Here is a 114,772-nt window from a genome sequence, read left to right on the forward strand (position 1 = left end):
CTCACCATTTTCGCTGCGACGTTTCGTCTTTGAGAAACAATCAACAACTTCATATTTTTATATGGACCGGAAAAAAGTACATTAATGTATTGAGTAGCATTTTTTATTACGAATACAATTATGTATGGTACAATATGTCATTTAGAAGAACAAATTATTTTGACATTTTGTCAACGCCTACTAAACCAAAAATGTTAAAAATTTAGTAACAGGCCATTTTTCTGAGCTAAATAATAAATAATTTTTAACATTTTACTATAGTAGGCGTTGACAAAAGATCAAAATAATTCATTGATGGTTCCTTTAAATGATATAGGTGATAAAGAATCTTATTGTGCCATACATCGTTGTTGATGGTTTCTCAAAGACGCCAATTGTACAGCTTAAAAAGTTCCTATGAGGAAGTGTTATTTGTTTTTTGATATCTTTTCAAACAGGGCCGGCAAAAAATAAAACCGAATATGATTAATTTGGTTTTTTTTCGGAACTGATCGGAATTTACAAATTTTTAAAATATCATTTTACTTGCTTGCTTTTCCTTCTTATATTGGACGCACTGTATATATTACATTACCATAAGGAGGCAAAAGGGGGGAAGGACAGAGATGAAGGTAATATCACTTTGTAACGACCCAGCTATTCACAGTCACAGTACGTACAGTATTAACAATCTGGAATAACATTTGTTTAAATAACCTGAATTTTTTTCCTAATACACTAATGTAAAAAGAAATTTGTTCATGGCCAATTATTGCGTCTCCCCGGTAGCTGCGCCCTCGGCGGGCGCCCATCTCGCCACCGCCTACTCGGCACTGGCCATTACCACTGTTAGAAAAAAAATCCGATACAAATGAATACCTACCGAACGATCCTCAAGATCTAACTTGTTGGCCCGATAGTCTACGTAGCTGAAAAACAATAGCGACCTTATATGCTTAAGAATATGTGTACCAATTTTCAAAGCGACCGGACGTTTCTAAACAGAGTTATCGTGCACACGGACAGACATTCAGACAGACGGGCAGACAAACAGCAATACAAAATTATAAACGATCTCGAGAGTCTTTAATAAATTATACATTTTTCGGTGTTCTACTACTGAAACATAAAATATTAATGAATGTGTAAACAAATATAGCAAATGAGCTCCTGGGTATGGCTATAGCATGCGCAAAATCAAATTTTGAACCCGGTGTTAGATTTGCTTTTATGCCGATGTATCATATTTCAGTTAAATTCTTTCATAAATAAAAAAGCTTATAATTCAGTTCATAAATGGTAGAGATGTGAAATGGGCACTATAAAGGTTGAATCGATTAGACCTAGACTCAGCTTTTGGCATTGCATATTATATGGTTAAACCTATGCCCATATTGAATTTCATGTAATGCGGTTCATTATTAATGAAGATGTCAGTAGGGCCTTCCTTATTTTTTGACCAATTCACGAACTCCCATCTAAAAATTTGATAAAGAATCCATCTACAGAATTTCATCGTAACCGGTACACTCGTTTCCGAGATATCGTGCTAATGGACGGACGGACAGACAGACGGACAAACACAGCAAAATTATACACTCGCTAGGAGCTCGTTAATAATCATACTTCGGTATACAATATCTAATAGAGATGAAACGCTAGAAGACCAAACGCCTTTGTGTACCAGATGTTAAGTAAAATTAGGTAGGTTGTGCAGTGTAGAAAATTAATAAATTTTTTTAAATAAATGATTCATTTAGGATCTACTCCTCCAAAAGTCCCAAAATTGTCGTTTGTTCTTTAATTTTTTTCTTTGAAATCGTAGCAAATAGGAAAATGAAACTAACGGCTTTGCCTAGGTTTTCGCTTTCCGATGTTGTAATGAAATTTCCCACCCCAAGATATTTGAATATGAAAAGAATGAATCCAAACTTACTTAAAAGTTTAATTCTTAACCTGACAACGAAAAAATCGCACCATTTGAAATTATCCCGAAGCGCAAAAGCAAAAAATGATGTTGGATATGTTATTTCTATGTTGAAAATCCTATAATAGAATAGTTATAAGATAAGATTCTAAAAGGCGTGTTTTAATCTGTATAAAATTATTGGTATAAAATATAAGTTTTGATGAAAATTATGATCTCAGAGGTAACAAAGACCTACCGAACAATACATAGATTTTCCGGCTAGATTTTCCCAGAGACTATCAAGATAAACGAAACTTAAATGTATGTCGAATAAAGGAACTTATACTTGTTTTTGTCCACCTGAAGCTGTAAGATGTAATCTATTCATCGTCCCATACAAAAAGTGACTGTGCGTAATAAAAGAAATGTTGGGTGGCTATTACCAATACCCACTATTACAATTAGGGTAATTTACCTTTTTCTCTTTGTGCTTGTACAACAACCGGAAACCACAATTATCTAACAAAATCCGGTAGTAAGATAACAAGAACAGATTACCATTAATTACCAGTAATATATTATAAATTCAGGGGGTTGTGGACAAGCGACACGTGAAGAAGAGTATGATTCATGATCACAAGGACATTTACCATTATCAAAACGGGATTATCTTTATTGATGTAACGGTTTAAACCTTGATATCCTGAAAAGTTACACGATTCCAAAGTTCTTTATACATTTAGTAGGCATTGTGTGCTGCAAGATCGACCACATGTTCGTCAACAAAAACGTCATTGAAGATTTTTAATTATCCAATACTGCAGATGATAATAATCTTTATTTGAAGGCTTTCTCCTGATAAAAAATGTCATGGTCTACTGATCTATCCCAATTAAAACTTGTCATTAAGTTTATGAGATATCGAAAACATGCTGAATTTTTTTTTTATTTTAAAGTGTAGATGATCTGCAAATCAAAAAGTGTTTGAGTGCACGAATGAATGTTATTTCCAAAATACGCAAGGAAAATGCCCTTCGGTAGGTAACTTTAAACTTAGAAAGAATTATGTCTTCTTTAGGAACTTCAATTTTTAGGTACACCGCCATAGGAAACGTCCAGAACTGGGATTGCATTCTCAAATATCTCCTATATCTACTAAGAACTAAAAGTCCTTATAATAGCCTACCTTGAAGTGTATGCTAGGTAAACAAATGGAGTAGGTAACACAGAAAAACACTTCTTGCCTCATGTAACAATTGACAATACATTTAGAAGATATCTTATAGAAAACAAACGTCGAACACGACATAAGAATGATTGTTTTAATTTTCGTTCAATTATCATAATACGCTTTTCTTGTAAAGCTATACGGTAGGTATGTTAAATATTTATACATACAAGTCACCACACCATTAGTACAGCAGCACCTGGCATTGCTTATGTTACATGTGCTCTTTTGATACGATTATTTTTAAAATAAAGTTTAACGAACGATAATACCACGTACTTTGTTCCTTTGTAATTAGCAGTAATAAAAGTAGAACGATTACTTTTTACCCACCGTTTTACACCTTTCACGTTAGTGGGGAAAAACCAATTTTATAGTACTAGTAGATCTCAGAGCGATTACTGTTTAAGTGCCATATTACCTATTCGCTATTGTCAGTAGGTTGGTACCTAAAGAATTAAATTTAACGTTTTTTTACCTACACAAAACTGGTGGATGCACGTACAAATTCAATATTTTTTTTTATATTTGAATATTTTGCGCTACCGGCTCGTGTTTACTAATATGCCAACCCCTTTGTTACCGTAACATATCACCGATGGCGCCGTGTACGAAGAAGGGGTGCATATTAATTAACTAAATCAAAGAGATTTAATCCGAGTATAAGCATTTTCAAGTTATTCCCCCTTTACCAGCACTCAACTCTAGCGTTATACAGAGTTGGTCGTTGTACAGAGTAAAATTGTGTCAAGGATTAAAATTACCGAGTCGGTACCCGAAAATAGTTAAAGCATTCCAAACGATCGTAAACAAATGTAAATAGAAAACTTGACAAATTAAAAAATGTCGGAAAATTTAAAAAAACTGAAAAAGTATCTACTAATAAATAGAAGGGTTTCTGGCAAAAGTAAGTGTATAGATTAGGAATAGGAAATAAGTATATGTAGAAACTTGAATATTAATTCAATTTGGACTGCCATCTACTAATATAGCAATGCTACAGTAATGCAATGTACTTGATATAGAGTGCAAACATTTTTGGTACCTATGCTATACAGGGTGTTACACGACCGTTCGAAAAAAAAAATCGGGTTGTAGAGGGCATCAAAACAAGCACTTTTTCCAAATAAACCGAGGGTCCAACGTGTTTCGTTTGGGAGCCACCCCCCAAAGAGTGTTGAAATCTGCATTTCTTCTTTAATTTTTTTCTCAGCAACCATAAGATTTACAAAGTCGGGTGGCATGTCTTTGAATAGGTTTTTGGGTATGCTCTTTCCGATTTTGCAATTTTTTTTTCAAAATTCCTACCCCTAAAGGGCGCACCCCTAAACTAGGGTGCAAAAAAAATTCTGATTTCGACGAAATTTGGTATCTGGGGGTTTTTAACATGAAAATCACGAATCTGAAATTAGTTTTTGAAAATTCGAAAAAAAAAGTTCCACTGCAATTCTTGGCGGAACAACGAAAATAGAGATAATTCCACGAAATTTGTTGTGTACATACTAAACGAGTTAAGGAACAAAACTGTCGAACAGTTTTTTAAAATAACTTTTCAAAAGTTATACTCATTTGAATGTTGGTCCTTCGGGTCGCGAAGTGTCCCAAGCCTACTAGTAAGCCATAATTTCGCATGTGTTGGTTGACAATGTCGCAAAAACAAAAGTTTAGAGGTGCGCCCTTTAGGGGTAGGAATTTTGAAAAAAAAATTGCAAAATCGGAAAGAGCATACCCAAAAACCTATTCAAAGACATGCCACCCGACTTTGTAACTCTTATGGTTGCTGAGAAAAAAATTAAAGAAGAAATGCAGATTTCAACACTCTTTGGTGGGTGGCTCCCAAACGAAACACGTTGGACCCTCGGTTTATTTGGAAAAAGTGCTTGTTTTGATGCCCTCTACAACCCGATTTTTTTTTTTCAAACGGTCGTGTAACACCCTGTATATGGGGTAGGGTAAAGAAAGGCAATTTTCAAGAAACGCTTCAACGCGTCGATTTAGGGAGAGATATACCGCTAACAGTGAAATGGCTGCGATCCAGAAAATTTAAACTACATAATAGGGCAAAGTGAAATATCATTAGAAACATCTGCTCCCAGAATTTGGAACGTTAATTTTTTTAGCGTATGTAAGTTTTCGCCTTATTTCGCATTATATTGCATTGCATTTTTTGGTTATCTCATTTTAAAAATGTGTGATCATTATGTCTTGTTTTAAAATAACAAATAACCTTAAATCTATAGAGTGGAGTTACAAATAATCAGGTATCAAGCATTAACAGCATGCAATGTTGTTGTTATCTTATTTCTTCACATTTTCAACTTCCTAGGTTGTTATCATTTGATCATGATTTTTGACAAAACTGAAAAGCTCCTTATATTTTCATTGTATTAATGCATTACTATAAGTATGTTTTTTAGCGCATTTCTTAAGATTCTTCAATTTTCAAATTTTAAAATAATTTGCGACCTTAAACCGAAAGATTACTGTAACTGTAAGCCTGATGATATCATATTTTTGCCGAAACTAGTAGCGTTGTACGCTTTTTTAAAATGTTGTTACTCAACGACAAAATTTGAATTTTACAACAATTTATGTTTTATGGGGAATGGTTTGTGTTTTGACCCCATTGCGAGAAAACTAAGATCAAGATGGACCTCAACAATTAAGTACTTGAAGTTCTTGTGGTTTTTGGGATACGGTCTTTGAAGGTAGAAGAAAGTGAATTTTATCATTTTTATCGTATCCAGATGTGACTTGTAGTTTGAAATTTTATAGTTTATTGTACTTGTTGGTAATGTATTCTTTTGCGTTTAAATTTCGAAGGGCAAGTTGTGGGTCAGTTTGCACTTAAGGAAAACATTGTCAACTTAATTACTTGTTTGTTTATCCCATTTTATTGTGTCGAGATTATGAATGCAATCAACATTTAAATTTAATTAACTTATTTTTGGTATTTTGTTAATTAAAGAGAGGAGAATTTGCACCTTCAAAGGTAAGTGTGACAATGTTTCAACTTGGAGAGGGAAAATTGATCAGTAGGGATCGCCAATTAATTATATAGCCCCATATATTTAATGAGAAAGATAAGACGGCTTTTAATTTATTTTTCCATAGAAATGAAATTTGAAAAAAATTGTTGGAAGCCGCTTATCCATGATTGTTATTGTAGGCAACAGTTGTTGGTATAAGATTTTTTATTCAATGGTATAAGGTACAATTGTACGAACTAATTAAGCATGGTAATTGGTAATATTTGGGTGATCCTAGAAAAGTTTTATACCTTCCCGAAAATACCTAGTTTAATTGCTTTTTTTTGAGAAACAATCGAAGATCTTAAAATGCCTAAAGCAGTGAACTTTGGGCTGTTGTGATTCCTAGGGTAGTTACCTATTAATATTTATCTTAAAATTTTGTAAACGTCTTCGAGGTTGCAAAAGTATTACTTCACGGTTGATTGAGCAAATAAAAAGGATTACACTATTGACTAATACCCCTCTACTGGGAGGGTATTAGTCAACGATTATAATGAAGTTAAAAAAAACTATTTTCCATTTTGCAATTAAGCATTATATTCAATTGTGCATATTTAACATGTAAATGTTTGACACAGTTTTGAAATGACTTTACTTCCTTCTAATTTGAAGTTGAAGGAAGAGACTGATTTGCTTATATTTAGTATCTGACATTTTCAAAAAATGCCAGCTAATTGCGTTATTCCATCACAATATTCAAATTCCAATCTGATAATTACCAGACATTTAAATGAAAAACCTAGGTAAGCATAATTATGAATCTTCAATAGTAGCTTTCATTTTTTGTATAAAACTAAGATTGAGAAATATTGCCATACGCTTGATCCGTTAATAGACTCTCGTTTCCGCTTCAGCGATAATTGTATACCTACCTTTTATGTTAAAGGTAAACATTTATTACCTACCTATACACGTACTTTAACAAGAATAAATTGAATGAGAAACGTTTGCCGGATGTTATTTAACTTTATTGCGTTGAAGTACATGCTTCACATCTCCCTTATATTGGGAGATATACTTTAAATTGCAAGATATAAATTTAATGTACCTACTTAACTCTTCATTTTCATAAAGATTTGAAATTTTCTTGCGATTCGGTTTGCGAAAAAACACGTTGTAATATGTCTACTGCTCAAAGAGTCAATAGGTGAACGCGATGCATCCCACGGCCCTGTAACGGAAGCTCGATCAGGGATTGAGAATTGAAATTTAAAATTTATAACAATTAATATTTTGGGATGGCTTTAAATTGGTCTAAAACTTCGTGAAAACATTGTAGGACATACATCATTGGTGCCACAGTACATCATTTTCATTTTGGGCCGACCGTACCTTATTGGTAAACGCTGTAAAAATGACACGAGACATAACAAAAACATTTTTCTAATTTTGACATTTGAACAGTTTTTAAAACTCGTTGACGTTGTCAAATGCCTCACTTTTCACAACCAGCTGTGAAAAGTAAAATATTTTGCACCTGGTGATGAAAAGTATCACTTTAAAATTCAAAATTAGAAAAAATATTGTGTGAAACATGTATAAGATTAAAATTAATTGTCGTTAAAAGTGATTGTAATACTGAGGATCCTTCGATATTTCGTTGTATCGGTTTATTTGCTTTCATAAATAAGAATGTTTGCAATTCGGTTTATCAATGGTAGAGATGCGAAAGGGGCACTGTGAATGTTGATCGATTAGGCTCAACTTTTGGAATTGCGTTTTAATGGCTAAAGCTATACTTACGCATATTGAATTTCATGCAATTCGGTTCATAACTCACGGAGATGCCAAAAGAGCCTTTTTTGTCCTCGTAAAACTGTCAATTTTCGTGCGTCGGATTGCAAAATCGGTAAAAGTATTTTGTCGGACAATGTTAAAATATCATTATAGACATAATTCTCAAGAAATGTTGCTAATATCAGCTGGATATCTATAAATTTTTTCGAGTAATTATTTTTGCACGCTTCACTCGGTAGACACCCCTAACGCTCCAACATTTTTGTCAGACAATTGTTTTTTCAGGAGTTTTACAATGTTCCCTTTCGATTAAACTTTTTAGAAACACAGTATCTATTAATTTTTTACGATACCAAATTATAGAATTTTCGAAAAGAAATGGAGGAGAAACGCCGCGAGTACAAAAAATTTCATAAATAGAAAAAGTGGTAGACTCGCCATAATGAAGCGATACAAGAAGTTACAGGAGGGTATTAATAAATAGCGCTTTATGTCAGCAGGCACTCAGACTATAATAAACACATAACTTATCTTATCCCTTGTCAACAAAATTGCAAAACACAAAAAAACCCTTGATCACAGGAATTTTGATTTCGAGGGGTACATCGTTTACGGTAAAAATTTCTTCATTGACTTCCTCTCTCTTAGTGCCAGAGGCGCACGATCCACAATTTTATTTACATTTTATGGTTTAGTCGTCAGTCTTCAGATACATTCCGCAATTAAAGTTGTTTACTCTCTTTGTTCATGCAACTAAATTATTATTGGACGATCATTATGTAATATTAATTGTCTAAACCACTTAAGGTTTAAAGAAACGTGTTTAAAAATCATATTAAATCTATTCCGAAGGGAAATAGAAGAAGTGCCAAATTCTTGACAGAACAGCTTCCTAGCCCAAACCAAAAATCACGCATTTAGAAGAGTGTCTTCCAAAAGTAAGTGTAGGAAAAAACTTTTCCCACGAAAGTTTATTATTTTCCGATATGGAATAAAAATATTCAATAAAAAGTATAGGTTTCTATTTGAAAAAATTAAATTGCCCTACACTTGTACCGGGTGATTCATTAGAAGTGAGGACAATTTGAATTTCCCGCAAATCAAAAAAATTATGAAGTTGGTATTAACTGATGATCATTTATTTAATTGCAGTGGTGTATCATCATGCTTTCAGTAAATCGTTTACTTATTTATAATCTACAAATACTGCTTCTGTTGTACCACAAATTATAAACTAAAACAAGACACAGTCACGTTTCTTACATATTTTAGTGCATCAACTCTAAAAATTGTTCAAAATAGAAAAAGTAATAAACCGCAATTGGCACACAACAAGTAACGGCGACACTGGTTTCTTAAATGACAGTCATGACAGAAAAAAATTTCTAACGAAATTCAAGCGATCATCACTTCTAATGAATCACCCGGTATCTTAAGGGATAGTTATGTGAAAATGTGCATAGCGTCAATAAATTGGACCTTCCATATGAAAAATGTTTTTTAAATTAATGATATTCAAATATAAGATTACGGAACTGGTAGTCGCAAATCACAAAATAAATGACCCACTCTCGGCTACACCACATTTCGTCTCGCTTATGCAGTTAAACTTCAATCCCAATAAATCATCCCTTGAAACCGATACCTTTTCTAGGCAAAAATGCTTGCCTCATAACTATTGTGTATAAGCCGATATTGATTTTTGTTCGGTTCCGAATTCTATTGCTATACCCGGACCAAAACGAATTTTCCCCTTTATTACATTAATAATTCCAATTAGTTGTGGCGATAGTGTTTGTGAATTGTGTTTATTACTAACAATTCATTTATTGTCTACAGTGCCAATACTCGTATTTAAATCGGTAACCACTCGTAAACCTCGCTCGTTATTAAAAAATGTGGGTTACTATTAAAAAAAAACAGTAGTATGACCTCATGGCGCTAAAAACTCATATATTAAAAAAATATTTGATATGCCTAATCTATACTCCCAACATTTTAACGAAATCGAAATAACCGTTTGACAAGAAAATTTTAGTTTTTTAACTTTGCGGTGGTTCTCTTGTTGGCCCCGTAATTTATAAAATCTTTCTTAACAGTCTTTCTGCAGGCGATTTTGAGATTATATGCTATGTTGTGTTGTCACTTTTCAACCCGAGTAATTTCATTCAAATAATACGCATTTTTTAGGACATTTTTTTGGTTGATAAACGTTTTGGCTGGTGATTTATAATAAGATAAAGGATTGAGGATTTTTACTTTCGCTACTATAAAATACAATAGATTTATTCTTATACAGCGTTAGAATTTTGTTGGGTTCGATTAGAGTTCCGGGTATAGTGCCTCAGGATTCGGAAAATTTCTCTGGTATGGCTTTGGTTGGAAAAATGTTTGCCCTGTAGCGGATTTGAGTTTTGGTTAGAGTTCTGGTCCTTCTGGAGAGTTGTGGATCTTTCGATAATCGAATTTTTTATACAAATTATGAGCTCTGACGAATTTAATTTAAAAACTTTTTATCACAAAATATATGGCTCTAGCTTACATTTATAAAAAAACATTCGTTCCGGAGATATCGCGCTGTCCCGTTCCTCGCTGAACACTCTGTACAGTTGAGTATATTTTTAGTGGAATTTTGGAGCTCTGGCAACAGTTCCGGATCCCCCTACACAAGTTATGATTCACTAAAAGATTTTTATGTCTAATGCGTATTTAGTACTTATGGTCATTAAGTATTGAGAGTTTCTATTTTAGACGAGATCTATTGCATTGATTTTTCGTGGAAATTTCAGGAACTTTAGAACTATTGGGGATCTTTTCAGAACTAAAAAAAATTGTCGCAAAGGGGGGCTGTGTGAAGTTGGGTCCCCAATATTTTCAAAATTATAATTGTCGAAACTTCTAAGATTTATCAAGAAACTCCACAACCTTACGAGGGGGCGCTAAAATTCTAATTACAATTGGGGGTAATAACATAAGGTTATTTGGCATATAAGTATCTACAGTTCAGCTTTGTTCAGCCTTGTTTCAAGAACGGTGCACAGCAGATAGAATTTAAACTAATAATCTTATGCTTGATACGACAACCTCGCAAGGAGGTTAATAGGTTATCTGTAAATGTTACCAAAAAGTTACTGGGGAATTTTAATCAGAACCTCCACCTCGAATACGCAAACAGAAACTTCTATAGATTCTGGATCTGGTCGACAGGAATGAGGAAGAACTTAGAACGTTATATTTAGTTGCAAAATTCGTAAAAACATTTTGTAATGTTAAAGGTTATTAACCGAAAATCGAAGTAGGAAGTCACTAGTCAGTAGGTGATGGGTAATTAATTATATATAGTTTATCTCTGTTGAAGAGCTAATTAGTAACTCTAAAGTAAATAATGGATAAAGAAAATATACATAATTCCACTTACCTACCTCAATCGCATTATCGTTCGTTTTATTGAACACAAAGCATGCATGCAACTTTCCCAAGTAAATATTTGTTACTAACGATAATGTCTTCATACCTGAGTTATTTAGAACGGGAATCATAATTCTTATCAATCGGTCAGTGCACTTTTACAAGATTATGCACGCTTGTAATAATATAGGTACCTACCTAGTTTGTATTGACAAAAAATTTTAAAGAAAATTGTACAAAACACGGTAATCTGAGATAAGGTATTCTAGGTTCGTGACTGGAAATTACGTGGCATTAATTAAAGTTAATTATTCTACTGTAATTACAGAAGCATGAAGGCATTGTGTAAATAAAATTATAGATTAGTTTATCAGAACTAGGACATCAAACATCATTATATTTACAGGCAGATGCTAAAGACGTTATTCTTTCCATTCCATTCCAAATAAAACATAAGCCCACTGATAATAATAATCACTCTACAAACTGACATAATTGCTTACTTTTTTCGCAACAAAGAAAATTGTTTTGTGGTATAGACAAGAGGGTTGGGAATTGGGATGTGTGTGGAACAAAAATATACCCAGAAAAGTCAAAATGCTCAAAGGAGAATGGAGATATGAGGAAATTATGTTCAATTTTAATCCCATGTTAGCCGTCTCGCTAAAGTTTGAATAATGGGAACTTTTGGCAAGCATGTTTTTAAAAATGAAAAAAAGGTTATGTTACATTTGACGTTTCATTGGCATATTAAATAGCCCTTCATCTCAACGAATTCAAATTGAACTCTAGCAGCCAATTTGTTACCATAAACCATATAATTTATTTTTCCAATTATTCTTATTGGCACAACGTTTGGGCTGCGCTGACAACACTCACGTATGGTAGTTTTCTTTGATTATGAAATCCTGAATGTCATAGATTTACTACATGTATTGTGATAATCAAATAGTTCACGGCAGTATGTATCTAATATCAATACAAATAAGACGGTGGCGTACAGGTTTTTGGGCTAGCCTACAAAGGAAGTGTTGTACCTATAGATAATTCGCTTACTAACTTTGTAAACTGTGCAAGAAAAGATTCTTCTACGGCAACGGAGCCCGTATAAATAATTTTTTTTATAGAATCTAATGTAATTTTGTGATTGGATTTTTGTCTACCTGCACAACTGCATAACACATTGATGTGTAAAATTTTTCTACTCACTTGCTAAATAAGAAAGATATATCTGCATCAAGTATACCTATATACTAATAAATTTAATATATAGTATTATTTAAAAAAAACTCATAATGTCTAGAACACACGAACACCATCCATAACATCACATTTCAGAACAATAAATGTGAACTGAAGACATAATGATTATTACATTGTGTCGCTCCATTTATTATTACAAACATTTCTGAATACTTTCCGTTAATTGTTATGATAATATGTTAGGTCAATGTTCCTATTGCTATTATTGTTGAGAAAATTGTAACAGACAACGATAAAGTGAACCACTTTTGTCCTCCAACGGATATTTTAACAATAACAATCATGTGTCATCCAGTTCAATAACACCGTAGGTATAGATAGGTACCACTTACTTACTAATTATAGAAAAAATTACCAATTACCATGCAAAACGAAATTGTTTTGGAAAATAAAAAGAGAAATATGATGTTTGCCTAGATACAATACATGAAGACATTCGCCCCAAATTTAAGTTCATGATCATGGATGTCACTTGCATAAGTATTGTGTAAGCTGAGGGCTGAGAGATTAGATTAGATAACAACATGGATTAGAATTAACACTTGGATAAAATTGTGTTTTTTTAGGAAGAAATCTGTCTAGCAGTGCACAGCACTTTGGAAAGAAGTTGACAGAAGCATGAGGCGAAGTCAAGTGATTTTTTCAAAACAAATATCATAAGTGATATTGCCAAAAAGCAACAAACTTCATATATATGTCAATAAAATTACAGAAAACTTCTGCAGGGAAATTTTTTTCTCGAAGATATTGCTCACTTAATTTTATTTAATAGAATAAAGTCAATACATATAAATATTACCTATCTGGCTGTTATCAACACTTTTCCGCTACGAAACTAGCGCGTTGGTTTTGCACAGGGTAAGGGTTCTGTTTTTTCATTAAGTACAAAAACAGGCTGTTACTACTCGTATGTTACTTTGCCAGTAGGTACCTATAAAACACTCAAGTGAAATACTTAGTCATCGAAATGCGATTGATGTGATAGTTGCTAGTAGGTACATTATATCTAGAGCATTCTTTTATATCTGGGTTTTCTATAAGATTTTTAAATATGTATTATAGTGAGGTATTGAATAAACTATTTAGATTATCTACTTCTAATTTTGTTTGTTTTCCGCACCAACTTGAGGTAAGAAAAATGGTCGAACAAGTAAATTAAAAAGAATATGTAAATTGGTCGTTTTTTTTGTCTAAATAATAATAAAAATAAAGAAGATTTCAAGATGGAAGCAGGGAAATGGTGTCCTTGGTCAGCTATACCAACTTAAAGCATATACCTAACACGTTGAAATGGTAAGATTTGGAAAGTATAGAAAAATGTATCGTTTAGTTTGGAGAAATTTCACAGCAATTAAAATCCATAGACTGGTTCACTTTTCGAGATTCTCTGTCCTAGGGGCATTTCAGACAACATTTGGCCAAATAGGCTTCTAATTGGTACCTGCTGAACACGAATATCGATGTTGGCACCTCGAAATCTGAACAGGAAGTCTAGAATTCAAGATGGCGGCCAATTTTCGAAAATGTTGATATTTTCACTCATGCGACAGATTTTTTCGATCTAAAAACGGATTATAATGTTATTCCTGACGGAGGTATGGCACGATAATAATAGTGAACAAATGTTTAGACAATGATTTCATAGTTTTTCTAAGTTTACTGACGGAAAGTACTTTCTGCCAGTAAACTTGCCAAATGTAAATTAGGCTTAACGTCTAAAGTGCGTAAAAGTGGATTCCTTTTTTTCATAGTACTATGGCTACTATTTAAATTTCTTCACATCGTGTAATTATTAAATTATTTCTGTTTTGGCAAGCATTTTGGTTCCTGTGCGTCGTGTGAAAGATATCCGCGATGGTCCATGACCTCATATGGAAGAATTTCCTTTTATTAGAGGAAAACAAAAGAAATCTTGTCGCATCACCTTGAAGAGGCCTCATTTGACGGCGTACTGGTGATTGCGAGAGGCTTCAATGATGAGAAAAGTGACATTATAATCTGTTTTTAGATCGAAAAAATGGGTCGTTTCTAAGGAGGAAATCTGTGTCGTCTGACGGTTACAGAAAACGTTTCTTTAATCATTGAAGCCTCCAGCAATCACACGACGCACATAGTAACTAAAATGCTTGCCAAAACAGAAATAATTTAATACCTACACGTTGTAAGGAAATTTAAACAGTAGCCATAGTATACTATGAAGAAAAGGTTTCCACTTTTACGCACTTTCAGGTTAGAAAAACTATGAAATCATTGTTTAAACATTTGTTCACTATTATTATCGTGCTATACCTCCGTCAGGAATAACATTATAATCCGTTTTTAGATCGAAAAAATCAGTCGCATGAGTGAAAATATCAACATTTTCGGAAATTGGCCGCCATCTTGAATTCTGGACTTCCTGTTCAGATTTCGAGGTGCCAACATCGATATTCGTGTTCAGCAGGTCCAAATTAGTAAAAAACGCCTATTTGGCCAAATGTTGTCTGAAATGCCCATAGAACCTGTTAAAACGCTGTTTTTTTTATAAAAGTGAACCAGTCTACCACAGGTGTAACTATCGATGAAAAAGATAACTCGAAACTTTAGTTACTGCGATAGATATGCGTTGAGGAAAAATCTGGTCATATAAGGGAATTTATGCAGAATTGTGTAGGTAAGCAGCGATCTGCGCGGGGCCGAGGTCTCGAAATGGGTATATTTAGCGGACATTTGTGAGGCAGGCCCAGCAAAGGAACGTACCTATGTGCCAAAAAGGGATTTTGTATTACAAATCATCTAAATTAAAAAAACTATGTTTCAAATGGTGTTATTAGACAGTCAGCATACAGTAGAGGATAATAAAGTGAGGACAATCAATAAGAACAATGTAACATTTTATGTAGATTCAGGACATAGGTACCCCACCAGTCATTTAGATGAACAACAATTATCTTTGTTCACAGTTAGTAATGTTGAAAACCCAATTTAAATAGCGGTCAGAAAACTAGTAATCATTATTCATTTTAATGCAAGTGGTGGAGGAACATTTTAGTTTGTAGTGTTGTTGGTATAGGTATGCGGTCATTTTCCCGTTGCAAAAATCCCACATGGTCGTAACAAAATCTCAATTGGCCGCCGTTGTGAATAAAATGAACGCTTTATTATTGGATGGGGTTTTCAAGTGGATGTCAACAACAAATTAAATTTAAATGTAGATAATCTTTAATATACTTATAATATATAATATAATATTTATGGATAAAAATTTTGATCGTTTTTAAATTCTAGTCTGCACCCAAAGTACTTGATTCCAAATCAGTTTCTTAACTATCCGTCCGACTACACATATTAGAGCACTATTCATTTTATTCACAGGGGCGGGCATATTGACATTGACCGGATGGATTTTGTGATGGGGAGCGTTTAACCAGCGCGCAATTAAGTATAGTAGTGCGGGATTTTTACCAAATGAACAAGTGACTGGCGACCACCAAAGTAATTTCACAATTAATGGTAACATTTTCAACATACAGATAAGACGAGTATTTTTTGAAATTGCCTCAACGTTAAATTAATTTGACAGTATAGTTTCTATAGAAACAAGTGTATCTACATTAGAAGTTATCTTGATACTTGATACTTTGACATATTCCGGGCGTCGCGTCGCCGCCATCAGATAAATTTGCCTGAAAGATAAATTGCCGGTCCGTATTTTAAGTTTTTTTCCCTAAGCTCCTGGGCTATATGGGTAAGTAGGTAGGTACCTGAATTTTTTCATGATTTTTGTAGTAGTACACACTACACAGTTAATTTTCACACAGACATTATACACAAAAACGAGGTGGTAAGCAAATGAGGGGGTAGTTTGATTTGCCTCACCACAGAGCCTGCACGTGAGTTCCGCCCCAAATCCAATATTATGCAGGTGATAGTTGACCATCCAGTGCCCTTTAAGGACACCGGTGATCTTTGTCCAAAACTTAATAATGAAGGAGTTACGGGCAATGTTAAATTTAACAAGAAATCGGTCTAGTAGGCCATGTAATTCTTTTGTCATATTGCTATTGTGATATTGGTTATTCTTTGAGTTGACGTTGTAATTTTAAGATTTGTTAGTGCCTACCCTACCATCATGGCAATCCCCAGGAGAGTTGACCAAGTTCTGAGAGAGGCGGCCACGCCAGGCATATGTCAAATAGGTAAAAGTGTCAAATTGATATGGCTACCTTTTCAAGGTTTCCAGGAAGCGAACACTGCGCTCCATCTACGTAACATAATTATATTGAAATATTATCTGCGTGTTCTAAGATGCAAACAAACTCGGTTGATATGGTGTAGGTGCAATAAACGAATTGCAGTTTTGTTTGTTATGAAGATACAGACTGCAGTGGTGATAAAAAAATCCGTTGCTGAATTTATTTGCAAACTTTTCGAAAATGAAAACTGGATTGATAATTGTTGTTTTTTAAATCCATGTGCTTAATCAAAATAATACTAAGCTGCCGCATGTGTATTTGAAATAATACATTATATATTTATGCGAAAATCTAAATAAAGGGTCTATAACGGAAGGTCATATACCAATTGTGGGTTTGTGTTATATGTTTAAAGGTAGTGGCGCGCCTAGTTATTTATCATACAAGACGATAAAGGGATGTTTTAACCATTGAGTGCGCAGCCACAAGTGAATGAACTTTGGTTAGTTTTATTTTTATTTTAACCATGGACCAAAATAAATAGTAGGCCGTGAATTTATGAAGATTTTGTTTTGTTTATTGTATCAATGGCAGCCGATACCAATTAATAAATGTGGCTGGTGGTAGAAACGTACCATTTCAAAATTTTGAAAAAATGATACTAGGTATATATAAAATACAGGTTGTGGTACATCAATGTAATCAGGAAAACGAGTACAAAAATTGACCTTAAAATATATAGTGTTGCATTTAAAAGTACCAATATTGGGTCAAATCTTAGAAATCGTGGTCCAAAATTTTTTTTAACTAAGCCACTGGATTTTTCGTAAAAATATCAAAAACAAACAGTTTTTACCTTTTTTTTCTATTTATTACAAGGGTAGTAAGATAAGATAATATCCCAAAATTTGTAACACCCCCATAAAAATTTTTTTGCTTTACAATTAAAGAAATTAGTTTACACAAGTTTCTACCGCCATTTTGATTTTTTTACTACACACTGTTCCCGCGTGTCGGAAAACCATCACCATTAGGTCTTTATTTACTAGCCAGAAGATAAAACTAACAATGTTGCATATCAAAAAGTATTAAGTAAAATAAATGTAAAGTTTTTTTTTAAATTTTTTTATTATTTATTTCAGTTCGAATTTTTTATTCATAGCTAGACAGGACAACGTCTGTCGAGCCAAAGTCTTTCATAATGACGAAAGCAGGGACGAAAGTAGTACCTTTACAAGAAAAAATCGACTCTCGTTTTTCTTCGATATGTAATATGGGTGATGGACTATCCAAACAAAATAATGCATAACTAAATAGTTCCACGAAATAAGCACATTTTTCCCATTTAATAATTTAACCCAAATAGGGGTTCCGAAACCCTGTTACAAATCCTTAAAATAAGAGGTTAGTCGGAAATATTCACAATGAAATTAAAAGGTTCTGGGAAGGAAGACAGGGTATTTATTGAATGCAAGAAAATTCTTAGGGAAGGTATATCTGGGTAAAACTTGATGGATGGGAAAGGATTAACTAAGAATACAAGTAGTACAGATCCTTGCTGAAGAAGTTTACGCGAAATTAAATTGTTAAAAGTTATATAGGTATGTATTTTGTTTTATTTTAATTAAGAGAAAATGCAACTAGGAAGAATGAATTGCTAGTTCGAGAGTGAATTTACATCTCGCCCGAAACAATACCTATACACATTATGTTATGTTATGACCGCTTTTACTTCGATAAAAATGGCCAAGTAATTGAAACTGAATAAAATACTACTTGTAATTATTTGTGCTTTTTCTTCTAATTTTGGGATTCGAACTAACAAAAACGTTGAGACATTGTATATTCCTACTATATAGGTACAATGATTCAGGTCATTTTCTAGAAAACTGTTAGGTACCTACGTAAAACGTAAAGATTGTTAAATGATAGTAACACACATTTAGTGCTTACTCATCTTTGAGATGAGCTGGTCAATTTTCAAAGAAAACTGTGTGCATATGAGCATTAGCATAGAGGAAAATTGTATACCTCTATGGCATTATTATAGCTAGATTGTGCATGTGCAATCTTAAAAATAAACCATATTTCAGCCTAGCAGACAGGCAACCTATATCGCAGTTCCAGTTAAAGGAACACTCTGAAACATTTATGGTAAAGCAAAGTATTTAAACAATGGTCGGGTTTGTTAGGGAGTACAAAAAACGAAAAATTTGTCGATTTGTGTATAAAGTATAAGGATATAATCGGTTCAGTTTGTTCTTATACGCTGCTAACACAATGTTGTTAGGGTTTGGTTGCACAAATCTGTATTCAAAGCGGGTAATGCACTATACCTGATGTTATTTAAGCATAGGTACCCCTAAGATAAGGTAGGTCATAAATACCTACTTAAGCCTATTCGTCCTTGGGTCACTGAAGAATGCGGTCTGCGGTTAGATAATTAGGTTTAGTTATTAAAACGCTATTAATAGACTTGATAGTGATGGGCAACTCCAGCTAATGGCTACAGTTACTTGACCTATGCATTCGGAAAATTATAAGAAATTACATTTCAAATTCAGCACAGCATAACATTGATTAGGCTAGTTTTTTAGTTCCTAGGCGAGGTGATCACTGTTTTGTTAATTTAGGGTTTGTGGGCTTGACTCAGCTTGACTGCAGAGTGCAGAAGTATCGCATACACAGTGATTGTGATACACTATACTTACAGTGCAGGTACCTAGATCACTTGTTTATCAAATCAATAAACAGTATCTCCCTATTAGACACTGTTTGAACAGTATTTTATAGCTGTTTACCTGTTTGCTTTAAGTATTATCGTTCAGTGAAAATTTCCTTATTCAATGGTATAACTTTATTTTACAATATTCGTAGTTATTTTGTATTTACAACAAATTCCCTACCTACTTCAATTTATCTAAAATTAGGTATTATTTACTTAGATTTAGAGCGTTCCGGGGTACTTGCATAGGTAGGTATACAGTGACATATAAAAAGACACGAACGGAACCCAGCTAATAGAAACATTTTAAATGCTTATAAAACCAAAAAATATGGTTACTCTTTAATAAAACATAAAAGAAAGGGCTGAAACTTAAATGCTTTTGGGCAGAACGCGCATGCACAGGTGTGCTGGTGGCATGTGTGCTAGCCACAGCAAATTTTTAAAATAATGCTTAGAACAAATTTTGTTTACATACATTTCCAAAGAAATTTTTGAAACGGGACGTTTGATCTATCGATATTAGTTAGTAGTGGAGCGAAATCGGGCAAAAAAGTCGTCTAGAAATGGCAAAAAAATTTAGGTACCTATAACAAGACCAGACCTAGTAGAATAAGTAGATATTGTAATTCTGCGTCCGAAATGGTGTTTTACGACGTTTTCCGGTGGCCATGTCATTTTTTATACTCAAAAAACTACTCAAAAGTACCTACCTTAATAAAAATTTATGTATTTAGACATTTACTCCGGAATATCTCAGCTCCCGCACGAGATATTGTTATAATTGGTTCAGTTCTAGAATGCCAAATAATAAGCATAAGCGCTTAACTATGCCTATTACATCGAAAACATGATATAATAGTAGTTATCATAATTGTCATCAAAGTCAATAAATTGATTATTGAATAGTGAGATGCGTAAACTTCACTCTGCGAGAAACTTTTTTGTTATTTGATGAATCTCTATACATGTGTCGTACGAATTGTAGCTGATAAGTCACCAAAAGTTTTTGGTGAAAGAATTTTAGTGATAGGTCTTACCGTTTTCGAGTAAATCATATTTCTATATGCAGCTCGTGCGCGTCCGCGATCCACTTATAGCAGCGCACTGGCTTTTCGATGAAATTTGGTATCTGGGGGTTTTTGAACATGAAAATTACGAATCTGAACATTCTTAAACAAAATTCCGCCATAATTCTTGAGCGGACAACGAAAATGGAGAGAATTCCACGAAATTTGTTGTGTACATACTTAATTTGTTAAGGAACAAAATTCCCAAACAGTTTTTTACAAACAAAAGTTATACGCATGCGAAGGTTGGTTCTTCGGGTCAGCAAAGTATCTTCCGCCTACTACTATAGTCAGACATCTAATTTCGCATGTAGTTATTTGAAAATGTTGCAAATAACCAAAAAATAACCATTATGATTAATTTATATTAAAAAATGTCGATCACCTATTGAAATCTACAAACTAGATTCCAAGTAGTACCTATATAGATTGTGCCTTTTTTGGTATTACCAGCATTGTATTGGAAATCGTAAATACAACGATATTTTTTGCAACAAAATGATCAAAAATTCACTTGCTGCGCATCGGTGTCCGCCCTTGATATTTTTGGGAAATTAAAATAGAATTTGGTGGTGGTCGGTGATTTTTCAGCCTAATTTTATGCAACCCAAACATCATTAAATTAACCTGATCCATTATCCTGATCTGACCACTGACCCTCAGGATATTAAATTGGTTTTATATGTATGCAGATAACAGGAAAAATACTTGCAGTTTTACCAGAGACAATGTCTCTGAGTTTTACATTAAAATTATTACTAGATTAATTTTAACCGTGTGGCAGCAATTCCTTTCAATTGGTTTCTTCTAGTTTGTTTTTAGTGCATTTTTACAAATTTATTTGTTTCAAGTTTCAAGAAAGACGAGCAGTCTATCCACCGGAGCCGTGTAATTAACACTTTATAGGCACGGGGCTACATGATGTGAGTTTGGCGACATCACCGAGCCTGGCGATGTTGCGTTTTTTTCCTATCTTTTTCTACAGTTTTGGGCAAATTGGTATCGTCGGAACGATCTGGTAAACGCGTAATAACTCCTGCGTCATGGAATTTTGTTTTTTCGAAATTCACCACCTTTTGCAAGGCCCGCGTCTTCGAGGGGCAGTCGACTTCGCGCGCCCGATAGTTTCTTGAAGCTCAAATCGCGGACTCTCTTTCTCGTGTTGCCAATGAAAGCCCGAGTTGTGAGAATAAGTGCCTCAAAAATTGAGTACTATTTTTAGCGAAATGCACCAAAATGCTAATTGCGGGTGAGCTATGAGTGGAACCCTAAATTAATGTTATTAAAATTTAAGCCGTATTCTGTCCACAGAAATATATTCAGTGATTTGTTACATGCGCTTGTTTCCTGACATCTTCACCCAGGGGCCAGGATCTAAAAAACCCTACATACTCGGGCAAAAAAATCACTATTAATACGTGCGTTCAAGTTTCGGCAACAAATTTTATATTAAATAATGTTTTTCACTAAAACTAAAACTTGTATTTGTAAGAATAAGTTTTAATGGTATTTTAAGAAGAGGTATCAATCATACCCAAGCTTTTCCCTTCTTCTTCTGTAACATCTGAAAATAGTTAATATGTGATGAAACGAATAAATTTTATTAAAACAAAGATTTAGAGATTCAATTTATGGAAAGAATCTATCTACATAGTAGTCCACTCAAAATATTTTTAAAATTTTTCAAATCCGGTTTAATCTACATGTTTAGTTAAAATTTTTGTTTCAACAAAGATATGCAATAATTTAAAATAATTTTAATGTACTCATATCGTTTGTATTGTTTTTCTGGTAAAAAAAAATAGCATACAATTCGTATAAGAATCGATGTTACAGTTACAGCTATTGTATTCAGCAAGAGAGGTAGGAATAGTAATGATAATAATAAATAATAGTATACTATGAATATCTCCAATAGTCCGGTCTCCATTGAGTCTTTTCCAAGGTTATAACGGGTGATCAAAAAAGGACTGACGTCCGAGTCGCCTTTGGAAGTTCACTCACTTTTCAGGTAAACTGACGATAATGTCACAATCAATTTGCAACATGCGACCGTGTACTAGACTTGACTATACAGGGTGATTCCTATAGTACCTGCCACCGTTTGGGAGCGTGTAGGTGGTGCGTAGGGGAGTATTTTGATATAGGACACTTGGGGTCGGAAATCTAAAATAAGGGTGCCAGAGCCAAATTTACTTTCTGGAATTTCGCGCCTGTAGGTAGGCAACCCAACCGGCCGGCGGTGCACACGGAGCGATCTCAGGCGGCGATGTGTGGCTGACACTTGATCAGAATTTTGTTTAAACCCACGAAATCCCGTCTGCAACGACGCGTATCAAGTGAATAAACACTATGGCACGTTTTACTAACACGGAATACGCGGACATGCACTTCATGTACGGATTGGCAAATGGTAACGCACGAGCTGCACGACGAGCGTACGCTGAGCGGTATCCAAACCGTCAGTTACCCTGCAGACAGGTCTTTCAAGAAGTTCACTTCCGACTGTGCGAGACAGGGCAATTGCAGGTAAGCTGACGGAGGCTTAACTTTACACACAGATTCGTGATGCACATCGATACTTGGGTCATTTAAGCACCCATTTCGAAAAGTTTGTTTGTTTACACCGACCTCCTCCTATTTCGCAGCCCACTAGCGCCCGTGATCGCGATCGCCCGTTGGTAAATGCCTTAGAGGAGGATGTGTTGGAACGTTTCGAGGCAAACCCGCGTACTAGCACTCGACTTGTAGCAGATCAGGTGGGTTGTAGTCAACACACAGTGTGGAACATCGCCAACAACAACAACTTACACCCCTATAAGTTTAAGAAAGTGTAAGAGTTACGGCCGAGTGACCATGAAAGGAGGCTGGAATTTTGCAACTTAGTCGTCCAGGAGGAAGAAGCTAATCCGAACTTTCTGAGGAGCGTGCTAGTTACTGACGAGAAAGGATTCTCAAGAGAGGGGACCTTCAATCCTCGTAACAGCCACTACTGGACGGAGCACAATCCTCATGAAACGTTTACGCGAGGATACCAGGACAAGTTTTCTTTAAACGTTTGGACTGGAATCCTGGGGGACAACCTACTGGGGCCTTACATCCTCCCTCCGCGTCTAAATGCCCATAATTACCTGATTTTCCTGCGCGAGGTGCTACCAGAACTTTTAATGGATGTTCCAGTGAACTTGTACTGGGACCACTGGTTCCAGCACGATGGGTGCCCTGCTCACTACGGGCGGCAGGTGAGGGAACACTTGGACCAAACCTATCCGGACAGATGGATCGGCCGTGGAGGTGCGGTGGAGTGGCCTGCCCGCTCGCCCGACATCACCCCATTAGATTTTTACTTGTGGGGTGTGATGGAAGCGCACGTCTACGAGACTCCCGTCGAATCCGAAGAGGACTTAATTGCGCGCGTCGTCATGGCCGGAGAGGCTGTTCGCCAGGACATAGGAGTCTTCACGCGAGTTCGAGGGGAGTGGTTGGCTAGATGTAGGAAGTGCATTGAGAACAACGGTGGCCACGTTGAACACTTGTAAACGTTATTGCTTTTGACTGTCGTTTTCCCTCCTTCCCTCCCATGTCGCTTCCTCGCGCTAACTCGCTCTGCATCGCTCCGCGCGAAACGTCGGTCGGTTGGGTTGCCTACATACAGGCGTGAAATTCCAGAAGATAAATTTGGTTCTGGCGCCCTTATTTTGGATTTCCGACCCCAAGTGTCCTATATGAAAAGACTTCCCCTAGGCACCCCCTATACGCTCCCAAACGGTGGCAGGTACTATAGGAATCACCCTGTATAGGTACTGCTTTGTAGAAATTTTGGTAACATATTTATATCAAAATTGGCGACAGGAATATCCTTACTTAAAGGTTTTTAGATTGTCATAAACTTAAAAATAGTGTACCTATCATCTTTTTTTTAATCGTGATGTAGATGCAATACAATAGTGCAGTAGATGAAAATATTTAATTGGAATTAGATTGATCTTTTTGTTAAAAGTGAACATACTGGTGCATTTTTAAGAAAAATTGTACATTTTTATTAACGCGATATTATTATTAAATTAAACACGAGGTTTGTGCAGACCACCCATCTTGAAAGACCAGGAGCTGTCACTCATTATTAATTTTTATATGGTTATAGTGTATATTATTTACACTATGATTTAGTCCATTAAGTTAAAGAACACAAAGAATATCTAATATCTATGTATTTATTTGTGAACTGCTCCAGCTCCACTGTAGTTGATGATGGTTTTTATCTGTTGTGGAGCATGAAAACTAATAAATAATATCGTACAGACAGATACGCTCATTTAGCCCCTCCACCCCATTAGCCCAAAAATGAATCCATTTTTGTGTGTTAAGAAAAATACTACTGTCTAAATTGTGATTAAGTGTGCTCACCATTTGTACCTTTTTGGTTTGCATTAATACCATGCTATGGGGGTTATGTTCCAAAATAGAAACTTTTTTAATAGGTATTTAAATCAACGGGTGTGCGTAGTATTTTGATTGTGCCTCTTTGGTTTCCGAGACAATTGGAAAAAATCCCCGCCCACTAAATTGAAACGACAGTGTTGTACTTAGATTTCACTTTTATGCTCATAGTTTGCGACTTTTTGGTTTCAGAAATACTTTGAAAGATCCCTCAAAATCTTCTTCATAGTAACGATTGTTATAAATGCCTCTTTTCTCACCTAAATATTTTGAAAAAAGTGTAGTGTTTAGTATTTTGTGACAATTATCACAGTAGGTATAGGATTTAAGGAAAAAATGAAAGTTTTTGTAAGAGGCATCTTTATCTAAATTACTTTTTAAGAGATAAAATAAAAATTCCTTCTTTGTAAATATTTCCAATGTGTATAACTCACAGGGCCTTCGTACTGCTTGTTTAGATAGACAGCAATAGGAATTAAACACCTGAAAAACACTTTTGGAAAAAGTTTAATTATGTGTTACATGTTTTGACATAATTTCAAGGATTGAATTTGCTATTTTGTAAAAAGTGTGACATACCACATACAACATATTTCGTGTGTAACTCATACAATAGATAAGGAAAAGAACAGACAGGTGAAAAATGATTTTCTTGTGACAAGTTTGGTATCATGCCTATACATATATCTAGTATAAAATAGATTTAGTTTAAAAATATACCAATTTGGACAAGGTGTGTTATTTTTATATAAGAAAAACTTCCTAATATAAAAGTCAGTGGTTATGAATTGCTGCGTATATAATATTACAATAACATAAATAAACCTTTAATTCAATAAATATTTAAACACCACAATATCATTGTCTAAAAGTGACTATGTTAGGATAAAAACGTTCTAACTGTTGCTTTTATGGTAGATCTACAAACAGGACAATCTTCTAAATTTGGTGCGCAATTAAAACAAGTGGCTAAATGTCCACACGGTAAAAAAACAATGCCCACCTCATTGTCCATACAAATTTTACACAGCCTAGCTTCCTTTAATAACCTATTTTCCTCTTCCAAAGTAAGAGATTTGTCTGAATTTGTATTGCTTTGTTCGTTCTTCGGTGAGGGAGGATGAGGTGGTGTTTCGGCCGGAGAACCCATTTTCACATCTTGTTGAGCTTGCTCATTATGATTTAGAGTTCTATTAACGGCTTCCGCTAAAATTTGGGTAACCTCTTGCGATACATGGGCATCTGAAGATTCGTCCTCGTCCAACTGAACATTTAACGCTGCCTCGATTACAGCATCGGGTGTCGCAAAGCCTATTCCAGTTTGTTCCAATTTTTCTTTAATGGCCTGCTTGATGCGTCCAACATGGAGACCGATACTTAACGCTGCCATAACTTCAGGTGTCAACATTTGCGTTAGTATTTCTTTTTCCGTTACTTCACGTTGTTGATATGGCCTAACTGATTTCCTATATTCTTCATCCTAGAACAAAGAAATACGTAAGTTGCAGAAGGGATCACCATTTACATTTTTTGATAATCTTCAGCATTTCAGTATGACGAAAAAACCAACAGACATCATTGTATCATTGTATTATAAATACAATGATTGTATGCAGGCTTAACATTAAAGTGGTATCAGTATACCTACTCTAAATATGTATGTGAATGTATATTTTTAGAATAGCACAATGATGATATTGTGGGCCCATTATAAATTTCATCTCATTTATCTAGCTTACATCAAAAACAAAATACAATAGGACAAACGAGTCATAAATATAATAAATAAAAAAACCATCTGTGTTTATTGTGCATTGGGAGGTTCATTCCTTTTTGTTGTCAAACTTGTCCACTTTCAAGTTGAGGTACTTAGATAGTTATGTAGCTGAATCATCTCATTTTGAGGTGTTATAATTTGACAGAGATTAGGCTGAATGATGGCATTCAAGCTAACCTTTTGAATAATATAAATATAAAAATCAATAAAGTAATGATGTCAGTCATGGATAATGATGCTACATTCCAGAAATGTAAACAGACTATAAAAATAGCAACTGCAATCACTACTGAGAATACTGATTGGATTAAATGACCGCAACAATTCTAATTATCACTTTAGATGGGTACTAATAAATATTTATATATTCAGCTATCTACCCAGTGAATCATAGAAGTCAGGCATTTCCTGTCGATTTATTCACATTCATTCATTATTAATTAAAACTGCACAGGGAGAATTAATTGCTATAAATCTCCTTCCTACTTTCCATAAAAAGCGTTTATGCAAAAATCAGGCACCTCTTGCTCCCCCATGCCGCCGCATTTTTTTTGCACCTCAACAAAAGGGCCAAAAATAACCTTTAATTGGAGGTATTTTACTAAACCTCCTACTCTCGGTTTATCCGTTTTACGTTTTCACATTCGCGTTCCGCGCGCTAATAGGTAGGTATAATATCAATATAATTCACAATATGAGTAACATAATATTCTGGGGTTAAATGATGTGCTTTCCAACCATGATTAAAAACATAACTAACTCCAGGTTTAGTAATTAAATCCTAGTTCGTTGGACAATAGAATAAAATTAATCTCCTACAGGGTGTTACATATAAGTATGTAAAAAAAATTGGATGGTAGAGGGGATCAAAACAAGCACTTTTCCCACATAAACCGAGGCCAACATGTTTCGTTTGGGAGTCATCCTCAAAGAAGTGGTGAAATTTGCATTTCTTCTTTAATTTTTTTCTCAGAAACCATACGAGTTACAACAACGGGTGGCATGTCTTTCATTAGGTTTTGGGTTATGCCCTTTCCGATTTTGCAAATTTTTTCAAAATTCCTACCCGATTCTTTTTTACTTACTTTTTATATGTATATCTGTATATCGATCTTTGTATTTAAACATTTTGGTCAAATTTCATTGAAATAAATTTATAAATTTTTAAATGAAAAATTCAAAATTCAGCCGCCATCTTGGATTTGACTGGGCTGGGATTAATGGGGATTTTGAATATGTTAAAACAGAAATTTTTTACAATAAAGTGCAAAAAGAACCAACCCCAATATCTGAAGTACCACGTACTGCAATAATATTGCATAAATTGTCCTAATATTGCACAATATTGTGCACATTGCACAACTATTGCACCATTTTTTCCGAGATTCCTTCACTGATATTGCACATTTGTTTCTGCCCATTTGAGAATAAGAAAGAAGAACTAACAATTAGTTCTACAATTTTTATTATCAAAACAAAATGAACATCCGCAAACCAGCCTCATATTTGAGAAAATATTGAGGGGCAACTTGCCATGTCTGTTCCTCATCTAACTCAAGAACGAAAAGAGACAGCGATGTCAAACCTTCGCCAATCGAAGTTCAAGGATCAGTGCTATTGAGTATGAGCCTTGGTATGAGTCGAATTCAAAGTCGTGCTTCTGAATGCGAGCTAAGTCTCAAAAAATTTCCCTACTAATAGTTGTATACGATTCTTCGTATCTCGTTGATCACGCATCCGCCCATGTGGTAAAATTTCTGGCCGGCAAAGCTGCGTGTGTACATGGAGCCGAGGCCATTAAACCGAGCATTAAATTATGTATTTTTGATGATAGGGTTTTCCTCGGGATTTTCGTAAAATGATGTAATTTTAAATTGAATAAATGACTTACTCTTGGACTATCAAATACCATCCACCTAATGTAAAGTTAACATGGTGGTTAGTAATGCTGGTTAGCAAAAGAATAAATACGGAATACATTCTTGTTGCTTTTAACCAACATTTGTAAATAATTATTGCAAATTACATAAATCATGGAACTCGTCAATTAAAATTTCGGATTATTTTGGAAAAGCTACATGGACGGCCCTATTATAACATTTAATAAACAAAACTAAAAAGACCAGGCCCTACATTAACCTCGACCTCAATCATCACCATTAGGCTATCAAAATGTAGAAATGCTAAATCGTGCTAAATATTTAAAATTTAAAAAAATCTGCATCGGCCGGGAATCGAACCTGGACCGCCGGCGTAGCAACTACAACATTTGGACGATCGACGCCGACGACGGCTAGCATCTTAATATACAGAGCGTTCGAAACATTTCCCAAATATAATTTTATATGTGACATTACGATCTATCCAATCGCATATTGGAACTTCCGGTCTAATTGGAAATTGATGCAACTTTTGTTTTTCAAATGCAAATGCCTCTTTTTTTTAAGGTATTTGAAAAGATCGATCAATTTCCTATGTAACAACATAAAAAATGAATATTATTGTTCATTGTTCAATGTTTCGTTTTTAACGAGGTTGTGAACACTTACTTTTGTGCGTTGATCTATCCGTGTAACACAACAGACAAAGCGCATCCTGACAGCACACGGTATGCTAAATTTCATGCTTTCTAAATATTGCATCAAGTAGAATAGAATTTGTTAATTTATTCTAGAAGTACAAACTGCATCACTCTATCTCTTTTAGTTCTCAAAATATCCCCGAAAAACATCGAAAACTGAGCACTTTAGAACACCCTGTACCTCGCCCGGCCCTGTACAATACATTGTGAGCAAATTCTTGCATTTCATGAAGTGTTTCGTTTCATCTTGAATGCTCACACACTCTCCACCCCGAGCTCCACCCTTATTGCATAAAATTGCACACACAGTGATTACGCCCTTGGAGAGTATGGTTACCTTCCAATATAAGCTTCCGTTTGATACCTATTTGACCTAAATATGTAAAAGTTGAATACACACCCTACGATAAAGACAGGCAGAGATACCGATGGACAACACTTTTGACTATTATCAAACCTTGTAAGTATTAAACATATTATCATTCACTCGATCATTCATTTATGAATTTTCCTGTGGGAACATTACTTTTAATTTACAGTGTTACTAATCATGAAATGTACTACCAAGTGTACTACCATACAACGCACGAGTAAAGCGAGGAGTAAAGTTATACTTTTTTTGTGTTAAAAGAAATCACTCCATCAATTTTCAAAATTTCAATCAAAGGCAACTTGATGTTTTTAAATGGAACTACAGAGTTTTTTTTATTGCATAAAATGTACGATTTTATTACCTTTCTAACGATATGTATAAGCATGTCGGCTCGCATGTCGGTATTTATCTTTTACCTCGTCTTTTACATACTTTTTTTGTAATTTAACAATTTCTAATAATTCAGTGTTTTTCGGTTTTCAAAGCCTCTTAGTCGAGCTCTTAGTACTTAGTAGGCTGTTAAAAATTATAAACAAAACAAAACAAACACTTTTTCATGTATTTCATAGCTAATTTTAAAAGATAAAATAATAAATTTTGCATTTAAACGATTAAACCAATACGTGAGCTTAAATAAATCAATTTGAATAGTATACCAAGAGGTATGCCATGAAAATCCATATTGGAAAACATTAAATCAAAATAAAATGGAATAGCAAAAATCAAGTTAACTTTGACTGAAATTTTGAAAATTGATGGAGTGATTTCTTTTAACACAAAAAAAGTATAACTTTACCCGTTCGGTGTATGTTAGTACATTTCGTGATTAGTTACACAAAAGTCATGGCCTTCTAAGTTTTATGATAACTGCGATAGGTATTCAATTTTTACTGGACATCTACTTATTGAAAAAATGACGGAATACGGCTAAATGACTCATTTTAGATATCGTGTGTAATACATAGTTACACTAAAATTGACCAAGGAATCGAAATCTGTAACAATATACAGAGGGTGCATTGTCCTGACCATGAATTTTAAATATGTGCGTTAATAAACCACAATCTTCCACCCACACACTAATAACCCACCCTGTATAACATCTCATGAGCCAGGGTAGAACAGTTGTGCACATATCAATTCTCAGTGAGCGGGTGCCAAGGTGGGTGCAAATTCACACAGTGCAGCCTGAAGAGTCTATAAATAACCAAGACTAAACATTGTTTCATTTATTCACATCGGGTTGGCTATTAAATATATATTTGGGAATTTACATTTTTACAGCTTGTGTTTCAGGCGAGGTTTCTGAATATTCTACTTTCACCGAGGCTTTCACTTAATGTAAGATCCTACTTATACCTTGTCTTATACCTACTCATCAAAATGTTCAATTTTTTAAATTTTTTTTTTTTATTGCCTTTATAGTGTTAGCCTTTGGAGTGTTAGCAATTTGCTACTATCAATTACAGGCAAACAATGGTTGCATAGGTAGACATTGAAAATTTGAGTATTTAGATCGAGATTTAGATAGGTGCGAGTACGTACCGTATTTGATGAATTGTTACTGGTGCAAGCGGTAATAAATTCCTGCCCTTTCACCAGCACCACATATCCACATTTAGGAAACCACCGTGCATGTTCAGTCCATGGATCATCTTGCGGATCCCAATGCCTCAAGCCCCCATCACAATGAAAACAGCGCACCTGATCACCAGAGCCTTCGTAATAAAAACCAGCCTGAGACAAAGAATCAGGTGTCTGAATAAGTTCTTCAGGCCACATTGAAAATGTACGCATCCTCGATTCTAACGTCGCAAATTTACTTTTCTTTGGACCTCTGTGTTGCATCACCCCCACCTCGTACAAATTTGATTCGTTCACAACGTTCACGTTTGAAAAAGACGGATTTGTATTATCGTATTGTGATTCGTTTTGAAGCTCCAAACGTGGAGTAATTACTTGTTGTACGAATGAACAACTAGGGAAATGGCGTTTATGTTCATAGTCCGGATCGTCGCCGACCTCCCACGCAACAACAATTCCATTGCAAAATGCACATTTAGTTCTATCTCGCTGTTTTAAGTAGTAAAATCCCGCTTTTGCTAAACTTTCTGGACTAACTATGTGAGGAACGGGCCAGTTCTCAAAGCTTTGCAAGCGAACTGTTTCATGTCTAAGAGAATGAGTGGAATGTGGAGAGTCCACTACATCTTCTGAAAGAATACTGTCATGGATTGAGTGCGATATATTAGGTACATTTCCTGAAGCGGAGGAGTCCAAAATAAAAGCACACGCCGGGCTTAGTTCCCGATGTCTTGCCATGACTTGGTCTCCATAGTTCCACTCCGATATTTCTAGTTCACAACAAAAGCACTTCACTGTCAAGTTTTGTTGCAGCGAATAAAACCCCGCTTTTGCTATTCTAATTGGACTCACTACAGCATCTGAAGGCCAATCAGTAAATGTTTGTAGTCTATTTTCTTCGATATTCATTATAAAAATATATACGATTTATAGGTTATATTTCTTAGTATTGTAAATTTAAAAAGTTAAGTAAATCGGGTGTTCAAATTAAAGATTAATTTATTTTATTGTAATATTTTTACTGGTTTCGTAAATCACAATAGTCACAGTGTTAAACTATTTCCAACTCCAACTATCCACATTAACAACTATTATAAGTGCACTGGTATAGTGGCCAAATGACCGCTGCCGGGAGAAGAGAACATATACACTGGGCGCGTTCACCAGACGAAGCGCTTCAAGGCGCTACCTAAAATCTTAGCCGCTTGACATGGAGCAATACTACGCGCAAGAACTTGCAGAAAGAAATTGCAAGGTCAAATCCTTGCATGCAATAGCATTGCATGGTATTTGACATGGTGCAATTCTATTTCAATTGCCACATGTCTGCCAACAGAAGAAAAATATGGACTTGTCAACAAAGTTGCTAACCTCCAATAAAAATTAAATTTTGATTGCTTGAAGAAACATGAAAATTACAAGAATAAATAAGATTAATAAAAACAAGTAATGAGTGCGTCTCTCAGCATCATAGTAGTTGCCGCCGCTGTATTTTACTAGGTTGGTAACACAAAAACAACTAGATTTATCCCTAGCGCGATTCATGCAAGAAAAATAGCACCGGTTTAAGGCCGCTTGACATGGAGCAATAACTACCAAAAAATTGATCAAAGTTGATGTATGAAATGTTCAATTTTTTTGTTCCTAAAAAAATTATTTAAAAATTGACTAAATAAGTGATCGTTACAAACGGGCTTAAGAAATAAGGAATAACAATTTTCAATCTATTGATCTTTATGGATTTGCACACAACACTGAAATATGAAATAAGCCTAGGAAATAAAGCGGGATTCACATCTAAGCAAATTGATGCTGCAACCGAGATGCGGCATCACATTGCATGCATCTTTTGCGTTCACATTGCTCCACTGTTCAGGCATTTTTTGTTTTGCATCAAGTTGCAAGCACTTAAAACATGTGTTAATTTCAATTTCAGTGCTTTTTCAAGGAGAATTTGTAATACCAATGGTTTACAGCTAAATTGGTACCACTGTTTGTTATGATGGATTTTACCATATATATAAGAGTAGGTTTTACTCGTAGTGATGGATCAATGAATAAAGAATTTATTCATTGTGATGGATGCTTTCTAGTTTCTTAACGTTACACATAATTGATACTACTGTTTGATTCTTTCAACATGAATTGCAAGCAAACGCCATTCCATCCATATAATTTAAAAACGGTCAGCGTAAGGTTTGAATAATTTTATATGGAATGCCAACCATACACCTGTATGTTGGTGAAAAAAAATCCCATTGTAGAAAAATCGGTGACCGAGTTGTTGATGCACAGGTGTGAATCGGTAAAGCAACTTACTATTGCTGCTTCAAAAGATGCAGCAATTTGATGCAGCCTCAAGTTGCTTAGATGTGAATCTCGCTTTACGCAATTATGGTCTGAAACCCAGAATTAGTAGAATATTTTATTAAAGTTAAAGGATGGTCATCCATATCAAAAACTATCGTGTAGCCCACATCCTAACTTTTATGCAATCATAAATACATGGGAGTATGTAAAACCATCAGCGTACATTCCATCGAAAATAATGTTATTTTAATTGTACTCCCGTTACGCGGTTATTAGACACAGCTTGTCAAAAAAACATAACCTTAAACTGTCATTTGAATCCGTCTTTCAAGTTCACGTGCTAACCATATGCCTTTCTGTTTAGGTTTGTGCCATTTTAAATCAGTGCCCCAATAAGAATGTCTTCAAAGCGTGGAAATAAGAAAAACCTAAATATTGACGAAGATGATCTAAAACCTGTGAAAGTAAACGATGTTGCAAAAACCAATTCAGTCTCCAAAACTGGGAAAGGTAAAAAGGGCAAATCCAAAAATAAAGATGACTGGGGTGATGATGATGATAAAAACTTTGAGTTAGATGTCAATGACGTTTCCGATGATGAAGGTCCCATTACTAATAAGAAAAGTAAAAACAAGGCGAAGTTAAAGGGCAAAGTTTTAGAAAGTTTGATGGATGAAGAAGACTCGTCAGTCCCAGAGCCTGTCAAAAGTAAGCCTAATAAGAAGAAAGATAAAGCTAAGGTGACTGAGGACTTAAGCGATGAGGATGAAAACGATATTCCTGATGAAATTCCACACAAGGCCGCTACGAAGAAAAGTCAAAATCAAGGAAATTTTATCAACGATGATGATGCAAGCGACGTCGATTTGAAAGGCGAGTCAGATTCTGAAATCACATCAAAACCAGTGCAGAAAAAGAATAAGAAAAATAAAAGCAAAAAAGCAAATAGTGATGAAGAATTATCAGAAGCATTTAATGAGGTTGAAGTAAAAGATAAAAAAAGCAAATCCACAGCCAAACCTACAACAGAAAGCGATGCTAATGATGCTGAAGATAATGTAGCGGAAATTGCTAATTCAAACGATGCACCCTCTGTAGAAGATGAAGGAATCAGCAAGAAACTAACTCATAAAGAAAAAAAGAAACTTAAAAAACAACAGGAGTATGAAAAACAGGTGGAAACAATGTTAAAGAAGGGGGGATTAGGTCATTCCGATTTAGAGTCTAATTTCACAGTTTCGCAAGCGCAACGTTCTGCAGGACAGAAAGCAGCACTTGAAAACGCCGTGGATATTAAGATTGACAATTTTAGCATATCTGCAAAAGGTAATGAGTTGTTCGTGAATGCTAGTTTATTAATAGCTAATGGAAGACACTACGGGCTTGTCGGACCTAATGGCCATGGCAAGACAACCTTGTTGAGGCATATCTCCCAACGAGCATTCGCTATCCCCCCTAATATTGATATACTTTATTGCGAGCAGGAGGTTGTCGCCGATGATTACACTGCCGTCGAATCGGTAATCAGGGCGGATACGAAGTTAATTTCGCTACAAGAAGAGTGCAAGAATTTGGAGAATGCCATTCATTCTGGCGATCTGGAAGTTCAAGATCGTCTTAACGACGTTTATGCCGAATTAAAAGCTCTTAATGCGGATTCTGCTGAACCTAAAGCGCGTCGGATTCTTGCCGGTCTGGGATTTACCAAGGAAATGCAGAATCGAGCGACGAAACATTTTTCCGGTGGTTGGCGTATGAGAGTATCGTTGGCACGAGCTTTGTACATGGAACCAACTCTTCTACTTCTTGATGAACCGACCAATCATTTGGATTTGAATGCTGTTATTTGGCTTGATAATTATTTGCAGGTAAATATTTTTTTTTACTTTTGCACTTTATTATCGATAGGACACTTAAGAAATTATTGTATAATTTCCAGTAAGTGACAATTACACTAATTTTGAAACTAATGAGGTGACTGCAAATTATATAATTTATAATTACAACTGAGAATGAGGTATTTTATAACTTACAGCTACGGTTTGGACTGTGGTGCATTGTTGCATTTGAGCCTCTACTACCTTTGAGGAAGAAAATGTCACGTTACAACTATACGTTATAAAATAAGTTCACAGGCAGTGGTGTAAAATAGTTATCAAATTGGTAGACCTATTTTGGTTTGTGATTACAAACTGCTGTATGACATATTCATTCGTGTGGTAATGATGAAGATAATTACAAAATACTACAAGTGATGCAGAAGTAAAGTAACGTGAATAATTAGACCTATGTGAAAACAACAATCAAAGCCATTATGAAGTAGCGACGTCACGGTTTAAATGCGTGCTTGCGCAGGATTTCATGAAATTACTGCCAGAGTTTTCATACCATTTTGTAAGAACACAGTAGGTTGCTCGGAATCTGTTGTCTGATTTTTACTTGTAGTACCTTCTCGCTAAGGACTGTAGGAACTTTTCCCAACAAGACTTTCACGGGCATACCCAACAAATTATCAAAGATAGTGGATTGCTGGCAAGTTCTATTTTACAGCAACTTTACCAACAAGAAAATGAAAATTGCATCTTTTGCTAATGATCTAGGGGCGTACCAAAGGACAAATCGTCTATACACGCATTTTTCTTTGAACTGCAGATTGCTGCCATTTTCTTTTTAACGCGTTATTTAATTAAAAAAAATGCTATAGTTTGCGTTTTGTCTGTTTGTCTATCGGGATCCACTTCTGCAGTTTTGAATGGGGTCATCCCGCCTTCAGTTTTTATTTCTGATCCACAAAGTACATTAAAAATAAAAAGACCCGTGTGTCCTCAATTTTTATTTGCGAGTAAAATAAACCCAAAATAAATTATTGAAAAGCTGTGTTTTTAGGCCGAATTTGAAACGCTTCAGACTAAATACGTCACAAACCTGCAACCAATCACGTAGAAGTGAGCTGGCAACCTTACGCGAGGGTCTGACGTTTGTCACATTTGAAGTTTTGAGAGGGATGTTTAACTGCATCTAGCACGAAAGTGACAAGTGCCTGTGACAGATGACACAAGTTATAAATGCCATTCTCCTGCAATATTGCCAAGTCGTTATGTCATCTGAATGGTTCTAGGAGCTGATTGGTCGGGCTTATTACGTCACAGACCCGCCACAATCATATCGTTTTGAATAAATCTTTAAAACCGCACATGTTCATTATTTTTTTGCTAATCAGCCTCTATTTGTAAATAAACTTTTACTGTCCAAAAAAATATTTTATGGTTTCAGGTACACACTTATTAAATTAGAACTGCGGAATTCAACTATACTGTAAACCCCCATTGTCCGAGAATCCTCGGAATTTTTTGCAATAGATAGCCTATACCATGAAGGTGTACCAGATGGCTCTTAAATTTTGTTATCTTAAAAGGGGCTTCTCCACTTGATTTATTTCCTGGGGTGCTGCCTCTGAAAGTAAAACATGCATAACTTTTACATGTCACAACCAACTTGTCTCAAATTTTACATACATGCCAAGTGAAACTTTTGAAAGGGTGGAGGGGTTAACATTCGCGTTATCTGTCATGGTATTCTAATGGAAGGTCTTAGCGCATGGAACTGTTTTGTAGCAACTACCACCAAACTCCCTTACCCCTTATCAAAATTGAGGGTTTGAGGGAGATTAATTTTATCTCGGATTTTATCCTTCATGGTGCTCTAATGAAAGGTTTCAACAAAAAGAGTTAATATAGCAAGTGTGCAATGGTATGTTGTCACTCTTGTAAATTTGAAAGAGCTGATGATCTCAATCAAATTCCGTAAATTATACATTCGCATAAAAAAATTAGAAAAATCTGACAAAAAATATAAAATTCTACCTGGGCACATAATTAATTGATAAAAAGAACTTAGGTACAAGAATTTATTCTAACACGTATCATAAAAAGAAAACGAAACGGTTCTGTAAGAAAAATTTAAGGCCAACAGTGCCTTTTGAATACAACACACCCCGTTCGCAAAACGGCCGATCGAAAAACAATTTAAGAGATCTCAAACGGTACTCACAGTTCTGTTAATAATAATCCAAATAAACTGGCCAGTACAAAAATATACGATGATTGACAAAAGACTCACTTTAACAGTTTAACACAAAACTGACAGATTCTTCTAAAAAAACAACTCATTTATAATCTGCCAAAACTGGCTTGAAGACAAAAAATACTTGAATTTATGACTGCTCGGAAAAGACTTTTCCTGTATCACAACAATTATTAGCGTATTTTCCTCAAAGTGAAAAATCACTACTAGTTGCACTTTGTCGTCCGTCCGTCCGTCACACGTACTCCTTCTACACCACTGAACCGATTTGGGCGATATAGGGCTGATTTGAAAGGGCTTGGTCCAAGGATTCCGTGCATACAGATATTTTTTGGTTTTGCGCATGCGCAGTGTTAAAAATTTGGATTAACGCATGTGCAATGCTAACTTTTTTATTTATGAAGATATGTAAATGAAACTTTATATGTAAACCTCGATGTAAACACTACGAATATAAGAAAAAACGACGTTTTCAAAATGTTGTTAGGCATTTAGCATAAAGACAAATCTAACACCAGTTGCAAAATTTGGTTTTGCGCATGCGCAATGCCAACTTTGTTATTTATGAAAGCAGTTAAACGAAATATCATATGTAGGCACCTTGAATGAAACAAAAACTAATACCGGTTTCAAAATTACTGTTGACGCATGCTGTATGTTTTATTTATGAAGGTATTCAATGAAATTTCTAATGTAGACAATGCGCAATGCTATTTACGAAGGCATTTATAAAAGTTCTATATATAGACACTTCGAGTAAAAGTAAAACTAATGCCCATTTCAAAATTTGTATGTATTTGTATATGCTCCACTGTTTTTCATTAAACTATAGACTTCGACGGTAGGCGGCTCCGAGGGTGGCTCATTTGAAAGAGAATGGGGTAAGGATCTCGGTATTGTTTCCTGGTCCTAGCATTAATATTATTAAGAGGAAAATACGCTCTCGTCATTTATGTTTGCATAATGACTTTTTAAACTTGTTTCTTCATTCTTGATAAACACAAACTTTTTAAACTGGAAATTCCATGAGTAGAAACTTCTTCACAAAATTACATTTGTTTCTGCATTAAGTACCTACTTTGTTACCATGAATACTACGTTTTTCTTCTTTATTCGCATATCCGGCTAGACTACTAGTAGGTACCAAAAAGTAGCGTCACAGCTCTCTTTAAAAAAAACAACAAATATTTCCTATTCTGTGTCTAAAGTTGATGATGCTTAATCAGTGGCAAAACCTCAGACTTACAATTTAAAACTAGCATCTTGTAGAGGAAACAAAGTTGTCATAATAACATGTTATTTATTTTGAAATATCTTTTTAAATAACTTCTGTAAAAAATAAAAACGATTTTGCAAAATTTCGGTTTTATCCGGATATCTCCGACAGTCGTCGGAAATTTTTCGGTTTCAAAACCGCATTTTGTTAAACATCAAAATACGCAACTTTGCCAAATTTCAACTATATACCTACCTATCTCTTACAGTTTCAGAGATCCCCATGTGGCCCTCAAATTTGAATCAGCCTGTATAGCATAAATTTTGAATGTATGCTACCTAGGCGGCCTTTCAATGTTTATGTGTAAAGAATCCTTTCCCCATTAATCATCTACCTCGTCATCTACCAAGAAGGTAAACATTGAGGTAAACACAGATAAATATAGCATGCTACCACCTGGGCTACCATCTTATACCCCAATTATTAATAAGATGTTTTGAATTTAAAAAAATGGACTGTATCAATACAGTTGTACACAATTTATACTTGTTTAATTCTACTTTATTCCCCGTTTACAAACAACAAAATCATGTAATATGAATTTTCCATAGGAAAGTGAAAAAACATTGCCCAAATGACAGCAACATATTAAGTATTTCCTTGAAATTTTATATTTATTGCAATATTTTTTTACAGAACTGGAAGAAAACTTTGTTAATCGTATCCCATGACCAGTCATTTTTGGACAATGTCTGCAATGAAATTATCCATTTAGACCAACAAAAATTATACTACTACAAGGGTAATTATTCGATGTTTAAGAAAATGTTTGTCCAAAAACGAAAAGAAATGATAAAAGATTATGAGAAACAGGAGAAGAGAATTAAGGAATTGAAGTCTCACGGATCTTCCAAGAAGCAGGCTGAAAAGAAGCAAAAAGAAGCTCTCACCCGTAAACAAGAGAAAAATAGGACAAAATTACAAAAGCAAGAGGATGACAATCAAATTGCGGAATTACTGCAAAAACCGCGCGATTACATAGTCAAATTTTCCTTCCCTGATCCACCTCCTCTGCAACCACCTATTTTAGGTCTGCACAATGTAACATTTGCATATGCTGGACAAAAACCGCTGTTTAAAAGTACAGATTTCGGAATTGACCTCAGTAGTCGTGTCGCAATTGTTGGACCAAACGGTGTCGGAAAGTCTACTTTCCTTAATCTACTGACGAGCGATCTTCAACCCCTCCAAGGTGAAGTGAAAAAAAATCATAGATTGCGTATTGGTAAATTTGATCAACATTCTGGAGAACATTTAACGGCCGAAGAGACTCCCTCAGAATATCTAATGCGGTTGTTTGATCTCCCGTACGAGAAGGCGCGAAAACAGCTCGGGACCTTCGGTTTGTCTAGTCATGCTCATACAATTAAAATGAAAGATCTATCTGGCGGTCAAAAAGCAAGAGTGGCCTTGGCGGAATTGTGTTTGAATGCTCCAGATGTGGTTATTCTCGATGAACCTACCAACAATCTCGACATTGAATCGATCGATGCACTGGCGGACGCAATTAATGACTACAAAGGTGGTGTCATAATTGTATCTCACGATGAAAGACTTATTAGAGAGACTGAGTGTACGTTGTTTATTATTGAAGATCAAACAATTAACGAAGTTGATGGTGACTTTGATGATTACAGAAAAGAGTTGCTGGAAAGTTTGGGAGAAGTTGTTAATAATCCAAGTATAGCAGCTAATGCGGCCGTGGCACAGTGAGAAAATCGTGTGTATTATGTATTCATTGAAAATAGTTCGTTTTGGAATTGTTAAAGTGAACGAGATGAACGATTTTAAATATAATTTATTTTTATCACATTATGTTAGTTTTCTTTCATATTAATTTTGTTTGACCACCTTTTGTTTAAATTATTCACTACTGAAGGAGGAACTTATAACACATTGTCTTGCACAGGATGACCATTGACCAATTGCATGTTAGGTAAAGGGTATATTTCAAATTAAGAAAAGAACTAAGCTTTGTACATACATCGTTGCCTGTGTTGTTGTGGCAGATATATTTAAGCGAAGTTAGTTGCTTTAAGGTTGATTCTCACTATACATAACGTTTCCATATCATATCCTTTCCATAACCATTCCGTAAATTATTATACCTATGAAATTGACCTTTAAGTGATATGTGCGTAAGACATTCAGCCGCGCGCTAATACACATTCTCCTTTCCGTTCACATATGGAAGGCGAATGTGTATTAGCGCGCGACTGAATGTCTTACGGACATATCACTTAAAGGTCAATTTCCTAGGTATAATAATTTACGGAATGGTTATTTATTTATTTGTTTAACCAGAAACCATACAGAATAAAAATTCCAATTGCATGGCACTGGGGCTCTGAACAAATATTAGGACTTAAGATCTAATTTTATTTATTATTGAATTTAGGGGATCGTGAAAAAAGTCGATATCATTAACTGAGGACAACTTATTTAAAGTGATCAAGATCTTAATAAGTGGGGAAGTTGTGTTGTTAACTGCAAAAATAGTATTATTTTGCCTTAGCTTAACAAATGGTACCTTAAGCTTAGTTTCTTGAAGTAATTCGGAAGAGTTTAACAAATTGTGTAAAATTTTGAAGACAAAAATTGTGGAGGCAATGTACCGTCGGGTTTCTAACCTCGTTATATTTAAGCCGAAAGTACTATTTAAGTAATTAAGCTGGGTACCGTAAGAGATCAAATGTGGATAATTTTGGGTTGACCTAAAAAACATTACTCGGATGAACTTTTTTTGCACTTTTTCGATCATGTCCGAGTATTTGAGAGTTTGAGGAGACCAGATGCATGTAGCATACTCAAGCTGGAAAGGATATGGTATGGAAACGGTATGTTAAGTGAGAATCAACCTTTACTTGCATTTCAAACTAGAGATCCACATCCAGCCACAGACCACGCAGTCAACATCAACTCCCGAAGTTTGATAAATACGTGCTACGGAAGACCATGATAACCATGACCACATAGAAAAAAGCTCAGCTTTGGTCAATATAGTGGAACTTGACGATCGCGCGCCCAAAACGAAATGAGAAAATATTAAAGTAGGTACACTTTTTTTCAAATTATGAATCCAACGGTTAGACATTTAGGATGTGTCCATCTATTGAAGTTGTTCAGTACCAAAACAACAAAGAACGTCGTCCCTACAAACCTGAAAGTTTAACGAGTTGCCTATAACTTTTGTGCGCCTGTAATTTATGACATTTGGCAACATTGTAAAACTCCATGTGTTTTAATTCCAACCCCCAGGCGCAGGCATTAATTTTAAATAATTAAACAAGATAAGGAATTTGGGCAAAGTTCACAATAAAATTATGTAAATATTTTAAAATATCTTTAACCAACCCACTTTTGTAACTACTGTTGCTAGGTGCGCATTAAGTAAAATGTATTCCAAGCATATTACTAAGGTAATAAGAGTGTTGAGAGAACTTTCTTTTGTTTTACCTTTAACTTTTAGATATTCGCACATAATAAACGTGCATATAGCTCAAAATCGCACCTACACGATGTGGTTATCATATCAGCAACTCGCACCCCAATCGGATCATTCTTGGGATCACTATCTTCATTGTCTGCCCCTCAGTTAGGAGCTGTCGCTGTAAAAAGTGCGGTTGAGCAAGCAGGTATACCAAAAGAAGAAATTCAAGAAGTCTATTTCGGCAATGTATGTCAAGGAGGCGTTGGACAGGCACCTGCACGACAAGCAACTATCTTTGCGGGACTACCAAAGTCCACCATTTGTACAACAGTCAATAAAGTTTGTGCTTCTGGTATGAAATCTGTAATGCTCGCTGCTCAAAGCTTGCAGGCTGGACATCAAGAATGCATTCTAGCAGGAGGAATGGAATCCATGTCAAATGTGCCTTATTATATGAAACGTGGCCAAACGCCATATGGTGGGTGTACTTTGATAGATGGCATTGTTTCTGATGGCCTAACAGATGTTTACAACAAATTTCATATGGGAAATTGTGCAGAGAACACTGCAAAGAAATTGGGCATTACACGTAAACAGCAAGACGAATATGCAATTTCGAGTTACAAACGAAGTGAGGCAGCACATGCCGCCAATGTCTTTGCCAGTGAAGTAGTGCCAGTACCTGTTCCACAACGGAGAGGCCAACCAGACAAGATTTTTGCGCAAGACGAAGAATACACTAGAGTCGATTTTAACAAATTTGATAAATTGAATACCGTATTTCAGAAGGAAAACGGCACTGTAACTGCTGGTAATGCCTCCACACTGAATGATGGCGCCTCAGCCTTAATTATTACAACTGCTGCAGCTGCCAAAAGATTAAATGCCAAACCATTGGCTAGAATTGTTGATTTTAGAGATGCCGAAATAGATCCTATTGATTTTCCTATAGCACCAGTAGGCGCAATTAAGGATTTACTTCAAAGAACAGGTGTTAAAAAGGATGATGTTGCAATGTGGGAGATAAATGAGGCTTTCAGTGTCGTTGCAGTCGCCTGTCAGCAACTGCTCGATATCGATCCCTCTAAAGTGAACATGCACGGAGGAGCTGTTAGTTTGGGACATCCTATTGGAATGTCTGGTGCAAGAATTGTAACACATTTGGTACATGCCCTTAAACCGGGTCAGAAAGGTGTTGCTGCAATTTGTAACGGAGGTGGTGGAGCTTCGTCTATTATGATTGAGAAGCTGTAAGTGAAATTTAAGGCTGGTTGTGTATTTTAAGTATGTGTACATATATTGCATATTTTAAAACTATTTTTACACCTGTTTTTAATGATGTCAATTTGATATAAACAATTTTTACATATATAATGGTGTAATTATTTTAATTGCATAAAGCTCTTTTGCTTCACATAGAATTAATATTGATAGATATTTTCATTATGTTCCCTACTGATTCACTTTTGCAGATTATCACATTCTCAAGTGTATAGGGTAACCCTAGGGGTAACCACACCATTACTATTACTGCAGGAACAAGGTGTAGGAAAGTCCATGTTGGGAAGGGGGTGAAACTGACTACATGTCACTATTTCATCAATAGGGTCATAGCGATTTTCAGAAGTAAACAAACTATTGTGAAGTGAAATACTCTACATGTTTCATATACAGATTTGAGCAAAAGTGTGGGGCCAAGTAAATATCTCTGGAGTTTTAACAGATAAGTACCAGAATGAAATTTGGTTGGCAGATATTGCACTGAATTTTAAATTTTTTTATTGTTTCACAACTACCAAACCTCATTATTCCTGTGCCTAAAATAGTACCTTACCATCTCGGAAGTAAACAATGGATCGTTCTTTAAAAACATCTGCATTTGTATTGCCAAAACTGTAAAATCAATTTTCATCAGTTTTTAAATTATTTGCTGTTAAAAACTCTACAACAATTATTTCCATTTTGGTTTACAGTTTTGCCAATTGTGATTAATTGAAAAATAAAACACGTAAAAAGTAATATATTGTTAGCTGTTGCAGTTTGTAGATGCATTAGTTCCAGAATAACAAAAAGCAACGGCACATCGTTCCTGAAAACGAACACGACAACTGTACAACACAACTACAAAACTAAACAATCACACCACACGAGAACAAAATACAACGAACGTACACTTACACTATCAATACACACAAACCGTTTAAAACACTATCGGGAAACTGTAGAAAACACCATAACACACAATTTAAACTATTTTACAGATCACTAACACAAAACAACACAAGTTTATAATGTTTGTTACGTTTACATGCACAGTCACTGACAAAATTAATTGGCCTCGAATACATCAACTGTATCAGGATAACTAGCAGACTAGTGATATTGTTCAAGGAGGTAAGTAATGTGATACAATTAAGTACTTTATTTAATTTATTCAGAAATGTCTGAAGCTGCAGGTAACTGGTCATGCAAGTTGGTTTTCTTACTACAGTTGAGGTATTTCGAGGACCAAGAGTCACCAAATGTGTCAGTGACTGCATACAATATGTGTTTTTCTCATATTTCCAGAAAAGAGGACACCAAAAATAAACTACCTGTAGTGACACTTTATACAAAAGACCCATGCTCCTTATGTGATGAGGTGAAACTAAAATTACTACCGTATTTACATCGTTGCCAATTGCAAATGGTTGATATAACGAAAAAAGAAAACATAAGATGGTTGCATTTGTACAGGTATGAGATACCTGTATTATTTGTAAATGGCAAATATTTATGCAAACATTCATTGAACGAGATATTATTAGAGAGAAGACTCTGTGAAATCGAGGAGCAAAGCTAAATATATTAAAGGTAAATGGATAAAGATGATTTGCAAAATCAGTAGATACCTATAGACATTTTTTGTTTCAGAGCATGGGCATTCGGTTTCATTTCCACTATATTATATTTTAGGCCTTATATAATAGGTATACCGTATACCTACATGTTATTGTTATACCTATAATTCCTTTGTTTATTAATAGTTTTATATAAATATACGAAATACAAATTAAGGAGCACGTTTTACCACTCATATGGCATTAGTTTGTGGTTAAATCTTTTTTTAAATTTAAATCTTATTATGTTTTCCTGTTTTCATAGACCTCTGTGTCTGGTATGAGGAGACTTTAGCACTAGATTACAATATGTTTCTATGAGAAGTTAAAAAGTTGACGCACCGATCTAACGAGGCGGTTTTCGGATTATTTGACTAATACCCGTTTGCACCGACAAATTTAAGCCGAGCTACGCTTAAGCTAAGTTTCGCTTAAATTTGTCGGTGCAAACCGCCATTAGCGTACGTAACAGTCAGTTGCTTTAAATTTTCAAATATGATTTTCGCGGCTGTCAGCCGATGTTTTGAAGTTTTTGCGGTTCGTCAGTTCAAATTAAGGAAGATATAGTTTTCCCATTACTGTACTGAGTCAGTGAGCACGCGCGCAGTTACAACTTACAAGTCAAAAGAGAAGTTTTCGTCAATGTTAAAGTTTGTACCCAAGCTGCCATTTTTCAACTATGACAATCGTCGTGGAACCAATGCGGCTGACAAGAAAGAAGAAAGTTTGTGTACATGGTTGTGCGTTTACGTTAAAATCATTCTGTGAAAAGTGTTGTTTTCGTCGCTTATAGCATCTGTACAGGCGCGGTATCAGATCAAAACCGTGGATTATTGCAAGTAGTGAGTACTTTTGCGACGAGTTTTGCGACTTATCTTTCTCTGTATTCGACCGGGAAAATGTTTTAATAAAGCGCTCAATTTATTTGATTGTTTTGTAAAAATGTTTATTTTATTTATGTATGTGGTAGTGTGTTATTATGCGTGTGGTGTAATAAAAATTAGATTATAGGTTCTATCCGATCTCTGAAAATTATGTGTCAATTTTAATTCCAGAAAAAATAAAGAGAAACCAGATGAAGTTTGTGTTTTATTGTACACTGAAAATTTGGCTTGCGTCGAGTTAATGTTGGTTATTTCGAGTTCAAGTCATCATTTGAATTACGGATTTCCAGAATAACAGCTTTAGGTTCAGTTAGTGTTGAGACTTTCCAGCATTTCAGAACCCCATCAGCTAGACCCAGAAATCAAGATTTTTCTTTAGTTATTAAAAACAAAGTTTGTAGGAAAATGAGGGTTTTTGTTACAGGGGTTAATTCTTGTAAAATTGAGCTAGCTATAGGTATGTGTTATTAGAGCGGTGTGTAAAGAATTCATGCAATTGCACACAGCAGTTATTTTTAACTCTCAGCATTTATTTTTTCTGCGACCGAATGAAGGGCCACGGCAATATATAACGGGGAAAAAATGAGTGGCGGCATTGAATAAGCACTTATTCAATGGTGGCGGTCAAGTCGCCTTTGGAAGTTCAAATTAAGTACGATTTCCCATGTAAACAAAAATTCCAAATGTGACTCGACAGCAACTCATTTTTGATCGCATAGTATAATAAAATCAACTTATGCTGTGTTTCACAAACGATGATTAAGGTCAATCAAAGATTAAAACCATTGACTTTACAAACTATAGACAAACGGTGTAGACTTAGAAAATGCCAACACAAATGGAGCTGTAACATTTTCAGAATGACCACTTCAAAAAAATATATATACTTATGAAGAAGTGCGCCGTACTTTCCTATGTTGTGCATCGGCCATATTTTGTAAATTGTTGCTAAGAACAACTTTAAATTTTGTAAATTGCCTCTCTAATACTATCAGGACTCAGGAGTAAATCAAACAAAAATGTGCAGAATCAAAAATGAAACGTCATAAACTTGCTTGCGTTCATATGTATTATGACGTCCCATTCGACGTCATTATTAGTACGTGCATTGCAATGTGTCTCATAAGTTGCCTATTTAACACAAATATTCGCTACAGTAAGCGGCTGCCATTTTCCCCTATTTCTCCGTTTGTCTATAGTGTATAAAGTCAATGTTATAGTTATTTATGTATTAAGGGCATAATAGTGATGTTTATGTTCTCGAGGGCGATGAGTTAAAAAGCTCTGAGTGCTTTTTAGTCGCTCGAGAGGATAAACATCAGTTTATGCCCGTGGTATACATACAAAATTTTATGTCTTACAAATAGTTTTCTTCGTCAAAGTAAATATTCGTTTACAAAACAATTCATTATGTTTGACCAAGTATGCGTTGTTCGAATTTGTTAATGTGATTGAAACCATCCAAACGTCAAACGTAATTTAAATAATTCAATTCATCGTGAATGAGCAAAAAGTTCCAGAAATTATACGAAATAAGGCCAATCTTGTGATTTAGTAGGTATTGACAATTAATAATTGACGTTTCTAATTTTCAATGACCTGCAAATATTTGTTTGTTTTGTCATTAAGTATAAACTATAAATGAGTTACTATGGTGATACTTAATGCCCTAGAGCATAAAGTGGTACTTTATGCCCGTGTATCACAGACATAAAATGTGCTATGATAGGTTAGTAAGACATAAATATCTGTGTTAATACGCAATCATTTAGGCCCATTTTTTTCTTTGTTTAAAAATTTAAAGGTTAGGTTTGATGAATAAGTAATGAGACATAAAAGCAGTCTTATTTCTCTTGTACAGTTCATTCAATAATGTGATGTTAATTAAGTGTTAAAATATAAAATATTGAACCTTAAATAAAGGGTCGAGATCTAAACAATAACATTCAACTTTCCAGAATTTCCCCTTAGGTCATACATGTTCTCTAAGATCAGCCGATATATCTAAATCTCTGCAAACGCGCCCCACAAGGTAAAACATGGGATATCTCTACCAGAGACTTATGGCAATTTCCCACACATTTTTGACATCACGTTTGCGGGCTGCCCTATGTCATAAAAAACGTCTGTAGTCGCCACGAAGGCGAAAGATCAGGCATTCCCATCTATTCACTGTTTATTAATTGCACATATATTTAGTGCGTATTATCTGCCCATAACCCGCTAGTCTTCTTACGTGCCGTAAACCGACGTACCGTACTGCGTTTGCACCTCCAGATATCGTACGGGGCCGGTCTTATGGACTAAATGCCTCTCTTAGTAATTTGAATCTTCGATAACGCTATCCTCGTTCTTCACCGCAATTCTCCCACCGTCATAAGATTGACGAGTAGGGATGAGACACTGACTTTATTCTTCATGGTACTCTAATGAAACGTCTCAATGAAAGGCATTAATTTCTACCAAACGTACCTACTCCTCCTCCTCGACCCCTTATCGTGTTCGGTGATAATTCCTTATTTCTTAAGAGCGGATCACAGGAGAGTACTCACAAAGGACGATTGAGATGTTTTGAAGAAATATATCCATTTCCGATATTAAAAAGCGAATATCTCGAAAACGGTTTGTCGGAGGAACACAAATATCTGTAGGTACCCACAAAGGAAAAATGAATCGTCTGGATGAGAAATATCTATGGGAGAAGTCGAAGCGAATACCTTGACAGCAAAGTGTCGAAACAGGTACTCATAAAGGGCAAGTGGAACGTCTGGACGACACACATCTAATAACATTAAAACTTTTGGTGTAAATACCTGCAGAACGGAGTGTCGGAGGAAGAAGTGACCTAGGAGCTCGTTTGCTATATTTGTTACAAGTTTATTTAATTCACAAAATTATGTCATTCTGTGGACACTCATTGCCATTTTCTTTTAAAGAAGAGAATAAGCAGGAGAGGGTGCGTATTAGATGAGAAGTAGGTAGCTATACACTGTTACCTATACGTAAAAATGAGCAATTTACGAGAGGAACTTTGTTAACAATAAGAAAAAATATGTTTTTGTCTAAATCGGAATAATGAATTAAAAGTATAATACCTACTTCTCCATATAAAATTATCTACTATTTCTGTTGTCTTGCAATTACAAATTTTTACGTGTTACCCTCGGTGTTAGGTAGGTATATGTACCTATTGTTAAAAAAACTTTAACATATAAGTAGTGCTCATACTTATTTACTGCTTATTAAAATTAATGAATACTTACAAATGCGGTGAGTCATGTGTCATTCACATTCGTGTAGTTTCTACTATAAGTATAAAATCCACTGTTAATTGCTTCCTGTGCTGTGACTATAGCGTTAGTATCTTAACTGTAAGAATATGAGATCTTTGAACTTACCTATTATTGTGAAGCAAACCTTCGTGAGAAGTTTCTATATATTACATATTTATAAGTATGTACAATATGATTAGGTATCTAATACCAATATAAATCCAAACGTGAATGTGAGAATCTATTCTGGATCTCACTTAGAAATACACCTACCTATAAGCATAAGCAAAGCTGTAAGATAACCATGTTCTGCTACTAATATCTTCCAAAAATAATGAAATTATAGCTTGAACGATTGATCGGTTGTTTTGCTTTTATTATGTTTATTTATAGAATACAAAATCTTCATTTATTTATCAGTGCGTGTATAGAAGTTTATGTGGAGTAATTAACGCACATACTTACTCGTATTTAAAATTCATTGCCAGGCATGTTGAAGGACTCTTAAAGCTACAATGTAACAATATTGTCAACGAAATTGCAATTGTTGTACAGGGTGATTTTGATTTGTATCAAAGTTGCATTTTTTTACAATAGAATCTCTAATTCCTTGGTCAATTTTAGTGTGACAGTGACTATGTACTATAATACAATGATCTCGAGAATTGAATAGCTTTTGGAAGATTGAATTATGTATTACTTTGTAAAGAGCGATTTGGCTGAAATTTTGTACCAATGTTCTCTTTAATGATCCTGAAAGATGGTTGGAAAATGAGAACTGACCTTTTAGCAATAAAACATATTTATTTAATAAGGTATGAGTAACAAAATTTTGATTGAGAGAAGGCCGTGGAGATTTTAGCTCACGTCTAATATTAGTTAGTCTGACAGCGTGACTAGTGAGTTGATTGTGTCCATTGTGTGATTAAATACAGTTGTGGGCAAAATAATACCTACCCGTGTAATACATTGATCGGTATGATTATAATGAGGTTCCAGCCACCCCACTGGCTCCCATTTTTTTTGTAATTTATTTATTTATTATTTATTATCCCTCTCTTGTTCTGGGCCTTCAACAGGTTTGCGCGCCTAATTACACAGCGACCCGCATAATGGTAAATACTTTGTAATATAGTAGTGGCGAAAACGTGAAAGGGCAGTGTAATAGAATATCGTAGAAAAGTCGAAAGTAAAATGTCTTGGCGGTGATTATAATTTCGATGTCCGTTTGCTCTGGTCGTACGTGCCGTCAGTGTCCTCCATGTTTGTGAAACCGAATCTATCATTATTCTGACTGGTTGATAATTACCACAAACATCTGAGATGTCTACGGTAGCCGTACAGCTATAAGAAAAGTGCTATGAGGGGTTGAGGAAGAGTTTCCAGAAAAATCGTTGGTCCCGGTTGATTATATTTTGAGAATAATATTTTGAAGTAGCGTATGATGCCTATTAGATGAACAAGTCCGACAGGCATATTTTGAAGTAGGTACCTAAAAGAATCCACTCCGTGAGAGGGATGAAGCCAATTGGCGCACAGGTGCTTCTGTTTGATTTAAACGATCAGTAGGTGATAACTCTTAAAAATTGAGGACATTTCGTTGGGGGAGATGTCCAACCTATTAAGCAACGTCCGGGAAGTGTAGGTACTATAAGTTAAACGCGATATGGATAGTCAGGGAATAATTGAACCATCCAGCAGTCCTTAGACCTCACCTATCAGGTACTATTGAAGAAAAATGATGGCAGTACGAGGTTTGGGGTGGATTATAGGCAACTGAACAATGTTACAAAGAAATATACTTAGTTATCCGTTGGCCCGAATAGATGATACGCTGCATACGCTTACCGGTGCTAAATGGTTTTCCATCTTAAGATATGAAAACCGGTTACTGGCAAGTTGATTTGGATCCTGAACATCGCGAGAAAACATTATTTAGCATAGGCTCGGGTTTATGACACTTTACGGGCATGCCCTTTGGTTATTGCAACGCTCTCGCAAGGTTTGACATATTAATGGAACTGTCTAGAGAGGTTTATCCCGGAAGACATTCCTTGTGTATTTGGATGACGTAATTGTGATTGGTTGAACATTCGAAGAGCACCTCAAGGATTTCGAAAACGTGTTTATGAGGTTACGCGGTGCCTACTTGCAACTGAATAGAAAAGGGCCATCTGATTTTGGACAATGGAGTGATACTGGGTTACGACAAAATTCATGCAGTACAAGAATGGCTCCAACCAAGATATAAACATGAAATGCGGAGTTTCTTGATCCTACAGCCTACTCAGTACATCGGCGTTTTGTTCGTGGATTTGCCGATAAGGCAAAGCCGTTGACCAAGTTAACAGACGAATACAGGGATAATGGATGTAAGGGGGATTTGAAGATCTCAAACTAGCTTTAGTTACGGCTCCGGTGCTCAGCTATCCTAGAAGAGAAGAGGTGTTAGATACGGACGCTGGCAATATCGAAATGGGTGCTGTAGCTGTACTATCCCAAATGCAGGATAGACACGAGAGAGTCCTCGGATATTTCTACTAGCCGCGTAACGTAATCAAATAAATCTAACATTTTCATAAGTTTGTATGGCCAAAAGATTTTGGTAAGGACTACCATGACGCATTGCGAGGGTTCGGCCAAGCCAAGTGGCCAGATGGTTAAAAACTGTAAGAGTACGGCTTTGTAACAGGACATCGCGGGGACGAAACCATTGTAATGCCAATGCTTTATCTAGAAGACCATATCTTTAGGATTGTGGACTGCTCACAAGTAGATCACAAATATGAAGAACAACACGCACGACGCACTGGACAGATTGCACTTGTAGATGATTATTGGGCATCCCGAGAAGTTCGGGCAGCTCAAGAAAGTGACCGTGATTTACGTCTGATGTTAAACTGAAAAATGGCGAAGAGAGAAGGTGAACCTGGGAAGAGGTATCTTGATATAATCCAGTTTTAAAGGCGTATTGGGCTCAGTGGGGATCGTTACGGTTGGAAAATGATCTTTTAAAGAGAGTCCTAGAGAATGAGGGCAGTTTGTGCCACAAGCAACGTACCAGTAGGAATGAAGAAAGCGCCAAACGGTAGTCCAGTTGAAAGAATTATTATTCATATCGCAGGCCCCCTCCCGAAGATTGCTTCTGTAAACAAATACATCTTGGTGGCTAATATTAGACAGAAGCATATGCTCTACCAAATCAAAAAGCGACAACTGTGGTAGACGTTCTGGTAAAAGAACTTTTTAGCAGATTCGTAATTCCCTTGGTACCACACGCTGGTCAGCGACGAAATTTGAGTCACAGTCAGACGGAATGGTAGAACATATAAATAGGATGGGAAAGTACTTGTCAAAAGCTTTGTACGACCACCAGCGTGATTGGGATAAATATCTGCATTTGTTCCTGAAAACCGTTTTGCGGCGCAGGAAATTACAGCGCAAATCCCAGCTTCCGTGGCCGAGAACTCCAGTTACCCTGTGATTTGAAATTTGGTACAAAACCCGGCCAAGAGTATGTGGAAAACCTGCGTCAAAAATTAGGTGCTATCCTCGAAATGACAAAGGGCTTGGGAAGGACCGTATAGTCGTGAAAAGAATAAACGATTTAATATATCGGTTACGGAAACTACTACGAGCAAAAACCAGCGGTGGGTGCATATAAATCGGTTGATTCTATACGCGGGACAAAACGAACCCGATTAACATTTAGAAACAGCGAATGTGATGCCACTACAATCCACTTTCACAGAATTTCTGGCACATTACTTTAAAACTCGAAAGGTACGCTTTTGTGTCGTCCGTGAGGGATCTAAAGATTTGTTTGAAGCACCAGCGGAATACGCTTTGGCTCACTGTGTAGTCAAATATGTCAAGATGTTCCGGGGAATTACCATAGAGTTCATTTTCTGGGTTGAGCGCTTAAGAGAAATCTACCTCATGTTGGTAAAGCGTGTTTTCTACAGGAGCAGGGGCGATTTCTTTATTATCTCATAACAAAGGACCGGTCTTGTGATAAGCTTATAACTTCGAGGATTTTTGGAATGCGGTACAGCGTGCAGTACTTGACAACTACAGACACATTGGTCTGTTTCAACCCCAGATCAACCTCGCAACCGTTTCGTAATACGTGCTTTTTCTTCAAGAGTGGAAGATGCACGAGAGGGTGGTCGTGCAAAAGTATGACCTTCAAGGTCACGTAGATTATTAGTGGGACATGGGAGCATGTTTGTTTCGGAACTTTTTACCTCAAATCTATATTACACACACTATAGGCTACTTGCCTCGTTATACCGATGCCGAAGTCGATGTTCATTTTACTATTCTCATAGTACCTACTTGTTTCATTAGTAATTTTACCACCATTCTAAGTCAATTATCATCACCATCATTTCGATGATTTTTTTGTTAATGGTGAACTTCATTAAATCAGTTCGGAAAATTCAGTTTAAAATTACAAATCTAACGCGTCGCACAAACATTAACTGGCTCCTATTTCCATTAGGTAATGGTAACGTTTACAATTCCGGAAGGTAGATACGAGCTTCGGCTGTTACTATAATTGCCATCTATATCCATAAGAACGTCGTTTAAGGTCGAATCCTTGAATTTTCGATAATTTGATGTTTTTATACTTACGTCATTAAGAATTCTAGGCGTTTTGTAATTGATAATTGATAGGTCGGCCTATCTTATTGCTTAATTAGAAGACTTTCACCTATTGGTGGTACTTGAGTTTTTCTTCTCATCATTACGAGAGTAGGTAGGTACTAAATTTTTGTAATGCTTTGGCAACCAGTGCGGAATGAAATTATGAATACGTTCGACCTCACAAGAAATAACACTTAAAATTAGGCGCGTGGAGGTGAACAAGTTGACGGATCTAATTTTAAGAGAAAAATTATATTCGTAGGGGTGTTGGGTACAGTTAACCTCCTTAATATAAATGTATAGGTGAATGGTACCTACTTCCCATGCTCAGTTATTATAGGGGCAATTAAATGGGTATCGTTTTTTGTTCATGCCGATGAACGCTTCTTAATTGCACAGGGGATTCGAACCTAAAGGTCGCAAATGCAAAAATGTAGCTTTTGGAATATGAAAAATTAAAGTAGGGAAATTCTAACACCGCTAATCAAATGCACATTGACTACTTGAAAGTAAAAACCAATTCAGAAAAGGATGCTGTTAGAACTATAATCTTACTAATCTATATGCTTAGAGCTACCAAGCAGGAACGACATCAAGGTTCATGGACATTACCTTTTCCCAAGCGTTGCTGCAATAAGAACTAAACTGAAAGGAACCTAACTGGGTAGATCGACCTTACGACTTCACACACTCTCGATATTGTTGATATTGTCCGGTTACCTGTTAGTAGACGAGTCAGTTTGCGCTCGTGGATGTTTCGTTCTTTGTATAAGAAACACCATCGGTCACAATTTCGCGCTGTGTTCCACCCTTTTAGAATTAAAATTCTTTAGCCGATGTGTTCGTGTAATACAATTATTGCTAAAAATTAAGGAACTCCCTTTTGAAATATTTGTGTTGTGAGTAAAATACTTGTTACCTGGGTTACCTTCGCCAGTTCCGCTTTGTTATTGATAAAAGGAATGAATACTTAATTAATAGAGGTGAGTAACTTTTTAGATTAAAGACGACCCATCGACCATTAATTGTAATTTTCTTTCTGATTCCTAATAAAAGTAAAATTTTCGCGTTTTCTATAAGTAGGTATTAAATAATTGTATATTAATTTAAAGCGATTGCGTTTAAGTATCCGGGTTTTAAAATCATGAAATATTACGAAAGTAACTACTTTTAAGATTCTGATATGCATGTTTTTATTTTTTATTAACATAAACCTTCAAATTGAGAACTTACAGGTTTTCCAAATTAATGATCGTTTGGCATAACACGAATTTGTAGAATTGTAGGTATCACCACGTAATAAAAAAAGTAGAAAATCTAAAATCTCTATTGTTTCCACAAATTAATGTTGGATTTATAGTTGTAGGGGTACCACATTACATTATAAAGTTTTAAATAAATTTGAGTTGCTTAAATAACGATATTTATAATAAAATCTGGCTGCAATTTGTTTAATATGGTTGACTATGTTGCCTAAAAACTTAAATTGAAGAAAATTAATAAATTATGTATTTCTCCTGGAATAAAAATTTAACTGGGTATTAGGTACCTAAGCAATCCGCTGAATACTACGTATGTGAGAAGTTAATATTATTAGCAAATGATGTCGAAAGTCGAAATACAAATAATCAAGTACAACTACTGCATAATAGGTATGTTACGGATAAAGTGTTTACCTGGCTGATTTATAGACTACCTATCTGGATAGTATAGGTATGTCCAGGTATATGTAAACTATATTGTAAGCTATCCAAATGTATGGCTATTTTAATGGAAAATCATTGTTTCACTAAAATATGTAGCTATACGAATATTGGTTGGTTTGTATACAATTAGTGAGTAGGTAAAGTATGTTTTTTCACTCGGCGGATTTGCGCACTCGCCTTCGGCTCGTGCGGCAAATCTTCCTTCTCGTGAAAAAAGATATACTTTACTCACTTGTTGCATAAATGACTAATTTTTACATAGTGATGAAATTATCGACAATTTTTTTAACGACAATTCAACTCATGTATAAAAAATCACAGCCGTCTGTGTGACTTAACGACAGTCGTATGATTGCCGGGACTGTCAGCTTTACATGCCTTCCGAAGCAATTAATAATGCATCCACGACAATAATTCGTCGAAATGGGGGCACAGTTTTTCCTTAAAATTCGGCAATTAGCGTCAATCTTCGCAATAAAATATCCCGTACGATTACACGGCTGACGATCGTTCCATAATACTTCGGTTATACCGGTTATAAGGCTTTGTCGCGAACCTTTAATTAAAAATCAAACTTTACGTAATCTAAAAATGCCGCCCTCAACTCACATAGTCTGGATTCGAAAGTTTTACAAAGAATCCTTCTCTCCCACCTTATTTTTACTTATGTACTCGTCGAAAACCGAAACGGACCCAACGAGAACCAAGCTTCGCTATGATTTCATACATGTAGAGGTGTGGTGTCCCTTGATGATTCGTAAGGACGGTTTTTAGAACCGGTAACACTGGCAGTTCCACTCTTATCTGGTTTTACCCTCGCATCTTATCTTAATGCGCTTCATTTTCTCCCATACTAGTTCCGTTCTCTTTCATTATCGAGCGGTACACGTTTCTATACTGAAAAATGTGTAAATTGAAAACTAACATTTTCGAAAGCCTAAAGTGACCCCCTATTACACACTATGCGGGCATGAACTCTCAATCGCGATACCGGTTTTGAATCTATGACTTGAAACCTCAGGCAAAATCCGAATTTTGAAGTGTTACAATCGTAAAATTCTTGGTATTCGATGAAAATCACAACTTCCATAGTCTATGGAAATTGCAGTAATCAGAAAATCATGAATTTTCCACAATGTATGCAAAATATACCAAAAAACCTATCTGCAGTCTGCAGACAATCAACGAAGTCGTGTACAATCACATCGAAATCACTTGCAGTAGAGTCATACCGAAAGCCACTTATAGGACAAACCCGCTAAATTTTTCAATTGTGTGGCGTTTAATGTAAGATTCTGGCGAAGTGAAGTAGATGTTAGCGTATGATTTTGAACTCGTATCAATCCTTGTTTAGTACCTCTTGTAGTACGTAGTTGTGCAGGGAGGACTAATGAAGATCACATTTATATGTGAGGTTCAGCTTCTAATGGCTATGTCAAGGTGAAGAACAATCCTTGTAAGTAACGTGGGACGAGCATACTATCTAAAAGCAATAGTTAAAATATGCTTGAAGCTTGGGCGAAATACGAGGCGAAATATATGAATATTCAAACAAGCGTCTTTCTGGTTTCCTCTTTCCTTTATTTCTCTATACAATGGTTTCACAAGTTAAAGAAACGGACGTGACTCATAATAAACATATATTTCTCATAATAATTAGGTATCCAGTTTGGCGACTAATTTTCGTAATAAGTATTTGTTAATTTGTAGATAGGAAATGATCCGCAATCGAATTTCTACCTATAAAAAAGAAGCTAGTATTAAATAAGTAGGTAGGTATCTTTTAACGGATTCATAGTTCATTCAGTTCAACGACTTATGGATTCATCACGTTATAATTTGGTTGTTTTGCTTGTCTGCCGTGGTCTTAATACCTCTATTAAATTTCTGTAATAGCCAATGGGTCTATTAATTTTGTAAGCGATACGCTGCTTTCAAATATTACATCACGGTAATGAGACTACCATAATCCATTTTTATAGTACCTACCAATGTAGACTGAGCTTGAGTAACGTAAATCCAATGAATCTGTTTTTAAAATATGCAGTAATTTACATTCATTAACTTTTTTTGATATTTTTTCGGGCTATTATACTTGTGTTACATGATTAATGGATGTGGAATATTGTAAGAGCATTTAATTATCGTCTCTGAATCTTTTAATGGAAGCACTGACCTGATTAATATAAAATTGTTGCTTGTTAGTCACACAAAAATCTATTTTTGTCACACGATATTCAGGTTAAAATCTAAGATTTGGTAATGGTCATCTCATATTTAAATCGGTTTGATTTGGTTAGCATCTCCTCACAAGAAATACCTTTGTAAACACAGGGGTTTCATTTCAAAAAGAACGATCTAGTGTGATTTGGAATTTTGATTAAAAAAAAAATTGCAAAAATCCGTCCAAGTATATAGGTAAATATTGGGAAAATGAGATAAACTGGTTCTCTTTAAAAATGTGAAAAAAAATGTTTAGTTTATTATGCGAAATTTAAAGAAAATGCAATTTTAAAATTTAAGACGGCAGTTACGCCCTCTGGTGGTCATTTTTAGAAATTGAAAATAGTTTCCAGCGATTTTTCATAACCGATTTACCCAATAATTTTTTTACCCCTAAGTCATACGACGAACGGTTCCCGAGATATGGCCGAGGAACAGTCTTATTGGGTCACCCGGTACAGTTACAACCATAAATAGTGGGAAACATTCAGCTACCACGTACTTAATAAGGTAGAACTTCATTGTTAAGTTTATCCAATCAATTTGTGTTGTATGTATCCAATATCCATGTTTTGTATATTTAAATGTAATCATTTAAATAAATAAGTTGCAGGTGCTAAGTTCACTGTTACATCTGCCGATACAGCTCGTGATGAAATAAGCAAGGTTTATGTACTTAGAACCATTATTGATTGATATTGACGAAGTTTCACTCAACGTTAGAACTAACGAAATTAATGATTACAAAAAATGTCCCTAAATTATTTAAACCGGAAAATTTTAATAATTCATGTGCACGTTTATTCAACCCTTTCTTATATTTTTAGAGAAAAGTAGGTACTACTTGCCCGAGTTCCGTCAGTACGCCTGTCGTGCCACCCATTACGTTTAGTTTGATTGTAATCTCGAATTAAAATTTTCTTCTACCAAAGAGTATACTCTTTCCTTCTACGCAAGCAAACGTATAGGTTGGCCAACGGAAGGTTGGGCCATTCGAACGTTCTCGAGGTTAGACCTCTAAATTACATCGATTTGCAGGAATTTGAAAACTAATAAATATTTAAAAAAACATTAATATTCACGCTTTTGATAACCCAATGTATGTACAAGTCAAGCCAAACAAACAAGTCTATAAAGAAGGCGATCGTTTGGTGTCGTTGTATTTTAGAACAGTTAGTATCAATAGTGGTGGGCGGTAAATTAGACGCATTATATTTTGCATGTTGCAATTTTGATATTTTTCTTATGTAGCTACGTTTGAAAAGAAAACGAAATTTAGTAAACAAGTACAAGAATTACATATCTACCAAAATAACAAATAGTTATTACTGATGACCAAGCAGTGCGTATTTACAACTATTTAAATAGTATAGTCGTCACTTTCCTCTTCATTGATTTCAGAACCTTCGTCTAATGTACCAGTGTTTACTTAAAAAATAAAGGTTTTACAGCTTCATCTAACAATCCATCGCGTTGTCACATTTCTTCTTCCAATCTCTTAACGTGGTTTATGTCGTCTCCAGACTTACATTTCGACTTGAAGATGAGATGTGCATTATCAACGAAACCATATGATCGTCCTGCTTCGGTCAGTTTTATATACACCAGATTCATCTTCTGCTGGCAAGCACTCCAGGAGATGGATGGATGTAGGTTTTGTCTAAAAATGATGACCGCGGTTTCTTGTTTTCCCCGAAAGCATCATATTCTTTCATTCTTCATAAATATCGAGACCACAATGTTGTTATACTCTAACAATAATTTTCGTTTATTGCGGAATTTTTTGTATTTAAAATCGATTTTTAATAAATATCTACTTTACCTTTACCTATGTAGCCAATTTTCTCCTTTATTTTATTAACTAAACTATTGATGTTCTCACCGTGATTTTAGATTGAAAAGCAGCAACTGGCTGTAACACGCAGAATAACGATGATATAACTGTGTCACATTACACTACGAAGCAATATGCGTATTGACTATTCTTTATAAGGTTCGTAAAAACTCTCCGTGACTCACGCTGGGTCACCTCACGCCTTTCCTCTTTTTGCTCTAATTTTAAAAGTCCTAAATAATATTAATGCTGATAAAGCTAAGGGGTATTGAAGTGGTGCGGTGGTACCTCTTCGGCCAGCTCAACCATGGTTTTCGTAGTTCAAATCTATGTTGCACAACCTACCAATAGTAGAGGTTTAAACCTAACAGAAGGGGTTTGATAGCCGACCACACACCTGTTACGGAGACGGATTTTCCTGGTGGTAGGAATCTTGTCAGAGAAGACTTAAAGCGGAACGATGTTCCCTTGGCAGCTGTGGACATTTGCATAAAATCTATTGCGGAAAACACATTGAATGAATACGATTATGGCTTGACACGTTGGTGGATTTTTTGTTTGAAGAATGGGCTAATGTTTTTAACAAACAGGTTTGCGAGACATGTTTTAGAGTATCTTGCGCGCGAGTTTGACAGAGAGAGGCCTCCTTGGGGACCCTCTTATCGGGTCGCCGTGGCCCGCATTTTAATTTTGATGTTAGCGAAAGCAGGCTTATTAAGGGATTTTTAAGGGAGTTAGTAGTGTTAGACGTAATTTACCAAAATTCGATGGGATAAATTCAATGAACGTAGAAAAAAAATTTTAAAATGGCGGTTTCCGAGATATTGACATCAACTTCCTTACCTCACTCGATAGAGAAAAAAATTACAAAACCAGTGATACTAAAAACTTAGTATTTCATTTTGGAATCAACCTTACATTTTTGCCTCGAAGTTTAAATTTTATTTCTTATGGCAATAATTCCATGGCTGTGTCGATGGTGACTATGCAAGATAATAAACGAACGAATTTGGTTTCAGCCATTGAGTTATTTCCATAAGAAATACATTGTAAACTTTGATGCAGAAATGTAAGGTTGATTCCCAAATGAAATACTAAGTGTTTAGTATGATTGGTTTTATAATTTTTTATTCTAGCAAGTGACGTAAAAATCCAACATGGCGTCCATGTACAATAAGGAAGTTGACGTCAATATCTCGGAAATCGTCATTAAAAAATTTTTTTCTACGTTCATTGAATTTGTCCCATCGAATCTTGCAACTTTTATCTGAAAATTTTTCGGTAGCTCTCTCTGTTACTAAAATATTTGAACATTTTAAAAACGGCGATTTTCACTTTTTTCCAATTATCTACGAAAGGAATTATTTGTTTCAAAATATCGCATCAGAATATCCATCAACATCAAAAACTATACAACTTTTCCAATTTAACCGAATCTGTAAGTACTTATAGAAATAACAAAGATAGCCATTGCTATCCTACTCAATTTAAGATACCCTGTATAGTTTTAGATTTCCGAATTGAATAATGAGGAACTATCTGATTTGTTAATTAAGAAAGGATCTTCTTGAGTTCTACCAAATTCCCTTTGTGGGTACGCACAGGAGTTGTGCGCGTTTACAAGATCTTTCCAATGACATCAATTTGAAAACATTCGGACCAAAACTGTAGATAGCAAAAAACTGAAAAATCTCCAGGTTAGTATAACACGCTCGGAGACAGTGCCCAGATGGGTGCCATCATCATGTAGCCCCGTCCCTAAAGTGGTTAATTACACGGCCCCGGTAGGCATATGCGCACTCCTCGTCTTTCGATAAGCATTCTTGTACGGGACCGCATTTGCTGCCAGCCAGTCAGCCAGCTGGCCAAAGTGAAATTGAAAGCTACCTTTTTACAAATAAATTTGCAAAAATGCGCTAATAATGGAATTGTTTGAAGTGCAATTCCAACAAAACAAAAATTAATGTGGTGGTGCACTGATGCTAATTAAATGCCAATGGATTTTAGGAACTCCCAGTTTCAAATCATGCAGGGTTAAATTCAATTGGCGATACTAATATGGGGTTACCTATACTAATTCTCAATTATACCAAATCAATACATCAAAAGAAGTAAAAACCTTCGCATCTGCTCTTTTTAGCGCATTTCCACAAAAATAAAAAAAAATGCGCTATTGTGGCCACTTTGTCCGTCCGTCCGTCCGTCCGTCCGTCCGGCTGTCCGTCCGTCCGTCCGTCCGCTAACTTTGCGACGCTACTAGTTCTTTATCTTAAGGGCTATTGTTCTACTTTTTTCGCTATTTGGTTCGTTATGGTGTCGAGTCTTGTACCAAGGAAGGAATTTTTTCTGTACCGCTTACAAAAAAAGTTATTGTAAAAAAAAAAAAACCGTTTTTTACATGTTCCATAATTTTACACTTTTGCCGTTTATTAACGATCCTAGAGATCGTTTATAATTTTGCATTGCTATCTGTCGCCTGCCGGTTGGTCTCTCCGTCTGTTCCTTTGTCTGTCTGTCCATCTATCTGTCCATGTGAACGATAACTTTGTTTAGAAATGTTCGATCGCTTTTACATTTCCGTTAGTTATGAACTGAATTGCATGAAATTCAATATGTGCATAGATTTAGCCATAATAATACGCAATGCCAAAAGTTGAGTCGAATCGATTCAAAATTCACAGTGCCCTTTTCGCATCTCGACCATTTATAAACCGAATTGCAAACTTTTTTACTTATAAAAGTATTTGAATGAATTTTGATACATAGGCACTTGGAATAAAGGAAAATCAAACGCCAATTTCAAAATTTGGTTTTGCGCATGCGCAGTGCCAACTTTTTTATTTATGGAAAAATTTAAACGAAATTTGATACATAGGCACTTGGGATAAAGGAAAATCAAACGCCAATTTCAAAATTTGGTTTTGCGCATGCGCAGTGCAACTTTTTTATTTATGGAAGAATTTAAACGAAATTTGATACATAGGCACTTGGGATAAAGGAAAATCAAACGCCAATTTCAAAATTTGGTTTTGCGCATGCGCAGTGCCAACTTTTTATTTATGGAAGAATTTAAACGAAATTTGATACATAGGCACTTGGGATAAAGGAAAATCAAACGCCAATTTCAAAATTTGGTTTTGCGCATGCGCAGTGCCAACTTTTTTATTTATGGAAGAATTTAAACGAAATTTGATACATAGGCACTTGGGATAAAGGAAAATCAAACGCCAGTTTCAAAATTTGGCTTTGCGCATGCGCAGTGCCAACTTTTTTATTTATGGAAGAATTTAAATGAAATGTGATACATAGGCACTTGGAATAAAGGAAAATCTAGCGCCAGTTTGAAAATTTTATTTTACGCATGCGCAGTGCCAACTTTTTTATCTATGGAACTATTTAAGTGAAATTTGATACTTAGGCGCTTGGAACAAAGAAAAATCTAACATTAGTTTTAAAATTTAGGTTTGCGCATGCGCAGTTCCAACTTTCTTATTTAGAAAAGCATTGATATGAAATTCTTCTCATAAACTGAAATTGAAGTAGCACGTCAACAATGGATTGCCCATGTGCAACGCTATCTTTCATATTTGTGGACGGATTTTTACGATTTTAACAGAAGTTGCATCTTACAAATGGGAAATGAATGCAAGTGGAAATGCGCTTTATGTAAATCGTTTACGATTACTTTTTAACTTGTTTATTCTCAATGTGCGATAAAATGTCTTCGTCCGTCCTTCGTTCATCTTCAGCTATTGGAAAGTTGATCTAAAACAAAAACGGCAAAACTTCTCCCTTAGCTCGCATTCTCATCTGTCTATGCATTCAGTTACCATCGATTGATGCTTTTAAACTTAAATATTGATAATAGATATGTTATATCTGGGACATGTCAAGTCAATAGAAATACTTGAACCAACAAGATCAGTAAATAGAGTTTTAAGATTACGAGTACATATTATATTATTTGTTTTATAGGGTTCGGCATAGAGGTATGAATGATTTAAAATAACAGTCACACACTCATTTTTCAACGAAACTCAAATTTTATTTTTCCATTGTGTAGCCCGGATGTCGCAATTACAAAAATCAAAGAAAAAACAAAATAAAACTTTCATTTCGTACGCACTCCTGTTCATACTCCTCCGAGGCATTTCACGTGGGACCCCTTTAAAACCTTGTGTCAATCAGGGCTTTAACTGTAAGTGGTTTTGAACATGTAAACTTGTGTGTGTTTCATAAATTTTAAAAAGTTTGGCGATCCTGTACGGGATGTAGGTACCCCCACTCGAGATGCCCAATGAAGACGTAAATGTACACTTTGTTGAAAATCTGTTGTCCCTCATGTTGTACTGTTATATGCACTCAAAATGACTATTATTTTTTGGTCATCTTGAAATTAGCACTTATTAGATAAAGCAATAATCTATTTTGGTAGTATCGCTTCGATAGACTATGATAGTGTTTCATATGACTTTTTACATTTCCAGTTTTTAACTACTGATTGTGTAGCATTGAACTGTTATTAATATAGGTTCCTACAAGACATTAATTAGAGAAACAAATCTTGAATAGACGGAAATACCTACTGTTGTTTGTTGATTATGGATTTACGTGGGAGTGTCCCACAAGTGTCACTGTAGAATTAATGAAACAACTTGCATAACTTTTCTTGAAGCTTGAATGAATGCGTGTATACCTAATTTAAATTTTGATGTTAATTGAATCCTTAACATTTGAGTACAGTGAATTTATAGTTTAAATGTCACATGCACTTCGATTCATCATCGGTCATGTAATGTTAGGGGCAGACATTCAATGAACTCTTGGTACCCTCAATTAGGGATTAGTCACGAAAGAATGCTTTCACTCCACCCAATTTATACTGCAATCATTTTATAAGACGTGTTAGGTGGTGTTGATTGTGCAGTTAGCGTTTTCAAATTGAGGTACGTCTATTTGTTCCAAATTTAATGTTGATTGTGTGTCTTAAAATCAGTAGCATGAGAACCAATAAGACCATTTATTTGTACTTGCATCATGTACCACCACATGATGACCTCACACTATCATAATTTATGGAATAAATAAATAGGCGTGAATTCTTTTAGTATTCCAATAGGTAAATGACGTTTTATGAATACGTTTAACCGTTGATTATTCAATGGTTTAACACAGTACGAGGGTCGTTTGATAGTCTCCTGTTTCGTAATTTCCATATAAGTGCGTTGTATTTAGTAGCGACAGGTTAATATTACATTTTTGTTAGGTCTGTTTGTAAAAAAGCATGTGGAGTCAATTGTTTTACTTTAGTCGGAGTGTCGGATGAGTGCGATTGGGGCGATTAATGGGGAGGAGGCTCTTTACAAATTTACGCTGAAAGGACGCCTGGTACACAATCAAAATATACATGCAAGAAGATTCAAGCCCTTAGAGAAATAGTCCGCAATATGGCATTTTCCCATACTGATAGCGTACATTCACTGATTAATACAACACTCGCACCACTACTTGTTAAAATTTTTGTGACTATTCTCGTAGGGCCGATCCGCCCGCGGCGACGTCACCGACTCTCCACCTCCTAGGTCAGATTTTGTTGGCTTTGTATGCCATTTTATGTCATGCGGCAAGTGTGAAGTCGGATGTAGTGAGATATGCTCACTTCATTTTCGTCGACTGAGCCCTGAACTTTCGTTCTACCACGAACGCACGTATAAGTCGTAGTTAAACACCTACTGGGAACGGAAACGCGAAACTAGTATTCAGGGTCGAAATGGCCTGCGGTTCATAGCACCAAAATTTGAGGCTCAATTCTGACCTCACTGGCAACTGGAGGAAACCTCCTACAAGTACACTAAACCAGCACGAATTTCTCTGAAATATTGCAATTTGTGTTCATGAAATGACGAATATTAAATAAAAGAGACTAGCAAAAGGAAATAATTAATCCTTGCAGCTAAATTTAATACAATTTACGTTAGCTGCTCGCATATTTGGGCAACTGTAATTGTAATTGCAAATAATAAATTGAGGTTAACCGGGCGCATAATTTCATTTTACCTATTTTAATTAATAATAATTAAGTCATGTCCAAAAATTACGCCCTTTCATCGGTCTGTTATTAGCACTTGTCACTTAGTAGTCAGTGATGAAATTGGTCAATAAGAGCTGCACGAGTTATCTCAAATTTTGCAATGCATTCCAGTGAATATGGAGTCCCCTTTTGTCTCGTCCTTTCCTAGTACGAACGAGTAATGCATGTCGTAGTTTCCAAAATGAAGACTGGGATTCGCAGGTAACAAAGGGATTATATTTATTCTGTAGCTCACACTTAACACGAAATTACAACAAACAACTTTCAACCTCTTCTTCGCCGGCAATCAAATTTCGCGGACACCCCGCTATGTCTGCACCTTCTTCATTTGTACCTTTTGAACTGACCCTCTTTGTTTCCATTCCGTTTTATCTATCACTTCTTAGAACTTATACGTAACGTGAATCGAGTTCAAGCATTTTTGTTTATTCAGTCACGCAGTCCAGTTTTTAACATTGAAAATGTTTATTTTTTTCGTATACAGGGTGACAATTTGAAAACTTACCACCCTCCATATCTTAGTAAATAAACGAGATATTTAAAAAAATCCAAATCCGTTTCGGTAATTCGGAGGGGGAATCACAATGACATATTTGGCGACGCACCCCCTCACACCCCCTGCGCCCCAGCCACCCCAACCTTTAAATCTTAAATAGTGACCCCCCATGTGTGATACGTCGTTGGAAAGGTCTGAAAAAATGCTTTCCAACCATACCAAATAGCATTACATTTAGGTTAGTAATTATCGTGCAAATCAAACGTCACTACCCTTCTCGGCAATTCGTTTTACACATATTCATACTTCAGTTTTCACATTGACAGTAGATATGTCTCGTCCAGACAATCCAACCGCTCTTTGGGAATATCCTCCTCACACATCCCGTTCTGCAGATATTTGTATAAAATGTTATTGTAATAATATATATTGTATAAAATTAGGCGCCTTTCAGAAGACTTTTTATCATGTAAAATTAGACATAGGAAATCCCTATGTCTACTTCTACATGAATATCATGGTAGGAGCATAACGTTAAGTAACACATTACAACAAAACAAAGGAACATGTCGTGACAAAACATTAGTATATAGTAATTAATTCTCAATGCCAAGTCCAATATGTAACAATCAACGACCTAACGTACATCACTCGCTCCCAGATGAAACACCCTGTAAATAATCGGTAACCTATTCATGCAAAAGAAAGAAAATATGGTGCAATAAATTTAATTATACATTTACAATGTAGTGTCGATGTTTCCAAATACATCACCATCCACGAATCGCTATAATATATATTTATTGGATCGTTTAATTCTGCACACTCGCATTGAATATCAACCCTGAGAACATACTGTATCTAAATATAAATAAAAAACACGTAAATCAGTCAGAAATTCATATTGCGGGTTGGCAGGTAACACCAGCGCTAGGAACAAAGGGGTACTGAGTACTCTAAGTGGAAAAATAACATATTTACGTAGAAAAAACATAATGGAATCTTGTATTTAATTCAAAGTATGATCAGCATAATTATTTAAGAACAATTAGTATTTGTAATGCACTATAAATGGCAATGCCCATGCTGTATTGCAATGTCGTTAATTTGGAAAATAATCTAACACGATCATATAATTACTAGATGAATGCAATATACGTGAACAACGAAACCTAAAAATTACTGCTGCCCTCAACAAAAGCACAACATTTAATATCGACGCTCTCCGAGTCATCGGGTCGATATGGACCATTAACTTCCCTCTCGTATAGCTTATGTTCGGCACTTTTATTGTAAATTTTGGCCCATTTGAATGTAGGGCAGAGAAGAAAAAAACACGTGTTCCACGGAAACGAAACAAAGCGCAATCTTGAATTTTTTAGTGGCGGCCAGGGACGGATTCGGGAACATTTAAATTGAATTTTAACGGGTAAATTCGGTTCCATTACAGTACGGTATTCTACGATTTGTTCATAATAGCAGTGGTGGATTCAGCAGGGAGAAAAGGGGGCAATTGTCCCCTACGACAAGGCAAAAAGGCTTGCGAAAAGTCAAATAACACCCTTTTAAATGTTATAAACAACTTAATTTACAGTATTCCATTACACTCTCTACTTTCTATCTGACTAAACATGTGCACTGCGTACAATCTGTTCTTCGTAACCGTAATTGGGGGATGGAGCGTCTTTACGATCGAAGTTAAAAGATTTATATTCACAGTTGCCCTTCCTGAAAAGGTTGTCGGGATCCGCCACTGGATAATAGCACAGATATACGTATATCTGTGATAAAACGTGAGTTTTTAATTAAACATGCAATCTCGCATGTAAGAGCAATTAGATTTAGGGTACATTGGTCATTGAGTATAGATGCGACATCAAACGCGTTGTGGCAAATAATTGTTTGATACATCTTCTCGTATATTTCATAAGTTTGTTTCATAAGAGTGGCAAGCTCACTCCTTGATCATCGGTCTGTATACTAACTTGTACCTTTACTTCCTTTGGATATAAACTTATAAACTTATATTCAAAGTCTGTAGCAGGATAAGCAAAGCTGCCGAGCTTCCCAAAAACTATCTTATGACCGGTTTCACAAACGATGATTAAGGTTAATCAGTGATTAAAAATATTAAGAATGTTAAACAAATGAGCGTATAATCTAAGGGGCTAACATTCTAATATTTTTAATCATTGATTAACCTTAATCATTGTTTGTGAAACCGGGCATTAGTATACTCGTACAACGAACGTTAAAACACTACTTTTGGCTCTAATATACTCCTATAAGGGTGGATTAGGCGATCATTGGACTTTACTTGACTATTTATTAAGGATCCTCAGATCCTTTATAGTTTTGTATTGTCGTCCGTCCGTCCGTCCGTCCGTCCGTCCGTCCGTGTGCGCTCTAACTCTTTTTAAAAGTGGCCAATTGTGTTGAAATTTGGTATACGGGTACGTTGGACATTAAGAACGGACGCTATTGATTTTCAGGAAGCTGGTTCAACAGGAACAAAAGTTATACGACTTCGAGTGAATCGGGAACAGGAAAAACTACGAACTCAATATAATAAAAATTAACATATTTCATTCCCTAGGTCATGTATCGAGTTCGGACTTTCGCTAGATTATTCCCTATGACTCTTAAATGTGTAACAATTCAATATAACTCTTCTCTGTGGTCTCGGTCAAAAGTTTTAGAGCAAAATGTACCCAAAATTATTCTTTACACATGAATTTAGAGTTGTAAAAGCTTTCAAACGCATTATCTTGATGCTGAAAGAGTTGATAACGTGCACGTTTGATAACCGCATGTGTGTGATTCAAAAATGTTAAATTATTTTTCTGAGGCCACATGGATTTTGATCAAAATATGTCAAAATCGTTAATTATGCACCAAGATCGTTGGGAAAAAGACTATGCGCATTATCTCAATGCCCAAGACATGAATTTGATGCATTTTTGGCGACCACGTGGATTTTGATCAAAACATGTCAAAATCGTTATTTATGCACCAAGATCGTTGGGAAAAGACTAGGCGCATTATCTCAATGCCCAAGACATGAATTTGATGCATTTTTGGCGACCACGTGGATTTTGATCAAAACATGTCAAAATCGTTATTAATGCACCAAGATCGTTGGGAAAAAGATCAAGAGCATTATCTCAATGATCTAAACATGAATTTGATCTATTTTTATGGACCACATGGATTTTGATCAAAACATGTCAAAATCGTTATTTATGCACCAAGATCGTTGGGAAAAGACTAGGCGCATTATCTCAATGCCCAAGACATGAATTTGATGCATTTTTGGCGACCACGTGGATTTTGATCAAAACATGTCAAAATCGTTATTTATGCACCAAGATCGTTGGGAAAAGATTAGGCGCATTATCTCAATGCCTAAGACATGAATTTGATGCATTTTTGACGACCACGTGGATTTTGATCAAAACATGTCAAAATCGTTATTTATGCACCAAGAGCGTTGGGAAAAAGACTAAGCGCATTATCTCAATGCCCAAGACACGAATTTGATGAATTTTTGGCGAAAACGTGGATTTTGATCAAAACATGTCAAAATCGTTATTTATGCACCAAGATCATTGGGAAAAAGACTAGGCGCATTATCTCAATGCCCAAGACATGAATTTGATGAATTTTTGGCGAAAACGTGGATTTTGATCAAAACATGTCAAAATCGTTATTTATGCACCAAGATCGTTGGGAAAAAGATCAAGAGCATTATCTCAATGATCTAGACATGAATTTGATCTATTTTTATGGACCACATGGATTTTGATCAAAACATGTCAAAATCGTTATTTATGCACCAAGATCGTTATTTATGCACCAAGATCGTTGGGAAAAAAACCAAGAGCATTATCTCAAAGCCCAAGACATGAATTTGATGCATTTTTGTTAACTATAAAATGTATTTTGTAAGATTAAAATAAATTGTCGTTAAAAGTGATTGTAATACTGAGGATCCTTCGATATTTCGTTGTATCGGTTTATTCATTAAACACGTGTTTTTGCGAACTTATCTATATAGAGGCAAATTGTTTTTTTTTATGTTACATGTGGGTTTATTATTAGGTAAGAGTATTTGCGATACTAATCCTTTAACGAAATTTAATGCAGAGAAGGGTCTCCCATCATAACAGTTGATAGTTGCCATATCCAATATAACAATCTTAGTAACATATCCACGTTTGGGAGAGTAGAAGTTTCTTATTTTAAAAAATTCCACATTTATCCCGGACCGAGTATTTTGGATTGTATCTCAGTATTTCTCCCTCTGTCCTAAACGCTTTTTAGAGTAAACGTGAAATTAAAAATTCCAACCTGGATATACTATTAGGCGGATACTTATGGCCCTCTAACTCCCTCCACGTTGTAGCCTGCTTGTGGATATTCTGAACACTCGTATCTATACCCCCGTATCGGTCGTATCCACTAGTACGGAATTGGAAGTTGGAGTCCCCGTTTCTAATGACGTCAAATAGCTTCTGCTCTTATATTAGATTATCATGCTTATCTGTTTTTTATCTTGGTTTTCATCTAAATTTAACTATTAGTGACCTTCCAATGACAAGTTAATTTCATCTCTGTTGGAACAAATTTTGAAAAATTGATGTCAAATGCTTATGTAGTGCAATTAATCTGCGCTGGTAAGACTTTATAAAAGGATACGAGCAACTGCGTATCATAAAATCATTAAAGTTTACTATAAGAAGAGGTGACTTGCGTAATAGTTTATTTAATTCTTGGAAACAGTGTAAATAACATGATAACAGTAACTGATCTTATAAGACGTTCGTGTTCGTAGCATGTAAACAGTTATAGTTTTGTGAAATTCCGCCTTTTTCTTATGGATGATAAATATTTGCAATTTACAGTGGTGTTCGAACAATACACAATTAGGATCTAATTTACTTCGCATTTGATGCGAAACTAATTGTAATTCTAATTACAAAAAATCTGAATGGGTAATATGATTTAAATATTTACCCACAGATTCTCGGCTTTGGATGTTCAATGCTTGTTCTGATGCGCAAACGGCAATCAAATACTTGAAGATTTATCTCATAATTTTGCCATTGTGTTCTACCTTTGAATATAAAACTAGTTCCACACAAAAACATATGTCCAAAATACAATCAAGCGTAATTACCTACAGATTTCATAAAAACGTTACACTTTTTCAGAAGGTCAAATAGACGACAACTACTACATAATAATCGCATAATTTATTTTCAATACAGAGAAACATTTTTTGCTGTAAGTGAATAGTTACGTCCTTGTGGTAAAATGTTAGGATTCATTTTCCAGATCAATTGTTTTCATTCCAATTATAAATTAAGGTATTTTAATATTATTCGGTGGTAGTCGAGAATTTCAATTTATACATTGAAAGTGTACGTACAGAATCCTGATTAGTAGGTAGCTGGGTACTTAGAATGAGTTCTGACATTTTGATATGTAAATTGCATTCATCTAACAAAGAAATTGGCATTGCTTTCCTTTAACCTTGTAATGCAGTAGTACTCTGTAGGAAAGAATGATAATCTGTACATCTAAAAATAAATATGTTCCATTTCAATAATTACATTCAATTACGTTTGTTATTTGCTTCATGCATTTATTGATTGTAACACTGCTATTATTAGGTACATACTTTGTAAGTAGGTGCGGATTTGTTAAATCTTAAATCTGAATCTGAGTGACGTGGGTTTGAGATGAACAAAATTATTGTTTGGTGCGAACTGCAAATTGTAAAACTTTTTCATTTAGTACCCATAGCATAGCATTAAGTGTGCGAAAAAATTATAATATGGTGTTCAGTTCAACTGTCGTGAAAGATGAAATCTGATTTATTATACGAAGTCTTGTTAATGATTTAATGAATAACTTTTAATACAATATTAGTGTTAGTCAATCACAGTAGGTATATAACCACAAGAACTGATATACCGAACATTTTTTGGTTATATGTTTATTCCACCTTAAACACTCCAAAAGGGATTAGGTATGTGTATTCTTTATACTTACGTAAATTTATTGTCACAATTTATATTAAAAAATACTTTATCAGAGACGGTTAATAGTATAGGTTATAGGTGCAAATTATTACTAACTACGTTTAGGTATATTAAGCACATAGTTGCAATTATAGAATAGAATATAAAATATGTTTATTGGCTAAGATACGCAACGCGATTGTTATTGTTACCTAATAAAAAAATCCGATACACCTGAATACTGAACGATCCTCGAAATATTCACACATACATCATTTTTACAATACACCTTAAGGGGTTGTTTCCGCCCCATCAGATCAGCATGGCTTGTAAAACAAATTTTTTGAATCGGCATTACGTTTACTTTTATCAAAGAGTACGTTATATACTCTTTGCTTTTATGTAAGGTGCCTACATACGAAATTTCATTTAAATATCTTAACAAACAAAAAAAACCGACTGCGCATGCGCAAAACAAATTTTTCGATTCGGCCCTAGTTTTACTTTTATTCGAGGTGCCTACATACAAAATTTCATCTAAATATATTGTTGTGTTATTTTGTTTTAGTTGTAACTTGAAAGAAATTATAGAGCGTCTGGATGTGACAATTTTGTTTAGTTCAATTAATTAACCGGGGGGGTTATTTATAATTTGAGACACAGGATTGCGTAAATTTCATGTTATAGTTTTGGTTCAATTTCTTAGAAGTGTTCTGTTTTTATTTTATTCCTAGAATTTTTTTCGATGTAAATTTCTTTTTTAAATTTTTATTTGCCGTTAACGAGGTATAGCGCGAAGTAGAGATAAGGTTCTTCGCAGAATTGCCGGGCGTACGTGCCGTTCAGCAAGAAGTTGAAAAATCGACGCTTCGCGTGATTGGCGGACGGGGTGTGGAAGAAAGGAGAAGGGCTTTTGGCTTAAATAGAAAATTTTTGATGAGAGCGGGGCTTTTTGGTCGTGACAAAGCCAACCGGCGCTTCTTCGGTTACGTTATTTTTTGAATTTTGTGGAAGTTTTCCTGCGTAGTTGGATCCAGGTTTAATTAGAATTTTGTGTCTGCCGTTTTAAGAAGAATTTTTGAGAAGTTTAAGAAGTTTGTCGCCGTCCTGTTTGTTTTATTTTGCGGAAACACGGAAGTTTTGAATTTGTGGGTACCCGAAGAGAGAAGACGTCGGTGTTTGAGTGGTTGGTTTACGTGATTGTGTACGGATACCTCTTTTTATCGGAATACGTTATTCGGACTAATTTTAAAAGTAAGTAGTAGTTAGTGTTTTGTTTTGTCATGTTTTTTTTTTTTGTAATGTTTGAGTAATTTGTTTTTTTTTGTGTGTGTCATTTATCTGTTTAAAATTGTAACATTTTGTAAAACAGTAATTTACGCAATTTTTTGTTTGAAATTAAACCAGTCATTGCAATCCAGGTTTTGTTTATTAGAGTCAAGGAGAGGTAATTGTCGGCGTCTCTTACTTTGTTTCAAGTTGATTAAATCTGGGGGTAAAGTTTCATATTGGAATTTAAGGATTTGGTTAAGCCACGTATTTATGTCATTGTTGGAATGCTGTAGGGTGGCAGAATCCAGCTGGACCTTGAGATGCGGATAAAAATTTTGTTTTCATTTTAATTACAACTGAGCTAGCTAGAGGTAAATCGTGGGATTCCCAGAAGTGAAGGATAGGTCTCACAACAATATTAACAAATAAACCGATATAACGAATTATCGAAGGATCCTCAGTATTACAATCACCCTTAACGAATTTATTTCAATATTATAAAATACATTTTATACACAAAAATGCAAAAAAAATTCATGTCTTGGGCATTGAGATAATGCCCCTAGTCTTTTCCCCAACGATCTTGGTGCATAAATAACGATTTTCACATATCTTGATCAGAAAAATCAGAAGAATAATTTAACATCTTGTTTTTAGCATCAAGATAATGCGCTATAAAGGATCCTTAATAAATGGGATTGGGGAAATACAAAAGTTGGAATGCGCATGCGCAATACTATTTTTTGCATCTGCCTGAGGTTTAAGGAATATTTACTAACACAGAAAACCGGACATTCATATGTTCTTTGTAACACGAGATAGAAAAGAAACCATGTTTTGGAGGTTTGGGCAGTTTTTGGGCTGTAACTTTTTGGCCCGTTATTCTACGTAGCTGACAATAGCGACCTTTCTTATATCCTAAAGAACATGTATGTATATATATGTATATCGTTTCTACACAAAGTTATCGTGCACATGTGTAGCGAGTTGCGGTGAAGCGACTCGCTTAATACTAATAGAAGATAATAATAAGCGGGGAAGCCGCAGATCGGTAAGATCGATATTGTGTGGGGTACAATTAATTTATTAATAATTAGTAATACATAGAGAATAGGGTGCACCATGTGCGTTAACTAGTAATTAGCAATAACCATTTTATCACAGTCCAAGTTTGACGCGACTATATATATTTTAATTAAATTAAAGGTGAGCGGCGAAAAAAGGAGCGGTAGATATACCTCCACCCGACTGTCCCGGCCCGCAGCAGATCCAGCCGATCGCGACGCGCGACGCCCAAAATGGTGACCGGGATATTTCCCGTAATCTTATCGTCCTGTAGTGAGTAGTGACGTACCGTGGGTATCTTTGGTGGCGACTGACCGGTTCCAATCTCACTCGGTAGGTACTTATAATATTTGCACAACCGACCTTAACGATTCGACAGTTTGAAAAGGAAAGAAAGGCAAGACAAACAATTGCCATGCGTGCCAACTGCGATATCGTTTCAATACTTATTTGAACTTTGATGAATGTCGATCTCATGTACCTACAGGGTGTACCGTAACACATGGACAGACAGGCGGACAGACAGGAGGACAGACAGACGGACTGACAGGCGGACAGACAATACAAAATTATACATGATCTCGAGGATCGTTAATAAATTAAACACAAGGTATAAATTTGTGAAAATATATTGATTTACCTTTCACAAAGTTGGAATATAACATGATGAGCTACAACCAATTGAGAGAGATAATTAACAGCGATTTAAGACGAATGATTGTCCATGATGTTTTTTCTAATGTAGGCAATTATTTTGTCGATAGTTTCGATATTGAGCGTTTTCTAAAATATTGTTTTTAAACGGTGTAGAATGAATTTGAAACTTCGGTCGAGGGTTTCACACCTTTCTTACAACTTACTCATCATCGCTATAACGCGTTGTTTTTTAATATCGCATAGGTCCGTTTAACTCGTCCCATTATTTTTGTTATGTCCGAGTTCTGCACTGTCAAAAATGTATTTTTGAAAAATACGAAATGGCCTTATATCACCATTCTTGAATAGTTACTGTATAGACGTATAGATAGAGACTCTCTTTTCAACTCATATTTTAAGCAAAATGAAATTTCAATTGGCCAATTCTTAAGTATTAATGTAAAACGGAATCCTCCCTTAATTTAAATCCCAGTCATGTTTAAAAGTTTGTAATTCTATACAGTGAAGCTTCCAACTTAAGAATGGTCTGTTAATATAAAGTGATGAAAAACTTACTCGGTAATGAACTATACTTGTAGGTATTTTTCCGAATCGATAAATCAATAAGGGAATGAATAGAAGGGTGAACTTTTTACTTGTGGTAGGTACGCATTATTTGTCTATTAATTTTCTATTAAATGCCAATGAAGGAATACGTTGCCCAACCTCATGAAACTGCCAACAAATTTAGGTGATAACTGTAAATGGAAGGAATCTCTAATCTAATTGAAAAAATACTTTTGGTACTTAGGGGCCGCGTATTTAGTTAGGTAAGACATATAATTATACATTCGTCCTTAAAAAGTATAAGTGATGCAGTAAAACGTAGCTACAGACAATAAGTTTAATGTATTTGCAGTTCAATTACACCATCAATAGTTTTTATTGGTGTCCTAAGCTACCATTAACAACATTTGGGTCACATGTCCTTAAAGGGCCCGTAATTAGAAAGTGACACGTAAGCATAATTACATATATAGGTCAAAGTTATTCTAGTACACACCCACAAGGTAAATAACCAATATTATTTACTAATATATATACCTATACATAGTATAGATGCGTATGTGCGAAAGGGACACGGTGTCTATTTATGAAGTGAACTATACATAACGAAAGTCTAGAATAAAAACAATGAAAGTTTTGCGGTGTATGCGAAATGTATATTTGTGAGAAAATAACTACGAATATAACTGACAATTGTGATCTTAATCTTTGTTCATCAATCAGCGTACAACAATGCAGTTACAAGGAGCAGAATAATTTCGAATTAATGATCCTACGACAAAATTTCTAATTAAACCGAACTTTCTATACACTCTTTTCTTTTACTACCTACTTATTAAATAATGCTCTAGGAGCACCCTCATAGGTACTGTACTACTGCACTTTCTTGCAATTACAGCTTCTTTTCGGATTTTTTGAACACGCAAACATAAAGTTTAGCATTTGTTCGTTTGTACATTATAAATCCTCCTGCTACACATCGGATGGTACAAATTCCCCGAGAGGTGTGAAAGATTGATAAGCAAACCTCCCTAATGTAACGGATGTAGTCAGTGATCCTCTACTGCAGGCCTCTTAACATAAAGGATAAAGTAACAATCTTTATTAAATTATGAAACTTTGTTTAAGGTACCTCTTAGATGCAATATATTTTAGAATTTTTAGATTTTAGAATTAGGTAATTGTTGTACAATAAAAATAAAGTGAACTGCCATACGAGGAATTTCCAAGCGCCGCGCTGGTCTAAATTCTACTGCAGAGTGCAGTCGGTGTCGTGAAACACCAATTTAATGCAAATCGTGTTCAGATAAGTATAGGCGTTTGAACAACATATATTTAAAACTGTTTGGTACTTAAATATCAACTAATTATAACACTGTTTATAATCTAAAACAAGGCGAAACTACGAAAATTGGAGATAACTATAGGACGTGATTAAACTAAAACTTTTATAAATACCTCTAGTGTTTATGCACCAAGACTTCTAGATGCTTTTTTGTCGATGCTTCGATAAAGAATGGGATTGGTTCCGCCCCCTGGGCTTGGATATGATTCGGAACGCACGGACCGGCTACAGACTTATGGAGCTGTTACGACGACTAGGAGAGGGGTTGCAACTTCCACCCCACCATCCACTAGCGCCCTATTGGCCGCGTCGCCAGACGCCTCTACCGGAAATCGTTTATAAGCAGCGCACCGACAGGGGAACTTCACTTGTGCCTGGGCAAGCCTACCTTACCCTACACAAGCGACTGAGGCACTTCCCGGCTTGACCGTAGTCAAGTCCGGCGCCATCCCACGTGCCAGAAGCGATCTTATATATGTACATATAGCCTCTGTATTATTTGTAAATATTGTGTAATATACGTTTTCAACCTCCGTTTGCCACTTACGTTACCCCGCCCGGTAACAATTGGCGCCCATACGTGTGAGTCAACCAGCAGCATCGCGCTCTGAGGATCTACGCCCACGCTCCCGCGACAGCCGACGCGCAACACCATGAATACGAGGAGCAGGAACACCCCGACGTCCAACTCCGGCGCCGACGAAGGTATCGACACTCAAACAACGGAGATGACCCCGGCAATCAACCCCGGTCTGGACCCGGCAACCCCGTCCAGTGGCGCCCAACACTCTCAACACACCCTCGACATGCTAAAGGCGCTGACCGACGCCCTCCAGAACGCGCAGAAAACCGCATCACCGGACCTACCGACCTTCAGCGGCGACCACCTGGAGGACCCAACAGTCTTCTTCAGCACGCTCGAGCAGACAATCCAAACCACCGACCCGGCGGAAAAGTTAAAAACAGCAGCAGCACAACTAAAAGGGGAGGCTGCGAAATGGTGGAACAGTTACGAGGCATTTTCACCGACATACAACGACCTAAAGAACTACACCCGCGAAAAATACGACAGCAGCAAGATTCGCGGGAAGATGCAATCAGAATTCTTCGGCCGAGAACAAGGAGCAGAGTCGCCGCAGCAATTCCTCCAGAGGAAGGCACAGCTAGCAAAACGGCTGAAGATCCCGATCGGCGAGCACCTCGAGCTACTGAGAGACCTGCTGCACCCACGCATTAGAGTAGCCTTTTTAACCACAACACCCACTTCACTCCTCGACTTGGTGCGTCACGCCGAGGAAATCGAAAACTGCAACAAAGCGCTACCTCGAAACAATCAACCCAGACCATCGCCACCAACCCCCGCCGACAGACCTCCCAACACACCAAAGTGCCACCACTGCCCGGAATATCACTTCCACCGAGACTGCCCAGTACTGACCCGCCGCCGAGACCAGGGAAACGGGGCAGCGGTCGGGAACAATGCCCGGCCGTCCACCTAATCCAGACTGCGACCCGACCCAACCTACCAACGCTGGCAGTCAAGGTACGCGGAAAAAGCGTAAGAGCTCTCCTCGACTCCGGATCATCCCATAACTTCATCCAGAAGGAGCTCGCGTGGAAAATCCACCATAGCAACCACCAAACAGCCGGCCTAGCGAACCCCCGCCATCAGCTGGAAGTCATCGGCACATCCAGAGTCGAGTACACGCTCAACGACAAGCAAGAATCGGACGACTTCCTGGTGACACCAAACCTTGTCGTGCCCATGATCTTGGGACAGAAGTGGCTCCAAGAACATCGAGCGGTGCTGGATTACGAGAGAGCGTGCATCCACTGGGGAACCCATACAAGGCAGACAACACACTGGGACCAAGCTCCGAACCGCGGCCCAACAACGAGCGACTCCATAAACTTCGCCGGAGTCAAGCACGGGTTCCAACCACCACTCGATCGACGCCTGGCCACACTGCTGGAAACTTTCGGTAGCACACTGGCCGATCCTGCAACGCCCACAACAACAGCATCCACCACACATCGCATCCGAGTCACCAAAACAACGCCCTTCCGACTTCCGCCATATCGACATTCGCCAAACAAAAAGAAGGTCATCGCGGATGAAGTGGAAGCTATGTTAGCAGCGCAGGGAGCCCAGCACGTCCGAATATTGCTCGCCCATCGTCATAATTCAGAAAAAAGACGGCCGCCCGAGATTCTGCATCGACTACCGTCGTCTAAACGCCATCACAAAAGACGAGAGCACCAACCTGCCAGTCATACAGGAGACCCTCCGAGACCTGGGGACGGCCAAAGTTTTTTCCAGCCTGGATCTCAAATCAGGCTACTGGCAGGTGCCGCTAGAGACGGAATCCCGACATCTCACCGCGTTTTCAACCCCTGATGGAGCGAGTTATCAATTCAAAGTAATGCCGTTCGGGCTCAAGAATGCACCTGCTACGTTCCAGAAGCTAATGACCCAGGACGTTCTCGCCGGGTATTTACGGAAATTCGTCATGGTATACCTGGATGACATAATAATCTACTCAGACTCCTGGGACGAGCACCTCAAACATCTACACCTCGTGCTGGAACGACTGCAACGCCACAAACTCCGCTTGTCCCTCGAAAAGTGTCGCTTCGGGGTGCAAACGATCCAATACCTGGGCCACAACATCACGGCGAACGGGAACCGCCCGTGCCAGGAACACATCGAAGCAATCCGGACCGCAGACCGGCCCACCTCGAGGAAGAAGCTAAGAAGTTTTCTAGGATTGACCAACTGGCTACGAGAGTACGTGCCCCGGTGTGCCGAATTACAAGCACCGTTGGATAACTTACTAACAAAGAACACTCCTTTCCGATGGACAGCGGCAGCCGACGTCGCCTTTAGCCAGTTAAAAGCAGCACTTAGCAAACCACTCCAACTCAGCCGTCCGGACTTCGCCACTCCATTCGTGCTGCAAACCGACGCCAGCGAAAACGGGATTGCGGCCGTACTCTTTCAAGAACCCCACCCCGGAGAGAAAAAAATTATCAGCTACGCCAGTGCCAAACTTAACCACGCGCAGAGGCGCTACCATATCAACGAACAGGAGTGCTTGGCAGTAGTATGGGCCATTAAACGATACCGGCCATATCTGGAAGATAGACGTTTTACGTTGAAGACAGACAGCCGCGCTCTCCTGTGGCTGGATCGCACAAAAGACGAAAAAAGCAAGCTAACTCGTTGGGCATTACGGCTCCAAGAATTTACATTTGATGTGGTCCACTGTCCGGGGAAAGAAAACGAGCTTCCAGACCACCTGTCCCGCCACCCATCAGCAGAAGAAGCCGAAGAAGCCACGGCAGAAGACGTAAACCGCATGCTGCCACCTACGACCACACACGAGTCCAAACAAACCAACAGCACCCCGGTAATCGCGGCAGTGGAAGTGGCCAATTTGGCGGACCATGTGAAGGAGTGCCAAAAGACAAACGAAAACGCCATCGTTCTGGTACGCACCTGGCACAGGATACAGCAGGAAGGACCAGCGACACCAGCACAAGCAAGGTTCAACCGGGATTACACGGTGGACAACGGTTACCTCTACCGCAAAGCACCCCAAGGGAACCTACTCGTAGTCCCCTGCAGCCTTCAACCAGCGGTACTAGAAGCGTACCACAACGCAGCCACAGCTGGACACCCAGGAGCCGAAGAAACGGAACGGGCCATAATGACACATTACCACTGGGCGAAACTGGGAGACACGGTGCGGAATTATGTACGAGCATGTTGGATTTGCGCGGCAGTCAAAAGAGGCCCGGTCCAGGACGCCACCGTACGCCCACGCAAACCCACACGACCCTGGGAAGCGGTTTCCGTAGACTTGATGGGCCCCTACGACGCCACACCTACAGGCTACCGCCAGATAGTCGTGATCACGGACCTCTTCAGCATGTGGGTGGAGGCATTTCCAGTAAAGGAAGCAGTCGCTCCAACAGTGGTCAGAATCCTGGAACACGAGGTATTCGCACGCTATGGTTTCCCGAGAGCGATCATCTCAGACAACGGACCGCAATTCACATCAGTGACATGGGACGCGGCACTTCGGAAGTGGGGAGCAATGCACTGGACGACGCCCATATGGCACCCGCAGGCGAACCCCGTCGAACGCCGGAACCAAGAAATCAAAAAGGGCCTCCGCACTCATCTGGTGGGACAAAGCCCCAGCGCCTGGGCGGCCGTACTACCCATTGTCATGTTCACGTTACGTACGAGGAGAAACGCCGCTACTGGACTCACGCCGAGCCACGCGCTGCTAGGCTACGACCTACCCAGGCCAGGAGAGTGGAAAGCCAGGGATCGACCACCTCCACCGACAGGAGAAGCCCGAGAGGAGGTCGTACAGACGGTGCACAGGAACCAGGCACGATCCCGCAGCCGGTACGCGAACTACGGGCCAGCCCGCACCCAGTACCAAGTAGGCGACGGAGTGATGGAAAGATCCAGGGACCAACACTCCGGGAACTTTCACATGAAGTACACAGGTCCCTACACCATCGAAGCACTGGCGGGCACAAACGCGTACTGGATAAGGCGAGGAAACGAACTGGTAAAGGTGCACGTACACGATCTACGCCCTGCACCCAACCAACCCACCCCGGCACCAGTACCGGAACTTCCGCCAAGAATCATTTCACCGACGCCACCACGGAACCAACGACAACCCCGTCACCGCCGTTTGCTACAGCGCCTGCACCCCGCCGTCGCAACCCCTTTACAGGGGGGGGATACTGTTACGACGACTAGGAGAGGGGTTGCAACTTCCACCCCACCATCCACTAGCGCCCTATTGGCCGCGTCGCCAGACGCCTCTACCGGAAATCGTTTATAAGCAGCGCACCGACAGGGGAACTTCACTTGTGCCTGGGCAAGCCTACCTTACCCTACACAAGCGACTGAGGCTGGTCGCTTGGGCTCAAGTACCGTCTCCGCACGCCATCACTTCCCGGCTTGACCGTAGTCAAGTCCGGCGCCATCCCACGTGCCAGAAGCGATTTTATATATGTACATATAGCCTCTGTATTATTTGTAAATATTGTGTAATATACGTTTTCAACCTCCGTTTGCCACTTACGTTACCCCGCCCGGTAACAGAGCGGAGCGTGGCTTCGCGTTTAGGTACCCCGCTGTGGAAATTTTCAATTTTCTTGCTTTCTTCCTTGGAAATGCTTCGAAAATTTTCGTCCACCACGTGAATGTAGGTCTATGGAGATAATGGCTCGCTTTTGGCTTAATTGCTTCAGAATTCCCCTATCGGACCGATTGGCTTAAAATTGCACGGCGCGCACAAACGCCTAACAAATAGTGCTTTCCTACTATTTACACTCGTGTTTATAGATATTCACGTAGTAAATCTTACCCTATCTTACAACGAGAATGATTTAAATATTTTACTTGGCGCTTTCTCAAACTTTTTGTCATTCAACATTTAGTTGCGGAATTTTGAATTTGGTTACTTCAAATGTTTTAAACTGTCGGTTGTACCGACTACCTCAATCAAATGGGTGTGTATGGACGTTCGCAGGTGAAATAATTGCGGGCGTGGGCATAAAAAAAGACGTGGTTTTTACGACCCCATTATTGTAATAGGAACTTTTTCGTTCTTGCACATCGAATTTTGAATAATTCGGCTATTTTCCGTTAATAAAATGCATTCATAATTAAACGAGTTAACAGGACACAAATGCCTGTTTTACGGTACCTTTTCTTGCACTCGGTAGACTTGATGCACTTGGGTGAGAAATTCTTCCACTACCGACGAAGACTTCCCGAAACCTTTTGCATACTGCGCTACGTAAATACGAATGAAGACCTGTCGCCGCGCTGTGATTGGATAATGCTGCGATATCGAGATTTCGCTTCGGAAAGCTACCAGAAGATAGTTGACCACCTTTTGTCGAAAATGTCGACTGCTTTACGACGAGAAAAGCCCACTACGCATTGAGAATGTTACTGTTATGTAGGTCCCGTTGTATTGAGATAAGGATTAAGGACGTTACACCCATTACGGATAACGCGGCGGCGCATATAAATACGAAGTTCGCGCTTTTTTTAATTCAGAAGCGTAACTTATATTTCAAATTTGATAGAAAAATCTCAAAAACTGCAGGAAAAAACTTAAAAATCTTGAAATTTGAATAAGTACTCTGTAGATCGGCAACGAAGCGTTTGCGGACCTATATGTTTATATTAACTTTTAGTCATAAAATAAGCTAAAGACTTAACCCCTTCCATATTTACATCATCATCATTTACACGTACGATTATAAATTACGCAACGGTAATGTTTAGAAAAATAGATACAATTTTTGTTTTCTTGGAAATGTACGATAATCCATTTTTATGTGGGCTTTTAAAAAGAATAGGTACGTTTAATTCACTTAGAAACGTCGGTTCTTTTCACGATAAGAACTCACAGCCACAAATATCAGAAGGAAAGACAATTCAAAAAAACAACTGTTGTTAAAATTCCACGAGTCGCGCACTGGTAACCACGGTCACACGAACACGCATTTTTAGTTAAATTTTGTTACTATGCCACGGACTCTAACGCAAATTCTTTCGAGTTTTTTTAAAGATCACGCAATACGGTTGATACTACCGTGATCAGAACGCGAGTTAATTAACAGCTTTAATTAAAAAAACCTGCGAAATGGCGAATTGTTAACTTAAACGGCCATCTTTAATTGTAAATTCGTTACTTCATTCCCGCCCTATGGATCAAACAGGCACTGGAGTAATAAATTAACTCCCACTTATTATGTGTTATGCTAGATGTACAGTTTCTACGCTGCTGAAGTGATATCATGCCGAGTTAGCAGTTGTAACTAAACAGCCCTAATTACGATGACTGAATATGATTTAAATTCCCGGCATCTGGTTACCGAGATTTACGAAAATCCATTAGTAGACAATGCTTACAGAAATCAAACGACAAGACGGGCTTGATTTCCACCACGGTTTACGAATACCATTCCACTAAATGAATCCTATAGATTTTCTATGGTATTTATTTATTTATTTTGAATATTGAGCAAAGGTTTTGCGAATTTTTTTTAACATTGCTGGCATATACGGGGTGGTGACTTGACGAACGCACCATAGGAATTTCCGATTATTGGCTCCCCTAATATAATTATTTTAGAAATAAAGTTTATTTAGGTTTTTTGGAGAGAAAAAAATTATGAATCCGTACATACAATTGATTCCAATTTTATAAACTCAGAAACAGCAAAAATTTAAAAATTAAAAACCATAGCACCACTGATTTTCTTAAAACCACAAGTTTTAGTTATCCAATTTCTTAGTTTCAAAGTTCAAAAAATTAAAAACTATAGTATGCATGGATTCGTAATTTTTTTCTTTACAGAAAACCGAAATAGACTTTATCTCTAAAACAATTAGAGAAGCCAATAATCAGAAACGAAAACATACTATCGAAATTCCTATGGTGCGTTCTTTAAGTCACCGCCCGGTATGTATCTCCGGGTCACCTTTTTCTGATTGGAAGCCATTTCTCTAATCTTCTTGATCTGGTTTCGGTGTAGGTATCAATGCCGTACTTTTTTAACCGATTTTCTTACCAAACGATTACCATCCGTAATCCGTAATAAAAAGAGTTTATCCATTTCAACACATTCGTACATCGTCTGTATCTTCTATAGCACTTGCAGCATCTTAAAGAGCTAAATAATTTTCAAAGCAAAACTCTATAATGTAAGAACCATCAGCATCAGTTAGTTTGTTTTATTATGCCATTTAGGTTTTCCTCCATCCAGCACATTTTTGTGTGGCAGATCAGTATTCTATTAGTCCGTTTTGTCATCACCATCAGTAAGATCTTGGCAGGGGCTACCACATTCCCTTCACAAAATAGTACTCAATTTTTAGGGCACTTCTCATAGTTCGAGCTTCTATTGGCGACACGGGAAGGAGTGATCGCTATTCGAACTCTAAGAAACTTTTGCGCGCCTCAAGTCGACTACCCTTCGAAGATGCGCGCCTTGCAAAAGGTAGTTAATTTCGCCCATAGGAAAAAAAAACGAAATTCCGCAGAATTGTGTGCGTTTATAAGATCTTGACGATGACACCAATTTGATAACAATCGGACCAAAAATGTAGAAGAAGATAGGAAAAAACTGTAAAATCACCACGTCAGTGAAACGCGCTGGGGTACGGCGCCCAGATGTCGTCGACCCCACATCATGTAACACCGTCCCTAAAGCACGCATGTACACACCTTGTATTTCTACAAGCGTTCTTCCGCGGACTCGCATTTGCTGCAAGCCAGCCGGCCAAAGAGAGATTAAAAGCTATCTTTTTACATATAAATTTGCAAAAATGCCCAAAAATTATTTAGGGATTTATGATTCATACTGTATGCTTAGGTTACATTTGTATCCAGCTTGGTACTATAAAGGAGAACATAATTCATGAATTTTGAGTGGTTCAAAGTACGTATCTATACCCTACAGCTACACCATTGCCTACAAATAGAAATGTATAGCAATAATTTTTTATTATACCTGAATCACAATCTCCGTTTTAAACACTCAAATGCGAGCGAAAAAGGGCCTTTAAAACACACGTGCTTTAAAGTTGCTAAGTAACGATACTTCAAGTATGACTTTTGAAACTGTCATCTGGATGAAATAAAAAATCCTCTTAGGTCGCTTTCTGTAAATGCAGAACATTTCTTTGGCTTTTGTACCTATCCTTTGGTTGAAGCTTTTACAAACGCGCGTAATTTAGGGTATGCTTCCAAATCTGTTCCACTTTTTAATCGCAGCATTGCTTTAAAGTTTTGAATGAATGCACCAAAATATAGAAGATTTAAATACCTTTGACATTTCCTTCATATATGCCAGCATTATGGATGCATTTAAGACTGTATTCGTAAGTAACTTCCTATTCATCCATGGAAACAACTTTTCATATTCTTTATAATAGGCTTTACTGGAGTTGGATTTTACACCTACCAACGTTTGTTTAGATTTTACAACAATCGATTTAATGGACGGTGTATTATCTTTTTCAACGGAAATCGTTTAATTCACAAAGACGATGATTTTTATAAGCAAACGTCAAGTGACATTTCCATGGCAATCGTGAAATTACGAACACCCAGCCCACTTAATTAGACATGTATTCGAGTATAACGTCAATATGACTTCATTGTATTTCCTATTTTTAAATTATACTGCAGGTATAATAAAAAATACTATAAGATACACGTGTATAATTGGTCTTTAAAGCACTTGCAACGTTAAAGGCACTCCACTTTGCGTCGTGCCCTTAAACTCGTTGCGCGTGCTTTAAAGACTTGATTATACACTTGTATCTTAATATACTAATACGGATGTTCCTAAAAAATGAAGCATACTGCTTCTTTTAATCGAAAATGAGCATGTAGGAAGTACGCAAAGATTAGCAACATAATTACGTTATTCTATTTCCTTGTCAAAACCTGAAAAAATCGAGATTCAAACATGCGCGCTTTTAAGTTTATCAAAAAGTGTACCTACACGCACTGTTTATTTTACAACAAAAACGTTTAAGCATGCGGTAAAAACTTTTTTTTCACTACTAGCGTCTGATGACATGATTATTAACCTTTTTTCCACTTGTAAAGTAGGCTTTCTCGGCATTTGTTCAAAGTGGTTAATAATTTTTTATTATTAACTAGTAGTCAATAATGAGAACTGTCACGCTGTCACTTTTAGAAAACACAACCCGAAATTTCGCTCAATGAACGTTTAGACAAGTTCTCTAAAACGAATAATTGCCACCATTCGCAATTTCCAGAGAAATTACATACCTAAAATTATCACATTTTGAAAAAAATCGAACGAAATTACTCTTTGAAAAATCTCAATGACAGAACAAAATACGGCCTGTTTGACTTGTACTTCCACGTACTTGATTGACATGTTAATTAAGAAACAAAAAATTCTGTCCAACCGTTCACTTTCTTATCAATATAATATGTTAATTTAGAGGACTTCAAGTGCTAGTAGTGAAAAAAATAGTATATATACCACGGTAGAGAAGTCTATTATTGCCTTCGCACCTTACACCCCTCGGCGCAAGCGCCTCGAGATGTAATCTTGGTGCTCAGGCAATAATAGTGGACTTCTCTACCTTGATATATAATGTACTATTATTATGGTTAGCGGTTAGCGGTAAGGGGATACTGCCGAGTTTTTAAAATACTTGTGTCGACGATGTCCCGTGACTCGCTTTCGTTGTACATTGGGCCACCTAATCATAAAATCATTACCATTTCTACTCCTATTTATACTATACTATTTATTACAGAAATGCCTCATTTAAAACAATTTTTTGTTCCAGACGTGGACAACATTAAACAAATGCCCAAAATATGGCAACATCATTGCAAACGCAAGACGGAGATTTGATTGATCTTAACGTAGGATCCCCAGTTTTGCAGGGAGTGTTTTCTGAAGGTGTAACGGAATCTCCTTCCGATAGCTTACTGGACTCCGAGTTACCCGTACTGGAAAAAAAATTAAAGGTGGCAAGTGAGATTGTTCCTCAAGCATCAACATTTTCTTACGTGGACCTTGAGGATATTTTGATAGCCATTGACGAGGACGATGACGTGGGGGAATCATCGGCAACACCCACATTATCTGCAAGTAACAGTAAATTACTATTCGAAATTAAAGAGAGCGATGCCGAGGATTTAGAAAATTTAGAGGTGTTTGACATATTAACGAAATTAGATGAACTGTTAAATGACACTTTGGAAAAATCTGGCATTGGTTGTGACGAATCATTTGATGGGTTGAACGAATTGGAGCTAGAAAGTAAAAGCATAGAAGACTGTTTAGAAGATCTCGATAATTACTTAAAAGAAATAGATGCGAGTAGTTCAGGGAGTCAAGATACTTCAACCGAATCGGATACCCCCGGAAGCTTCGAAGAGAGTCAGACAAGTACGGTACTGAGCTCGTCATCGCCTCTAACCGATGAAGCTGCTGAATTATCGCCCGAATGCGGTCATGTTAATTTAGCTTACGAAGATACGGAGGATTTATTACCACTATTCAGGAGTAATCCATTAAGGGCTACTATTGCAGGCATAAATAGGCCGGCGTTACAACGAAATACAGTAAGGCGCCGGTCACTCGAATCGCCTAGTTATTGCGCATCTGTTCATATTTCCGGAACAGCAGGTGATTTACCAACGGAGGTGCATTCAAATAATGTGCACGAGTGCCGATCATATCCACCTGGAGATTGCTCTACCGGAACTGTTGTGGTCGAGTTTACTCGTAACTCTGACAATCATGAAAGCTCATGGTTGCGTACATCTATGCGCCGCATTCGTCACCTGAGACTTCCTAGTAACGAAACACATGGTGCAACTGAGACCACTGTTTCGGAAGTTAGTGAAATGGTACCTGCACGTGTTGAGGTTTCTCAATCTCACACTTCCGCAACAGAAGCTACGACGACTGTGCGCCCGTTTAGTGCTCCTTCCAGGCTGACAAATGCTGCAACACAGTCCTCGGTACGAACGACACGAGACTCTCGAAGAAATACAGTAAGAGCAGCTGGAGCTCGCAATCTTGGCACGTCACGTTCGAGAAGACAGAGAAGTTTATCTTCCAGTGAATCTAGCTTAACTTCTAGTGTATATACCACCCCCAGCTGCACGCCTGCACCAACACCTACAAGAAGCAACCAGGAAGTTACAGTAACGGCCAATGTCAGACGGTAAGACAAATTTTACTTTTTTAGATACGATTGACGTGTTTATTAACTGTACAAATTAAAGCATAATAATCGAAAGATAACAATGGTGGACTAGCTATTATTTACCGCTTCGTTAAGTTTCGTCAACAGAGATGCTACAAATATGATGAAATCATTACAGTAGTGATTGTATACGTGCCCCAAAATGAAGAGCATTTATAAAGGATCTGTATTGTTAAACGACCTTTATGAATATTTATATGGTTTGGGCGATTAACACTGTTTAAGCTTTGATGCGCATCTTGCACCAAGTGAAGGGTAGCTTTCTAATTCAGTTTCTTTTTAGTGGATATTTGTCTATTATTTTGTCAGTTTTGCATTGAAATTCTGGCAGCAGCGTCGGGTCATATACTTAGTTGTTCGTATTGCATAATCAGGTATTAATTAGTATGATAGCCGCTTATATGGTCTCGTTACTGTAGCAAATGGGGACGAGGATTAGTAGTAAATAAACACCTTTAATTTTGATAATCAGTGGCACCAGTAATACTGGTTTTATAGAAAAACTGCACGCATTTTTGGCATTATGTATGATTTGGACGTTCCACTTTTCCACTGTGGACTGTACAGAATGCTCCAAATTTATGACAATCTCGTTATTTACACACCGACAGATATTCTGTGCCATTTACGGTGTTTCGTGACTTTAATCATAGAGTAACGTTATTTACTCCATGCTTTAATCAAACACCTGCATACAAGTTCAGAGGTTTGAATTGCTCATCGCGCGATAGCGAGTTATCTGAACTTCCATTAACTCTATAAAAAAGAGCGCCTGGAATCCGACCTGTCTCATTACAGACCTCTTTTATTGCGACATTTTGGGAACCGAAGGTCACATTAGGTTTAATGGACGCCCGCACTCTGGCGGGGTTATTCTTGAATTGAATTCTTGAAACGTAGCAAAGTGGTGACATTAAATTTGATATGGTAGGTACTGTCTATGCTCAGTTTCAATATCATGAAATTCGGTTCATAAATGACCGAGATGACAGAAAGGCACTGTGAATGTTGAATCGATTAGGATCAGCTTTTGGCTTATGCCCAGTTTGAATTTCGCGCAATACGGTTCATAACTATCGGAGATGTTAAAAGGGCCTTCCTTTTTTGAGCCTACATTGCCAATTCACGAACTCCGATCTACAAGTTTGTTAAAGAATCCACCTGAAAAATTTCAACATAATTGGTTTTATTACCCGTTATCTTTTAAATCGATGGACATGAAGCCATCGAGCGAGCAAGAGGACGAGAGAGCGAGTGAGCGATTGGACGATTGGGAGAAAGCATATAACCTCAAGAACGATAACTTGCTGACAAATACGCAGATAGTGATCATTGATCATGAACAAAATCGACTGCGTATTGGCTGTTGACTTTCTTTCTTCATATGGTTTTAAACAGTCCAAAATTAATAACGGGACGTTTCAAGTAGAGATGCAACGGAGGTATGATTTTGCCGGAGGCCGGAGTCAGTAGCTTCGGCCGAAAAGCCGGAGCCGAAGTTACTGCCTCCGGCCGGAGGTGACAATCTGTCAGAAAAGTCGTCGTTTCGTTTCGCTTTTATGTACCCGAATCCTCCTAGTAGCGTGTATAGCGAGCAAACTTTCTCCGAAGCGGGAAACATCTATGAAGATTAGCGAAACAGGTTACACCGAGGAATGCTCAGAAATTAATATTCATCCACCACAATTTACCAAAAGTTTGTTATGAATATTAAATAACGAATATGCATATTGTGGTCCCTTTTTCCCTCGCTTTTTCCTAATAAATAAGAAAAAATTGAAATGTTTTTTTTTCTTTTTTTGTTACTGCCATCCTACTGCCATTTCAAGCCGGAGGCAGTAACTCCGGTAATGTAGCCGGAGTCAGTAAGTTAAGCCGAAGTATAGCCGGATCTCCGTTGCATCACTAGTTTCAAGGGATAGTTAGAAAATTCCTTTTCGATATCAAAACTCTCCTTTGACAATTTTAATTTTACTTACCATCGGTTGTCTATCCTACCACATCTAATTATAATGCACTTCCCAAAATTCATAAACCTAGTTATCTCATGAGACCTACGAGTATATGAAGACTATATCGTCGAGACTATCGTATACCCAGCTAGCTTAATTTGATTTTGAAAGATACGCTAAACTTCTAATTCCTCAACTCCACAAAAGACTCCCTGTCCCTTGATATTTAATTCCAATATTTTATTACCTCTACACCCTATATAATTAACATTGTTGATGTATTTGCCCTGCAGAAGTGTACGATAACTTAAAAAGAAGTAAATTTTAAGTATAATTGGTAACATGGCTACTATATCAAAATTCAAATGGAAATTTTATTTGGTCGATAGTTATAACTGATATCTCAAAGGGGACCTTATCAATTTTTTAAGTAATATTTACTCTAATTGCTTGTATTAGGGCCGATTCTACAATGCAGGTATATACAGAGAATAAGCTCTACCTAGAATAAACGTCGATGGTTGCATTGGTTACCATTGCATCAACCACTAGGATACATGTGGCTATGGCAGTACCTAATTGTAGAACCACACATCTTTACAGCACACGGCATACAAGTTTTCCAAATAAGTATTACATGACGAATTTTTCCATTTTGTTGTGTATCAACCATAGGTATGTATATTTTATGTTGTCGCATCTACAGTACATTGATTGCTCTTTTAAAACATAGGGATTGCATTAAAAAACAAAAGTTGCCTCCAATACAGTGCGTATAGGTGCTTGATATTTAAGCTCCTTTTACTGGAAAAAAAGGATTAAAAATTTCCTAATAGTTTTAGCGATTTTTTAAGTTTCTTTCGATCAAATCTGGTGTGATGGAAAAGGAAATTCTAATATGAGGAAAATTGCCACTTTAATGGTGTACGTAACTGTCAATTAATCACTGGCCCAACTTGATTACCTATTAATTATTTATTAGGAAAGACACTAACATTGCACAGAAGCGTAACTGTTTACTGTCGGATTGATACTTATTAAACGATTGGCAATTTGTTAATTATTTACAGAAATACCTGAAATACTAAACAATGCGCCATTAAAAAAGAGAAAAACCGTGACAATGGACCGCTTTATTTCCGCTCTATTTGCACTTGCATTTTAAGGTTATGTAAAATCTGAAAATTCACAGAACATACTTTGTTAGCGCGAAAATCAACTTGCCGTGAGAAACTAAGACTTACCTACCTGTATTGTTTAATCTTCCGTTCCAATGGCAGTCATGTACCTATTGTTGTGCACTAGTCTTGCGTAATGTGACTTCACGTCTAGTATTCTATAACGTTAATGTAAAGTATGTTAATGTAATTACACAATTCAACTCCTGACCTCTTTGCGTAAATGCCACATTTTTATTGCATGGGTTTGCTAATATCCCCTCTAAGGTACTTAGCCATCAGACTACATCTCTACAAGATTTTGCAAATTTGTATTTGATTTTCTAGGGGCCCCCTAAAATTATAGCTAAGGGCGAGTAAAGGAGTACCTACCTACTCCGATTAGTAAGAAAGTAGTAACGTACCTACTATTGCAAAACATGAACGCAATTACGCAAGTATCGCACCAGTTCTACCTAATTAAGATAAGGCAATTAATAGAAATGAAATTACTGAAATCTGTGTAGCAATGTCACATAATCATTGTTCATAAATTGTACCTCATTCGAAGTTTCCTTCTTTCTAAGTATAAACATGTGCCAGTGAACGTCTCAGTAGCCTTTGATGCGTGAGTAATATATTCAATTTCAAAGTTAAAATCTATCAAATTTGAAATTACTGTAGATTGAAATTGACAAGATTAAGGAAGTAATTTATTTTGGGGTTAGTCGATGGAAAAATTAGTCGTAAGAGTACTATTTGATTCATGACAAAATTGGTATCTAATGACCTGAAATTAATTGGTAAACTTCGTTTCTACGAAATTGGGGTCAGAACTTCAAATAGTGGCAATCAGACGCTAGTTTACGATTTACACAAAGCGCATTTCTATATATGAACAAATACTTGTTGAAAAAAATCTCTCCCCATCGAAATTTATAGCAAAATGACTTTTTTGGAAGACCATAATACCACAACACTGTGTTTCTTTTTAAAGTGCAATGTTTTACCGTTTCCATGAAAAATTGGTGTGCTATTTGGACAGAGAATAATTAGTGGGTTATTGTCTACTTCTGAATGAAATTTGCCGCCTACTTATGTGTTTTCCATTCACTTTACCAGAGGAGCTTTATGTCAAAGTTTCAAGAAAATCTTTAACGAGGAAGATAAATACGACGGATGTGTATAAGCTTTATTGACGTTAGTTTGATCACTACTTACAACTTCCTTTTTTGTAGATACCCACTTTTGACACTTTGCGTTCAAGTTTTGACCAACACTGTTGTGTGTCCATTTGCTCATGTGTCATGTGTCTACTGTCAAAACTTCGCGACATTAGAAAGTTAGCCTTGGGACGATAGATGAACTACCCGATAAGTAAACAGTATAAGATTAGAGATTTTATGTTTCAAAGTGGTGTACGTAAGCAGATCAAATTATCGTTTTCCTCATTCGTCCCAACAAAATGGGTGCGTCAGAATTTTGGGAAGAACAGTATCAATGAATGGCTCGCTACATATATTTAAGTAAAAATTACGTCGTCTCCATAAGCAATCTGTTTGACCGGTTACCCAATGAAATTTAGGTTAATGTCAACAATTTTGGGCATCTTCTGGCGAAGAGTAAACTGGATAGGTGCGACTTAGTCTTAGAGAAATTTAAAAAGAGAAAAAAAAACTTACCGAGGGGGAATGGGGTACGCTAAGAGATCCTCGTTCTATTCTTCATAAAGCCTTTGAATATAATTCAAAGATAAAGCTAAGAGCGAGGCTAAGAGAGTAGAGAAATTGAATGGGTTGAACATAAACAATAACTTGAAGTCAAAGAATTACAGAAATCGATTGCAATTTAATTCAAAGAGTACAATAAAAACTTAAACAAAGGGTTTACAAACGTTACACATAGTGGTTGGAAGTATATCTTACTAAAAATGAAAATTTAAATTTAAATATCGAGTAATGCCTGAGGTGCATACAAAATTTTATTTTTCATCGTTCCAAATAATGCATTTGAGCAGCATTTCCAATATACAAATGTAATGATTATTGTTTGCCAACTTTATATATCAAGTAGCATCTTTTTTTATTGTATAATATAACTCCAGTCAATGTATTTGACAGGCCGTTTGAGGGCATAATTAAATGACAATCCATTATGCCCTCTCATTATGCCCTCGGGCGTCATAGACTGTTTTATATATCTCATATGACAGATATAATTGGCATACAATAGGCAAATGAAAAATAAAATAATTAAATATACTTCCGTAGCAATAACGGGGAAGAAAATACAGGGTGATTCCTATAGTACCTGCCACCGTTTGGGAGCGTATAGGGGGTGCCTAGGGGAGTATTTTGATATAGGATACTTGGGGTCGGAAATCTAAAATAAGGGCGCCAGAACCAAATTTATCTTCTGGAATTTCACGCCTGTATGTAGGCAACCCAACCGACCGACGTTTCGCGCGGAGCGATGCAGAGCGAGTTAGCGCGAGGAAGCGACATGGTAGGGAAGGAGGGAAAACGACAGTCAAAAGCAATAACGTTTACAAGTGTTCAACGTGGCCACCGTTGTTCTCAATGAACTTCCTACATCTAGCCAACTATTATTATACTATTGCCATAGTGTTTATTCACTTGATACGCGTCGTTGCAGACGGGATTTCGTGGGTTTAAACAAAATTCTGATCAAGTGTCAGCCACACATCGCCGCCTGAGATCGCTTCGTGTGCACCGCCGGCCGGTTGGGTTGCCTACCTACAGGCGCGAAATTCCAGAAGGTAAATTTGGCTCTGGCACCCTTATTTTAGATTTCCGACCCCAAGTGTCCTATATCAAATTACTCCCCTACGCACCACCTACACGCTCCCAAACGGTGGCAGGTACTATAGGAATCACCCTGTATATTCATTACAAATCGGCTGTATAGAAAGCTTTTATGAACAAACGTTACTCTCACGCAGTACGAAATTACAATATTACCTTTGAACTCAGAAGGGCGCTCTCTGCCAATAATATACAATCAGATAAAACACAACAAGAATACAACAAAAGGGTAGTGACCGCGCGGCATATAAATACGAGAAAAATTAACGTTTGTGACGTCGAGCCGTTGAGTGGCTCAAATACTGAAATTGTAATCAATACTTAATGAAAAGCAATAATTCAATTCACGTTATATAGCAAAAACAAAATTTTGATCGACAACAAACGGATAAAATTACATGTCGAGCTTCGCCACCCTATTTGGGGCGGATTTCGGAATTTTTATCATATTATCAGAAACCTTTTTTTTTTCAATCGCCTCTCTTAAACCGCCTAGATTTTGTACGATTTGCTTGCTTTTTCCGTCGGTCGCTTTCGGCTTTTGCACAGTTGATGCAGGTAGATACATTGACGTCATAGACACCAATGGTTTATCCGCTAACTTTTGTCCGTACATAGGGTTATGCGTCACCAGTTTCGCGCTCATGACGACGCATTGATTCGGTCCATTGACTCTTTTGGTACCGAGTTCACTACTACACCTTGGATTGCTTGATAAGATGATTGTTTGCCGAGTTACAGAGAATGTATGTTATTCACCATCTTCATGTTAAGAGTGCGCATTTTTAGAATTTACAATTATTACTTCTGCAGTATTAATGTCTAATTGAGATCGAGGCGCTGTTACTCTCATCTGGATCTGTTGATAACAGGAGCTAAACCTCCTGCTTGTTCACCGCTTTCGCGCTGTCCTGTTTTAAAGGGGGTGGATATCTAAACTTACCTTGGACGATCTGGCCGTGCCAGTACTCGATGGTCTACGCGAGGGACGTCTAAACGGGGTACTGACCACATCTTCACTGTCCGCCGCAAACGCGTAAACGTTGCTTTCGTTATCGGTGGAGAACGCATTCACTTTCGGAAAGGAAGTTCTCCGTTATTTCGAAAAGATAGTGTTTTTTTCCGCGATCTACTTCGTTTCATTTTAGGGTGCGGAGACAGTTAAGGTCGATTCGCACTTGCGCTGCACACAGCTCGGCGACGCGACGGGATGTTTTAAATAAATGCGTTCTCAACAGTTTATGACGCCACGCATTTGAAAAGATGAAATCTTTATGCAGTGGTGCTTTGCAGCGCGGTGTCGTGTCGTGTCGCCGAGCTGAGTGAGGCGCGGTTCCCACTGGAGCGATACGATAAGCGATGCAACAGGCGATTCGATAAGCAACCCGATCCTGATTCGACACCGATCACTCATAATCGTGCAAACGTAATGGAAGCAACTTATCTGGTACACACTGGAGCGATCGCGATACTACACCGATAATTATCGGAGTCGCGTCGGGACGAGAGACATAGCTGCCGGGTCGCTTTGAGCGCATATCGTTCGACACGTCCGATTAATCATGCCGGGTCAGCAAGAAGACGTGCAATCCTCTATTTCCTTCGTGAAATTGGTGGAGCAGAAAGCGTGTTTATGGAACTATGCATTGAAAAGTTATAGCAGGACTGATTTGACAGGTGTTACGTGGAAACAAATAGCTGAAAAGCTTAAAGCACCTTACGCGAATATGCTTTCCATCGATGGAGCCAATACAATTGGGCAGATTCCATAGTTCGCAGTAGCGCTCTGAGGAACTCATGACGACTGATCAAAACAACTGCTCTTTTGCTTATCCTAGAGGCTACATTATCGCTCCAGTGTGCACTGGAGTGTTGCGAGGATAAATGTTGCATCGGGCGATAAAAGATTGCTCATGTTGCATCGCTTATCGCATCGCTCCAGTGGGAACCGCGCCTGAGACGCAAGTGAGAATCGACCTTAATACTATATTTTTTCCAATAAACTGCACTTGTCTCCAAAGAAGACTAGTACCATATGTCATATTTTGATATATCAGCTGTCCGTGAAGAAAACCAAACGATAAACTTACATTTTAATTAATTAAAAAACACAGAATAACGCTTATGAATATAAACTCATATAAGTAGCTCCTAAGATGTTAATCATCACCCTTCGTCAGGCATAAATAAGGAAGCAATCATAGCAACATCCTTTTCCGATGCAATCCGTTTTTGTTCCATAATGATTGCCTCTCTCTCGGCCTTTCGCTTCATATTCGCTTCTTTATGTTCCATTTCAAATTTTCTCAGTTTGGCATTTCGATTAAACCCATATATGCAGCCCGCAATTAGAAGACTCCACCGAAATAACTGTTATTGCAAAAAGTATTTAGCTAAATATGTAGTAAATTTCATCGCTTACTCTAATGTGGGGTCCTACAGGCATCGGTTCTGGAAGAGGTAGCACCATTTTTGTATTTAAATATTGCGCAAAGCAACGGTAACGGATAGTACTGGGTCAGGATTCTTTGACGTTTTAATATTAAAGTGCAGAAACACCAACTGTTTTTATCACTACACCATTCTCTACTAAACCTTAGTTGCCAACCGAAGGCATTGAACACTGCTAAAGTCCCTATGCACATTGCGTCCACACTCACCGTTAGTACAGTATGGGCATTAATGGAATATATTATTAGTACCTACATGTTCGCAAAATGTACAGCAAAAGTGTTTAACAGTACAAAAACGTTCTTTTATACTGTATGGTTGTCATTCATCGGCATTATGTCCGATGGGGATTCGGTCACCTCTTTTATACAATCGTCCTCAAGAATTGCTAGGGGTCATAGTAGGTTCCCCGGTTTGAACCCCTTGGTTCGGTGCAGTGCTATAGCGCTTCTCGGCGCCTGCTTATTCAAGGCCTAGCAGTGCCTCCATAGTGGCTGTGGGACAGGTGCTCATGCCTCCTGTCATTAACAGGCTGGCCTTTATATATGCTGCAGCTGTTTTTATGCAGTTGTTTGCTTAACTTTGGGTCACTGTATGCGGCATTTGTGACCATTGGTCTGATGCTAGTTTAATTTGGTCATTTTAGGTGTTAGCTTACCCATATGGGAGTTCCACGTTAACCTCTGATCAAAGTTCACTACCAGGTATTTGACCTCTTTAATAAGATAGATGGAAAGCCAGAGCCTTTTGCAATATTGCTATGGTTAGTAAATCATCAACAAGTGACCATCGTAAGGGCGATAGTACCCCCCTTGACGGAACCCTCTTTTGGTAATCACTCTGACGGACTCTTCACGTAACCTTGTCGTTATCTTCCTGCCCCAACATAGACCTTATCCAGCTTATTGTTGTGGAAGTGAGGCCTTTGTTTCCAGCGGTCTCTTCGATGTCTTTACGCGAGGTGCTATCGAAAGCACCCTCTATATCCGCAAACGCGGTTTGAGCCACCTTTTAGCATTGGAAATGCTTATGTTTTGTATGGGTGTGAAGTTACTGGTTAGTCGAGCAGAAAAGAAGACAAGTGGTGTCGCGTCTAGTGTTGATTGTCCTGTATTCGACTGCAATCCGTAGATTCACGGTGCTTACTTAACAGTGCGTAATTGTTTTGTTAATTTGAATCTAAATTTATCGCACATCGCTCGCGATGGTATTACACGCATGTTACGACGAACGACGCTATGGTATTATTTAGAAAGTTTACCGTATGAATAAGGGTTATTTGTGTTTTACATATATATGGCTTGTACGGTTATTATTTCCAATGCCTCCGATGGTTGCAATGATTGCGAAATCTGTGAGTTTTTTTATATGAGCATCTTTTCAAGTTTGTATGTTAAACTATGCAGGACCGTGATAGTCGATTTTCCTTTTTGATAGGCGTGTTAGTGTTGTTGGGAGTAAGACGGATGTTTTGTTAAAATTGGTCTAAGACGTTTCCATCCCGTTCAACAGGAATGAGCTGAGGCTGATATGTTTATACCCCTTGGGTATAGGTCGACCGAGTACCCTCAACCTTTTGGTATTTGCGCCAAGTCCTTTCTATGGACTTTCTTATCGCGGAATTGTCCTCGGCTAGGGCGCTTCTGTACTCTTCCAATGTTTCTTCAGGCCTATGTCGTTTGGATTTGTTCAATAAGCTGCTAAATTTTAGCACGATGTTATTCTAGTTTCTCATTCCACCAGGGAACTCCTCATAGGAGGATCAGTCTATCAGTTGTGCATGGTGCTTTTATCTCGAACCTTACATGATTATAGCCCGAGAATGAGGTCTCATCTGATACATGCCAGTTAGCTATGTTTGCCCCAATTAGTTGAGAGAGTATAATATCTACACCTCCTGTATAATTTTGTTGGCAAAGCTGACTTTTTTGCCTCTGTTTGCTATTTCAAGTGAGGTTGAATTTATATACTCAAATAGCAATTCACCCCTCTTGTTTGTGTAGGGGGGGGGGTTCGCTAGTTGGAGAAACCTGCACCTTCTACGGGTTGTTCCTTTCGACTTTTTATTCCTCTACCTCGTTTGGCCACTGGTGCTGCCTTGTGGGCTTTGAGTGTCTGGCGCACTTCTGGTTGCCCACTCCGACGATCCCTTGGAAGTGGCGCTACTAGTCTTAGGCCTGTCACGCTTTTAACGTACCACATTTAATTTCCATCAGTGGCGTTCGTACGGTCAAGACTTTTCTTGGCCACGACACGACACGACAGCCGGACGAGGTAGCTGGTCCCCGATGCGGTATTGAATGCCTTTAACAGTTTTACCTGTAAGCATCCCATTTCCGCATTAACCCTGTCTCATACGATCATTCACAGTGCCATCTCCGTATCCGCCACCTGGGAACGCGCCCGGTAAAAACCGCCCGTCCACATACCAGATTGGTATCGGCCGTATCGGGTAAACAGTGTCTTGTAGACTGTAATGAACATTTCAAAACTGTTTCTTTAAATACATTCCCGAACAAATTTCGAAATAATTAATAGCTTTTATCGCAATTTAGAGCTGCCGTGGAATTTTAAAAAGATCGTAAAGATATATAGATGTTACTGCAATTTATTACGAAAACTTCCTTTGCTGCAGTTCCCAATCCTGCAGACGTACTTAAAGTTAAAGTGAGACTTCATTACCTTCTCTAGTGGAACCACTGGTAACCATCGAACTTCCTCCTGATTACAAGTACGAAAGAATTCTACTCAATTAAATTAGACGGATGAAATTAGCTATACTTGTGAATGGTTAAGCTTCCTGCATTTAATTGATAGTAAATAAGGAATAGCGACCTTTAAATTATAATTTAAAAAACCGAGCAGTTCCTCTACGGAAGTAGAAAAGTCATTCTTGCACTGCATAAAGGTCGAATTTCTGAAGTTAATAGCGGATTTCCCACCCTTTCTCCATACGAATGGCCAAAATCGGTTCTGAACTTTAAGGCTACTAACAACTGGTTTTCAGTGCTATGAGATAGTATGTTACGTAAACGATTCCTTTATCATTTCGATGTATTACCCAAAATTTAGTTAAACGTAAGATTATAAAACATCTATTGGTTGAGAAAACAGTAAAGTAGAACACACAAAAAGTACATACACCGCTCTCAAAGAAATGGAAAGGACAGTCACTTCCTACTTAATTACTTTGAAACTTACGGAACGTTTATTTCATTGTTGTTTAGTTGTTTGTGTACGTGCTTTATAAATTAAATGATGGTAGTAATAATGCAGGCTTGGAGGACGGGTCAGCGTTCTTTATTGTAACGGTGTTCACTTCCTCTGCTCTACAACCCAGAAGTATGATCTCTTCACAATTCTTCTGTTACTTTGGTCGATCATGAATTAGTTAATGTAAAACTTTGATACTGTGCATCACTAGGATCCCAGCTTTACAAGTAAGATATTATTCATGTGTATTGAGTTGAGTGCGTGTGCCAGTGAACAAGTACCTACCTGTATGTAATGATTGTGGGGTTCATATGAAGTAACTGTTCTCTTACCTGAAACACGTGTCGATGTGATGTTTATACACGACGAATAATTAGACACGCACAAAACGCAGGCCTTATAATTTTCTTTTGTTTTGTTAGTGATCCTAATTTACGGTATGTATGAAGTTTATATTTATCGGCTTGAGGCGAAAACAACAAATATTTTATTTTTCTTTTACTAAAATCCAAAATTTCGAACAAAATAATGTAGGTACGTAATAAAGGGTTGGTTGAACAAAACGTGTGATTTAAATCTCGTGTCATCTTTGAACTGTTAAATATTATAAACCCAAAAAATGGTTTTTACAATTTTTCCAATATGAGGAAAAGACTGAAAGTCTTTGGGTTAATTTTGGGCCTTTGAGTACTTTGTATCTAAGTAGGTCAAAAATGAGGCGACTTTTGATCATTTAAGAAAAAAAACATTGTTGTCTTTGCTTTTGCTTTAAGGCTATGGCCCAACTTCAGTGTGAGTGGCTCACTTTGGTTGTAGACTTGAGAACTTCCCTTATCAACAGAACGTTGCGGAACAGAACTAGATGTACGAGTGACAGCTTGCGATAGGAATTCAGGCACAGCAAGAGCTCTACTAAAAGTATCGCAAGACGAAAATGAGTACTAAATGTACAAAGTCGAGCAAAACCAAAATGTAGGTAAAAATCGTGACTTTTCATAAATGCAAAGCAGGGCCGCCGATAAGGGAAGTTATAGAGGAGATAAATGGTCAGGGAACTGAGATGCACTGGGAGCCGGCTCTAAGGTGACTCTGAAACTTGATTTGCAGTTGTATTGCTGAAGAAAAATTGATGTTGATCAAGAAACTTTTGTGAATATGAAAGTCTGCAGAGTGAAACTGTGTGTTTCGATTATTTAAATTGTTATTCTAAATTATGAAAATTGCTGTGCGTGTATGGAAATTATTCAAATGTTCTCCTTTTGAATTCAAGAAGTATAGAATAATTTGCGATAGATAGTAAAGATAAAATGGTCGAAACACTGTTTGTGCATTTAACATAGACGGCAACGACATCTACGTTATCTGAGTTCTTCGCATGATTTTTGTCCATGAAACTATTCGATCTATCAATTCACAAGGCGAGATAGTGCGCGTAGGAATCTTTCAGGAGCGAAATTTCTGGAACCGAATCCTTGAGGAGGGTGGGGTGGGGGGATGCGGGACTGGCGCCAAATGTTTCAATTGAAATTATTAGAAATGTTACAGAATATAACTGTATAATCTAGTTGTGGGAGTTGTTTGTTTAATACATGATTAGGTCATATACACTATATACAGGTAGTATCAACTTTCATGTTACCTAAGTACAGAGATCTCGCTTATTGGCATAGATAGAGAGTTGATTAAATGGACAAAAATGTCCCTGGAAGTATGCCTAAACAAAATCAAGAAACAAAATTTACGGCTTATCTAAAGTTTCTTAAATATGTCGAAATATAACATAGAACAGAAATAGTTCCCTAAAGAAAGTCTGTTTAGTTTTCAAATATATCCCCAAATTAACTATTTTACACCCAAAAATAAAAAAAACCGTCAATTATGTTATTTTTCGAGAGTGAGAGAGAGTGTAAATTTGTTTTTTGATTTCATTTAGGCATAACTTTAGGATCACTTTTATCCAACTCTTTATCTACGCTAATAAGCTAAATCTCTGTACTTAACACGAAATTTGATACAATATACAACCTGTATACAGGGGTAACAATTACATATGTAAAAAATACCAACATAGGCATTTTTTTCCAACTAAACCGTAGGTTCAAAATGTCTCCAAATTTGTGTTTCTCTTTTAATTTTTTGCTCATACCATAACACATTTTAGAATGAAATCAACGGATTTGTCTATGTTTTCAGCTCGGTTTTTAGATATGCTCTTTCTGATTTTGCAAACAATTTTTAAAAATTCTTACCCCAAAAAGGTGTATCCTAGGCGGTGGTGCGAAAAGAAAATTTGCTTCTCCATGAAATTTGGTATCTATATATCTTTGAACATGAAAACAAGAAATGTGAATATCGGTTAGATCAGCGATTCTCAACCTTTTTGTAATCGCGACTCTCTATTTTCAGGGTCTGATGACCCCGACCCCCTTGTACTTAATCCTATTGTTAATACCATTGAGGAACCCAGTTAAATGCACTACAGGCTAAACTAAATATTTTTTATTTATTGTTAGCGAGTTGAATACATGCAACAGTTATGTAATGCCCTTATACGGGGTGCCAATTTTAAACTATGCAGTCGGTCATATTTTCCAAACTATAGAAGATATTGAAAATCGCGCAAAACCGTTTCAGGGGTATCGAGGGTGAACCAGAATGACGTTATGAGTGCCAACCCCCCCTTAAGTCCCCAGCCTCCCTCTTAAAAAATCCGAAATGGCAACTCCATGCTTGTGACACATCGTTGGAAAGCTACTGAAAAATGCTTTCCAGTGGTTCCAATAAAGTCAATATTCATTAAGACAATTTAACAAAAATTTAATAATTAACAAAAAAAAACTAAATGTTGACATTGAGCGATTAGGTATGTTGTTATTGTCTTTAGCATTTTAGCGTTGGCAGCAGTGGCGCTCACGTTTTTGTGCAACACATTCGCGTTTTTGTATATGTGTTTTTGAATGCACTGTACATAAACGCGTACAAAAACGTCCGTCTGTAGGGACCTATATAAGAAAAAATTGTTTATTCTGTGGAAGACGCGGGAATGCGAGAACGGAAGCGAAACGAGCGGAAATCCGAAAGGTAATCAACGAAACTCGTTTGATCGCGTCCAAACTCGAAACCTCCATTTGCGTTTTCCAACCAATCGAGATTTACCATCCTGTTCTTCCAGGTAATTCGAAACGGCCCGTACGCAATGAAAGGAGTCGTGTCAGTTTCGGTATCACTCACGACTGTCACGACAACCCGCCTAGCTGGCGCCATTACTCATTAAGCCTGACGTATCTCACACATTCTGTACTAATTTTAAAGTTAAACCTACTCGAGATCACCATTCGCAGAAAGCGGTACTTACGGCTATCAAAAAATCCGTGTCCGTAATTCAACTCAAAATTTCTGACTGAACTGAAGTAATTTAAAAAATTGCGCAACCCCACAAAATTTCGATTTCAAATCTAAACTGCAAAAAAAGACCGTTCCAGCTATTAAAATCAAATTAAATGCTCGCCTACGTTCATGTGTCCTTTTTACTTTAACGACCAAAATGTTATTGAATTCTAGCCCACATAAAATCGAAAAAAATGTAGGAAATCCTAATTAAATAAAATGCGGTAGCAGGCTCCTGGTTACAGTTCGCACTTTTGTGGGCTGCACAAAAACTATTTTATGACTGAGTTAGGCTCCAGTAACGAATATTACATCAATTTGTTTGTGATTTTTTTAGCGAAGCAACAATTAATAATGCGAGAAATATTTTTGCACGCTATTTCACACCTAAGTACTTTGCTGTATTTTACTGCACTTGAACATCAATTCTGCCTATGCTGTATGCAGTAGTAAATTAAAATAAAAATGTTACAAGGGCTCCATAAGTTTTCATTTTGGCTCACTTTTTCATTTTAGATATAGGTATATTGGTGCGCTTATTTTACCATGTGAACGCATTGGTTTTTCCATTTTCAAAACTGAGAGGTTAAATTATTCCTAAATACCCTGTATAGATTTTTTGAGTAGTTTTTAGGTACTACTACTTACCTTAATCATAACAACAATGGGTTAGTCGAATTTGAATTAAAAGCAGGGATTTATTTTGGGAAAGAGTGTATTTGCTATAAATTTCCAAGAAACTGAAAAAATTCAAAAATTGTTCGTTTTAGGCTTATAGTGACATATCAAATTTAGTCAAACCATGCCCATTTATCATCAAGGGTCATTTGAAGATTTCCGCATATAGCTGCACATTCAGAAAAGTTGATTTTTTAGCGCATTTTTGAAAAAAATACGCTATTATTCGTTATTGCTGGCAGGCCGGCTGTCCGCGTTAGATCTCAACAACTACAATAGCTAGAGAATTCAAATTTTCACTAAAAGCTTTCTGCTATAGTGTAGATGTGCAGGCACTAGTCTATTTTGAGTTAGATTGCTTGTGAGATCGATAATTGAAGAAAATAATTTCGATATGGGTTTCGGAGGTGCTATAATTTTACCGTTAGATAGCGCTACCAGTAAGTATAAAACTTATTATTTACTTTGTGATTTGTTTTACAAAATGAAGACGTACCGTCAATTCAAATTAAATAAAATTAATTATTTAACGCAGCCAAAATTACTCGTGAGATCGATAATTTTAAACTTCGCTAATAAAATACTGACCTGCATGACCAAAAATGCGCTTTAATCATGCATATGCTGATTTACAACTTGTTTAATTAATATAAAAAGTAGCTATACAAACTAATACAATAAAACGAAAAAAATACAATCACAAAATCATTAGTACGCGCTTGAGAAAATGTACCTACCGTGTGCCCTATTTTGGTTGAGACTACAGTGTATCTCAGCTATTTTAAAGATAGAGGTTTTCGCGACCCTATGGTACTCATAATACCACAAACTGAATCAATCTAGGCAATATAGCTACTTTTCGACATTTTGTTTTTGTATGTTGCTGTTTGTTTCTCAGATACCGGGTGGAAATTAAAAGTTTGACTTTCGGAACGCTATCATATAGGTATTACTACGGGTGGTATCTGTGCTAGTCACAGCAATTTTTTTTTAAAATGCGTTGCCCCTCGGCCGTTGGTTTCATCAAATTTCAAAGCAATCGGACATTTCTAAACAAAGTTATCGTTCACAAGGACAGATAGATGGACAGACAGACAATGGAACAGACGGACAGACCAACAGACAGACGACAGACAGCAATACAAAATTATAAACGATCTCTACGATCGTTAATAAACGGCAAAAGTGTAAAATTATGGAACATGTAAAAAACGGTTTTCTGGTTTTTTTACAATAACTTTTTTAGCAATAAACGCAGAAAAAATTCCTTCCTTGGTGCAAGCCTCGACACCATAACGAACCAAATAGCGAAAAAAGTTGAACAATAGCTCTTTAAGATAAAGAACTAGTAGCGTCCAGGCGAAAGGACGGACGGACAAAGTGGCCACAATAGCGCATTTTTTTTAATATTTTTGGGGAAATGCGCTAAAAATAATAAGTGAAGCATTTGCGCAAGTATTTATGCAAAGTTACCTATTCCCAAAACTTTAAAACTGTAAATTCTGATTTGTTTGCAGTGTTTGCAAGTGTTTAGTCCTCAATTGCAGTATAACTAAAGAGTTACTTTTGTTTCCGGAGAAATTAAAGGTAACGAGAAATGAAAAGTAACAGTAACCAACGAACCGTTCCCGGTAACCTCTAAACGCTAACAAAGGTTGATTTACGAACTCGTGTTGAATGCCAGAGTCCTTAACTATGTTAAGTTGTAGTATCATGGTCCTGTTTCCGAAAACAGAATTCAAAAATTCGCTATCGGTCTCGAGTTATCGGAAAAAAGGGGTGCGGGTACACAACGAAACCAAAAGTATTCTTTATTAGTTTTTTGAATATTCTTTTTTGCCGAGTTGCGAGAATCTTACAATGTAACTGACGTTTATTTATATCATAACAAATGAGCAATGGTAATGCTATAAACTATTTGGATCTTAGGTTCTTAGAAATTTGCACTTCGCCATTTAACTTCGTCTCCGCCAACAAACTGCACCCTCGGGTGTTTAACTTTTACAGAAGATCGATAAGCCGAAAGACTTGGTCTTTCATGCTAAAATGTATTCATATTTTTACCTATTCCATAGATTTCACTAAAACAAAAAGACCGACTCTTAGTGAACTTCTGATGTATATTTTAATTACATTTGCAATAAGGCCCTATACAATATAGATTATATAGACATTAAATTACTCTGTTGAATGTAATAAAATCATGTCGCTTGTCCATACATCGATTATCTTTCAATTTGGCATCTATAATGACGATTACTATTTTGATGGTCATTATTTTGTGCACTTTTAATCAATGTTGAAGAATTTGTCCTTGTTACAACAAAATTTAAATTATTTGTAAATTTATGTCTCCACCTGTTCCTTATTTATGCGAAAACATACAAATAACGTATGAAAAGATAGATATATCAAGTAAGCACACCTAAATTCATATAAAACAGGAAGCAACATTTAACTGAAATGGTATTTTATTATTACGACTTTGGCATTGGTATGATTTGCAAACCCACGCCAATCGTTTCCCAATGCTTTTCTTATTGCAAAATTATACACGGGCACCCGTAGGTAGACAATCACCTTGCAGTTATATTTAGCAACAATCTGAATTTAACACAAATAGTGACTGCTAATTTTGCATATATCTACAAATTGGTATAGCGTTCTATTGATTGATCAAAGGAGTACACACCTCTTTTGCTTTTTAACCGTTTTGCTTCTACAACAGCTCCTAAACTAGTACCTGTACCTTAGTACTATGCTAGTACCAACCAACTGTGGGACTTGCGGTGTAATTACTCGACTTGTGCCCCAAGTATTTTGACCAACTACGGAACCTTATGGAAGTCAATTAAATATAACAAATTTTAAAACTAAAGATCTCAGTTATCATAAATAAACCGGCACGTCTGTTTTGATATAGATCTTTTTAATTGTCTAATTATGGTAAAGATAAAGAAGCACACATGGCTTAATATGACATCTGAAGAATAATCCAGAAACTTTACGTGACATATCCTGTTTTACAAACACCGCACCACAGAATGTAAATTTCTGAACAAGTGAACAAAACTTGGCATTTGCGATAACGTTCATAATGTTACATTTCTTTCATCGCAGTGCAATTGTTTCGCTATTAAATAGTAGATTACTTTATGTGGAGGAAAAGTACCTTCTCCGCCTTTCTTGAAACTTCCGCAAATTTAGCCATTATTTTTAATTCAGTTTTTTTAAATTGTTGTGTGCAATGGTATGGGGTCAACTACACCACCCATACGCCTCTGTCCAGCTAACTTAACCAAATGAAAATTCAAACTTAAAATTTTTATAATTTCTCCTCGTACACTTCCGAAATTTGCTACAAAGAAAAGTCCGAATATTAGCCTGAATTAATAATTCAGGTGACTCATGGCCTCGTTCAACTCGATACTCTATCCGGGTCCCACAATAGGTTCGAATAAATACACAATTGATCGATTGACAAAGACAAAAATTTATTCCAAAATACATTGAATGAAAATTAAAACAATATTCCTAAAAGAAAGAAAAGGGCTGAATGTCTACATGACGACACTTTCCTTAAACATTAAGCATTTACTGAGCATTATTAACGAGCTCCTAGCGAGTTTATAATTTTGCGGTGTCTGTCCGTCTGTCCGGTGGATTCTTTATCAAATTTGTAGATCGGAGTTCGTGAATTGGCAGTGCAACCCAAAAATAATTTTGACATCTCCGTGAGTTATGAACCGAATTGCATGAAATTCAATATGCGTATAGCTTTAGCCATATAAAACGCAATTCCAAAAATTGAGCCTAATCGATCAACATTCACAGTGCCCTTTTCGAATCTCGACCATTTTTATTTATGAAGGTACTCGTATTTAAATGAAATTTGACACATAGCCACTTGGAATAAAAGCAAATGTAGCGTTATTTTCCAAATTTGGTTGTGTGTAGGATGTGCAGTGCCAACTTTCTTATTTATGGAAGCAATTAAATGAAATTTCATATATTTATACACTTTAAATAAAAACAAAACTAACATCAGAGTTAAAATTTGGTTTTGCACATGCTATATCCATACCCAGGAACCAAATGTTTTCATCGCCCAGAAGAGAGAACTAAAAATTAAAGTTTTAATTGAGTTAGGGGTGAAAATATTCCTAGGCGAGGTTCACAGTTTATTTCTGGTCATGGTTCTTTTATTTCATGAAAATCTTCATTTCTTCGATATTTTTGACCCAAAGGTAATTTAAAAAAAACGATACAGGTGTTAAAAAGTATTAATTTACCACCTGAAATTTTACGCTCGTTGCCGTCTTTTCTCTTATCTTTTCATAAAATCCCAAAAGGAGGGGGGAGGGAGTGAATACCATGGCATGGAGTGACTTTACGTCCTCGCACTTGCGTTGTTATTTGATACCAACACGATTTGATTTCTTGGAAACTTGTGCGAATAAATGTCTAAAAAAATGTGTAACATTCAACTAGGTACACAAAAATTAATATGTTTAATGAAGGACAGCGACAGCAGCCTCTATCAGCTAATAGTGTTTCTATAATCTAAAACGATTAATAATAATAATATTCAGTTTCGTAACTAAACGATGTCATGGGACGCTTATGGTTTCTGTAGAAATTGGAAATTGAAGGAAGTATGTAAATATTATGGCACAGTTTTGTTTTTTATTGAAAAAAAAAGGTACGAAAGAACATCCCAATTCATCGTCGATTTTCACGTAAAATTTTAACCAAATACTTCAAACGAGCTCCTGGGTCATTGAAAATTTAATCAGTTCTTCCTTGGATTATGATAAACCTAATACTGAAAATATAATTGGAAAATTCGAAATCGTTCGCGAGTTATCATGTATACAGACGGGCGGACAGAAAGTTCAAATTCATGAACTCGCTTTTAGGAGCGCGTTAATAAATCCATCTATTACGTGGTTGTAAATGTATTACATAGAATCAAAACCCCTAGGAGTTTGGATGCTATTTAAATATGTAACAAAATCCGTTTGCTTAATTCAAATTAACACAAGTGTAAATTGTGCACAACTCTTGTGCAGATAAAGCGCATTTTTTAAAACTGAAATAGCTTTTGTTTTTACATCACCAAGGGATATATTTCTTGCAGACGTGAGACGTCTCAATCGCCCTTTGTGAGTACCCTCTTCCGACAATCCGTTCTTGAGGTATTAAGGGAATATACCCGATCACGATAAGAGGTCGAGGAGGAGGGCTATGGTTGGTAGAAATTAATTCCTCATCATTCCTCTCCTCATCTGAGATCAATTGGTTGTCGTATGTAAAAGTTATGCACGTTTTACTTTCAAAAACAGCATCTTAGGAAATAATTCGTGGGGGGGGCCCCTTTTAGACACCGAAATTTGATGGCCGTCTGGCCCACCTTCAAGGTATAGGCTACCTACTGCAAAAAAATTCCAGGACTAGGACCATTCCCCTAGAAGTAGTTCAAAACGGCAGAAGTGGGTCCGGACGGACGGACGGACGGACAAAACGCAAACAATAACACATTTTTTAATTCTTAAAAAATGCGCTAAAAAAAAGTTGCCCGGGGGGAAATCTTACTTTTCATATTGGCCCGTCTGGTTTAAAGGTTTGCCACAAGGTTAGTAGAGAGAGTAGGTTGCCTCGTAACTTTACAGAGACGCGTCATCGAGAATCCGGAAGTCCCATTTGATTGGTGTTGAAATTTTCGTTGACTTTGACAGTTACATATATTTGAACTGTGTAAGTACTTAATTGTCAGATAATGCTGAAGACTTACGTATACTCATTATAATTCGATTGAATACTTACTGTTACTTAAGTAGGTATCAATATAGGGTATTAGATGCCGGATGGAAATCTTTATGACGTTGTTATATGCAATAGCAGCTCCAACAAATCGAAAGCAAATGGATCGCAGATTCAGTTTTTTGCTTTTCCAAAAGGTAATTCCTGTATTACAAAAAAAATGGGTTATAAAGTGCAATTGAAAGGGGAATCTGAACGGTTCAGGTTCAGGCTGAACCCCGTATGCAATAGACTGTGCAGTCTGCATTCCCGGCCGAAGACTAGGTAAGCTGTTTTGAATAAAGTGCGTTTAATATTTCGCTAGCATGTTTCTTTCTATGCAATGCACATCCATGTAAAGTACCATTTCGATCCATTTTGCATTTCTTGAACTTGCTCTGTTTATGATGTGGACAAAATGGGATTCTGGGTGACGTCACTCGCGTATTTTAATACTGAACGTTTATTGGCTGAAAGTTACGAGGCTCTATTAACCTTGGGTTTGCCACCCATGTTCTAAATGTTCACTATAATTCGTTCCCATTGGCTCAGTAATTCGAAATCGCGACATTTCACTGGTCGAAATGTGACAAATGTTAGATGAATTGAATAGTCATAGATGATATTAGATGGTCAAAATCATTACTGTACTTATTTGTTGCATGGTTTAGGTATATTGAATTGTGTCATTCCGTATAACTTCAATTAGCCGTTATCATATAAAAAGATACACCTACATTACTATTGTTCGGTCTATATAATCGCTTCGACAATCATTTCCGTCTTAGATAACTCTTGCTTGTCTTTTAACTTGAAAAGCCACAAGCGTTATCAAAACTAAACCAAACAAGCTTCCTATCTGGCGTAAGAAGTGGCTATTGCAATGTAAATTATCTGTACTAAAAGTGCAACAGTACAGTTCTTTGTAAACTTGCTCGAAGCAATAATATGTAATTTTTGTGTGTTTATTTATTTATTTCTCCATGGTTTTCCGATATTAAAATAAAAATCTGAATTGCGTTAATTGATTATATACCACAACGTCCATATAGTATAGAGGGGTCCCCCTTTTGCTGTTGGAAGAGGTATGTAGATTTACATCAGTTAATGTATGGATAAATAAGTCATATCAAAAATCCAGTCATGAGGAAGGGAAAGCTTCCACGTCTTTACGATTTTGCTTAACTCTCGGCTATGACAATTACATTTTTGTAGTCAAAAAATGGCTCATTTACTGATTTGGCATTGAGATTGTTTTCCCAATTCAATTGTTGTACACATGGTGATTTCGATATCTTGTATAGCAATGATTAACCCATTCCCGTGAGTACGTTAATCAATGCTTGTGGTCATCGAAAATGTAATAAAGGAAGAAAATACGTTTTGCATCACTTTTACCAAATTTCACATTACATTGTGGAATACATCAAATTGACGTCTTAGGTATCTAGATTATGCTCTTCTGCATTTTCTCGTATAAATAAACCGATACAACAAAATATCGAAGGATCCTCAGTATTACAATCACCTTTTTAACGACCATTTATTTTAATCTAACGAAATACATTTTATGGTTAACAAAAATGCATCAAATTGATGTCTTGGAAATGCTCTGAATCTTGTTCCCAATAATCTTGGTGTATGAATAACGATTCTGGCATGTTTTGACCCACGTGGCCGCCAAAAATGCATCAAATTCATGTCTTAGGCGTTGAGATATTGCTCTTAGTCTTTTTCCCAACGATCTTGGTGCATAAATAACGATTTTGTCATGTTTTGATCAAAATCCATGTGTCCTCAGAAAATAATTTAACATTTTTAAATCACACACATGCGGTTATCAAATTTGCACGTGATGTACTTTTTCAGCATCAAGGTAATGCGTTTGAAAGCTTTTGCAACTCCAAAGTCATGCGTAAAGTATAATTTTGGATACATTTTGCTCTAAAACTTTTGTTCCTGTTGAACCAGCTTCCTGAAAATTAGTAGCGTCCGTCCTTAATGTCCATACCCGTAGACCAAATTTAAACACAATCGGTCACTTTTAAAAAGAGTTAGAGCGCACACAGACGGACGGAAGGACAGGCGGGCGACAATACAAAACTATAACGGATCTGGGGATCATTAAAAATGATTTTAAAATGTTACTCACATTGATCAATTGATTAAATTAGAATAAAGCGACTGCTATGTATATATGTATATATGTATAAATGATACAGATACAGCTATAATAATTATTGAGATCACTGTCGATTATTTAAAGAAATAAAAATAATGAATTCGTTAGATGTTTGTCTAAGGTATTTTTCCATTTCTCGGTGAGAGATACCAGATACCTATGGGAAAACTTTTTTCTAAATTCATTTGTGGCATTGAATTTTATTACGATAGTGTCATGAGTACAATAAAGATGTTAGTTTTAAGTTTGCGTAATTCATCAGTGTCAGTTCTTATTAAGGAAAACGTGGATCATGTATACGCGAACAAAATAAGTTTGTGAAAATAGCGTTAATTCAAGTGAAAAGTTTAAATAACAATAATTACTCTTCAGTATGAAATAATGCTATATTTGCGCTATAGTGTTTCTAGTGCGTCTATGCCTTGACCAGAATAATGTTAATTGCTTCGTGCGTCCCAAATTTGAGTGCCGCAAATTTCTTTTTCATTTGTTACTTCACGCACGCCTTGGAGCGATCATAATACATTTTTGATACGATCACTTTCAGAAACACGCAATTTAATTAAAAAGTCGGCGAAGAAGGGCCGATTTTAATTTTATATGGGTGGATAAATTGCGTTTCTATTTTAATTTAGAAATGGAGTTTCATATTTTCTTTGTAATGTTTCAAACGTGCGGCTTGTAAAACTTGATATGTTCTGCACCACATAATTTAACAAAAAAAATAATAAGCCCGACACGAATTGTTCACATTGCGTGATTTGTGGTCACTACTTATATTGGGGACCTTGCTGTAAGCAAAAAATTAGGCGTGTTATATGCATAATGGTACTCTCTCAAAGGAATACATGTATATGTAAATAAACGTTAAATCTTGTATGAATTCCATATTACGCAAGGGGGATAACATTTGAATAAAATTAAATGAACCAAACACCACTAACCAATTATAATATGCAGTTTTTTTGAGTAAGTATACCTATACAGAATATCCAACTGCAACCCTGATTATATGAAAATAAAAACTGTAGGTACCTACTAATTTATTGTCATTTCTTTCATATAAAAACGTTCATTAAGTAAAAAGGTAATCATTTTCTGAAGATGAAAATTTAATCAAAATTTCGATAATATTCGGTTTAGGGAGAAAGTCACTTGCAACAAATGTAATTGAAATTTGCGGAGGATTTAAAAAATCAGTAAAAACCACCCTATTTCATTTAAATTAATGGAGTGTGAGTCACTGACCAGCAACATAAAAAGCGACAGAACATCATTTTGGAGAAACATGCAATTTTTGTTTTACTTTTCACTAAAGTAATTTCTGCATCTACACATATAATTATAGTAACTGTCTCAAGTGTAGAATTTTATATGAAACGTTCCAGACTCTACGTTTTGCACTACGTTTTGTCTGCACAGTTCAACACGTTGCAGATAAAACGTTGCTTGTGGATAGGAAAAATGCGCAGTTTTGAAATCAGCGCGAAGACGGTACAATTGCAGCGATAACTGAGCTAGAGAGCATATAGATAATACCTAGATATCCTTTAACTGCGCGGACAAGTCGGCGCATTGTAGACGGTAGCTCCGTTTTCCGATAGTATACAGCTTTGAATATAGACTACTGTATACAGTATCTCTGCACCATGTTGACGCTCTAAAATTGCAACGTTTTCATTCCGTCTTAAGACTGCGCAGGACAAAACGTTGTGCAAAACGTAGCGTCTGGACCGGCCTTAAGAATGTTTGTCATCAACTGATTACATGTCTCATGCATAAAACTAAATCGGAAATTTGCTTATGATTATCACCATCAGAACTATATAAGTGAATGCATAAATATTTCGGCAATCTCTAGAGCAAACAACTTAACTTTCATTCCTGAAATATCACGTAGAATTAGCTACGGCCTACGCCCTACGGTATAACAAATATCAATAGTTTTTATGGCTATTTTAAGAATGATTACGAA

General features: G+C 36.7%; 4 protein-coding genes across 8 annotated transcripts; 3 read left to right on the forward strand and 1 right to left on the reverse strand.

Annotated features, from left to right (window-relative positions):
* Positions 1–25,455: 25,455 nt before the first annotated feature.
* On the reverse strand, positions 25,456–32,401 carry LOC116164134 (baculoviral IAP repeat-containing protein 7-B-like). The gene is made up of 2 exons (XM_031478268.1): positions 31,243–32,401; positions 25,456–26,446 (listed from the first exon to the last, which is right to left on the reverse strand). The coding sequence occupies exons 1-2, from the start codon at positions 32,188–32,190 to the stop codon at positions 25,847–25,849; spliced, it is 1,548 nt and encodes a 515-aa protein (XP_031334128.1). The 5' UTR covers positions 32,191–32,401; the 3' UTR covers positions 25,456–25,846.
* A 1,485-nt stretch (positions 32,402–33,886) lies between these two features.
* Positions 33,887–40,763, forward strand: LOC116162756 (ATP-binding cassette sub-family F member 1). The gene is made up of 2 exons (XM_031476452.1): positions 33,887–35,459; positions 39,587–40,763. Exons 1-2 carry the CDS (start codon positions 33,990–33,992, stop codon positions 40,661–40,663), a joined length of 2,547 nt encoding a protein of 848 aa, XP_031332312.1. The 5' UTR covers positions 33,887–33,989; the 3' UTR covers positions 40,664–40,763.
* A 1,421-nt stretch (positions 40,764–42,184) lies between these two features.
* LOC116162757 (acetyl-CoA acetyltransferase, mitochondrial) lies at positions 42,185–45,436 on the forward strand. Its single transcript, XM_031476453.1, has 4 exons — positions 42,185–42,369; positions 42,420–43,630; positions 44,949–45,233; positions 45,294–45,436. Exons 1-3 carry the CDS (start codon positions 42,346–42,348, stop codon positions 45,220–45,222), a joined length of 1,509 nt encoding a protein of 502 aa, XP_031332313.1. The 5' UTR covers positions 42,185–42,345; the 3' UTR covers positions 45,223–45,233; positions 45,294–45,436.
* A 9,336-nt stretch (positions 45,437–54,772) lies between these two features.
* LOC116164359 lies at positions 54,773–89,144 on the forward strand. 5 transcript variants are annotated; one of them, XR_004143878.1, is made up of 2 exons: positions 54,773–55,048; positions 74,920–74,999. XR_004143878.1 is itself a non-coding variant. In XM_031478524.1 (2 exons), exon 2 carries the CDS (start codon positions 87,748–87,750, stop codon positions 89,110–89,112), a length of 1,365 nt encoding a protein of 454 aa, XP_031334384.1. In that variant the 5' UTR covers positions 54,773–55,048; positions 87,717–87,747; the 3' UTR covers positions 89,113–89,144. The 5 variants fall into 5 exon arrangements, 3 of the variants coding, with proteins under 3 accessions (XP_031334384.1, XP_031334386.1, XP_031334385.1); XM_031478524.1 differs by lacking the exon at positions 74,920–74,999 and adding an exon at positions 87,717–89,144; XR_004143879.1 differs by lacking the exon at positions 54,773–55,048 and adding an exon at positions 72,009–72,449 and having other exon boundaries at positions 74,920–74,994.
* The last annotated feature ends 25,628 nt before the right edge of the window (positions 89,145–114,772 follow it).

Source organism: Photinus pyralis, unplaced genomic scaffold (genome assembly GCF_008802855.1).
Source record: "Photinus pyralis isolate 1611_PpyrPB1 unplaced genomic scaffold, Ppyr1.3 Ppyr1.4_LG2, whole genome shotgun sequence".
In the NCBI taxonomy this organism is placed as follows: domain Eukaryota; kingdom Metazoa; phylum Arthropoda; class Insecta; order Coleoptera; family Lampyridae; genus Photinus; species Photinus pyralis.

What these genes read in the sequence shown, in the direction of transcription:
- LOC116164134 (XM_031478268.1), bottom strand. Translation starts at nt 32,190, where the DNA reads ATGAATATCGAAGAAAATAGACTACAAACATTTACTGATTGGCCTTCA. An exon ending in GTAACAATTCATCAAATACG is followed by an intron (nt 26,447 to 31,242) that starts GTACGTACTCGC and finishes TCTTTGTTCTAG; the next exon opens with GATGAAGAATATAGGAAATC.
- LOC116162756 (XM_031476452.1), top strand. Translation starts at nt 33,990, where the DNA reads ATGTCTTCAAAGCGTGGAAATAAGAAAAACCTAAATATTGACGAAGAT. An exon ending in GGCTTGATAATTATTTGCAG is followed by an intron (nt 35,460 to 39,586) that starts GTAAATATTTTT and finishes ATTTTTTTACAG; the next exon opens with AACTGGAAGAAAACTTTGTT.
- LOC116162757 (XM_031476453.1), top strand. Translation starts at nt 42,346, where the DNA reads ATGTATTCCAAGCATATTACTAAG. An exon ending in ATTCCAAGCATATTACTAAG is followed by an intron (nt 42,370 to 42,419) that starts GTAATAAGAGTG and finishes TTTAACTTTTAG; the next exon opens with ATATTCGCACATAATAAACG. An exon ending in TCTATTATGATTGAGAAGCT is followed by an intron (nt 43,631 to 44,948) that starts GTAAGTGAAATT and finishes TCATATTTCCAG; the next exon opens with AAAAGAGGACACCAAAAATA.
- LOC116164359 (XM_031478524.1), top strand. Translation starts at nt 87,748, where the DNA reads ATGGCAACATCATTGCAAACGCAAGACGGAGATTTGATTGATCTTAAC.